Source organism: Impatiens glandulifera, chromosome 1, assembly GCF_907164915.1.
Source record: "Impatiens glandulifera chromosome 1, dImpGla2.1, whole genome shotgun sequence".
Taxonomy (NCBI): Eukaryota; Viridiplantae; Streptophyta; class Magnoliopsida; order Ericales; family Balsaminaceae; genus Impatiens; species Impatiens glandulifera.
In genome coordinates this window covers 67,588,330-67,732,508 of record NC_061862.1, presented here as the reverse complement: position 1 = coordinate 67,732,508, position 144,179 = coordinate 67,588,330, and the positions used below count along the sequence as shown (strand labels likewise).

General features: G+C 31.5%; 8 protein-coding genes and 2 long non-coding RNA genes across 11 annotated transcripts; 7 read left to right on the top strand and 3 right to left on the bottom strand.

Annotated features, from left to right (window-relative positions):
* Window positions 1-3,517: 3,517 nt before the first annotated feature.
* LOC124921677 (glutathione S-transferase U17-like) lies at window positions 3,518-4,397 on the top strand. Its single transcript, XM_047462366.1, has 2 exons — window positions 3,518-3,886; window positions 3,965-4,397. Exons 1-2 carry the CDS (start codon window positions 3,566-3,568, stop codon window positions 4,337-4,339), a joined length of 696 nt encoding a protein of 231 aa, XP_047318322.1. The 5' UTR covers window positions 3,518-3,565; the 3' UTR covers window positions 4,340-4,397.
* Window positions 4,398-34,114: 29,717 nt separating this feature from the next.
* On the top strand, window positions 34,115-35,119 carry LOC124921322 (glutathione S-transferase U17-like). Its single transcript, XM_047461964.1, has 2 exons — window positions 34,115-34,557; window positions 34,636-35,119. The coding sequence occupies exons 1-2, from the start codon at window positions 34,225-34,227 to the stop codon at window positions 34,990-34,992; spliced, it is 690 nt and encodes a 229-aa protein (XP_047317920.1). The 5' UTR covers window positions 34,115-34,224; the 3' UTR covers window positions 34,993-35,119.
* Window positions 35,120-43,966: 8,847 nt separating this feature from the next.
* On the top strand, window positions 43,967-53,558 carry LOC124930945 (zinc finger MYM-type protein 1-like). Its single transcript, XM_047471324.1, has 4 exons — window positions 43,967-44,112; window positions 44,206-44,647; window positions 51,807-53,254; window positions 53,333-53,558. Exons 1-4 carry the CDS (start codon window positions 43,967-43,969, stop codon window positions 53,556-53,558), a joined length of 2,262 nt encoding a protein of 753 aa, XP_047327280.1.
* Window positions 53,559-54,216: 658 nt separating this feature from the next.
* LOC124918793 (glutathione S-transferase U17-like) lies at window positions 54,217-55,145 on the top strand. Its single transcript, XM_047458841.1, has 2 exons — window positions 54,217-54,588; window positions 54,667-55,145. Exons 1-2 carry the CDS (start codon window positions 54,265-54,267, stop codon window positions 55,039-55,041), a joined length of 699 nt encoding a protein of 232 aa, XP_047314797.1. The 5' UTR covers window positions 54,217-54,264; the 3' UTR covers window positions 55,042-55,145.
* A 24,447-nt stretch (window positions 55,146-79,592) lies between these two features.
* Window positions 79,593-80,484, top strand: LOC124918792 (glutathione S-transferase U17-like). The gene is made up of 2 exons (XM_047458840.1): window positions 79,593-79,992; window positions 80,076-80,484. Exons 1-2 carry the CDS (start codon window positions 79,663-79,665, stop codon window positions 80,448-80,450), a joined length of 705 nt encoding a protein of 234 aa, XP_047314796.1. The 5' UTR covers window positions 79,593-79,662; the 3' UTR covers window positions 80,451-80,484.
* Window positions 80,485-81,513: 1,029 nt separating this feature from the next.
* On the top strand, window positions 81,514-82,276 carry LOC124918846. The gene is made up of 2 exons (XR_007097533.1): window positions 81,514-81,642; window positions 81,926-82,276. It is a non-coding gene; the product is annotated as an uncharacterized LOC124918846 (long non-coding RNA).
* Window positions 82,277-82,434: 158 nt separating this feature from the next.
* Window positions 82,435-82,967, bottom strand: LOC124918741. The gene is made up of 2 exons (XR_007097513.1): window positions 82,922-82,967; window positions 82,435-82,788 (listed from the first exon to the last, which is right to left on the bottom strand). It is a non-coding gene; the product is annotated as an uncharacterized LOC124918741 (long non-coding RNA).
* Window positions 82,968-101,202: 18,235 nt separating this feature from the next.
* Window positions 101,203-104,103, bottom strand: LOC124918791 (scarecrow-like protein 28). Its single transcript, XM_047458838.1, has 2 exons — window positions 103,928-104,103; window positions 101,203-103,849 (listed from the first exon to the last, which is right to left on the bottom strand). The coding sequence occupies exon 2, from the start codon at window positions 103,378-103,380 to the stop codon at window positions 101,467-101,469; it is 1,914 nt and encodes a 637-aa protein (XP_047314794.1). The 5' UTR covers window positions 103,381-103,849; window positions 103,928-104,103; the 3' UTR covers window positions 101,203-101,466.
* A 12,486-nt stretch (window positions 104,104-116,589) lies between these two features.
* LOC124930935 (U11/U12 small nuclear ribonucleoprotein 65 kDa protein-like) lies at window positions 116,590-122,899 on the top strand. The gene is made up of 11 exons (XM_047471314.1): window positions 116,590-116,783; window positions 117,367-117,438; window positions 117,535-117,759; window positions 118,705-118,786; window positions 118,911-119,099; window positions 120,172-120,360; window positions 120,454-120,627; window positions 122,000-122,087; window positions 122,297-122,355; window positions 122,658-122,723; window positions 122,807-122,899. Exons 1-11 carry the CDS (start codon window positions 116,656-116,658, stop codon window positions 122,897-122,899), a joined length of 1,365 nt encoding a protein of 454 aa, XP_047327270.1. The 5' UTR covers window positions 116,590-116,655.
* Window positions 122,900-125,064: 2,165 nt separating this feature from the next.
* On the bottom strand, window positions 125,065-128,286 carry LOC124918790 (probable galacturonosyltransferase 9). 2 transcript variants are annotated; one of them, XM_047458836.1, is made up of 5 exons: window positions 127,951-128,286; window positions 126,504-127,718; window positions 125,609-125,898; window positions 125,483-125,515; window positions 125,065-125,254 (listed from the first exon to the last, which is right to left on the bottom strand). In XM_047458836.1, the coding sequence occupies exons 1-3, from the start codon at window positions 128,095-128,097 to the stop codon at window positions 125,623-125,625; spliced, it is 1,638 nt and encodes a 545-aa protein (XP_047314792.1). In that variant the 5' UTR covers window positions 128,098-128,286; the 3' UTR covers window positions 125,065-125,254; window positions 125,483-125,515; window positions 125,609-125,622. The 2 variants fall into 2 exon arrangements, with proteins under 2 accessions (XP_047314792.1, XP_047314793.1); XM_047458837.1 differs by lacking the exon at window positions 125,483-125,515.
* Between the last annotated feature and the right edge of the window lie 15,893 nt (window positions 128,287-144,179).

The following is a 144,179-nucleotide window of genomic DNA, read 5'->3' as shown; positions in this document are numbered from 1 at the left end:
GAGCATTTTCAGAAATAAAAAATGTGAAGACAAAACTTTATAATAAAAAGAATGATGATTTTCTTGTTGATTGTTTAATACTTTATATTAAACTAAATTTATCTAATGATATAAATCTAGATTCTATTATATATAAGTTTTATTCAAACTCACCCCAACTCTAATTCTTGGGTCCGTTCCTGGGTTAGGGAGTGGGGATGCTGAAGCACTAACTAATTATTTCTTAAGAATACAAACCAGGAACTCTAACTTTTTCTACTTGATTAATTTGAACAAGGAATCCCGAATTATAAACGTTGCGCAGATGAAAGGTGTAGGTCCGCCTATGAGTATTTCTATGATGTTATCACTTTCGAAACAACATATTTGACAAATCGCTATGACATGCAATTTGCTCTATTTTCGGGGTCAATCATCATGGTCAATCTATTTTACTTGGATGTGGATTATTATCAAATTAAGATTCACAATCTTTCACTTGGTTGTTCACAACTTGGTTGGAATGTATGCTTGAACGACAATCAAATGTCATAATCACAGACCAATGTCGATCCATAAAAATTGCAAATGAGAATATATATTTCCTAAAGCTCATCATCCTTTTTGTTTGTGGCATATCATGAAGAAACTTCCTACAAAATTTGGAAGTCATACTGAATACAAACTAATAAATAAAAGACTAAAAGAATTGTATACAACTCCATTACTATTGAACAATGCGAAGATGATTAAATGACATTATTAAATGATTATTAGCTAGAAGCTAATGACTGGTTACATTCTTTATTTTTTGAAAATCTAAATGTATACATGTTTATGTAAGAGGGTAGTTTTGGGAAGTGATGTTCACATCTCAAAAGAGTGAAAGTATGAACGTTTTCTTTGATGACTACATGCAGTTCAAAACATCCCTGGAACAATTCCGAGCAATATAATAGGGCTATATTGAGGAATATTAAGAAAGAAAAAGAAATTGGATTTTCAATCGTTTAATTCTATCATACCAACTATTAGTGGTTATGCATTTGAAAGATAATTCCAAAACTTCTACACTCAATAGATATTTAGGTTATTCCAACAAGAAGTTAGAGGGATGTTGTTCTGTGATATCTAAATATTTGAAAAGGAAATGACAACTTGTATATTTCAAGTTGAGGAACACATTTTGGGGTTAATGGAGAACATTTTAGAGATATTTTTTACAAAGTGCACTATACCGAGCTGAACTGCAATATTAAATGTCAATGTCGAATGTTTGAGTTCAAAAGAATTTTATTTAGGCATATCATTGTTGTGATAAAAAAATGAGGGTGAATGATGTATCAATGTGTTATATCATGGATAGGTGACGTAAAAATATTAAGCGTGGATATCAAACTATCACCAACATTTATGATTAAGATATGTTTGTGGAAGAAATAAAACTTTACAACATTTTAACCCCATTAATGCAAGAGGTTCAACACCTTAGAGCAAAATCTAAAGAAAATTGTTCTTTTTATCTCAATGGCATAAAATCCATAAAAGAACATTTTATGTCTATGGAACATAATAATGGGAACAAAGGCACAAAAACATCTCCAGACAAAGGTACATAAGCATCTCTAGACAAAGGCACAAAAATATCATCATCAATAGGAATTTTGATACACTCCCATGTGAAAGTATCTCCAACTAAGAGGAATAATCTTTCATTGAAAAAATTGCGAAAAAGTTTTTCTCGAGATCACGAAAGAATGTTTGTGTGCATTATTCTTTGTCTTAATTATTTACCATGTTATTAAAGTTTTGTAATTGTTTTTTGTTTCAGCCTACTACAACTTCAATTCCAACTCCAACATCAGCTCCGCAACATCCAAATTTGAGTATGTCTGACACTTCATTCATGTTTCTCTTGTCATTCTAACTTTCGCAGGTAGGGTCGACAATAGACGTGAATGCCTACTACCTCAGCATGGACGACACATAAGAATAATTATGTTAATTTTGTAACTTGATTATTAAGATAGTTAATTATGTTAATCTAGTGTAAATAAGAAAATATGTCAATTATGTTAATTTTGTGTAATTGAGAAAATTATTAACATATTCGAACAATTGTTCAGGACATAAACGTCCCGAAAGTGTTCATATTCGGAACATAAACGTCCTGAAAGTATTCATATTCAAGAGAAATATCCCGAAAGTGTGCATATTCGGGACATAAACATCCTGAAAGTGCTCATATTCAGGAAATAAATGTCCCGAAAATAATCATTTTTGGAAAAACGTGTCGAATATAAACGTTTATGTCCTGAATATGAACACTCTCGGGATGTTTTCTTCCAAATATGAATACTCTAAGGAAGTTTATGCTCCGAAAATGTTGGGACATAAATGTCCCGAAAGTGTTCATATTCATGACATAAACGTCTTGAATGTGCACATTTTGACCAGCTCCAACCAAAAATCTATCAAAACCCAAATCGTAAAACCTAATCGCTAAACAAAAACGCCCCGAAAATAAATATTTTCGGGACACATCTAAATAAGAGTAGATATGCATGTAGGAATATTCGGGATTTTACCTTTGAGATTTTCGACATAATTGGTTGATGTAGTTGTTGTAGGAATAAGCTTCTCCTAAAACGAAGAGACATAGGTTTAGATAAATAAAGAGAAATGAAGAGAAACGAAAACGAAGAGCAGACGGATGATAGTAGAAATGAAGACTTACCATTTCAAACTGAAGAAGCAGAAGGAAGATGGCGCCGAATTGCTGAAAGGAAAAAGACACTAAATCGTTGAAAGGAAGAAATTGCCGGAGAGGGAGCTGAAGATACGCCGAAGAGAGAGTTGGAGAAAATAGAGTGAAAAAAAGGGAGAAATGCAAAAAATAAAAATAAAAATATATATAATATTTTTTTTAAATGGTCCAAGTTGGGAAACGTGACATGCCACGTCACATTCGTGGCCTTCTTTCATTGCCCTATCATTTTTCAATATTTGTATACATTAAGGCCTTATTTTATTTGATTTATTAATATAATCTAAATCCAAACAACCTAATTTTACATTTTTTCATTATATCACTTAATTTATTAATCAAAATATTAAAATATGTTATGTTTTAATTTATTATTATATATTAATACATTGAAATAATTTTATAAAAAAAATTATACACTTCCTCATAATCAACATTAATAATTATTTTTCAAATAATTCATATTATTAAAATAAGCCCTAGTATATACTAGAAGGAGACCTAAGATAAACAACTATATAATATTTTAATTTAATGAAAAAAAAAGACTAAACAAATAAGTTATTCAATTTAGTCTACGGAATGGTCAAAGAAAAGGAAAAAAAAAGGCAATACAGTCAAGATTGACGTTCTGTTTCCTCTGCTGCTACGTGTTCTTAATTTACTGAATCCACCATTTTCAAACCTTGGTTTTGACAATTATTTGAGATCTCGCTTACTGCGCAAGGCAGGAAGGCCATTTAAAATCTCTCATCAAAATTCACAATCTTCTCACACCAAAAATTTCTACAATCTCTCTCTCTCACTAGATTTTTATTCATGGAAGGAAAAAGTTCAGTAAAGCTTCTGGGAGCGTTCCAGAGTCCCTTCTCGAACCGGGTTCAGATCGCCCTCAATCTCAAATCAGTTGACTATGAATATCTAGAGCAGACATTCGACTCAAAGAGTGAGCTTCTTCTGAAATCAAACCCGGTTCACAAAAAAATCCCAGTAATGATCCATGACGATAAACCCATATGCGAGTCCCTTATCATAATACAATACATCGACGAACAATGGACATCCGGTCCGACCATTCTCCCAACCGAAGCATATGATCGAGCCCTCGCCCGTTTCTGGGCTGCCTATTTGGACGACAAGGTAATTAACATCTAACCATACATTAATTAGTTTATAAATTGCAAAATTTTGAATTATTTGTGGCATGCATGCATGCAGTTGTTTCCTTGTTTGTTTGAGTACTGTATTACGGAGCCAGAGGAAGAAAAACCAACTAAATTTGAGAGGGTGAGAGAAGGGTTAGCCTTGTTAGAGGAAGCTTTCATGAAAACCAGCAAAGGGAAGACATTTTTTGGTGGAGAGAATATTGGGTTGTTGGATATTTCGTTTGGAAGCTTCTTAGGGTTGTTGAAAACAGGGGAGAAGATGATGAATGTGAAGATTCTAGAAGAATCCACCACACCTAATCTTGTGGCCTGGGCAGATTGTTTCCTTTCACACCAGGCTGTAAAGGGTGTCGTCCCGGAGACTGACGTGCTCGTCGAATTGGCCAAGAAACTTAAACCCATGGAAAAATCTCATCCTAAAAATTAATCTTAGACTCTTTTCATTTATAAAATAAAATCAAATAAATTGTTGTAATTTGCTTCTATTTTGTAGAATGACTCTTTCTTGTATCTTAATAATATTTGTTATTGTTATGGATTATGTGTTAATTATCTCCGAGCCTACTCGAACTCTCGTTCAGATTATGCTTTGAAAAATGTTTGTTGGAGTTGATATGATTTTGGCAAAAATCATTTCGCTTACCTTATTTGTACAATGGTGAAAGATCACTATTTCAAAAATTGTGTCGCCCAAAACGTGAGAGGAGCGAAATTAGGATTTTACATAGCAGATGTATTTGGCTAAATAAAGAGTACTCTCCACCAAAACGTGAGATGAACGAAATTATGTCTTCTAGGTCTCATGCTTGCTCGTAACTTTCTTACCCCGTTAACAATCTAGGGGGCTCTCTATAATCAGTTCGACCATCAAACGACTCTTTATCCCTTCTGTATTTGTGTTTTGGTGGAAGGAAGCGTCTATGACCCATGTAATAATATATATATATATATATATATATATATTCAAATTTCAATTATTATTTATATAACGTAATAAATATTTTCTTTAAATTCTAATAAATTTAAAATATCTTAACCATAATAGTATATAATAATTAATTATTAATAAAAAATATTACAATCATCATTTCTTTAAACTATTTACGATTTTGCTTAGGACATCGTTGACTAGGTCTCGTATGACCTTCTTAGCCACACCTCACAAAAATGACGGTCCTTCGCGAGTTATCAGTTTCGGTTCGAATACGTTGGCTTTGACCTCTTTAGTTTTTCTTCTTTCTTAAATATTCATTGGAACAAGATTACCATATTTCTCTCAATGATGTACTATTGGGAACGTCCAATATGATTTGTTAGATATGGGGTAAAAATCATAGTGCCACATCATAGAAAATGTTGTTAAATTGTGATATGTATCGATGTATTGAACCCAATCGAGACTTTACACTATACAACCAGTAATTATATATGAACATAGAGAGTGATATGTTTCCACAAGAACAAAATCATTTACATATGACAACGATATGTTTGTTGCCACCTTTCCAAGAATCATTATTCATTCTATGACGTGCAATAGTCACCTCAAAGATTCCACTTTGATCATTGCATAAAATAATTGTGTGTGTTGATGCCTTGATTTTGCTATTTTCAAATAATTTTCTTGATACTTTCCAATAAGTGTACCCATTTTGAAAATCATTCAAATTTTGAGTACTCCATCCAAAAATTTAGAGAAATGATGTTATAATCGTTTTTATGAATGATTAATTATTATATTATTATGGTTAAGATATTTTAAATTTATTAGTATTTATTAATTATTTATTAGAATGTTAGATGAAATATTTATTATATTATATAAATAATAATTGAAATGTAAATATATATTAATATAAATAATCAAATTTATAAAATTAATAATTTAAAATATATATTAAAATATAAATAATCAAATTTATAAAAATAATAATTTAAAATATATATCAAAATATAATTAATTTAATTTATACAAATAATAATTTAAATTTATTAAATTTATAAAAATAACAATTTAAATATATATATGTATATATATAATAAATTTAAATATAATAAAAAAACTGAGTTTAAATAAGAAATTAGATTAATTTGAAAATTAATGAACAAAATAGGTTAGTTTAAGAAGTTGATCAATAGTTTGAGAAATGGTTCCTTGTACCATTATAATTTATTTTATCAGTCTAATTAAATTATAAATTATGTTACCTAGAAAGATATTAAAATACACTTATAATAAACACAAATTTTAATCTCAAATAATTTATAATTTATTTGATCAAATAACCCTACAACAAAATAAGTAATTTTCATAAATCGAACCACCTATGTCCGCTAGTACAATCCAAAATCAAAAATTATATTATCTAAATTGATACTTTAACAAAATAATTTTTAAGTAAATTTAAAAAAAAAAAAAATCTACCTAATTTCCATAAAGGATCATTATATTTTTTATTATCTAATTAATTAATGATGTATTATAAATTATAATATACATATTTATCTATTCATATCATCTCATATTAATCATTTAGACATATTACTTATATTTTTTAAGTAATTATTTATTCATATCCCTCTCGCCATATCAATTGTCTATTTATATGTTAATTACATATTATTGTGAGAATTAGATGAATTGAAAACAGACTAATAATCTGATATAGTTTTCACCTTTTCATTACATGAGCAACTATCAATAATATATACAAGGAATAAATAGTGCACAGTTAAATAGTGCACAGTTAGACTAATTAGTGGGTAGTTAACATATTTAGTGGACAGTTAACATAATTAATGAGTGCTATTACTAATAACTACATAATATTTACACTCCCCTCAAGTTCTCAAGTTGGAGGTACAAGTTGTACATTCTTAACTTGCCACACATGTCTTCAAATGTCGTCTTCAGTAAGGCTTTAGTGAGTATGTCGACAATTTAAAGTCTTGACGGAATGTGAGAGATTTCTGATGGAATTTTTATCATTATCCAAATCATGAATATAGACTATAATTATAACGCAGCGGAAGCGTACTTGAAGATGATCCCATTGTAGATCCGGATTGATCTGTTCTTGAAAGGAACAGCTAGGTCTTCCAAGACTAAGTATTATTCGTTCTCCTTTGATATTGACGGAGGAGAGTTGAGAGAGAGAAGGCGTGGGAGTTTCCTTTTGAATCTCCCTCTCTTGTTTCTTAAATAATACTTGTCTCATGGACCTAACCCTAGTTGAAGCCATATATTGTTAAAGCCCACAATATAAGAAGGCCCACCATATTATTAATACTTATTTTGTCACGTCACCAAATAAACAAATACTAAACGGGTATCTACAATTATTCATTTCATAATCATTAAGCCCATGACTTTAATCTAATAATATGTTCTACATATATATTTAAATCCAAAATCCAACAATCTCCCACTGGAATTAATATGTATCCGAATGAACACATTATTCTTCAAAAGCTCAATTTATCAGTCAATAAAAAATAAAGGGCTTATAACAATTTGGTCCATCAATCATAGCAATATAGGACTAAAGAAGCATTCGTCATATTTATGGCTAAACTAACAATAATCACTAATACTACTGCAATCAAACGACATAGATCAATTATGAAACATGTAGAGAGAAAATCACATTAATGTGACCTGAATATGTCAATTTTCTCTGGTTCAAACTTAATGAGATCGTTATCTTTGAATATAATGTACAAAAGTGTCAAAAATAAATTTTATTTCTGATCAGAAAAGTGTTTTAGAAAACATCGCGCAATTGACAAAAAATTAATTGTAGCATACTCTACCACTATAATGAAGCTTCCTTAAATTGTAACACACCCATACGTGCAGTATGCCCGTAAAATACCATAGGTGTTACACCTTTAGTTAGGGGGTCTGCTAACATAGATTTTGTTCCTAAATGCTCAATGCAAATCTGACCACTTTGTACCATTTCTTTCACACGTAGGAACTTAATGTCAATATGCTTTGACTTCGACGAGCTCCTATTGTTATTGGAATACAAAATAGCTGAATTATTGTCACAAAAAATCTTAATAGGTCTTTCGACTCCCGGAATAATGTACAGCCTTGTGACAAAATTCTTTAACCAAATTCCCTAATGTGATGCTTCAAAACATGCCACAAATTCAGCCTCCATAGTAGAGCTAGTAACAAGTGTCTGTTTGGCACTATGCCAAAAAATGGCTCCTCCAACCAATGTATAAACGCAGCTGGATGTAGATCTCTTATTGTGTGGGCAACCCGCAAAATCGGAATCAGAATACCCAACGATCTCCAAATGGTCTAACCTCCTATATGTGAGCATATAATCCTTTGTTTTCTTTAGGTATCTCATCACCCTTTTAGCTGCTTTTCAGTGATCCATTCCAGGATTATTGAGATATTTTCCTAACACACCAACTATGAACGCAATATCCGGACGCGTACATACTTGTGCATACATAAGACTTCCAACTGCAGAAGCATATGGAATCTTTTGCATTTCATGGATGTCTAAACTTGATTTTGGACATTGATTTAAACTGAATTTGTCTCCTTTGGCAACTGGGGTATTTCCTGGTTTGCAATTCTGCATGCCAAATCGTTCAAGCACTTTATCGATATAGCTCCATTGAGATAACCAAGAATATACTTAGATCTTTCACGGTATATTTGGATCCCTAATACAAAAGATGCTTCACCAAGATCTTTCATTTCAAAGTTATTCGAAAGAAATTTCTTAGTTTCGTGCAAGAAGCTCATATCGTTTGTGGCAAGCAAAATGTCATCCACATACAAAACCAAAAAAATAAATTTACTTCCACTAAACTTTTGATAAACCCAATCATCAACTACATTCATTTCAAAACCGTATGAAAGAATTATTTGATAAAATTTGTGATACCACTGGCGAGACGCTTGTTTTAGTCCATAGATAAATTTTCTTAATTTACAAACCATTTGTTTCGGGTCATCGACCTCAAAACTTTCAAGTTGTACCATATAGATTGTTTCATCAATGTCACCATTCAGAAACATTGTCTTTACATCCATCTGATGAAGCTCCAAATCAAAATGTGCCACTAGAGCCATGATTGTCCTAAAAGAGTCTTTCGAAGAAACCGGAGAGAAAGTCTCTTTATAGTCAATTCCCTTTTTCTGAGTATAACCTTTAGCTACAAGACGTGCTTTATACCTCTCCACATTTCCATTAACATCCCGTTTGGTTTTAAAAATCCATTTACAACCTACGAGTTTTGCACCTTCTGACAATAGGACAAGTTCCCAAACCTTATTGTCTTGCATTGATTTATACTCATCACGCATTGTTTCGATCCATTTATCCGAATTAAGACCCTTCATGGCATGACAAAAGTTGATAGGATCATCCTCAGTCATGCCACCATTGTCCTCATTTTCTTGAAGAAATGTCACATAATCATTCGGAATGATATTTCTCCGTTCTCTAGTGGATCTACGTAATAACGTTGGCTCTTGAACAATATATTCTTGAGTTTCTTGAGTTTGTTCTTCAGCTACAACTTGGTGTTCCCGTTCAATTTGAATGGGTTCCTCAATTGTATCTTGAAACTGTATGGGAGTCAGAATGACTAATCCTTCTTGAGGTGTCAGGTCAATCACTTTGGTGATTTCTTGATCCTTTAAAGAAAAGTCTGAAATTGTATTTCTCCCCCCAAACTCAACATTCTCAAAGAACGTGGCAGTACCCGTCTCAAAAATGTTTCTTGATGTGGGATCATAAAACTTATACCCCTTTGACCATTCCGAGTAACCAATAAAGTGACTACTCACCGTACGAGATGCTAGCTTTGGTTCATTTGGCATATAACGCCTTGCCTCAGCTGGACATCCCCACACCCTAAAATGACGTAAGCTGGGTTTACGCCCAATCCCGAGTTCATAAGGTGTTTTAAATGTCGCTTTAGTCGGTACTCGATTAAGAATGTAGACTGCATTTTTTAATGCTTCCCCCCAAAAAGATTTTGGCAAAGTAGTTTGATATATTATACTTCGAACCATATCTTTTAATGTGCGATTACGTCTCTCTGCAACACCATTCATGCTAGGAGAACCCGATATGGTGTATTGAGGGACTATTCCACACTCTTTAAGGAAGTCAGCAAAAGGGCCTGGACGTTGTTCACCCGATCCATCATTTCTACCGTAATATTCACCTCCACGGTCAAATCGGACGATCTTAATGCGTTTGTTGAGTTGATTTTCAACTTCAACCTTAAATGCTTTGAACATGTCCACTGTCTCAGATTTTTCCCTTATGAGGTAAAGATAGCCATATCGAGAATAATCATTTGTGAATGATACAGAGTATTGTTGACCATTCCACGAAGGTGTAGAAAATGGCCCACAAATGTCTGTATGTATCAACTCTAAGACTTCTGTAGCTCGATAAGCACTTGTCCTCTTCACTATGGTCTGTTTACCTTTAATGCAGTTAACACAAACCTCAATATCCGAAAAAACTATGGAATCAATGATTCCATCCTTAATGAGTCTTTCAACTCGATTTTTCGAAATATGACCTAAACGTTTGTGCCATAATAAACTTGAATTATTTAATTTTCTCTTAGTACCTCTCGTTTGCACATTTAGTGTTTCATGGTATGAAGTTAAAGTGTCAAGCATGTATAATTTGTCATTCAACATAAAAGTACCAAAACCAACCAAATTTGAATTCAAAGACAATGTAACTTCATTGTTTCCAAACGAACAATAATAACCGAATTTTCCAAATAAGAAACTGAAACCAAATTCCGTCTAAATGACGGTATAATAAAAGTGTCTTTTAATTCAAGAAAATGCCCATTACTTAGCAACAATTTAAAATTGCCAACTGCTTCCACTTCGACAGATTCCCCATTTCCAAAGTAAATGCGTCTTTCAACATCAATTGGGCTTCGGTGGCTTAGGCAACCCTGCGTTGAAACACTGATGTTAGTAGTTGAACTAGAGTCTAACCACCAAGTGTTTCGAGGCACTGAAGCTAGATTAACTTCAGAACAAACCAAAGTAAGAACAATACCTTTCTTCACACACTAATTGTGATAACTGGCACAATCCTTCTTTTCATGTCCAGTCTTCTTGCAAAAGAAGCAAGATTTCTCCATAGGACGAGCCGAGGAGTTGGGACTAGAGCCTTAGTAGTCTCAATCTTCACGGCCTTAAACTTTCTTTTATTGTCGCCGACATATTTCGAGGTTCTAATCATATGTACCTCCTCAGTCATTTTGTGCTTCTATCTTTCTTCCTCTTCAACACAATTAGAAATGAGTTCATTAAGAGTTTATTTCTCCTTTTGACAGTTCTAACTAACTTTGAACTGATCGTATTGAGCAGGAAGTGAGAGTAGGACCAATAGGACTAACATGTCCTCTGAAAGGTCTAACTTGAGTGCTCTCAGTTTTGAAGCGACATTGGACATATTAAGTATGTACTCCCTTATGTTCCCTTTCCCGAGATACCTCATGGTAATGAGTGACTTAAGAAAAGTACTCATTTCCGCCTTATCGCTTTTAGTAAAGCATTTTTCTATCTCGATGAGAAATTCTTCAGCCTTAGTGATATCATCAGATATCGTACACCGAAATATTTATGGAATGCTTTTCTTTATGATCATCAGACTTAAACGATTAGACCTTTCCCACTTCTCAAACATTTGCATTTGATCAGCAGTGCTTACATCCGCAAGAGGAGCGGGTTGGTCTATCCTTAATGCTAAGTCCAGATCCATACAACCCAAATGAATCAAAATGGATTCATTCCAGTTCTTAAAGTTGTCCCCCGATAAAATGGGGACTGGATAATTAGCAGATATCAAAGAACCAGATCCCGAAGTTAACAAAAAAGATATAAACACTCACATTATTACAAATATTTAAATAATAAACAACTTATGGTTAACCCCATCGCAAGATATCAAACACAACATTAAAACCAAATCTTTGGATAATAATTTTAATTGTAAGCGGTACTCTTGTTGCAATAATAAAATCTTGACAATAAATTCTGTAAAACTAATAAATTTATCTTTAGATAAAAGTATAATCCACCTGAAAACTTTATAATTGTCACAGATTTTGTTGGGTCAAATTATTTCGACTAAGTGTTGAAATAATTTAACCACTGATATTTTGATGATGAAATAATTTATGAGTTTCAATACAGGTGTATTGAGACAATACGTTATAAGACTTGGATCTAATGAGGGTCATTAAACCGATCTTGATTTTCATTTGCATGGAATTAGACGTGAGTCTAATGAAATTAGACGTAAGTCTAATAGAATTAGACGTACAGTCTAACTCATCGGAGTTAGACGTGTAGTCTAATAGATGTAAAGAATTAGACGGATAGTCTAATGAATACACGGAATTAGACGTAAGTCTAATAGAATTAGACGTACAGTCTAACTCATCGGAGTTAGACGTGTAGTCTAATAGATGTAAAGAATTAGACGGGTAGTCTAATGAATACACGGAATTAGACGTGGATCTAATGGAATTAGACGTGTAGTCTAATATATTTGTAATTAGACGGGTAGTCTAATTGATAACCGGAGTTAGACGTGGAAGTCTAATGGTTATTGAATAATTAGACGGGTAGTCTAATTAGTGAAAGTTAGACGTGCGTCTAACTCTTTCAGACAAGTCTGAGGTAGAACCGAAATTAGACGTACCAGTCTAACTCAGTGGAGTTAGACGTGGCAGTCTAATGGTTATTGAATAATTAGACGGGTAGTCTAATAAGTGAAAGTTTGTTGGGTCAAATTATTTTGAATAAGTGTTGAAATAATTTACCCACTGATATTTTGATGATGAAATAATTTGTAAGTTTCAATACAGATGTATTGAGACAACATGTCTATAGACTTGGATCTAATGAGGGCCATTAGACCGATTTTGATTTTCATTCGCATAAAATTAGACGCAAGTCTAATAGAATTAGACTCACAGTCTAACTCATCGGAGTTAGACGTGCAGTCTAATAGACGTGTAAATTAGACGTGTAAGTCTAATAGACATAAAGAATTAGACGTATAGTCTAATGAATACGCGGAATTAGACTTGTCAGTCTAACTCACTGGAGTTAGACGTGGCAGTCTAATAGAATTAGACGTGAGTCTAATAGAATTAGACGTACAGTCTAACTCATCGGAGTCAGACGTGTAAGTCTAATAGATGTGTAAAGAATTAGACGGATGGTCTAATGAATACACAGAATTAGACGTAAGTCTAATGGAATTAGACGTGAGTCTAATAAACTTAGACGTACAATCTAACTCATCGGAGTTAGACGTGTAAGTCTAATAGATGTAAAGAATTAGACGGATGGTCTAATGTATGCACGGAATTAGACGTGGCAGTCTAACTCAGTGGAGTTAGACGTGCCGGTCTAATGGCTATTATAATTAGACGGGTTGTCTAATTAGTGAAAGTTAGACGTGAGTCTAACTCCTTCAGACAAGTCTGAGGTAGAATCAGAATTAGACGTGGCAGTCTAACTCAGTGGAGTTAGACGTACCCGTCTAATGGTTATTGTAATTAGACGCGAGTCTAATTCTATTAGACTAGGCGGTCTAATTGACGTTTTCATTAGAAGGAGTTGACTAATTTCATTAGACTGATTTTCTCAAATCCGTCTAACTGAAATACGTCTAATGCTCTGTTCAAGCAGTACGCTTGAATCTAGCATTTCTCCGACCCACGTGCTATAGCTGTACCCTATACCTGCTCCACTTTCCAGTGAAGATTAGTACAACAGCTATATGCATCCAATCAAGGAATTCCATGTAAGAGAATTTTCCTCACATTACCCGTTTTGCAGGTACATCCCTGATGGAATATTTGGCGCACTACCAGTTCGGTACGGCCACGATCCTTGTGCTCAAAACCTGTTGTGTACAATGGAGGCTTTCCAATGGAAGAGCGCCACGTATCATTCTTGAAGATTCGACCGTTAGCTTTTGCTCAGTATTTAATCAATCCTAAGAGCAACGGACGAAACAACTACTTATCCGAACGAACAAGCGAATACAAACAAACAAACAATCTGATTTTGCAGAGAGACTACTCAATCATCTTGCTAAACTTATTCTGTGAAGCTTCTTTCTGATTGTATTGTGTGTGAATAGAGAGAGAGAGAGCTAGAATCAAAACACCATTAACTGAGTGATATTCTTCATCTTGTAATTGAACAGAAAGTGTTATGTTTAATAGTGAGCTAAGTGTGTGTGTAAACTGTATTTGATTCTTATCATTTTATAGTGAATCCTTCCGGTGGTTGGAAGAAGGGGTGACGTAGGAGAGTTTCTCCGAACATCCACAAACAAACTGCTGTGTTCTTCATTTCTGTCATCTTTTCATATTTCATCTTGTGCTTCAAACCCAAGTAAACAATTACGCCTTGAATCTGTTTTAAGTGTTTACACAAGTTTGCGTAGAATAGAAAGAGATATTAATCCCTAACAAGATTTCTATCAAACCGTTTTTCATAAGCCTTCATCCTTAGCTAGACCCCCGTCTCTATTGATAAAGCCGATCCTATCAGATTTATTACCACGAGTATGTTTATATTTCTGTCAATTATTGATCAACCTTTGGGTTAATCAATAAACGCATGCAATAAAAAAAATACAACCATCCTTAAGAATTTAAATAAAACAATTACGAAATAGAGGTCACTTTGGTGACATCTGAAGATGAAATTATTTTATTTAAATGGAATAAATATTAGATTATTAATACTATTATGTAATTTAATAAAACATATTCTAATAATTCATTTCTTAGCCGTTAATATTATTTAATATAATATAAATTCTTTATTAATGATGATAAAAAATAAATATTATATTATCAATTCCTTATTTATTTAATGATAATAATAAAATTATTATATTATAATTCCTTATTTATTTAATGATAATAAAAAATTATTATATTATCAGTTCCTTATTTATTTAATAATAATAAAAAATATTATATTATCAATTCCTTATTTATTTTATTTTCTTAATAATAGAGAATATTATTTCCTTATTTATCTTATAGTTTAATAGTAATGATAATAAAAATAAAATAATATATTTTATTTATTATTAATTAAAAAATAAATAAATAAATGAACCAATCCAGATTCAAATACAATCATTATAAAAATTATCGATTCATAAATAGGATAGCTCTGATACCAACTGATGGAATGTTTATCATTATCCTAATCATGAATATAGACTATAATTATAACGCAGCGGAAGCGTACCTGAAAATTATCCCATTGTAGATCCGGATTGATCTGTTCTTTAAAGGAACGATTAGGTCTTCCAAGACTAAGTATTATCCGTTCTCCTCTGATATTGACGGGGGAAATCAAAGGAAAAGAAAACGGAGGAGAGTTGAGAGATAAAAGGCGTGGGAGTTCCCCTTTGAATCTCTCTCTCCTATTTCTTTAATAATACTTGTCTCAGGGACCCAACCCTAGTTGAAGCCCATATATTGTTAAAGCCCACAATATAAGAAGGCCCACCATATTATAAATACTTGTTTTGTCACGTCACCAAATAAACAAATACTAAACGGGTATCTACAATTATTCATTTCATAATCATTAAGCCCGTGACTTTAATATAATAATATGTTCTACATATATATTTAAATCCAAAATCCAACAATTTCAACTATCATATTATTGATTTTCTCGGATATTAAATGTCTGTCTATCTCAATATGTTTTGTTCTGTCATGATGCACTTGATCCTTAACTATACTAATGGCTGCAAGATTATCACATAGAAGTTTGATTTTATCATTATAAAAAAAACCGAACTCTATCAAAATTCTAACCCATATTCTTTTACATAATCCAAAAGTAAAGCCTATGAGTTTAGCTTCAGCACTATTTCTTGACACGAATGATTGTTTCTTACTTCTCCATGTCATAAGATTACCCCCACACATAAGTACAAGAGGCTAAAGTAAATCGTATGTTTGTGATATCTCCAGCCCAATATGCATTTGTATATAGATTGATATATCTCGATTGTCGTTTTCATAAACATTAATCCTTTCCATGGAATACCTTTCCATGTGAGTTTGAGTATGACTATTCATGAACCGACTAACTACACTTACTGAGAAGCCAATACCCGGTCATGTATGAGATAAATATATGAGACAACCCATCAGTCATTGATTTCTCTCTATATCAACTAAGATTTACTTTCTAGAACATATCTTTTTGTAGGGATCATAGTGGTGTCAATTGGTTTACAACCTAACATCCATGTTTCTTTCAATAAATCGAAAGAGTATTTACGTTTAGACATGAAAATAACTTTAGACAAACGGGCCATTTTCATTCCAAAGAAGGAACTTGAGATGTTCAAGATCTTTAGTATCACATTCTTTGGCCAAAGTCTTTTTTAAGTTGAATAATTTCTTCTCGTCATCACCTATGAGAATGATGTCATCAACATACACAATAAGAATAAATTTCTTATTTTTACAAGAAGTCTTAATAAATAATGTGTGATCTTTTGACTTTGAGTGTAGCTGAAGCTAATAACTGATTTCGTAAACTTGTCAAACCAAGCTCGTGGAGATATCTTGAATACATACAATGACTTGTGAAGTTTGCAAACTTTACTTCTTTGTGAGCCTGATGCTAAGCCAGGAGAAATTTCCATATAAACTTCTTCTAAGTCTTTATTTAGGAATGCATTTTTCACATCGAGTTGGTATAATGACCAATCCTTACTCGCAGCCAACGAGAATAGTATTCTGATGGTATTTAATTTGGCCACTATAGCAAACGTTTCTTGGTTTAATACCATATGAGTGAGAATAACCTTTTACTACTAAGCGAGCTTTGAATCTTTCAATAGACCCATCAGAATTGTATTTCACTTTGAAATCCACTTACACCTAATAACTTTCTTGTTGTTAGGTAGATCACAGACGTTTCATGTGCCATTTTTCCGAAGAGCTTGTAATTCTTCAAAAATCGCTTCTTTCTAACGAGGATGTTGCAAATCTTTGTCAACTTCCTTGGAAACTTGTATGTTATCATGATCTACAAGACAAGCTAGATAATGTGAGGACAAACTTTGTATGGGACAAAGTTACCTATTGGATGTTGAGTACATTTTCTCCTTCCTTTTCTCAACGCAATGGGTAAATAAATAATATCATCGTCAATATAACTAGGATCAAGTAAATTACTTGAGTGACCTTCTGGGTTTGGTTCCGACAATGGCTTATATGTATGAAGTGATGATGTTCAATCTTTAGGCGATTGATCTTTAAGATGATTGAAGTGGTGGTGATTGAGGTAGAGATGGAGATGGAGAGTGAATTCGATCGTAATTGGGAATTTGAGGATCGAATTGTGATGGAAGATAAGATTGTGATAAAGGATCAAATTATTATGGAGATAGAGAGTGATATTGATATTAATTTTAAAAAACTCCTCCTAAATGCGAGACGCACAATAGTAAGGTTGATTTTCCAAAAATGTAACATCCATTGTGGTGTAAATTCTCTTATTGATGGGAGAGTAACACCGATATCCCTTTTGAATGGATGAATATCTAATAAAAATGCATTTGACTGATTTTTGATCAAGCTTACTTCTATTGTGGGAATGAATGTGTACGAAACAAGAGCAACCAAAGACTTTAGGAGGAAGACTAGAATAGATTGTCTTAGTATGTGGAAAAGATTGTAGAAGACATTGATGGGAGTTTTAAAATTTTAGGACATTTGAAGACATGTTATTTTTAGATAGGTAGCAGTAGATACGGTATCTCCAAAAAAATATGTAGGAACATTGGAATAAAAAAGAGTAGTGAGCGAGTAACCTCAAGAAAATGTCGGTTTTTACGTTCGGCGATTCCGTTCTATTGTGGAGTGTTGACACATGAACTAAGATGGATAATGCCTTTCGTCGAGATGAATTTTATGAGATTGTGAGAGAAAAAATCATTTGTATTGTCTGTTTTGATAGCAAGAACCGGGGCTTTAAATTTGTGTATAAATCATTGAATATAATTGTTGAAAGATTTCATTGACTTCAGACTTATCATTCATGAGAAAAAGCCATGTTAGCCATGTATGATCATTAACAAAAATAACAAAACAATGTTTTCCATTCAATGTCTTAACTTTCAAAGACCCCAAATATCAGTAAGGAACAATGCAAACAGTTTGGAAGCTTTATAAGACAATCGAGGAAAATGAGTACGAGAATGTTTAACATATTCACAAACTTCACATTATAAAGCACCAAACTTTGCATTAATAAATAAATTAGTAAAGAGTTTAGCGAGGTAAATAAAGTTGGAATGACATAATTTATAATGCCACAACATGACTTTCACATTTCTATCATAGACATGACTAAAAACTGTTGAAAAAATGGGTCATTGGAAAGATGTGGAGAATTTCCATGGATGATATAAAGACCCGAACACAGCTCAACACTGCCAATCGTCGTCCCCAAACCCGTGTCCTGAAAAGCACAATGATTTGGTGAAAAATTAGCACGACAATTTAGTCCATAATTAGTCTTCTTATGGATAATAGATTACACTAGAGTTGAGGTACAAAGAGAACCATCTTGAGAAATAATTTGTTCGAAATATAAACTGATCCGAATCAAATATTTTAATCGACGATCCATTAGCAATTTTAATTCCAGGAACATTGTTACATGGACGATAATTTACCAAAATCGATTTATTTCTAGCCATGTGATCAGATGCACTTGAGTCAATTATCCAATTGCCATAATTTTGATTTAAGACAATAAATTGCACACCTTTAGAGAAGTTTCTAAACGAATCCTACCCTTAATATTAGTTTTAGTTTCAGTGTGCACCAAATAAAGCAGTAGAAGTGGGAGAGCTAGAAGAGACAAGAGTTGGTCACTAAGCTGAGTTCGCGAAACATCATCTTGAGCTGTGCGATTTGCTCTCGACTGAATACATTCGAGGAAGTAAAATCTCCTTTCAACTTTCAATTGGAGCGTTTCTAATCAGCGGGCTTCCCATGTAGAATCCAACGTTGATCTTTAAGGTGTCCGAGTTTTCGACAGTGGGCGTAGTACAGACGAGTTCCTCTCCTAAAATCATAATTAGGTTTCCGACTTATAAGATCAATAGATTTGTCTGGATTTTCAGAGTAGAGGGCAGTAGGTTCGACAATAACACTTCATACTTTAGGTTTCACCATCACTTGGAGTCGAATTTCTTTTTGACATACCTCGGAGAACACTTCGTCGATGCTTGGCGTATGTTTCATCGCCATGATTCTCGATTGTACTCGTTCAAATTTTGGATTCAATTCAAAGAGAAATTTATAAATACGACGTCTCTCAGTGTTCTTTCGGTGAAGTTCATAATCTTTAGGGCATCGTCAATTGTTGTCTTCATAAGAGTCAACCAATTGGAAATTTTTATCTAGGACGCTGAAGAACTGTTCGACATCCATTTCATCTCCTTATTCTAGTCTATGAAGTATGAGTTCGACTTGGAACACTTTTGAGATATTGTCAATGTAGGAATATCGTGTCTTGACAGTGTCCCAGATTGAATTTATTGTATTATGATTGAGATATTTCTCTTCAATATAAAAGAATTTATGCCTTCATGTAAGCCCTGCAAGAAAAAAAAAAGATGAAACAAGCGCTATCTGGTGAGACTTGTTTCACTAGGTATTTACAACACCCAAAGGGTTTAAGTATTTTATATAATTATATATTAAATATATATAAACGTTCATGTAAAACCACTAACACATTTATGTAAAAACATTTATACGTTCATGTAAAAGAATTTATGCCTTCATGTAAGCCCTACAAGAGAATAAAAAAAGACGAAACAAACGCTACCTGGTGAGACTTGTTTCACTAGGTATTTACAACACTTAAAGGAGTGAAACAAGCCATACCTAATGAGGTTTCTTTCACTAGGTATTTACAGCGCTCAAATGAGTGAAATAAGCGCTACATGATGATGTTTGCTTCACTAGGTATTTACAACGTTTAAATGAGTGAAACAAGCGCTACCTAGTAAGATTTGCTTCACTAAATATTTACAGTGCTGATAGGAGTGAAACAAACGCTACATAATGAAGCAAACTTTACTAGGTATTTACATTAATCAATCATTCATTTGCACTTGCTTCACTTTTAATTACATTCTTATTAAATGTGAAGATAGGTTCACTGAAGTAATAATTTAAATAAATAGAATTTTTTTTACTGCACTCCCACTATTTACTTTCTCTCTCATCAATTTTTTAAACCCAGCACGAATCTTTTCCGCTACAATCTTCTCGCAAAAATGGCATTTGATGGGGGTGGCGTCGAAGGTTCTTTGTGGTCTTTGGGATGATGTTAATGCAATATTGGATCTCTTGAAGTGTGTAGCGATATGTAAGATAGTTGTTAAAGAAAGTCGACATTGTACTTGTTAAGAAATACAAGAAGATCTTTTAGGGTTTTTCCTAGTTAATAGACGGCTTCATCCGGACATTTTGAGAAGACGATTAAAAAAAGATGAACACTCTCTTGCAGATCTGGTTAACCCGAATCTGCAAAAAGACAAAAACGCGACGGATGATTTCTAACAGAGAAATCACAGATGTATAACAACAAATCACTACACACTTCAAGAATTCAATGTTGCATTAGCATTATTCCAAAGACCACAAAGAACCTTCGACGCCACCCCCATCAAATTCTATTTTTGTAAGAAGATTGTAGCGGAGAAGATTCATGCTAGGGTTTGAAAAATCGATGAGAGATAAAGTAAATAGTGAGAGTGTATCAGAAAGTTTTCTATTTATTTAAATTCTTACTTCAGTGAACCTAGCTTCACTTTTAATAACAATGTAAACAAAAGTGAAGGAAGCACAAATAAATGATTGATTAATGTAAATACCTAATGGAGTTTGTTTCATTAGGTAGTGGTTGCTTCACTCCTATCAGCACTGTAAATACTTAGTGAAACAAGCCTCATCATATAACGCTTGTTTCACTCATTTGAGCGTTGTAAATACTTAGTGAAGCAAACATCATCAGATAACATTTGTTTCACTCCTTTGAGGATACCTAGTGAATCAAACATCATTATGTAGTGCTTGTTTTACTCCTTTGAGTGTTATAAATACCTAGTGAAACAAGTCTCACCAGGTAGCGTTTGTTTCATCTTTTTTTATTCTCTTGCAGACTTACATTAAGGCATAAATGTTTTTACATAAACATATAAATGTTTTTACATAAATGTGTTAATGGTTTTACATGAACGTTTATATATATTTAATATATAATTATATAAAATATAAAATAATTAAACCCTTTGAGTGCTATAAATACCTAGTGAAACAAATCTCACCAAGTAACGTTTGTTTCATCTTTTTTTATTCTTTTGCAGGGCTTACATAAGGCATAAATGTTTTTACATGAACGTATAAATATTTTAAAATAAATGTGTTAGTGGTTTTACATGAACGTTTATATATATTTAATATATAATTATATAAAATATAAAATAATTAATATATTTTATTTAAAGAGTCAAATGAAGCAAACTTCATTTAGTTTTTCAGCCAAACTTCATTCAATTTTACATTGTAAAAACCATGTAAATACAGAATTGTGCTTCTTAGTCTAGTAATGTAAAACAGAGTGAAACGATGGAAGCTTCACTCATTTGCGCTTCTCATGAACCCGAAAATAAATCCAGGTTTCGGACATCTCTCTTCTTTCAACCCACTTCTTAATTTAATAATAAAATAATAAAATTGCATTCATATTTGTCAAAAACATGGGAACACGTAATTCGGCAGCAAGAGATCTGGTTTCCTCCTCCCTTTAAATTTGATTTCATATATATTTCTACTTGTTTGCTTCGGTATAGTATTTAATTTATTTTAGTTTCTAAAGTTGAATATGTTTTATAGGCTTAAATGTACTAATTATTTAATTTTTATATTTGTAATAATATTTAATAATTAAAATTATATATATTCATTCTTTTTAGTTTATCTCTAAAAGATAAATTTTATAGAAGTTTCATAACTTTTCCGATAACATTTTAGCATTTAGGTATATTTTTTTCATTAATCTTATTTGAGTTAATATTTTATTTTATTGGGTATGGCTTTCTCTTTAATCGGGTCGATTTTTTCGTTTTGAATTTTTATAGTCCGGATAATACTACTAATCATAATGATGAGTTGTTTTGTTGTTCATACATTTTGATTGTGTCGGTTATTATTTCTTGAATTCGTGTTTGTTCCTTAGCAGAAAAAAATGAAATAATCAAATCTAGAGTTATTTTTTATTTTTTAACAAAAATATTACTAAATTTGATCTTTAATATGGAATTTCATACGGAAGAGCTCTTACATGTATATCTCATAATTTGTATGAATTTCTCATTAAATGTTGTATTATTTATTAATTAATTTATCCATAAATGTTATTTAAATTTAATGAGAATTATCCTTATCAATGTATATATTACTTTTTAAATAATATATTAATCACTTATTTTTTTATATTTTTTATAAATCATCAATTATATTTAACCAATTACATTATTATATATATTTATAAGCTTAATGTATTTTTTTTATGTAAAATAATTTATTTATTTTAAATTTAATTTTAAATTGGTTTAAATTAAAAAATATTTATGCAAAATATTATTTTATTTATTTTTGTAAGAATGCCATCATTAAATTTTAAAAATGTGCACATATCAGCCTTATTTAAACTGATTTATTTAATCTCTATTACCAGGGCCGCCGGTAAGTCCGACAATCACTCGTGTTAGGACAGTCCAGTCTAGTCTCTGGGGCAGTCCATTTATTAAAAATAGTATAATATTTAGTTAATTTTATTATAAATTAAAACATAAAATGTTTCAAGTTAATAGCTTAAGATAATAACATATAAATTTTAAATGATTATGGATTCAAATCTAAAAAAAAAATCCCAAAACGTGGGACTGACTACGTCCATTATCGTTTTGGTATTAATGAAAGGAAAAAGTTCAGTAAGCTTCTTGGAGCGGCACAGAGTCCCTTCCTGAACTGGGTTCAGATCGCCTTCAATTTCAAAAGGAGACTTTCGACTCAAAGAGTGAGTTTCTTATGAAATCAAACCTGGTTCACAAGAAAATCCCAGTAATGATCCATGACGATAAACTCATATGTGAATCCCTTATCATAGTACAATACATCGACGATCAATGGACATCCTCCGGTCTGACCATTCTCCCAACTAGAGCTGGGCAATGGGTTAGCTAAATACGAACTGACACTATCCAACATGATATTTGTACGGAACGACACGATACATATTATCTCACTCGGGTCTTGGGTTAACACTTACAAGCACGAGACGACACGGTCAAGACACGATTATGAGTTTATACAATCGAAACACGGTTACGAGTCGATACGGACACGACAGGAGTATAGACACGACATAAATATAGACACGACACGAGCGAGTATACACACGAAACGACATAAACACAATTAGTCAAATGGCATAAGCTACCCACATTAACATTCTCTAAACCTATTACATTTTTATTCAATTAATAAATTATTTAATTTCATAAATGTAATATTTATAATTAAAATTAAACACACTAAAATATAATATTAAAATAAAATATTAAATTAAATAATATAAATTAAAATAAAATATAAATACAAAATAAATTATATGAATAAAAATGTGAGTTATTAATAATTCTCTTTCGATATTATTTTATTAATTACTTATTGATTTTTAAATTATTTATAATTTCAATTATTATTAATACATTAAATAATAAATATATGATAATAATTTTAATTTTAATTTTAATAATTTTCGGATTTTGGGTTGACTCGTCCATAAACATAAAACGGATTAAAATAAAATTAAAAATATTATTTGTATGTTTTAAACTTACAACCTAACAAAATAAGTACAACTTTTTTTAACCAACTAGGCTAACAACACTTTATATTTAAGATTCAAAACCAAATTTGATGAACGTGAGACATTTTAACAATAAAAGTTCAAAATTTTAACTAACTAATTTATATATTTATAATGATGCTTAATTTTTAAAGTGTCCAGATTGTCGGGTCGAGAATTGTGGTTAATTTAGATGTTTTTTGGGGGAAAACGGTTAAAACCATTTTATTAAAATCTCAAAAGTGGGAGAGTCAGAAATCAAAGCTAGACAAACCCTAGCTATGATTAAGAATAACAATTAAAAGACCCTAAAGAAACTGATTAGTAGCATTCATACATTCTAAAAAAACAGAGATTACAAATAGAAAATACTACATTCAAACCTAACAATCACAGCCTGGGAATTTCGCATGCCATCTATCTTCATTGATAGATCTTCTTCCTCTTCCTCTTCCCCTTCCTCTGATGATGTAAGGAGATTATATTGAAGAGGAAGATGAGTATTGTTGTTTTTCATTTTGAATTCTCTCTTTGTACGAGCTCGTTCTGATTTGATAGAAAGAAGTGTTTCTGAGAATTTCAGGGTTTTTACCTTTGTTATCTTCAACTTGAATTTCTCTGTTTTGTCTTCCTTATCTTCGGCTTCAGCTTCAGACTCCGCATCGGTTTTGGAATCTTCTTCATCGACTTTTGATATTGTCTTGAGTCGGAAATCATCAAATCGACACTGAAATCACCATTTATCAAAGAAAGCACGATTGACACAGGCGGCACGATTGGCACAGGTGGCACAGTCCGATCTTCACGATATTGTCTTGCGTCATAAGTGAGTCATTAATTTTCTCTAGTCTAGGGTTTCTTGTGCATTTTTAAACATCGCAGGAATTTGCCCTCAATTGTGGTTTATCTGTGATCATTTCTAAGGTTTCCTACAATTACTCTGTTCTTATTCTCTGTTTCTACCATCATGGGGAAAGGAAAGAACAAAAGTAATAAATCTGAAGAAGTTAGGGATTTTGTGCTGGAAGGAATCAAGGAAGCAGCCTTCAAAGAAATTGAAAGAATTTCTGAAGAAGTTATCAAAGAACAGTAGGATACCAACACAAGTAAACAATCTGCTCCAACTGCTACTAGAAAAAATCATGTTGAAAATGATGCAGAATAACAGGGGATAATGAAGGAGCTTGGAAGATACGCTATAATAAAAGAGCTAATCTGTTTGGGCTAAAAAATCAGATTACAAAGCTCCTTATGCATGCCAAAAGGGAGAAATTATCATCAATAAGGAGAAAGCACAGCAGATTACAATTCAACTCAACATTCACTATCTTCAAGACTGGAATCTGCTGAAAAAAGAAGAATATGAAGAAATTGTTCAATGGTTAGTTGCTACAATGAAGGAACTGATGAAGGCTCCCAAATTTAAGTCATATACTATCAGGAGCAACTCGACATGGAAAACTAATAAAGTCTGAAAGAATAACAATGCAAAAAAGTCAAAAGATCATGCATATAAAGGGAAAATCTACATGGGCAATACACAAACAAAAGTGGAGGTATTGAATTCTCAATTTGAATTTAAATTACCTACTGAAGTAGAGGAAAACTATATAAATGAATGGGAAAATGCACTTGTGGGAAACTACATAAGGAAAAAAAGAGTATCCTTCCCAATTACTAAAGATTCACTATTGATGTTGAAGCAATGGGAAGGAAAATGGTTGGAGAAGATTTTAGCAAATGTCCATGATTTATATTTCCTTAAATTCAAGAAAGGATCTAATCTGGAGAAAATTCTAGAAAATAGGCATACATATATAGGATCTAACTGTATGAAATTGGAAAAATAGTCTGAAGACTTGAACCTATTGAGTAAGCCAAAAGAAACTACACAGATATGGTTCAAGCTCTGGAATATACTTGTACATATGTACAATTCTGAAGCACTTAGTCATTTTGCAGGTTTATTGGGTAGACCATTATACATGGATCCAATTACTGAAGGAGAAGAGCACTTATCATTTGCTAGAATTAGCATTGAAGTGCATCCTAAAAGCACACTGCCAAAAAGTATGACCGTAGTAGACAGAAAAGGAAAACCTAGTATCATGGAAATCACTTATAAGTGGAGGCCAGACAGATGCTCTTTCTGCAATACTTTCCAACATGCAAGCCCAAAATGTGATTTGGCTAAGGAAGAAGATAAAAAATTCATAAAGGCCAGAAAGTAAAGATACATGTAAATGAAACAGAGGTGCCTATTTTCAAAGAGCAAAATATGGTTATAGAACAGGAAACAAAAGATAAAAAAATTCTATACAAGAAGAAAGCAGTACGAAGAAGGAGATGGAACCTCAACCTAATCATGTTGAAGAGATAGTTGAGGATTCTCAATCAAATCAAGTTGAAGTGGTTGCTGATGAAAATAGAGAGGAAGATAATCAGGTTAATCAAGAGAAAGAAGAGAATTCTAAGGTTGATACAGAGGAATCCAAAGTTGCTCAGAATTCTAAAGCTGAAGTTAAAGGAAATAAAGACAAATATCTCGAAATTCAAGTTCATAACAACAAGGTGAAGAGCCCGGAAATTCTGAATAATAATTATTTCTATCAAATCAGAACAGATTCATATAAAGAAATAAATCAAAATGAGAATATGCAGTATTCATCAATCTCTTCAGTTCATCCCCCTTTCATTGCAAGAGGAAGGGGAAGGGGAAGGGGAAGGGGGAGGGGAAGGGGAAGGGGAAGAGGAAGACAACATGTTGAAACATCAGGTTGGTATGGAAATAAAAATCCTGATTGGGATAATTATGATTTGATACAGTTTGTAATATTTGTTTGTAATCTCTATTTTTTGTATGTTTGATTACTACTAATCAGGTTCTTTAAGGTCTTTTGATTGTCATCATTTAATCGTAGCTAAAATTTGTCTAGCTTTGAGTCTTGACCCTCCCACTTTTGGGATTTTAATGAAATGGTTATAACCGTTTTCCCAAACTAAAAATGATAATTGTTTAAATATAATGACAAAAATATTATAAATATACGATGGTTCAAAGTGTCATTAGACAAAGTCGAAACATAACGAGATTAAATATTTATTTTTTATTTTTTTAGAACGGTGGATTATGCTTCTCCTTTGAAGTGCAACTAATTTTCGCGGGTTAAACACATAGTCCACAAACACACTTAATCATTTAACTAGGTGCAAAACTTATCGTCTGTCGGGTTCGAACCTATGACCTTAGGGAGGCTAGGATATTCACTTCTTTTTTTAATGAGATCAAACATTTAAGAAATAATAATAAAAACATAAGCCACAAATGTGCATCAAGGAACACATTTAACGTAAAATCTAATGTTAACGATTTTAGAAATGTTCTAAAAACATCAATTTTTATGAACTACAAAATGCTCATTGAATCATAAGAAACTAATCTTCACTTCAACAATTCCAGATATTCAAAGATTGTACGTCGAATCAAGGGTATTGAACCTGCTCTAGCAAAACTCGACGATGATCTTCAAAGCAGCAAAAGTGCTCTATGAAAGCGAGAGAAAGTGTTCTTCTAAATTTTGCCTTATTCAAGTTATTCCGTCGATCGGGTCGAAACGAATCGATAAGCAGAACTATATCGCCGAGCAAAGGTTGAAAGAGCGCACTCAGTTCCAACTACTTTGAATACACAGGGGCATACTGCCGTGGCGCCTAGATATGAAAAAGTGAGGGGTCCCCCACAGATGAACTAATATCCTGAAAGATGGATGGTTAACGATTGCTTCCTAGCCTACGCCATTTCTGAACTGTGTCTCGCCCATCTTTATCTGAACTGCCAATGATGAGGTAGTAGCTTTCGCTAAAAATGAAAGTGTTCGCAATGCATACCGAAAGGGTACTAATTAAGCCGACCATTAATAACCTTCAGGCATATTTTTAAAATAAAGCAGTGAATTACTCGTTTTATATGATCTAGAGTAATAACAAAGACCACCCGCGACCTTGGCTTTTTAGAGAATTCCGCTCCTGTGTCGTAGGACTTATAGCTCAGCAGTCCACCGGGTAGTTAAAAGTGGATTTTATTTACTGAATTTAAAAGGCGACCCGCCGCGTGTCACCGCTCATCGCTTTCAGATAAAAGGAAGTTTTTTGTCAAATACCGCGACTCCCGCGGGTTTGGGCGTTCACCAGTTCGACGATCCATTTACAATTATTGAGGCAGAAACGAACTCTTTTTATTTATTTTTAGGGGCTTGGAGCAGATTCAACCGAGTCTCCCACTCAGCCAATGCGAGATGTCAGGAAAAAGCTGCATTCAAGGTCTCGTCGCTTCGGTGAATCACTTGAGCCCTGATACATTTTCCGTTCGGATATTGATCGGTCTTGGTTTGACATGGTTTACGCATGTTCTTTCTTTGGTGAGTCTATGATTTATGAGTTGGACTGGGCCTCATGGGCAGCTTATCTCTAATTAAATTTCCTTTTCTGGATCATCGGATAGCTATGAAAGTCATAACGGAAGAAAGGACTACGATCCTTTAAAGTCTCCGGCTCCTGGCACCGAGGCCGGCACAAGACACAACCGCAGCAGTTCGACTAAGAGCATGGGAGCACTAAGAAAGAGAAAGCGTTATCACTATACTCTATGAAGCAGCGGCTAGCACGCGTTGATCAACCACTTGGTCGCGAAGAGAAGCACCTTACGATGTTCATGACCAATCGGATCCTGACGTACCAATAGGTACCAAAGGACATCGCTATGACCATCGAAAAAGGTTAAGTCACTACAGGGGGAATTTTTCGCAGGGAATTTTGTCCGCCTCCTATTTGTTCAGGGCGGGCGGCGTGAACTCTGATTCGATCCGGGTATTCAATCCCGTCCTCGCAAAATGTTCTAGGTTGCAAATGGGTCTTCAAGCTCAAACATAAAGCTGACCAGGACTCTCATCCTTATCCGTCGGTCGGAACGAACCTTATCAATCCAGTTTTTCTTCACAGTCTATGTTTATGATAAGAACACTAGGAAGCTCCGTAGTGTAACTCTGACATTTTCTTCAGAAAAACAGAAATCTCTACATTTGTCAATTTCATCCATCAGAAAGATGCTTATATAGCAATAAAAATGGTGGAAGAAATGAAAGAATATAATATACCGTTGAATAAGACCCTAGTTCTTTCTCCCAAAGGAGGAATACCACATGTATATAAGACCTAACTTTTCTTCCATCATCATAGATAGGAAAAATAAGAAAAAATGATAGACGAAAAATCAACGAGGTCAAATTCGAATTGAGATGGATAACTCGCGAAGATCATACTTCGTGAGAGGTGTGACCAAGAAGGTCATACAAGATGTAGCCAACGATGGTATAAAATCGTTAATAATTTAGAGAAGGATGATTGTAATCATTTTTTATGGATTATTAAATTATTATATCGTTATGGTTAAGATATTTTAAATTTATTAGTATTTATTAATTATTTATGAGAATGATTTATTATATTATATAAATAATAATTGAAACGTATATATAAATATATATATATATATTAAAATATAAATAATTAAATTTATAAAATAATAATTTAAATATATATATATATCAAAATATAAATAAAGAGAATAAAAAATAATAATTTAAATATATATATCAAAATATAAATAATCAAATTTATAAAAATATTAACTTAAATATTTTAATAAAAATAATAATTTAAATATATATATATATTTAATAATAAATTTAAATGTAAATAAATGATATTTAAAAAATTAAAAATAAAAACAAAAATAAAATAAAATAAGTTAGTTTGAGAATAATGAAAAAAAAAATTATATTAGTTTGAGAATTTGAAGGTCAAACCAAATATTTTGGGAATTGGTTCAAAAATCATCTATCATACCACAATAACACTAATAAACCAATTGAGATCTTTTACTTTCATATGTTGCATGTTCTCTAGTTTACTCTCACATGGGAGGGCATATATGTAATCTTTGATTAAAAGATTATATATATGCCCCTCTTTAAGAAGGAACATGCCTTATATTGAGACTTAAGGTTGACCTAAAAAATGAAATTGCATTAAATGATTTTAAACCATACTAAATCAACTTTCATAATAATATAGCAAAACAGTTAAAACAATAACACAACCCACATAATCATTTTATCAAATATTTTCGATTATGTCCTTGTTTATTTTATTTTAAAATATTTATTATATTTAATATTTAAATGTTATTAAAAATAATGTGTAGATGATTTAAATTTTAAATAAATGGTTCAAATTATTCAAGGGAGAGATGACAGGATAAATAATTATTTGATTAAATCATTTTTATCCTTTGGTTAGTTTTATTAAGTTATTTGATTAGTTTAGTACAAACAATTGTTTTAATATATAAAATTTATTTTGAGGTGTCTAAATAAAAAAATATGTGTTTTTTTATTTATTTTTTTATTTTACTGGGTATATTTAATGTTAGGATATATAATTATAATAATTTTGTAAATAATGTTTTTTTATTAAATATTAATATTTTTTAAGCTTTTTTCTTCATTAACACAAGCATTTATAACCTAGTTAAAACAAAATTATTTAAATAATCAATCAAAAACATAACCTACTTTTGATTTGTAATAACCCGCCACACCGCAATTATCAAACCAATTATCCCATCTCAATCTAACCTTAGCCTTGGTTAGTATATTTTATTTTATGGAGCATTTACATGCTCTTATGTTCCCTCTCCCTCTCACAGGAGAGTGGAATATATATTATTTTTATTTACGATATTATTCCCTTTTGAGAGGGGAACATGGTAAATTGGGAGTAAATAATTTCAAGTTATTTTAATTTTTATTTTATTTTTATGAAATTTAATAGGCGTCAATTTATAAAATATTTTAATAAATTAATTCAAATTAAAAAAAAATCAACTAATTAACACTCAAAAAATCAATATTTTTTTATTAAATTAATTGTTTTTCAATAAATAAAAAATTAAATAATTGAACATCAAACAAGTTCCTAAAAGTTAAAGCATTTGGGTCCCTCCACCAAAGAGACCGTGCCCATGCTTCACAGGCAGCCACAAATTAATTGATGAGCCCACTTCCTCACCCACTAACATCCCGCCACATAATCCTTTCCCATACCGCGTGATATCTTCGGTTTCTTTGAGAAGTACTCAGTTTGAGTAATATATATATATATATGATGTTTAGTTTCGGGTCGAGAGTTGTTATTAATTTTAATATATATATAAGAGTAAATAGATATTTGAGTCGGATTCAACCCGTCCATAAACTTAAAATGGTTAAAAATAAAATTAAAAATGCTATAGGTATGTTTCAAACTTACAATATAACAAAACAAGTACAACCTTTTAACCAATTAGGCTAATAACACTTTAAATTTTAAATTTAACATCAAATTTGATAAACGCGAAACATTTTAACAATATAAGTCCAGCTTTTTAACTAACTAATATATATATATATATATATATATATATATAATGATGCTTAATTTTTAAAGTGTTCGGATTGCCGGGTCGAGAGCGGTGGTTAATTTGGATATATATGTGAGAGTAAATGGATACTTGGGTCGGATTATGAATTGACTCGCCCATAAACTTAAAACAGTTAAAAATAAAATTAAAAATGCTATGTGTATGTTTCGAACTTGCAACCTAACAAAAATAAGTACAACTTTTTAACCAAGTGTGATTGTGATGTGGTTTGTCGATAGATAATAAGCCAGTATCAATTGAAAATGATTAAAACATATGAATCAAATATTTGATTAACAAAGTGAAAATATAAGGTCAGGAGATTATAGTTTCATTCAGAAAAAAAAAATATGTGATAAGATATGTGATAAGATAATTAATTTGTTTCGGTATAACTAAAAGCAATTTAAAAATATTAATTAAATATTTGATTGACAAAAGTGTGAGGTTAAGATGTTAAATATGAAGAAAAAAAAATATGAATCAAATATTTAATTGACCAAAGTAAGAGTGTAAGGTTAAGAGATTGAAAGTTCATTCGGAAAAAAAATATGATAGGAGATACGTCAGAAAATAAGTTGTTTTACCGAAGTGAATATAATATGAATGAAATTGTTCTATTTTTATTTTTATATTATTAGTGATTTATTAAAAAAATTAAATATTGAATATATATTATTATTATTAAAAAAAATATTTATTTTATCCGTTTGTATTGGTACTGAGATCTTTCTATTAAATTTAATAACAAAAAATTTCAAATTAAAAAATTTGATAGAAAGATATTGAAAACTCTATTAACCCTTATATTATTTATTGAATCAATTTAACCAAATTATAAATTAAATTAACTTATATAGAGTGTTATTAAAATAGAGTTATCTATATATATATATAATGATGCTTAATTTTTAAAGTGTTCGGATTGCCGGGTCGAGAGCTGTGGTTAATTTGGATACTTGGGTCGGATTGTGGGTTGACCCGCCTTTAAATTTAAAACGGTTAAAAATAAAATTAATAATGTTAGAGAGATGTTTCAAACTTTCAACCTAACAAAAACAAGTACAACTTTTTAACTAACTAGATTACAAAGACTTTATATTTTCAATTCAACACCAAATTTGATAAAAACGCGGGACGTTTTAATATTAATATAAGTTCAACTATTTAACCAACTAATCTATATATATATATATATATATATATATATATATATATATATAAGGATACTTAATTTTTAAAGTGTCCGGATTGCCGGGTCGAGAGCTATGGTTAATTTAGATACTTGGGTCGGATTGTGGGTTGACCCGCCTTTAAATTTAAAACGGTTAAAAATAAAATTAAAAATGCTAGAGGTATGTTTCAAAATTGCAACCTAACAAAACAAGTACAACTCTTAACCAACTAGGATACAAAGACTTTATATTTTAAATTAAACACCAAATTTGATAAACGCGGGACGTTTTAATATTAATATAAGTTCAACTTTTTAACTAACTAATCTATATATATATAATGATGCTTAATTTTTAAAGTGTCCAGATTGCCGGGTCGAGAGCTGTGGTTAATTTGGATACTTGGGTCGGATTGTGGGTTGACCCGCCTTTAAATTTAAAACGGTTAAAAATAAAATTAAAAATGCTAGAGAGATGTTTCGAATTTGCAACCTAACAAAATAAGTACAACTTTTTAACCAACTAGGCTACAAAGACTTTATATTTTAAATTCAACATCAAATTTGATAAACGCGGGACATTTTAATATTAATATAAGTTCAACTTTTTAACTAACTAATCTATATATATAATGATGCTTAATTTTTAAAGTGTCCGGATTGCCGGGTCGAGAGCTGTGTTTAATTTGGATACTTGAGTCGGATTGTGGGTTGACCCACCCATAAACTTAAAATGGTTAAGAATAAAATTAAAAATGTTATCCGTAATTTTTTTTTTACACAGTTTTTTATATTATTAATCGTGCAAATGCACGGGCTAAATGCTAGTAACTATAATAATAATGTTGCCTAACATAATCATTATAGAGATATTTATGACAATAACTAATACTCCATAATAAATGTAGATGTGTGAAAGTCTCACTCTCAAGATTAGTTTAATTTGACTTGAAATATGAAAATTATGCAATTATATAAACTAGCATTTAGTCCGTGCATTTACACGATTAATAATATAAAAAAGTGTGAAAAAAAATTACGGATAACATTTTTAATTTTATTTTTAACCGTTTTAAATTTATGGGTGGGTTAACCCACAATTCGACCAAAATATTCATTTACTCAACATCATTATATATATATATATTAGTTCGTTAAAAATTAAATTTATATTAATGTTAAAACGTTCCGCAGTCATAAAATTTAATGTTAAATTTAAAATATAAAGTCTTAATATCTGAGTAAAAGTAAAACCTAAATTTTTAATCTCAAAAATAATATATAATTTATTTAATCAATGAACCTATTTATTTGAATTAAATCAATCAATTCATCCAGAAAAACAGAAAAGACAATAAATAAATCGTCATCTATGACGTTCTATCTTCTCTACTTGGTTGACTAAAATTCTCCACCATTTTCAAAGTTTCCTTTGCTTTGTTTATTATTTGAGAATTATATTATAAGATGTTGGCTTTCTTCCAAAGCCAGGATCCCATATAAAATCTACATCATCTTTCCCATAACCATATAATCTTCTCATATCAAAAACATCAATATTATTTGTGTTTATTTATTTATTTATTAATGGCAGCAGCAGCAGAAGGAAAAGGTTCAGTAAAACTTCTAGGCTTATCAGCAAGTCCGTACGTAAACCGGGTTCAGATTGCCCTCAATCTCAAATCAATTGAGTATGAATATCTACAAGAAACATTCGGCACAAAGAGTGAGCTTCTTCTGAAATCAAACCCGGTTCACAAGAAAATCCCAGTAATGATCCATGACGATAAACCCATATGCGAGTCCCTTATCATAATACAATACATCGACGAACAATGGACATCCGGTCCGACCATTCTCCCAACCGAAGCATATGATCGAGCCATCGCCCGTTTCTGGGCTGCCTATTTGGACGACAAGGTAATTAACATCTAACCATGCATTAATTAGTTTATAAATTGCAAAATTTTGAATTATTTGTGGCATGCATGCATGCAGTTGTTTCCTTGTTTGTTTGAGTACTGTATTACGGCGCCAGAGGAAGAAAAACCAACTAAATTTGAGAGGGTGAGAGAAGGGTTAGCCTTGTTAGAGGAAGCTTTCATGAAAACCAGCAAAGGGAAGACATTTTTTGGTGGAGAGAATATTGGGTTGTTGGATATTTCGTTTGGAAGCTTCTTAGGGTTGTTGAAAACAGGGGAGAAGATGATGAATGTGAAGATTCTAGAAGAATCCACCACACCTAATCTTGTGGCCTGGGCAGATTGTTTCCTTTCACACCAGGCTGTAAAGGGTGTCATCCCGGAGACTGACGTGCTCGTCGAATTGGCCAAGAAACGAAAAGCTAAAAATTAATCTAATTAGACTCTTTTCTTTTATAAAATAAAATAAAATCAAATAAATTGTTGTAATTTGCTTCTATTTTGTAGAATGGCTCTTTCTTGTATCTTAATAATATTTGTTATGGATTATGTGTGTGAATCGATCTCCGAACCTACTCGAACTCTCGTTTAGTTTATGTTTTGAAAAATGGTTGTTGGAACTTAGAGTCGATATGTTTTTGCTAAAAATCATTTGGTTTACCTTACTCTTGAAACTCATAAAACGGTTGAAAGATCACTATTTGAAAATTTGTGTCGCCCAAACGTGAGATAATGTGTGAAATTAGGATTTGTGTCGCCCAAGCAATCCTTTGTTCTTTTTCTCGTTCTTCTTCAGCTCGAATTCCAATGAATAGACACAGGGCAGATCTTTGTAGTTGTAGGGACTCGGTTGGACTAAAGTCACACCCTTTTTGATTATGTATAAGTTAGGTACAAATTAAAAACTCTTTAAATTTCGATCACTCGAAAAAATCCTATAAGTATTTTATCTTCGTGATTTAAAAGTTTATTGTTCATAAACATTTTCTTATTGGTTAGGTAATCAATTGTGTTACATTAAGGTTGTTGTTATTGAGTTGAAAAACAAGACCAAAGCTTAACAATTTAATTTTAATAAATAATAAAAAAAAGACTAAACAAACAAATTCATTTAATCTACGGAATTATCAAAGAAAAGAAAAGCAAAATGACAATATAGATTTCCTGTGCTACGTGTTCTTAATTCACTGGATCCAATCCACCATTTTCAAACCTTGTTTTTGACTATTTAAAATCTCCCGTCAATTCATCATATCCTCACACAAAAAAATTCTACATTCTCTTTTTATAATTTTTTATTAATGGCAGGAAAAAGTTCAATAAACCTTATAGAGTGTCGACGATCTCGTTTTTCGTTTATCTGATTCAATTTATAACATTTAATTAATTTAATTTTTCATTTTATTGTAACTTTATTTTTATTCTTAAAATACTAAGTTATAGTGTATCTTTGACTCCATTAAATCAATGATTACTCGAATTATTGATGAAGATCTTATAAATTTATTATTATTATTTTTTTCGATAATAATTTTCTTTTTCTTGTTATTATTTTAATGGCATGTCAATCTCGAGGACGAGGGAGGTCCGGTCTTCGATCGAACGGTCTCTAGGAGCTAAAACCATGTTTGAGAATCGGGACATATACCAAAAAGATCTTGCATCCTATTTTTCTTTTGAGAGGACAACACATTAAATGACGTTGTCTCCTTTTTTTCTTCTACCAATCAGAGGAGGTCCTTCTTCTTTTCATTTTTGTTTAAATGGGCCTTCTAACTCTTTTGCCCTTTATTTCTATCTTGAATAGGCCATGTTTGATCTAGAGTTATAAAGTAAAAAAGTTATGACCGGTTGTACGACCAGTAGAACTGTTTGTACCGGATTTTGCTAAGGGATCAGTGGCTAACAGAAAGTCGTCTGCTAAGTCAAAAATATACGCATTAATCACAGCACAAAATGGGAAATCCATCAGAATAACTCAAATATGGATTCCTAAGGGACTGATTGACCGAGGACCCAATTAAAAGTGGGTACCAAAAGATTGTAATATTTATCTATGTAGGTACAAATAAACGATGGGCTGGAGGAATCTGTATGGTATCTTGATAGCGGATGTTCCAAGCATATGACAGAAAACAGACGGCTTCTTACTGATATAGCAGATTGCTCTAGACCTAAGATTACTTTTGGTGACAACAAGAAGGGTAAGACCATGGGTAAGGGTAAGATTATTCATGGTAACCTAACCATTAATGACGTGCTACTTGTAGACAATCTGTGCTATAACTTGATCAGTATTAATCAGTTACGCGATAATGGTTTGTCAGTAGATTTTCAAACGCATGCATGTCTAGTTAAAGACCAAGACGGAAATACTTTGTTAACATGTAGTAGAGTAGGAAACTCATACAAAATGAATTGGCAAAAAGAATCTTCTGATCCTATGTGCATTATTGCCAAAAATGACCAGAAATGGTTATGGTATAAAAGGTTAAATCATCTAAATTTCAAAACCATTAACAACATCTGTTCAAACAACTTAGTTATTGGATTACCTAAATTACAGTTTGTTAAGGATAAGGTATATCCTGCTTGCCAGTTAGGTAAATAGGGCAGATCATCGTTCAAAAGTAAAGGGAAATCTCAATTCATCCGTTGCCTAGAACTATTACATATGGATCTGTTTGGTCCAATTCCTGTAAAAAGTTTAGGAGGAATGAGATTTGTCCTAATTATTATTGATGATTTTTCTCGATTTACATGGGTTGCATTTTTGCCATCAAAAGATAAAACTGCTGAAAACTTGATTAGAATATTTAAAAGAATTCAGAATCAGAAATCGTTGAATATTGCATGCATTAGAAGTGATCAGGGAACTGAGTTCACTAACATATACTTATCATCTTATCTCGAGGAGACTGGAATTAGGTACGAGTTGTCTAGAGCTAGAACTCCATAGCAAAACGACATTGCTGAGAGAAGAGTGAGGACTCTGAAGGAAGCCGCGAGATCTATGCTAGCTGAATCAGACGTGTCTCAGAGGTTCTGGGCGGAAACCATAAGCACTACTTGCTATGCATAAAATCAGTCAATAATCAACAAACGTTTTGATAAAACTCCCTATGAACTGTATTATGGGAGAATTCCCACAGTTTCTTATTTTAAGATATTTGAGTGTAAATGTTTTATTCATAACAATGGAAAGGTTTATCTGACTACTTTTGATGCTAAAGCATATGAGGGATTCATTTTGGGATATTCGTCAGTAAGCAAGGCTTACAGAGTATACAACAAAAGAACACAGACAGTTGAGGAATCCCTCCATGTAGATTTTGATGAGCCTGTTGAGAGCAATTCCATTGAACCCATTGATCTTGCTGACAGACTAAAAGCGACAAGTCTTGAGTCTGTTAGTGAAGAAGAAGAAACTCTAGACAAGCGGATTTCCTTATCTGATCTAGTGGCTGATCCGGTTGAGGTTCAACTAGACGTACAAACTCCTGTTCAACAAGATGTTGAGAGTTTAGACGTTGCGGAGTCACCCGTTTAGATGACCAACCCCCTTGGATCCAACTTCAGATGGAACAGAAATCATCCACTAGAATTGATCAACGGAAATCTCTTCTCTCCTCGAAGGAAAAGACGTCAATTGATGGATGAAATGGCCAATTCTGCATTTATTTCTCAGATTAAACCCAAGAAAATTAGTGAAGATGTAGTTGATCCAGATTGGATCAATGATATGTAGGAGGAGTTAAACCAATTTGTGAGAAATAAAGTGTGGCATCTTACCCCTAGACCAACTGATAAGTCAGTTATAGGAACAAGATGGGTCTTTAGAAACAAGCTTAGTGAAGATGGTTTAGTCATTATAAACAAAGCTCGTTTAGTTGCTCAAGGATACAGACAGGAGGAAGGTATCGATTTTGATGAGTGTTTTGCACCTGTAGCAAGACTTGAGGCAATTAGAATCTTCCTAGTATATGCATCATTTAAGAACTTTAAGGTCTTTCAAATGGATGTGAAAAGTGCATTTTTAAATGGGAAATTGAGTGAAGAAGTATATGTTGAGCAACCCCTTGGGTTTGTAGATAATATGTTACCTAATCATGTTTATAAGCTTGATAAAGCACTATATGGTCTGAAACAAGCTCCTAGAGCTTGATATGCCATTTTAACTGAATTTTTGTTTGATCATGATTTTGTAATTGGAACTGTGGATAAAACCTTGTTTAGATTCACTAAAGACTCTCACATTCTACTTGTTCAAATATATGTTGATGACATTATTTTCGGTTCAACTAACCCCAAACTATGTGAGAAATTTTCTAAGCTGATGCAGGACAGATTTGAAATGAGCATGATGGGAGAATTAACATTCTTCTTTGGGCTTCAAGTCCGTCAGTTAGAAGAAGGGACCCTCATCAATCAGGCCAAATACACCAAAGAACTACTAAAGAAATTTGGAATGGAGAACTGTTCTGCTGCAGCTACTCCAATGAGCTCCTCTAGTAAACTGGATAAAGATGTAGGTGGCCAAAGTATCGATGTATCATCATATAGAGGACTCATCGGATCCTTGTTATATGTGACTACTAGCAGGCTAGACATTTAGTTTGTCGTTGGAGTTTGTGGCAGATTTCAGGCTAATCCTAAACTTTCTCACTTTACTGCTTGTAACACCGTTTTATTCCCCCCGGTCTATGTCCCGTTCCATAGCTTATCAAGTGTTTGTGAGACACGTGGCAATATGGAAGGACTACCACGAGGCAGCTCGAGGTTCAATGATTCTAACCTTGATTTGCGTACCAGGCATCTTTTACAATGAAAGATTTAATTTTTAAAAGATTTTGAGAATACCTGGAGCAGTAATAAATTAATTATGTAAAATAATTAATCTTTTGTTCAAACATTAATAATCTAGGAGGCTGAATAACAATTTAACCTGGCCCGATTTAAATCAATTAAACATAATCAATTTAAAGATTATTCATTTGAAAATCAGAGTCGCCAAGAGATTTTATGAAAATCAATAAAATGATACGTGTACAAACGTATTTATACCAGAGTTTTTGAAAAAAGTGGTTCGTTGTCTGTTTACGCTCGGGAAAGGGCTTTTGCGCTATGTCCTCTACGCCCGCCTAAGGACGGTTTTCAAAATCCTTCTAAAATAGACAAAGTTTGGCTTCTATAAATCTAATTATAACATTCCTTATCTTTAATTAGTAGTCCAGTGGTCCTAAATGAAGATAGACTTCAAATAATTATACAAAATTATTTAAAGGAGGTGTGTACCTATTGCGTTGGGGTTCAGATTTAACAAAACCTAAAATATCATAAAAAGATGTTAGAGAGTATAACTAAACAAGCTCTAGCAAAAGAAAATTGCTTTGGGAAACATCCCAGAGAATTTTGAGAGTTACTTTATGACCTTGAGAATGCTATTTTTTAGAAAATGAGGGTTTGGTTTTAGAATAGTTTTGGTTTTTTTGAAAATTGGAACCAAACGGGCCTAAGGATTAAACCCTAGGTTCGAGTCCGATCTTGTCAATTTGGGCTTAGTAAGGTTTCAGATGTTTAATTTTGGGTAAGGGTTCAGACTTAGGCCTAGGACTATAACGGTCTTAGGTTAAGTGGGGGTTTGATACTAGGCTAGGGCTAGGGTTTGGCCTAGGCTAAGATGAGGCTAGGTTTAGTTGTTAGTCCTAGGTTAGGTGTCAAGGTCAATCCTAGGTCAAGTGGCAAGGTTTGTCCTAGGTTAATTAGGTCTAGGCTAGTTTTGTTGGCCCTAAGCTAACTCTCTCGGTCGGGTGGCTCGGTCGTGGGCGGTTTCCTCGGTCGCGCGGCTCGGTCATGGCCTGTTTTTCTCGGTCCGAAGGCAAAATTTCAGGGCCTGGTGTTCTTGTTTTGGTCCGAAACTTCAGAAGACCATAACTTTTGATTGGGATATCCAAATCACAATCCGTAAGTTGTTGTAGGTTCATATGATCATGAAGAACAAAAGCCTTAACATAAGTCACAATTTTGAAAACCATAAGGGGATCAATTTTAAAAACACCATTTCTAGGTCACATTTTGGGATCATTTAAATTAGGCAATTTCAAGGCCTGATTTTTGTTTCATTAGCTTTGAAATGATGAATATAGTTAATCCATACCAAAACAAGAACATCATTACATCATTAAAATGGTTTTTGAAAATTGAATCAAAATCTAACTTTTTTTAAAAATCCAAATTTGATCAAACATGATCAAAAGGGTGAAACAGTTACTTGAAATTCATCCCTATATGTTAATAATCCTGTATAGCTACTAACTGAATCAACAAATCCAACTTAGAAGCAAGAACATGAAATTTCAAAAATCCAGATTTGTAACATTTTTTCCAAAATTTCAATTTGATCAAACATGATCAAAACATGATTACAGCTATTTAGAAATCATCCAACAATGTATACAAACATGTAATACAACTAATTGAATCAACAAAATAAGATTAAAAGCAAGAACACAAACTTTTAAAATACAAATTTTCAAGTTTTTTTCTAAAATTTTAATTTTTATCAAACATGATCAAAACTTGATTACAGTTGTTTAGAAATGATTCAAACATGTTTATAAACATGTATAGCAACAATTCGGACCAAAAAATCCAGATTTAAACCAAGAACACAGCATTTCAAAAAAATCAAATCTTCAAACTGATTTTTGCAAAATTCTGTTCTAGGTTGATTTGATCGGTTTTCTTTCAACAAAAAGCTTACACATGATATATATAATGATTTTATACAAAGAAATCACACAATCAAGCATAAGAACACGACCAAAGTGATCAAACAAGAAAATTTGAAGAATTTAAAATTTTTGAATTACAAATCGAAAATCAAGGCTTCTTGAATCATACCAACAGCTGGAAAACGTTCCTGTGTAGTGTTGGAGGTGATCTAGAAGCCTGGATCGAAGCTTGGCTCACCGGAGAAAGTTCTGCAGAAAACTGTTCTTGGCCGGAAATTGCAGGTCTTCGATTGAGGCGATTTGATGTGTAATTCTTGGTTATTGTTTGATGGATTGGTATTAGGAGGGTAGGGGAGTATTTATAGGGTGGAAAGGTCGGTTGTAGAAGGCCAATTCGACTTGATTTTGATCGTCGGCGTTTTTATCCCTAAAATCTTATCCGGCAGCTGGCAGCCTTATCCCAGGGAAGATGAGGCTTCTAGATAAGGGGGAAACGTATGCGCTGACTAGGGGATCACGTGGGAGAAAAAATCAACGGATTTGATCGCATGTAGCCGAAGTTAGAGCTTTTGGAAGGTTTGACGTCGGCGATGATCGCGAATCCAGTGACCCTGCATCCCAACGAAGAAGATGAACAAAACGGCGTCGTTTTGAGTAACGGAACGCCGAGTTCCGTCTGGTCCCGTCAGCGGTCAGCATGTTTGACTAACGGGGTCAGTCTGTCTCGTTAGTTGATCCAGTGCGGGTGTGCACGCGTGGTTCTGCTACAGCTGGATTTCTGGCGCGCTCTGGGCTGCCGGATGAGATCTGGGCGCTCATCTGATGGTCCAGGATCCTGCTACAAAGTTTAAACATAAAATCAGCCACACAGGATTATGCAATTTTAATTTTATTTAAAATGTTATTAAAAATCGAATTTAATTCCTTTTAAATCCATTTTTTCTCCAAAAATTTCACAAAAAATATTTCTAGATTCATAATAACAATTATGATCATGTGTTATTGTTTGGGGAATTTTTGGGAATTTTGGGTTATTTTATTTAATTGGTTTAAGTCATGAATTAAACATAAATCATGAATAAATCCTAATTAAATATTTTTAACCCATTCCTTGGTCTAATTTGGGTAAAATATATACAAATATTTTATCCTCACATTATTTTTGGAATTTTGAAAAGTTTCCTTAATTAAGGTTTAATTATCACAATAATCAATCCTTAATTAGGTTTTAATTCCTTCTTTCAAGTTATTTTGAATATAAAAATTCAAAATATTATTTCAATATTATTAAACATAATAATATTGTTTTTCAAATAGGGTAAGTCAAATTTTCATGCTTACACTGCTGCTAAACGTATTCTTAAATACTTAAAGGGAACTCAAAATGGGGGACTGTGGTATCCGAAGGATTCCAGTTTCAATTGGACAAGTTTTTCAGATGTAGATTATGCAGAGTGCAAAATTGATAGAAAAAACACAAGTGGAACTTGCCAGTTCCTTGGAGATCGTTTAATCTCATGGTTCAACAAGAAGCAGACGTTAGTTGTCACGTCTACAGCAGAAGAAGAGTATCTTGCAGCTGGTAGTTGTTGCTCTCAACTCTTGTGGATTCAACAACAGCTCAGGGACTATGGGAATGAGACTGGAGAATCTCCAATTTTCTACGACAACACTAGTGCTATCGCAATCACTTATAATCCAGTTCTGCATTCTCGGACAAAGAATATTGAAATCACGCATCATTTTATCCGAGAACACGTCAATCAGAAGCAGATTCGTCTTGAATATGTTCCCACAGATCAACAAACGGTAGACATCTTCACGAAGCCTTTGCCCGAAGCTAAGTTCTCTCATTTTAGAAACATTTTAGGTCTTGTTGATCTTGATTGATGTGATTACGTGCATAAATTGAGAGGGAACGTATTGTTCAAAACGTAACTGAACAGACATGAAAAACAGAGGTCTTAATACGTCCTAAGGATTAGGGGTTTGAAAAACACAACTACTTAGACGTACGTCTACTCTAGCAGTTTAATCTTCCTTTGGAATATTTGTCTTGGTTTGTTAACATGCGTGGTTAGACGCATACGTCTAATAAACGTTAGACGTTCTTACGTCTAATAGACATTACACGTTCTTACGTCATGAGCAAGTGGTTGCTCACGTCTAAAAAGACACACGTGGTGCACGTGGTGTTTCTGCATAATTAGACGTATACGTCTAATAGATGGATTTCCAAATAGAAGTTGAAAATGTGAAAAGGAGAATAAATGTCTAACTACTCGTGTAATTGGACCTTTCATCTTCTAGCTATTCGGACAGTTGTCTTTTGATTATGTATATGCTCATGTACTTATTCCCGCCAAAAATCAAATCACATTCCTCAAAAGGATTGAAGACACGTGTCTCTCAATACATAAAGAATGACTAATATTTCTAATAACTTTAGTCTGTATGTTTAGTATTAACTGTGCATTTTCATGATTAATATTAAATGTTGCGTCCCTTGGGAACAGATTTCTGAATTTTTGACGGTAAATATGATCATTGAATATTAACTAAATTATAGGTTTTTAATATTTAATGTGTGATATTACTCAAATGGCTGAGTACTTCAAAATTTGTGTCTCTCTTTAGAATTTGAATCGTCTAGTTCTTGTTCACCAAGTCGAAATGTCTTCCTTCTCTCCGAAATCTCTTCAAGTGGATTTCAAATCTGTATCCACATTGAAATCTTCTGGAATGCACAAAATGTTTGAGTCGTTGAAAGCCTACGGGCTGCGAAAGTTCCTCACCCCTCATCCTATCTATCACGAATAGTTGGTTCATAAATTCTTCAAAACAGACGGTTTCTATCAGGACAAAATTATTGTTGGGATTGTTATGGGCAAAATGATCTGTTTCTCTGAAAGTTCGTTCGGTATGTTCTTCCAACTTCCCAATGTAGGTATTCATGAGTTTTCACCCTCTCCTCCTGAAATTATGTTCACAATGATGAAAATATTCTCTGATTCTCCCCATATGGATATTCACGGGAAGAAAAGCTTCTTGAAAGATGAATTTGCTCTTCTTAGCGACATCATTTCAAAATCTCTTCTCTCCAAAGAATCTTCTTACAAGTATTTTACTAAGGTTCTTGAGATTATGGTGGCTATCATTAAACGTGTGTCCGTCAATTGGACAAGCTTCCTCTTCGGAAACCTTGTCAGAATGATCTGCGCCCGGAAGACTATCTTTGGATTTGACGATCCTCTTGGCGCTTTCCTTTACTTCCTTCTCAATGAACCCGGTAAAAGTTATCATCTTTCTTCCAAAACTCTGAACAACCAGAAGATTGTTGAATATGTTCTTAAGGTGAAGAGGCTCAAGTGTAAAAAAAGGAAAAGAGATGTCTCCAACCCTCCTCTAACCGCAGTCTTAGAGACTTCTTAGGTTGAAGACTATCCTTTTCAGAAAAATGATAAAGGGAAGAAGAAGAAGAGGAAGAAAAGTTCTGTTGATGTTGTTTTTGTTTTGAACTTATTTATGCTATTTTTGGAAAATGTTTTATTTGTTTCCTTTGTAAAATTCCTAAATATGTGTTTTACTTGTTAATGGTATTTTGTGTTTATGAAGTTAATTTTCTAAATGATGCATGTTGTGTATCAACAGGAGTTTATTTATATGATAAATATTTAAGCTGTCATATATGCAGGATTTCAATCTCATCATCAAAAAAGGGGAAATTGTTGGGTCAAATTATTTTGACTAAGTATTGAAATAGTTTGACTATTGGAATTTTGATGATAAAATGATGAATGGATTATATATGCGTCTAATTGTTTTTGATACAGGTGTATTGAAATCAGATTTCATTAGACTTGGTTCTAATGAGGTTCATTAGACCGGTTTTGTATTAGATGCACAGTGTTAGACGTGTAATCTAACTAAGCGGTGTTAGACGTACAGTCTAACTGGAGTAATTAGACGTGCAGTCTAACTCGTGGAGTTAGACGAGCAGTATAATGGATTCGTAATTAGACGTGCAGTCTAACTTGTGGAGTTAGATGTGCAGTCTAATGGATCATTAATTAGACGTGCAGTCTAACTCGTAGAGTTAGACGTGTAGTCTAATGAATGCGTAATTAGACATGCAGTCTAACTCGTGGAGTTAGACGTGCAGTCTAATGGATCCGTAATTAGACGTGCAGTCTAACTCGTGGAGTTAGACGTGCAGTCTAATAGATCCGTAATTAGACGTGCAGACTAACTCGTGGAGTTAGACGTATAGTCTAACTCATGGAGTTAGACGTGCAGTCTAATGGATCCGTAATTAGACGTGCAGTCTAACTCGTGGAGTTAGACGTGTAGTCTAATGGATCCGTAATTAGACGTGCAGTCTAACTCGTGGAGTTAGAAGTGTAGTCTAATGGACTCGGAATTAGACGTGTAGTCTAACTCGTGGAGTTAGACGTGCTGTCTAATGGATTTTGAAAGTTATACGTGCAGTCTAACTCCTTCAAACTAGTCTGAAGTGGAACCGTAATTAGACGTGCAGTGTAACTCATGGAGTTAGACGTGCAGTCTAATAGAAAGAGAAAGTTAGACGTGCAGTCTAACTGGTGAAAGTTAGACGTGCAGTCTAACTCCTTCAGATTAGTTTGAAGTGATTGCAATTAGACGTAAGTCTAATCCCATTAGACTAGGTGGTCTAATGGATTCTGTTATTAGATGGGGACGTTTGATTTCATTAAACGAGGTCGTCTAATTAAAATACGTCTAATGCCTTGCTTAAGCAGTTGCTTGAAGCTAGCACCCGCCTACCCACGTGCTATAGCTGTACGCTATTCCTGCTCCACTTTTTAGTGAAGATCAGTACGACAGCCCGATGCAACCAATCAACCAATGACACGTAAGCGAATATCCTTCCCACTACTTGTTTTGTAGGTAAATCTCTGAAGAATATTCGGCGCACTACCTGTTGTGTACGGTCACGATCCTTGTATTCAGAGTCTGCTGTGTACTATGGAGGCGTTCCAATGGAAGAGTGCCACGTATCATTATGAAGATTCGACCGTTGATACTTATGCCTTATTTAAAGATTCTAAAGGACAATGGACAATCGCTCGAGCATTCAATCTATCATTCGCATTCTGAGAAGAATTACAGACATCAAGCTTTTGAATATTCAAACTGTTAGCTGCTTTCCTAATTGTACTGTGTGTTAATCAAGAGAGAGTTAGAATCAAAGCATCATTTTAGCTGAGTGATATTCATCATATTGTAAGTTGAACAGAGTCGGTTATGTTCAACAGTGAGCTATTCGTGCAAACTGTATTTGATTCAAAGTATATTATAGTGAATCCTTCCGGTGGTTAGAAGAAGGGTGACGTTTGAGAGTTTGTTCCGAACATCCATAAACAAACTGATGTGTTGTTCATTCCTGTCATCCTCTCATTCTTCATCTTAATCTTCAAACCTAAGTAAACATTTCCGCACTTGATTCTGTTTCAAGTGTTTACAAGGGTTTGCGTAGAATAAAAAGTGAATTAAATCTCTAACAAGATTACTTTCAAAAAGTTTTTCATAAGCCTTCATCAATCGCCAGACCCCGTCTCTATTGATTAAGCCGATCCTATCACAATATATAATCAACATCTTAAAAAAAATATTAAGACATCATGACCATCGAACCTAGCCTTTAACAACTTAGAAATTTGTGAAGAGAGAATTTTTTGATGACAGTAAAAATATTTTGTTCCAGAATTGAAATTACTTGACCCTTATTATTTATATAAGATTAGTATTCTCGTTAGTAATTGAACAATATTATCAATTTGATATTTTAATGTAAAAATTGATTTATTTTGATGGAGTTAAATACTCGGTTTAATGAGTCATTAGTGAAACTTATTTTTCTTATCTCATTTTTAGACCAAAAAAATTCATTCAACTCATTTAGCTGTTATTATATTTGTAAGCTAGCAATGTAGTTTTATTTTGAAAATTTAAGCGATCAATATATTCTTGTTTTGAAGTATGAATTGGTACATTATAAACTTAATGTGATGCTGAACTTGAAGATTTCTACACTTATTGAGTTGTATCAACAATTAACCAGGAGTTAAGCGAGCATTTTCAGAAATAAAAAATGTGAAGACAAAACTTTATAATAAAAAGAATGATGATTTTCTTGTTGATTGTTTAATACTTTATATTAAACTAAATTTATCAAATGATATAAATCTAGATTCTATTATATATAAGTTTTATTCAAACCCACCCCAACTCTAACTTATTCCTCGGTTAGGGAGTGGGGATGATGTAGCACTAACTAATTATTTCTTAAGAATGTAAACCAGGAACTCTAACTTTTTCTACTTGATTAATTTGAACAAGGAATCCCAAATTTGAAACGTTGCGCGGATGGAAGGTGTATGACCCTATGAGTATTTCTATGATGTTATCACTTTCGAAACAACATATTTGACAAATCGCTATGAAATGCAATTTGCTCCATTTTTCGGGGTCAATCATCATGGTCAATCCATTTTACTTGGATTAGGATTATTATCAAATTAAGATTCACAATCTTTCACTTGATTGTTCACAACTTGGTTGGAATGTATACTTGAACGACATTCAAATATCATAATCACAAACCAATGTCGATCCATGAAAATTGCAAATGAGAATATATATTTCCTAAACCTCATCATCCTTTTTGTTTGTGTCATATCATGAAGAAACTTCCTACAAAATTTGGAAGTCATACTAAATATAAACTAATAAATAAAAGACTAAAAAAAGTGTATACAACTCCATTACTATTGAACAATGCGAAGACGATTAAATGACATTATTAGATGATTATAATCTAGAAGATAATGACTGGTTACATTCTTTATTTTTTGAAAATCTAAATGTATACATGTTTATGTGAAAGGGTAGTTTTAGGAAGTGATGTCCACATCTCAAAGGAGTGAAAGTATGAACGTCTTCTTTAATGACTACATGTAGTCCAAAACATCCATGTAACAATTCCGAGCAATATAATAGGACTATATTGAGGAATATTGAGAAAGAAAAAGAAATTGAATTTTCAATCGTTTAATTCTATCATACCAACTATCAATGGTTATGCATTTGAAAGACAATTCCAAAACTTCTACACTCAACGGATATTTAGGTTATTCCAACAAGAAGTTAGAGGGATGTTCTTCTGTGATATCTAAATATTTGAAGAGGAAATGACAACTTGTATATTTCAAGTTGAGGAACACATTTTAGGGTTAATAGAGAACATTTTAGAGATATTTTTTACAAAGTGCACTATACCGAACTGAACTGCAATATTAAATGTCAATGTCGAATGTTTGAGTTCAAAAGAATTTTGTTTAGGCATATCATTGTTGTGCTGAAAAAATGAGGGTGAATGATGTATCAATGTGTTATATCATGGACATATGACGTAAAATTATTAAGCGTGGATATCAAACTATCACCAACATTTATGATTAAGATATGTTTGTGGAAGAAATAAAACTTTACAACAGTTTAACCCCATTAATGCAAGAGGTTCAACACCTTAGAGAAAAATCTAAAGAAAATTGTTCTTTTTAGCTCAATGGCATAAAATCTATCAAAGAACATTTTATGTCTATGGAACATAATCATGGGGACAAAGGCACAAAAGCATCTCCAAACAAAGGTACATAAGCATCTCTAGACAAAGGCACAAAAATATCATCATCAATAGGAATTTTGATACACTCCCATGTGAAAGTATCTCCAACTAAGAGGAACAATCTTTCATTGAAAAAATTGCGAAAAAGTCGTCCTCGAGATCACTAAAGAATGTTTGTGTGCATTATTTTTTGTCTTAATTATTTACTATATTATTAAAGTTGTGTAATTGTTTTTTGTTTCAGCCTACTACAACTTCAATTCCAACTCCAACATCAACTCTGTAACATCTAAATTTGAGTATGTCTGACACTTCATTCATGTTTCTCTTGTCTTCCCAACTTTCGTAGGTAGGGTCGACAACAGACGTGAATTCCTACTACCTCACCATGGACGACACATAAGAATAATTATGTTAATTTTGTAACTTAATTATTAATATAGTTAATTATGTTAATCTTGTGTAAATAAGAAAATATGTCAATTATGTTAATTTTGTGTAATTGAGGAAATTATTAACATATTTGAACAATTGTTCAGGACATAAACGTCCCGAAAGTGTTCATATTCGGGACATAAACGTTCTAAAAGTATTCATATTCAGGAGAAATGTCCTGAAAGTGTGCATATTCGGGACATAAATGTCCTGAAAGTGTTCATATTCGTGACATAAATGTCTCGAAAATGATTATTTTAGGAAAAACGTGTCGAATATAAACGTTTATGTCCTGAATATGAACACTCTAAGGATGTTTTCTTCCGAATATGAATACTTTAGGGAAGTTTATGCTCCGAAAATGTTGGGACAATGCTGGGACATAAATATCCCGAAAGTGTTCATATTCAGGACATCAACGTCCTGAATATGCATATTTTTATCAGCTCCAACCAAAAATCCTATTAAAACCCTAATCGTAAAACCTAATCGCAAAATGCTTATCGCTAAACAAAAACGTCCCGAAGATAAAAATTTTGGGACACATCTAAATAAGAGTAGATATGATTAAACATGTAGGAATATTCGGGATTTTACCTATGAGATTTTTCGACATAATTGATTAATGTAGTTGTTGTAGGAATAAGCTTCTCCTGAAACAAAGAGACATAGGTTTAGATAAACAAAGAGAATTGAAGAGAAACGAAAACGAAGAGCGGACGGATGATAGTAGAAACGAAGACTTACCATTTTGAACTGAAGAAGCAGAAGGAATATGACACCGAATTACTGAAAGGAAAAAGACACTAAATCGTTGAAAGGAAGAAATCGTCAGAGAGGGAGCTGAAGATACGCCGAATAGAGAGTTGGAGAAAAGAGAGTGAAAGAATGGGAGAAATGCGTAAAAAAAATAAAATATATATATAATATTTTTTTTAAATGGTCCAAGTAGGACAACGTGACATGCCACGTCACATTCGTGGCCTTGCTTTCATCGTCCTATCATTTTTCAATATTTTTATACATTAAGGCCTCCTTTTATTTGATTTAATTATTAATATAATCTAAATCCAAACAACCTCAGGGGCGGAGCCACCAAGGGGCTAGGGTGGGCTCCAGCCCCACCCAAGTTATTAAAATATTTTTTTTATTATGGTGGGCTCCACCCAATAAAATTAAAAAAAAACAAAGTGAATAAAAGTCCCCTCTAAAGAATGATTAAACTTCTCATCCGGTTAAAAAATTTTTTTTTTATGGTGGGCTCCACCCAATTAAATTAAAAAAACATCCGGCGATTATTGTTATATTATTATATTATATAATATATTATAGTTTTTCTTATAAAGATGCCCACAATTATTTTTTTTTCTTAAACGTTTAATACATCCATCAAATCTTTTGAGCATAAATGATCGATGATTGTTACCGGAGGAAGTGGAAGTTGAACTAATGTTACGCATTGCAAGATCGGCTTAACTCTCCTCCTTCATTACAGGTTTCATTCTCTTAATCTCTTTTATCTGTAATCTATTCTGTTATATTTCAAATTCTGATCAACAATCAATCGCAAACTAATTGAAGCATTATATAATATGTTATGTTATATTTCAAATTATATTATGTGTATTTTATTTAAATTTTTTTAGGGTTATAATAGAGCTATCAAGTATGGAAGGTAGAAGAAAAACTATTGACTCATTTTTTAAACCAAAAGGTCAGTCATGTCCAAATCAAGGGGGTAATCAATCAACTATCGATATCTCAAATATTCATGCTCAAGAACCTAACAAATCTCCTAGAATTGATGTTGATGTAAGTTCTCTTGAACCTGATCCATCATTACGTATTCCGATGTGGAAATATCCTTTTAATCAAAGGGATGAAATTAGACGAGCTTATATCAAGATGGGGCCATATCAACCTATTAAGGATGAGTACCTGCCGACCAAATTTGGAAATCAAAATCGACGGTTCCAAAGTCATTGGTTTAAGAAATTTACGTGGTTAGAATACTCTCATTTGAAAGATGCTGCTTTTTGTTTCCCATGTTTCTTGTTTGAACATAAGCAACCCCAAAGCCCTACATTTACAATAAATGGATTCAAATATTGGAAGTGAGTTAATGATGGGGATAGAAGCTCTTTTGTTATGCATATAGGATGTAATACTTCACCACATAATAGGGCAGTTGAATATCTTGATAATCTAATGAATATCCCTTGTCATATTGACAAAGTACTGAATGCACAGTCTTCAGATGAAAAACAAAAGAACAGATTACGACTTACAACAACTATTGAAAGCATTCAGTGGCTCACTTTGCAAGCGTATGCATTGAGAGGGCATGACGAGTCTCCATCTTCTAATAATCGTGGAAATTTTATTGAGATGATAAAATTTATGGGAAAATAGAATGAGAGTATTGGAAACACTATCTTAGAAAAAGCTCCAAAAAATGCAAAGTATACTTCTCCGGATATTCAGAAAGATGTATTGAATGTTATTGTCAACCAAGTGAGAACAAAGATTCGCCAAGAAATCGGGGATGCCGAATTCTTCATTTTAGTTGACGAAGCAAGAGATGCATCTAACAAGGAGCAGATGGCTATTGTGTTAAGATTTGTGGATATTGATGGGGTTTTACGAGAACGGTTCTTTGCCATTGTAAATGTGGCTGATACAACTGCTACAACACTTAAGAAAGAAATATCTGATGTTCTTGGTCGTTATGACTTGCATATCCATAACATGAGGGGACAAGGATACGATGGTGCTAGCAATATGCGTGGCTCTTGGAATGGATTACAGGCTCTTTTTTTGAAAGAATGTTCATGTGCATATTATGTACATTGTTTTGCTCATCGGCTTCAACTAGCATTAATTGCGGCTGCCGAAAAAGAGGTATCTATTTGGTTATTTTTTTCGAAATTGAATTCTATATGTAATCTTATTAATGCATCTCCTAAACGTCATATCGAGTTACATTCTGCTCAAAGAAATGAAATTGCACATATGGTAGCTACTGGTGAACGTGATACGGGTAGAGGTTGTAATCAGATTGGAAATTTATTACGGCCAGGAAAGACTCGTTGGAGTTCTAATTTTGACTCACTTTGTAGCATGGTTGATATGTATGGCTCTGTGATCACTGTTTTAGAAAATATGGTGGATGAGGGGTCTTCTAACTCCATTCGTGGTGAAGCTAGTGGTTTGTTGATTGCGATGAAGTCTTTTGATTTCATATTCATTCTACACTTAATGAAAAGGATAATGGGATTAACAAATCCACTTTGTCGAGCATTGCAAGAGAGATCTCTAGATATTTTAAATGCAATGGAGCATGTTTCAACTACTAAAACTTTACTTCATGTTTTGAGAGAGCAAGGGTTTGATAATTTACTCAGTTGCGTGGAAGAAGTTTCAAAAAAGTATGACATTGAGATACCTCAGATGGAAGCTTGTTACAAATCTAGTAGAAGTCGTTTTTGTCAACAAAAGGATTCGATTACAGTTAAGCACCACTATCAATTTGATGTATTTGTTGCTGCAATAGATTTTCAAATTGAAGAGCTCAATAGTAGATTCAAGGACGAGGCAGTCGAACTTCTTAAGCTCAGTGGTGCTTTGGAACCTAAAGACAACTTTAAACTTCTTAATGTTGATCACATCTATCAACTTGCTGAGAAATTCTATCATCTAGATTTTGATGCACAAGATTTGCACCACTTGAGAACACAATTGGCTCACTATGAGTTTGACATGCCCGTCAATGAAAGATTTCAGAATTTATCAACTATTTCTGAATTATGTCGAAGATTAGTTGAGACAAATAAGTCAAAAACCTACAATTTGATCGATAGGTAATTTTATCATTTGTTATAATCTATGAAATATAGTTATATTGTTTACTTATACTAATATATTTATTTAATTGACAGGTTGATTCGTCTTGTTTTAACTCTTCCCATTTCTACAGCAACAACGGAACGAGCATTTTCAGCTATGAAGCTCGTGAAAACAACTCTTTGTAACAAGATGGAAGAAGAGTTTTTAACAGATTCTATGATCGTCTATATTGAACGAGAGTTGTCTGAAAACATTGATAATGATACAATAATTAAAGAATTTTATTCTAAGAAGAATAGAAGGGCACAACTTCAATAATGTGTGTTTTAAATGTACTATTTTGTTTCATAATTTCATAAAGTAAATGTTCATACATCTTTTATTTTATATGTTTGAATTTATTAATTTATTGTATTACATAAAAAAAACAGAACATAGAAAGTTAAATCTGAGGTGCAAGTTAGAGTCAGCCCCAGGTAAATTTTCATCCTGGCTCCGCCCCTGAACAATCTAATTCATCATTTTTTTCATTACATCACTTAATTTATTAATCAAAATATCTTATATTTTAATTTATTATTATATATTAATACATTGAAATAATTTTATAAAAAAAATTATACACTTCCTCATAATCAATTTTAATCATTATTTTTCAAATAATTCATATTATTAAAATAAGCCCTGTATTAGAAGGAGACCTAAGATAGATAAACAACTCTATAATATTTTAATTTAATGAAAAAAAAGACTAAACAAATAAGTTATTCAATTTAGTCTACGGAATGGTCAAAGAAAAGGAAAAAAAAAAGGCAATACAGTCAAGATTGACGTTCTGTTTCCTCTGCTACGTGTTCTTCATTCACTGAATCCACCATTTTCAAACCTTGGTTTTGACAATTATTTGAGATCTCGCTTATTGCGCAAGGCAGGAAGACCATTTAAAATCTCTCATCATAATTCACCATCTTCTCACACCAAAAATTTCTACAATCTCTCTCTCTCTCTCTCTAAATTTTTATTCATGGCAGGAAAAAGTTCAGTAAAGCTTCTGGGAGCGTTCCAGAGTCCCTTCTCGAACCGGGTTCAGATCGCCCTCAATCTCAAATCAGTTGACTATGAATACCTAGAGCAGACATTCGACTCAAAGAGTGAGCTTCTTCTGAAATCAAACCCGGTTCACAAGAAAATCCCAGTAATGATCCATGACGATAAACCCATATGCGAGTCCCTTATCATAATACAATACATCGACGAACAATGGACATCCTCCGGTCCGACCATCCTCCCAACCGAAGCATATGATCGAGCCATCGCCCGTTTCTGGGCTGCCTATTTAGACGACAAGGTAATTAACATCTAACCATACATTAATTAGTTTATAAATTGCAAAATTTTGAATTATTTGTGGCATGCATGCATGCAGTTGTTTCCTTGTTTATTAGAGTACTGTATTACGGCGCCAGAGGAAGAAAAGCCAACTAAATTTGAGAGGGTGAGAGAAGGGTTAGCCTTGTTAGAGGAAGCTTTCATGAAAACCAGCAAAGGGAAGACATTTTTTGGAGGAGAGAATATTGGGTTGTTAGATATTTCGTTTGGAAGCTTCTTAGGGTTGTTGAAAACAGGGGAGAAGATGATGAATGTGAAGATTCTAGAAGAATCCACCACACCTAATCTTGTGGCCTGGGCAGATTGTTTCCTTTCACACGAGGCTGTAAAGGGTGTCGTCCCGGAGACTGACGTGCTCGTCGAATTGGCCAAGAAACTTAAACCCATGGAAAAATCTCATCCTAAAAATTAATCTAATTAGACTCTTTTCTTTTATAAAATAAAATCAAATAAATTGTTGTAATTTGCTTCTATTTTGTAGAATGACTCTTTCTTATATCTTAATAATATTTGTTATGGATTATGTGTGTTAATCGATCTCCGAACCTACTCAAACTCTCGTTCAGTTTATGTTTTGAAAAAATGTTTTTGAAACTTGGAGTCGATATATTTTTGCTAAAAATCATTTGGTTTACCTTACTCTCGAAACTCATAAAACGGTTGAAAGATCACTATTTACAAATTTGTGTCGTCCAAACGTGAAATAATGAGTGAAATTAGGATTTAACGTAGCAGTTGTCAACTAATTTTATTCTTAAGAAATTAGGAAATAAATGAATTTTATAAACTCTGTTTCAAAGTTCTGTGTTTGGTGATGTGCGAGAAATGGTCTCGGACGTTTGTAAATGGATGGTCTATACTATGAAATAGTTAGTCTTTTAAAACATGAAAAATTATTACATTTTTGTATTAATCCAAACCTGAATGTTTGTCTAGTTTATGTATAAAAGTCAGTCGATCATAGGTCATAGTATTATACAAGACTAAAAAGAATGAAAGCAATAGACAAAGTATTTATCATAATAAAGCAAAATTAAGGCATACATATGAACTTATTCCAAATTAGAATTTTCCAAGGTTTTGATGTAGGATGAAACCAATAAATAAATAAAAATGATTATTTAAAAGTAATAAATAAACAAAATCAATATACTTTTAACTATGATTAATTTTTAACCTTAAATTTATTTTCTCTCTCCAAGTATATTTCTCCAAAAGTATTGTCTTCTCTTTCCTCTAAGAAATATCATCTTCTCAAGTATCATCTTATCTTCTTCTATCTTCTTCCAGCGAAGGTAAAAGGATGGCTCATTCTCCATATTTTTTTATTTGACTTCTTAGCTGAACATCTAATCAACGAAAGAGGACATGGAGGAAGGAGATCAATCTTGAACAGATCTGATAAGAGATGATCATATTAAAATTTTGGTGTTTGGAGAGAGAAAACCTTTCCAACCAAAAATTTCGGGATCATTTTTCCGTTCAAACCGTCTAGTTCAACCGGATTTTGACCGGTTCGTAAGGTTCACGTATTGAAGCCAACACCCGGTACGGTTAATCACCCGTTTCACGGTCGGACCGGTCGGATCCGACCGCGTATTTTAAAACTTTGGAATTTTCAAGAATTTTCTTTTTGAAAAAAATATAAAAAAACATGTAGAAATTTTTCTCATAATTTTTAGAGTTGTAAAACTCAAATTATGAGATCCAACGTTTTAGAAAAATTCTAAATGTATCCTAAAAATTGTCGAATTATTTATTTTGGTTAGGAAAATTATTCTTAACCATTTTATATATGTTTTTTTTAAATTTTTTATAAAATATTTTAATAATTTCAAATTGAAAAAATAACAAAAATAACAAAAAAAATCAAAGGCAAACGGGCTTGGAATCAGGTTCGGCTTCAGGCTCAGGAACAGCTCGTACGCAAATCACTGCTCGCTCGGGTGTTCCGTTGAAGGCTCGGGACCATGCAGAGCGAGGTTCAGGATTCAACTTTGGAAAACGGAGATAGATAATCTGGAGGTCTGGTGTTCGAATCCTCGCCTCAACAAGTTTAATTTAATTTCCTTCATTTCCCCTTTCGGTGGCAGTATTGTAAATATGCCTTAATATTTTCCAACTTAGATCCTAGATGATAATTGATTTGCCACCTAAATAATTTCTAACCATCATATTTGTTTCATTCTCTTATTTTATTTTATTTTACCGTTTTCATTTTGTTTCAATATGCACCGATCATTCCGTCTTCTGAGTCCTTCCTTTGTCCTTGTTCTCGTTCTTCTTCAGCTCGAATTCCAATGAATAGTCAAAGGGCAGATCTACGTAGCTGTAGGAACTCGGTTGGACTGAAGCCACCCTTTTTGATTATTTATAAGTTAGACTTTTTATCGATTCCAAATTTTGATCACTCGAAAAAATGCTATAAGTAATTTAATTTCGTGATTTAAAGTTTATTGTTCATAAACATTTTCTTATTGGTTAGGTAATCAATTGTGTTACATTAAGGTTGTTGTTGTTGAGTTGAAAAACAAGACCAAAGCTTAACAATTAAATTTTAATAAATAAATAAAAAAAAGACTAAACAAACAAATTCATTTAGTCTACAGGGGAAATTTGATGAAATAGCCCTGATAAGTACCTTAATTCCAAAAAAGGTCCGCGCCTACTAATGTTTGTAAAATGGGTCTTTTTGCCCTGCGAAATGTCCATTTTACCCCTGTAATTGCACTTACTCGAATTACACTTACGCATAATACACTTACGCGAATTACACTTACGCGAATTACACTTACGCGTATTACATTTACGCGAATTACACTTACGCGTATTACACTTACGCGAATTACATTTACGCGTAATATGTAATATGCGTACATTGAAAGATGCATATTACATATACGCGCATTATGTAATATGCGTCTTTCATACTATATAAAGCGCCTAATTTTTATCCTCATTTTAAATCTCCAATTTTTAGGGTTCCGACTCTCTCTCAAACCCTATCACCTTCGATCCCGCTACTCCTCTAAGGTAAGACATTCTCGTCTCAATGCATTCTTATGTATTTTAGGGTTTTGAATATTATCCAAGTGCTATTATGTTGGATGAGGATTTAGGATTTTAAGTAAATCTTACAAGTTTATCTATATAAATGACAATCAACAACACATGGGTTTGTACTTCATTGATCTATGGAAGCAGAAGTTAAACATTTCGACGGATATGGAAATTGAAGAGGAGAATCCGACGAAGCTTAACACTCTCAACATCGGTAGAGGATTCGCTAGCGTAGGCAGATTGATGGATGGAGTAGGCAGAAAGTCAGATTGGACGATGAACCATGAATTCAATGCTCATTTATATTAAAAACATGCTCTTTCATTTTGTCTTCCATCTTCCATTGATGATGAACCTATTCCTATTTTGATCTTCTAGAAGGTGCATCCATATATTTTCTATCAAATTTTCCTTTTGCTGCAATTAAGTAAATAACTTAACATATGGATTAATTACTATGATACACATTTTCCATTTCCTGGTTTTTTGAAATAAACATAATTTTCAATTTGTTTAAACATTATTTTTCATTATTGCAGGAGATTCTTGATGGAATTGAGTTTGCTAGGGGTGACTCCAAATCAACCTGGAGTTCTATGCGTGCAGCAATGGGGCACCCATAACCTTTTGACTTGAAATATGTTGCTATTGGGAATGAAGACTTTGTTACTATTCAATGATATTTTTTTATTGAAAAAGATCCATATTTTATGAATAGTAATAAAATATGTTAGTATTCAATGATCTGCGAATGTGAAACCATCAAATGGCAAAATTCTGAAATGAAATGCATAATCTATTTGAAATTGCGAAAACCTATGTTGTTTCAGGGAATTACCTCCAGTTCTATTCTGCCATAAAACACGCCTATCCAGACATCCAGATAATCACAATCTGTGACGGTTCTTCTCAACCATTGGATCATCCAGATAATTTTTATGATTTTCATGTAAGATAAGTAATTTTGTATAAATTAGAATTTGAACTGAATATTCTTACAATCTTCCTTCCTGTTATTAGATTTTTTTGTTAATAGATTGATTTTCTCAACAAATTTATAACAATGCAGATGATGTCTTCTCTAAGACTTATAAGTTTGATCAAACATCACGAAATGGCCCAAAGGTACGCGCTAAATCTTGTCTTATATTTACTTAATTCCATAAATATATATTAACAAAAAGATAACTGTTGCAAGAAACATTTAGATGATTCTGAGACCGACTCTATTATTTCAGGCTTTCGTTAGTGAATACGCTGTGACAGGAAAAGATGTTGGTCAAGGAAGCCTTCTAGCAGCATTAGTTGAAGCTGGATTCCTTATTGGTGTAGAAAAGAACAGTTTTTTTTTTATCTAATTCTAAAATAAGATCATTAAAAGCTTGCCTATAGATGATAATACTTGGTTATATGTAAATATAGTTTTTTCCACTGATATGCAAAAAATGAACAAGGAGGCAATTATATATCTTCTTTGCTTTTTCGGATTTTTAACCTTTCTTTGCTCGCCTTTGATACTTGAATGCAATGATGTTGTGTCAATGGTCAGTTATGCACCTTTGTCTGTTAACTCCAATGATAAAAGGTGCAGGTGCATATGTTTTATTTGACTCTTGTCTACTATAATACTATTACACTAATGATGGTGTTTATATCAGAGTGATACTCTATTTTTTTATATGATCCCAATGAAGAGTCAACATATTTTGTGAAGGTGGTACATAATGGAACACATAATCTGGAGCAGCAGATTTAAGGAGGATTTCACCCATATATAAGTTCGTTGCAATGTGCAGTTGGCTCCAATCCAGAGTGTGTTTGATAACATAGACACGAAAATAGATGTAACGATCTCCCCGCATTCGTTTACATGTTTAGACTTGACAATTGATCAGTTTAACCATCTGCATACAATATCAGACAACGCCACTGCAGTCAATGCTTTCAACATGAGAAAGACTCAATCTATCTTACTCGAAATACAGTAATAAAATTGTGGGGATGTATAACTATGATCACTACAAAGTAGTTAATTAATTATATATATGTTTGACTTCTTTATTGATTGTGCCTCTTGGACTGCACTGCACAGATGCATGTTTATTTTATTCTATGGCTGTTGTTTATGTTTGAATTTGAGAAAAATATCTCATACTAATTTAAGGGTCAAAATTAATCTGGTTTCTTTTAGTACTTCCACTTAAAAGGCAAAAAATATGTAGAAATGATCTCAAACCAGTCATTCTGGAAAATATAAAGGCAAACAAGAAAATAGAATTAAGCCACAAGCTTAAAGAAAAGATATCACTGTCATAATAACATTTTTAACAAAAGATCACAAACCAGATGACCATTATCTCACATTATGATTGTCTAATGTAACATTTTTAACAATGTTATTATTACAAATATCATATGACAGAAATTACTTGGTCGGTCGGTGTCTTATGAGTTCACAAGTTCACACAGCTAATAAGTAACTTCATAAAGTCTTAGCCTGGTGGCCAGTTCATTTGACGTCCCCCAAGGAGATGGACATGAAGGTGTTGATTTACATTCTGCTAGTCCATCATTAATCACAACTCTAAAGCCATATTCAAGGCCTTCCTACTTGGCAACAATTTTGGCAGTGCACATTAGTCGGCCAAGAATCTCACAGTGCCTCTTCTCAGCCTGACAATAATATTAAGCAGCTATCTATTAGTTTTTCGTAGACTTCTGTTATTATGCAGTAGAAGGGTTAAGGTTTCGAACAAATTCCTTTTTTCTTATATAAAAATACAATTTTTTAGCTTGTCCAAGTTATATGCCCATTTATTCTTCTGAATTTCTTTGGGAGTGAATAAAGCAATTTGGTTCAAAAGAAAATATAGTCAACCAAACCAATCCTTGGATTTGCACTGAAAAATGAGAATTCCCCATCAAATAATTGGTTTAGTTTAGTTATGTTGTCATAGGACCACAAATAGAAAGTTCTCAAGGTCATGTGGGCTAGCCTAAAAGACCCTAAAAAACTAACAAAATAGTTAGTTCAGTAAATTTATGAATTTTTTAACCAAAATAGTTAGTACCTGAAGCAAAAACGACTTCATCACATTAACATCATAGACGTTATCAGCAATTAGCCCCTCGATAAAAAGTCACGCCAAGGCTTTGGAACCTTTCTTGTCCTGTTGTGTTCCATATCTGCAGGGATTGATTACTATACTGAGAATATTGAGAAATTAAATATATAACAACTTGTGTAATGAAAATTGGAAGTAGAAGTGAGACATTTAGTCCATCACCAAACTGACATTTCCATGTTCAACTTATTAAAGAATGAAAAATGAATATAAATTATCATCTAGCCATTATAATATATAGGACCATATTGACATATTCAACATAAACATTTTGTTCATTGCAAATCATTAGTTGTTTGAATCCCGTTGTTAAACCCTAAAGAAAATGGCACAAAATTTAACCTCATTATCCTTTTGTGACCACCAAATACATTTTTTAATGTGTTTAAGGATCTTGAAAAAAAGAATCTAGTGCTGACATTACATACCAATTAAATAATCCAATCAAAATCTAATAGTGAAGAAAGCTGACCTGCAAAGTGAAGGCTCTATCTTCAAACTTTAAATTGCTGAACTTCTTTACTAAGGAAATCAACTCCAATGGTAGCCTTATACTGATTGCTAAACTTATGATTCACATATTTACAGAGTCGAAGCAATAAATAAAACACTAGACAAAGAAATACATCAAAGAACTTTAACAAAAGAAATCATTATTAGAATGTAGGGTACCACATGATTCTTATTGATTCATCAATGACGTCTTCCCGACCTACCAGAAGAAGATGAAAGATATATCCATGTCAGCAAATCAAAACCTCGAACCTAATGATAATGTCAGCATGTTTTGACCAAATTCAGAAAATAATGTTTCAGATCTACGAGCAGCCAACATGATATCTCAAGTAAATGATTCGAATAACAGCATATTTCAAGTCAAAAGGTTATGGGTGCCCCATTACTGCACGCATAGAACCCCAGGTTGATTTGGAGTCACCCCTAGCAAACTCAATTCCATCAAGAATCTCCTGCAATAATGGAAAATAATGTTCAAACAAACTAAAAATTATATTTATTTCAAAAAACCAAGAAATGGAAAATGTGTATCATAGTAATTAATCCATATGTTAAGTTATTTACTTAATTGCAGTAAAAGGAAAATTTGGCAGAAAATATATGAATGCACCTTCTAGAAGATCAAAATAGGAATAGGTTCATCATCAATGGAAGATGGAAGACAAAATGAAAGAGCATGTTTTTAATATAAATGAGCATTGAATTCATGGTTCATCGTCCAATCTGACTTTCTGCCTACTCCATCCATCAATGTGCCTACGCTAGCGAATCCTCTACCGATGTTGAGAGTGTTAAGCTCCGTCGGATTCTCCTCTTCAATTTCCATATCCGTCAAAATGTTTAACTTCTACTTCCATAGATCAATGAAGTACAAACCCATGTGTTGTTGATTGTCATTTACATAGATAAATTTGTAAGATTTACTTAAAATCCTAAATCCTCATCCAACATAATAGCACTTGGATAATATTCAAAATCCTAGAATACATAAGAAGGCATTGAGACGAGAATGTCTTACCTTAGCGGAGCAGCGGGATCGAAGGGGATAGAGTTTGAGAGAGAGTCGGAACCCTAAAAATTGGAGATTTAAAATGAGGGTCAAAATTAGGCGCTTTATATAGTATGAAAGACGCATATTACATAATGCGTGTATATGTAATATGCGTCTTTCAATGTACGCATATTACATATTACGCGTAAGTGTAATTCGCGTAAGTGTAATACGCGTAAGTGTAATTCGCGTAAGTGTAATACGCGTAAGTGTAATACGCGTAAGTGTAATTCGCGTAAGTGTAATTCGCGTAAGTGTATTACGCGTAAGTGTAATTCGAGTAAGTGCAATTACAGGGGTAAAATGGACATTTCGCAGGGCAAAAAAGCCTATTTTGCAAACATTAGCAGACGCGGGCTTTTTTTGGAATTAAGCCACTTATGAGGGTCATTTCATCAAATTTCCCAGTCTACGGAATTATCAAAGAAAAGAAAAGTAATATAGATTTCCTCTGCTACGTGTTCTTAATTCACTGGATCCAATCCACCATTTTCAAACCTTGTTTTTGACTATTTAAAATCTCCCGTCAATTCATCATCTCCTCACACAAAAAAAATTCTACATTCTCTCTTTATAAATTTTTATTAATGGCAGGAAAAAGTTCAATAAACCTTATAGAGTGTTGACGATCTCGTTTTTCGTTTATCTGATTCAATTTATAACATTTAATTAATATGATTTTTCATTCTATTGTAACTTTATTTTTATTCTTAAAATATTAAGTTATAGTCTATCTTTGACTCCATTAAATCAATGATTACTCTAATTATTGATGGAGATCTTATAAATTTATTATTATTTTTTTTTTAACAATAATTTTCTTGTTAATGTTATTATTTTTTTTTTAGCTATTATAGTTTCATTGTTTTTTTTCAGTGTTGTTTCACCCATTATAATTTTATGAAATTTTATCTTCTTTGATGATTTATTTAATCAACACTGTCATGACATGATATCATATTTTTTCATTTGTTTCAACACAACATTATATTCCAATGATATTCTACTTTTTGTTTGTTTATTTAGTAACACTGATATTCTCGTCATTTGATTGGATGGATCTCAACAACACTAAAGAATTTATCAATTTTGAAGATTATACCATCAATATTTTACAATCTTATCTTTAACATCAAATTGTTATAAATATCTTCCATTCTTAAGTTTATAGAAATGTTATTCTATATAGAATATATATTTGTATATCATATTACTTATTTAAATAAATAAACTCATTTAATAAAATTTGTATTACATATAATTTTTTAAATGTCATTTTATTTATTATTAATTTTATTTTATGTAAAAGTAAACTTTTCAATTTACATATTTATAACCTAATATCTTAAGTACATTTTCAAATTGAAATTCTTAATGAAAAAATATTATATCTAAGAAATTTGGAATTGAAATTTTAATTCTAATTGGATGAGAATTGACATTAAATTATAATTCAATTCCTATGTTTGAGAAAACTATAAAATTGTTTGAAAAAAATATATAACAAAAATACATATATTTATTTGATTAAAATATTGGTTTGACACAATCAATTAAGATATCTCAAATGTCAAAAGATATTTTTAAATTTCCATTTCCATTAAAAAAAAGATTACCGTTCAACATGTTAACTTTATAAATTAAAAAAATATCGATTCAACATTTTAATTTACTAAATTCAAAAACAAAATATTGATTCAAAATATTAATATCTTAAATTAAGAATATATATATATATATATATATATATATATATATATATATATATATATATATATTTATTTCAAAATATTAATTTACTAAATAAATATAAAAAAAAAACATCAGTTCAATATTTTAACAGGTTAAACAAAAAATTAAATATTGATTGAAATTTTAATTGTGTTTTAAATGATAAAATAATAAGTTATTTTATTTTAAAAAATATTAAAAAAAATAAAAATAAAATCCTGAGTTGAAAAATAGTAAAATTAAGAACTATAAAATTATACTATATAATTTCATTTAAAATTTTAATTTTAATTTTAATTCTTAAGATTAGAGTGTCTACTAAACTTAAGATTTAAAATTTATCCTCATTCCAATTCTAAAAACAATTTCAAGATTACCAAACACATTTATTTCAAAAATTTATGCATTAAAATAAATTATAAATGTAACTTAATCAAACTTTAAGACCTCTTTGTATATTTATTATTGGGAAAATATGTTGTGTATGTAGGCGGGCAGAAAAATAAAGGTAAGAGTCCCAATGTCAACTCAATAATTAAAAAAAATTATAATTTCAAAATTTTTATTATTTTTTATTTTATAATAATATATAATTTAATTAATATGCTAAATATATATTAGAAAAAAACCATTTAATATAAATGAAAATTGCCTATCTGCCGAAATGCAAAGAATTTACCTTAAATTTGAGTGCCACTTAAACTTGACAATTGACATGAATTAAATAAAGTTAAAAATATTTAAATATAGTAACGTGGCATGCTATTGTTAATGTATACGTGTTCAAAAATTAATTCTATTATTATTATTAACTTTTTTTAGTTAACTTTATAAATTTAAGGTTTTTTATCAAACATAAAAGCATAGACAATATTTCCAATAAATAATTAAATTATAAAGTTTGAGCCAAGTAAATTGTTAAATATGAGCATATTCTTGAAGTTTGATCTAAGTATTAAATATGAAAATATTCTCATAGTTTTAAAATACGTGATCCATCGGCGGTCCAACCGGTTCGAGCGAACCGGTTAAATAAATGGTCCGGCTTCTAACTCCAATATAGTTACCTTTTAAACCGGTCAAAATCCGGTCTGACATGACAATTCGAAGGAAAATCCGAACCAGAATTTTCGGTTCGAAATGTTATCTCCTTCATGATGCGTTTCTCTTTCTCTCCCCCGATGACCGTGGGCGTTTGCAGGTCCAGTCCGGTTGGTTCCAAATAAGGTGACCATTCTCCCCGGTGATTATGGTCGTTTGCAACATTGATCCGATTAGTTTCAGAGATAGCAGCCATTCTCCTCGATGACTGTGACTCCGGTTCGATTAATTCCACGGCCAATAATGAATTGTTAGTATAGTTAGTGAGAGAAAATAAAAAATAAAAGATATGAAAAATATCAAAAATGAATAATAATAGTTGTAAATTTACAGTAGAGAAAATAATTATTCTTGTCTATCATTGCAGCCTCTTTTCAACTGTCGAGAAACAATGTCTGAACGGACTTCCTATCCTTTCTATGAACCCATAATTACTATAAAAATAATAATACATAATTAACAAACAAATTACAGAACTAATTAAGAAGTTTATATAATTGTAGGATTTAATTTGATAAATAAAATATAAATAAAATTAAAGTGTATAAATTCTGCTTTTTTGATTCACTATATGAGGGGATCTTTGATGAGACTTGGCATGGCATGACATGTCAATTGTGCGGACGAGGGAGGTCCAATCTTTGATCGAACGGTCGCTAGGAGCTAAAACGATGTTCGGGAATCGGGACAGATGACAAAAAGATCTTGCGTCCTAATCTGCTTTTGAGAGGACAACACATTAAATGACGTCGTTTACTTTCTTCTTCTACAAGTCAAAGGAGGTCCTTCTTCTTTTCATTTATGTTTAAATGAGCCTTCTAACTCTTTCACCTTTTTTTTCATCCTGAATAGGCCATGTTTGATCTAGGGTTATAAAATAAAGAAAGGTCTGACAGGTGGCCCGACCGATAGAACCGTTTGGACCGAATTTCGCTAAAAAATCTGAGTTAATAACCGAAACGGTTTTCAAAACATTGTCATAGTTTTAAAATGCGCGGTTGAGCCTACGGTTCAATTAGTTCGACCGCAAAATGGTTATATGAATGGTCAGGCATCTAACTCCAATACGGTTATCTTTCGAACCGATCAAAATTCGTTATGACCGGACGGTTCCAGTTCGAAAGGTTATTTCCTACATGATGCGTTTCTCTTTCTCTCCCCCAATAACTATGGGTGTTTGCAGCTCCGGTCTCGTTGATTCCAAACAAGGCGACCACCATACTCTCTGATGACTAAGGTCGTTTGCAACTCTGGTCTGATTGGTTCCAAACATGGTTGTCATTCTCCATGATGAGTGTGAGTCTGATCCAGTTGATTCTACGACCAACAATGGACTATTAGTATAGTCAGTGAGAGAAAAAAAAAAGTAAAAAAAGTAAAAATATAAAAAATGTATAATAATAATAGTTGTTAATCTAAAGTAGAGAGAGAATAATTCTTCTTGTCTATGATCGCAGCCTCTCTCCAACCGCTATAAAAAATAATACATTAATAACAAACAAATTACAGAACTAATTAAGAAGTTTATATAATTGTTGAATTTTATTTGATAAATAAAATATAAATACATTTTAAAGTGTATAAATTCCGCATTTTTGATTCACTGTATGAGGAGATCTTGGTCTGACATGGCATGTCAATCGTGCAGATGAGGGAGGTCCGGTCTTCGATCGAACGATCTCTAGGAGCTAAAACGATGTTCGGGAATTGGAACAAATGACAAAAAGATCTTGCGTCCTGATTTTCTTTTGAGAGGACAACGCATTAAATGACGTCGTTTCCTTTATTCTTCTTCTATTCAGAGGAGGTCCTTCTTCTTTTCATTTATGTTTAAATGATCCTTTTAACTCTTTCGCCTTTTTTTCTTGAACAGGCCATGTTTGATCTTGGGTTAAAAAATAAAAAATAAAAAAAAGGTTCGACCGGTGGTACGATCGGTAGAACCGTTTATACCGGATTTCGCTAAAAAATCTGAGTTGATAACTGAAACGGTTTTTAAAACATTGTCATAGTTTTAAAATATGCGGTCAAACTGACAGTCCAACCGATCCGACCACAAAACGGTTAAATAAACGGTTCGGCTTCTAACTCCAATAGGGTTACCTTTTGAACCGGCCAAAATCCGGTCTGATTAGATAGTTCCGGTTTGAAAGGTTATCTCCTACGTGATACGTTTCTCTTTCTCTCCCCCAATGACTATGGGCGTTTGCAGCTTCGATTCCGTTGGTTCCAATTAGGACGACCACCATACTCCATGATGATTATGGTCGTTTGCAATTCTGACCCAATTGGTTCCAAACATGGCAGTCATTCTCCCCGATGACTGTGAGTCTAGTCCAGTTGATTCCACGACAAACAATGGACTATTAGTATAGTCAGTGGGAGAAAAAAATAAAAGAGATGAAAAACATCAAAAATAAATAATAATAATAACTGTAAATCTACATTAGAGAGAGAATAATTCTTTTTGTGTATAATCGTAGCCTCTCTCCAACCGCCAACAACCAATGTCTGAACGGACTTTTTATCATTTTTATGAACCCACAATAGCTATAAAAATAATACACAAATAAACAAATTACAGAACTAATTAAGAAGTTAATATAATTGTTGAATTTTATTTGATAAATAAAATATAAATACATATTAAAATGTATAAATTCTTCTTTTCTAATTCATTGTATGAGGGGACTTCGATGAGACTTGGCATGGCATGGCATGTTAATTGTGCGGACGAGGGAGGTTCGGTCTTTGATTTTACGGTCGCTAGGAGCTCAGACGATGTTCGGGAATCGGGACAGATGACAAAAAGATTTTGCATCCTAATTTGCTTTAGAGAGGACAACGCATTAAATGACGACGTTTCCTTTTTTCTTCCTTCTTCTTTTCATTTATGTTTAAATGGGTCTTCCAACTCTTTTGCCCTTTTTTTCATCCTGAACAGGCCATGTTTGATCTAGGGTTATAAAATAAATAAATGTCTGATCGGTGGTCCGATCGGTAGAAACGTTTAGACTAGATTTCGCTAAAAAAATCTGAGTTGATAACCGAATCGAACGGTTTTCAAATTATTGTTATAGTTTTAAAATACGTTGTCGAACCGACGGTCCAACCGGTCCGACCGTAAAACGGTTAAATGAATGGTCCGACTTCTAACTCTAATACGGTTACCTTTCGAACTGGCCAAAATCTGGTTTGACCGGACGATTCGACAGAAACTTCGAACCGGAATTTTCCGGTTTGAAAATTTATCTCATAAATGATGCGTTTCTCTTTCTCTCCCCAATGACTATGGGTGTTTTTATCTCCGATACGGTTGGTTACAAATAGGGCAACCACCATACTTCTTGATAATTATGTTCGTTTGCAACTCTAGTCTGATTGGTTCTAAATATGGGGGTCATTCTCCCCGATGATTTTGAGTTTGGTCTAGTTGATTCCACGATCAACAAGTCAGTGAGAGAAAAAAAAGTTAAAAATATTAAATATGAATAATAATAGCTGTAAATCTACAATAGAGAGAGAATAATGCTTCTTGTCTATGATCGTAGCCTCTCTTCAACCGCCGAGAATCAATGTCTGAACGGACTTTCTATCCTTTCTATGAACCCATAATTGCTATAAAAAATAATAAATAATAAATAAATTACAGAACTAATTAAGAAGTTTATATAATTATTGAATTTTATTTGATAAATAAAATATAAATACATATTAAAGTGCATGAATTCCATTTTTATTCACTTTATGAGTGAATCTTCGACGAGACTTGTCATGGCATGGCATGTCAATCGTGCGGACGAGGGAGGTCCGGTCTTCGATCGAACGATCTCTAGGAGCTAAAACGATGTTCGGGAATCGGGATAGATGATAAAAAGATTTTGCGTCCTGATTTGCTTTTGAGAGCACAACGCATTAAATGACATCGTTTCCTTTTTCTTCTACCAGTTAGAGGAGGTCTTTATTCTTTTTATTTTTGTTTAAATGAGCCTTCTAACTATTTCGCCCTTTTTTTATCTTAAATAGGTCATGTTTGATCTAGGGTCATAAAATAAAAAGGTTCGACCGGTGGTACGACCGGTAGAACCGTTTGTACCGGATTTCGCTAAAAAATCCGAGTTGATAATCAGAACGATTTTCAAAACATTATCATAGTTTTAAAATACGTGGTCGAACCAACGGTCCAACCGGTCCGACCGCAAAACGGTAAATGAATGGTTCGACATCTAACTCCAATACAGTTACCTTTTGAACCGGCCAAAATCCAGTCTAATCGGACGGTTCGATAGAAACTCCGAATCGGAATTTTTCGGTTCGAAAGGTTATCTCTTACATGATGCATTTCTCTTTCTTTCCTCAATGACTATGGGCGTTTCTAGTTCCGATCCGGTTGGTTCTAAACAGGGTGACCACCATACTCTCTAATGATTATGGTCGATTACAATTCTGGTCTGATTGGTTCCAAACATGGCGGCCATTCTCCCCGATAACTATGAGTCTGGTCCAGTTGATTCTTCGATTAACAATGGACTATTATTATAGTCAGTGAGAGAAAAACAGTAAAAAAGATGAAAAACATCAAAAATGAATAATAATAACTGTAAATATATAGTATAGAGAATAATTCTTCTTGTCTATGATCGCAACCTCTCTCTAACCGCTGAATAGTAATGTCTGAACGAAATTCCTATCCTTTCTATGAACCCACATTTGCTATAAAAAATAATACATAAATAACAAACTAATTACAAAACTAATTAAGAAGTTTATTTAATTGTTGAATTTTATTTGATAAATAAAATATAAATACATGTTAAAGTGTATAAATTCTTCTTTTTTGATTCACTGTATAAGGGGATCTTCGAAAAGACTTGGCATGGCATGGCATGTCAATCGTGCAGACGAGGGAGGTCCGGTCTTTGATTGAACGGTTGCTAGGAGCTAAAACGATGTTCGGGAAACGGGATAGATGACAAAAAGATCTTGCGTCATGATTTGCTTTTGAGAGGACAATGCATTAAATTACATCGTTTTCTTTTTTCTTCTTCTAGTCAGAGGAGGTCCTTCTTCTTTCCATATATGTTTAAATGGGCCTTCTAACTCTTTCCCTTTTTTTTATCCTGAACAGGCCATGTTTGATCTAGGTTATAAAATAAATAAATAAAGGTCTGAACGGTGGTACAACCGGTAGAACTGTTTATACCGGATTTCGTTAAATAATCCGAGTTGATAATCGGAATAGTTTTCAAAACATTGTCATAATTTTAAAATACGCGGTCGAACCGACGATCCAATCGGTCTGACTGCAAAACGGTTAAGTAAATGGTCTGACTCTTAACTCCAATACGGTTACCTTTCGAACCAGCCAAAATCCGGTCTGACCGGACGGTTCGACAGAAACTCCGAATAAGAATTTTCCGGTTTGAAAGGTTATCTCCTACATGATGTGTTTCTCTTTCTTTCCCCAATGACTATGGTGTTTGCAGCTCTGGTTTGATTGGTTCCAAACAGGGCGACCACCATACTCTCTGATAATTATGGTCGTTTGCAACTCTGGTCCGATTGGTTCCAAACATGTCGGCCATTCTCTCCAATGATTGTGAATCTAGTCTAGTTGATTCCACGACCAACAATAGACTATTAGTATAATCAGTGAGAGAAAAACAGTAAAAGAGATGAAAAACATCAAAAATGAATAATAATAGTTGTAAATCTACAATAGAGAGAATAATTATTCTTTTCTATGATCGCAGCCTTTCTCCAATCGTCGAGAAGCAGTGTCTTAGCGGAATTCCTATCCTTTCTTTGAACCCATAAATTTCTATAAAAAAAATAATACATAAATAACAAACCAACTACAAAACTAATTAAGAAGTTTATTTAATTTTTGAATTTTATTTGATAAATAAAATATAAATACATATTAAAGTGTATAAATTATACTTTTTTGATACATTGTATGAGGGGATCTTCAACGAGACTTGGCATCAGGGGCGGAGCCAGGATTTCAAGTCTACCTGGGCTAAAATTATTTTCACAAAAACTAATATAACATGATATTTTTTTAATATTTCATTATATATTAAAAAAATATGAATCGTTTAAGCACAACGAAACAAAGCATGACATTAGAAAAATAAAAAATACTGAAAAGAGAAAAAAATATCTTAGACTAAAGATACAAAAAAAAAAAACAATAATGACATTACTATTGAAGTTGGGATTTACGATTTTTTGAAATATAATAGCCATCGATAATTGAATTTGTGTGTATACTTGAAACAAATTCCCTCTCAATATAGATGATCATGGAATCAGTGAGAAAATCTCCTCCCATTATATTACGATAAACTTTTTTAATATGTTTCATAGCAGAAAATACTCGTTCAGTAGTTGTCGTTGAAACGGGTAGAGTTAAAACTAAACGGATCAACCTATCAATCAAATGATATTGTTCCAACTTTTTTGTTTCAAATAAACCTCGGCACAATTCTGAGATAGTGGACATATTTTGGAAATTTTCATGACAAACTATATCAATCTCAAAATGTTGTAGTTGACTCCTCAAATGATGCATTTCTTGTTTGGTGAAATCCTCGGGATAATACTTCTTGACGATAGTCAAAATTTTGTCGATGTTGAAGTTTTTAAATTTATCATTTGGGTCCAAAGTAGAACTAAGAGAAAGAAGTTCGACTGTATCATCACTGAATCTGAAGTTTAACTATTCCAACTGAAAATCGGTTGCAGCATTGAATATATCATAATGAAAGTGATGCTCAACTGTGATGGTATCTTTTTGTCCACATGAACGACTATATATTTCTTATAACGAGCACTCATCTCTGGTATATCAACATCTAATCTTGTGCAAAATGATATGAAATTCGAAAGAATAATATCAAACCCATAATTTCTTAATTTCAAGAGAAGTGCTTTAGTAAAAGATACCAAATTCATTGCATTTAATATATCAATAGACTTTCTTTGTAAGTCACGACTAAGCAAATTTGTGAACCCCATAATTTTATGCATTAAGTGCAAAATAAAAATGAAATCAAAAGACTTCATCACTATTAAAGATCTACCAGCTTCCCCACACATCGAAATAGAGGAACCATCTTTGATAATATTTCCAAGCACATTAATAGTTGCATCATACATATCTATCAAGATGCAAATAGAATCAAAATGGGAACTCCAACGAGTAGTTCCTGGTCGTTGTAAATTACCAATCTGGTTAGCTCCTCGTCCAATCTCACGTTCACCATCAATAATAGAACGAGCAATTTCATTAGCTTGAGCTGACTGTAACTCGGTATTACGTTTTGAAGAAGATGTAATAAGATTGATAATAGTCGTTAGATTCGAAAAGAAAAGCCATATAGAGATCTCCTTTTCAGCAGCAGTAACTAATATTAGTTGTAGTCGATGGTCAAAGCAATGCACATAATACGCATAAGGGCAATCTTTAAGAAATAGAGCTTACAAACCATTAAAAATACCACTCATATTGCTAGCACCATCATATCTATTGTTGCAAACTTAGCCAACGAACACTCTCAATTGTTGTTGCAAGCCTTAATCAATTCTTTTGAATTTGTTCAGAAGATTCTCGATTCATAACTTTATCTACATGTCGAGTTACATTCATCAAATCAACAACCAAATTTGAAGATGTATTGTGCACTGAGTTAAAACCACCCTCGTGAGACAAAAAGGCACACTTACCTCCATCATTAACACGTTTCCAACTTTTGAAACCTTCAAATGTAAATGCAGATTGCAGGGATTTACCTGATTCAAAGAGATAACTTAGAAAACAAAATAAAGCATCCTTTGAAGGAGAGTAACCATGGGAACTTTTTAAACCAAGAGTATTGAAATCGACGTTGATGTTTTCCAAATTCAGATCCCGGATACTCCGACAACATAGGTTGATATGGTCCCATTTTAATGTAAGTTCGTCTAATTTTATCGTGATGATTTATAGGATGTCGCCACATAGAAATACACAATCTAGGATCCCGTTCAAGAGTAGTTTCATCAAACTCAACTCTTTGAGATTTAGAAGGAGATTCTAAATTCTCATTAGAAATTACTGTATTTGATTCGATTCACTCAAATAATGAAGGATTATCAATTTTTGGCTTAAAAAAAGATAAAATATTACTTTTTCTCTTTCTCTCTGAGTTTGACATTAAAAGTTGTTGAATGAATTTCAATATAAACCGACAGAATGCACTACTCCGTTTTGACCTAATGAGTAATAAGAAAGAATTAAAATTTAAAATATGATCGTGTCTATTATTGTTAGGGACATATTGTTTTAGTTAGGTTGAATAACTAAAGTAGTAAAGATTAAAGATAAACAATAAGAATAAGAAAAAATTAAACAAATAACTGAATTGAATAAGTAGCAACATTACCTCAAAAGATGATTTTTTTATAGAAAATGATCGGGGACTTAGTAGGGATTTAGGATTAGAAAATGACGGTTGGGATTTAGGGTTAGACTTAGAATATAAAATTATGGCTGCCGATTAGGTTAGGAGTTAGGGTTAGACTTAGAAACTTAGAATATAAAATGATGGCCGCTTAGTCGATTAGGTTAAAAAATTACTATTAATATTATATATTAGGTTAGAAAAGAGCGGCGACCGCTTATCCAATTAGGTTAAAAAATTATGATTAATATTACTTATATTAATTAGATATTAGGTTAGAAATGCGGCCCAAATAATAAAATATATTAGTGAGATTTATATGTTAGATTAATAAATATATTATAGAATATATTAGTGAGATAAAATAAATATAATATAATATATAATATATAATTAGTTGGTTGTGGTGGGCCTCCGGCTATAGTATATAATTTAGTCAATTAGATAGCTATATAATTTTATATTATATAATATTTTACTACTAATTGATTAAATCCCTCCGGGCTACAGCCCGGGTTAAGCTGGGTGTGGCTCCGCCCCTGCTTGTCATGGCATGGCATGTCAATCATGCGGACGAGTGAGGTCTGATCTTCGATCGAACGGTCGCTAGGTGCTTAGACAAAAAGATCTTGCGTCTAGATCTACTTTTTAGAGGAAGACACATTAAATGACGTTGTTTCCTTTCTTCTTCTATCAGTCAGAGGAGGTTCTTCTTCATTTCATTTATGTTTAAATGAGCTTTCTAACTCTTTTCGCATTTTCTTTCATTCTGAACAGGCCATGTTTCATTTAGGGTTATAAAATAAAGAATGGTCTGATCGGTAAAATCGTTTGGACCAGATTTTGCTCAAAAATCCGAGTTGATAACAGAAACGGTTTTTAAAACATTTCATATTCTTAGAGTTTGTTCTAAGTTCACTTATTTAATTATTTTAATATATATATATATATATATATATATATTTAAGTTTGTTTGCTTACAAAAATAAGTTATTTGTGTTTTTATTTATTTTAATATTCTTTGTAAATAATTTTAATCTATAAACATTATTTTTTTTAGATATTAGTTTTAAACATTGTCAAATTAATTTAAATATTAAATATTTAAAATTTAGATATTTTTATTTATTAATTTAATTATTTATCTCTAACTATTGAAGTTATTAATTTAATTTTTTATCTTTAACAAAAGAACGATATACATGGATTCGGTTGTTTGTGATGACAACATATATGTGGAATCATGATCTTCTTAGTCGGGCCGATAATGATCTTGGAAGATTTATTAAACTCGATGAGGAAAATCAATAAGTAAAGGAGAACGGTTGTTTCAGAATTAAGTTGCATCACTCTAATCCACATAGTCGTTACCTTAAATCTATTTGGGTTGATAATGATGTATATAAAGTGATGGGGTGGCCTAAACGTCCTATTGTCGTGTCTTCTTTACTAGAATCTTCTTCATCATCAAATTCGCTTGTGACGGAAACGTCGACTTCGTTTGGACTAATGAGAGTTCAACTATTACACCATTTTACGTCGATCTAATCTGTATGGCTAGTTTTGTTGATGTTGAAAGATTAGTTGTTGAGATGACTAATTATAGAAGATTTGATATGGTCGTAAGGGTGGTTGAGCAGGACGATGATGTATTAAATGATTCAATAGTTTCTTGTGAGGATGAGATGGAGCATCCTTCTTCACACACTTCAGGTTGCGATGATTCCCCGAATATCAAAAATAGAGAATAGACAGGTGGTGGTATATAACAAGAGGTAAGTTCATCAACTCCTTGTCCTATTTCAAATTTGTTGTCTAACAAAGAAACGATTGACGATGTAGAAAATAAATTATGGTCTCCTAGAGTTGTTCAGATCACCGATCGATCTTGATGGAACGCCGAAAGATGGAGAGAACATGTCGATCATTTAGATTCGAAAATAAATGGTTGGTCAAAGAGGACTTTATACCGTGTGTGCAATCATGGTGGGTGAATCAGTCATCGGTTGGTTCTCCGTCAAGTAATCTCTTTGTGAACTTAAGGAATTTATATAAGCTTCTCAAAAGTTGGTTTGTGGGAGATCGTGCTTTATTTTGTGCTAAAATCAATGACTTGTGTAATAAAATTAATGTCATTGACGAGAATGAGGAGATTCGTGAACTCTCCACTGAGAATGTTAGTTCTCAAATTCACGTTATTAGCAAGTTACTCGATATGTGTAAGTACTTAAGAAATTGAGGCACGCTAGCGAGGTAGAACTACACAGTTAAGAGTCGGAGATAGAAACACCAAGTTTTTCCAAGAGATCTCTAATGCACAAACAAGAAATAATGTGATTAATTTGATCTCGGTCGAGGAAGAAGTTCATGATAGTCATGATAGTGAACCTGAAATCTCATGATTATTGTCAAATTCTATAAGAGTTTTTTTAAGGAACCATTTAAGGCCAAGCCTAAATTGAATGGTATAACTTTTGATTCAATTAGTACAACACAAAAAGATATGTTGGAGGTTTGTTTTATGTTGGAGGAGGTTGAGGTGGCTATTAAGGTGTGTGGAAGTGATAAAGCGCCGGGATGCGATGGGTTTACTATGGCTTTTTTTAAGAAGGCGTGACATTTCCTTAAGACTGAAATTATGGAAGTAATTGATCATTTTTAACATTTTTATCATTTTATAAGAGTTGGAACTCTACTTTGATATGTCTCATTCGTGAAGCTCCAAGAACTACTAATGTGAAGAATTTTAAGTCTATTGGTCTCGTTTCATCATTCTTTAAAATTGTCACAAAATGTTTATCCAACAGGTTGTGAAGTGTGTTAGAGATTGTCATATCTAGTAATTAGATGACGTTCATCAAAGGTCGTCAAATCTATGAGGTCATATTAATAGCCAATGAGTGTATTGGCTCAACTAGTTCAAGAGGTGAAAAATGTTGTTTTTTTCAAGTTAGACATCTAAAAAGCTTATGATCGTGTCAATTGAGAGTTTTTATTTTATGTAATGGACAAAATGGAAATGAGTGCGAAATGGATTGGATTGGATTGGTTTGATTAGATTTTGTCTCTCGACGGTTAAGTTTTTTGTCATTGTTAATGGAAAATCACAGAGATTTTTCGAAAGCTCTAGAGGGATTAAACATGGTGACCCACTCTATCCTTTTTTATTTGTCATTGTTATGGAATCTCTCTAAAACATGATGACTTTCACAAAAAAAAAACTCAGACCTCATTCGTGAAGTGAGTTGTGGGTCAAGAAGATATCATTTTTTTATATCACATTTTCTTTTCGCCGATGACATGCTCTACATGGTTCAGGCTACCTATATGAATTTTAAACACCTTCAAGATATTTTATGGTTATTCAGTATATGTTTTAGTTTTTGAGTTAATTTTAATAAGTTAGACATCTTTTTTATTTGTCATTGTTATGGAATCTCTCTAAAACATTATGACTTTCACAAAAAAACTCAGACCTCATCCGTGAAGTGAGTTGTGGGTCAAGAAGATATCATTTTTCCATATCATATTTTTTTTCGCCGATGACATGCTCTACATGGTTCAGGCTACCTATATGAATTTTAAACACTTTCAAGATATTTTATGGTTATTCGGTACATGTTTTAGTTTTTGAGTTAATCTTAATAAGTTAGACATCTTTTTTCAAATTCTATTTCGAATAGAAGATGGATTAGGTTGGAAAATGTGTTGGGGTTCATAATTTGTGATCTTCCTTCAACATATTTTAGTATGCCATTAGGTGCTAAATTACGATTTAAGGTCTATTGGGACTTGATTATCATTCAAATATAATGTAAACTGTCTAGATTGAAAAGTAAAATAATATCGAAAGGGGTCGGTAAATCCTCATTAAGAGTGTGTTGTTATATATGCTCACATATATGATGCCGTTATTCATTCTCTCCAAGAGTGTAGTGGTAAAAATGGAAAGAATATTATGTAAATTTCTTTGGGGATCTTCTAACTCATCGTTTTGTCATCTACTTAGTTTGATAAAATTAAATATTTAAAGATCAAAGAGGTCTAAATATTCGAGATCTTATTTATTTTAATAAAGCTCTTCTATAAAAATGGTGTAATAGATTTGCAATGGAGCCGAATAGTCTTTGGGCATCGATAATCAGATGTAAATATGGTAATGATTGGTCTGGTTAGTTAATCAAAATATCTAATTATTCAGCGGGGTGTAGCATTTGGAGGAGAATATATTTTATGTGGAAAAGTTTTTGTGAGTAGTCTATATTCATTGTGAATAATGGTTCTTTGATTAGATTTTGGGACGACATTTAGTGTAGTGTCAAAAGTCTGGTTACGACGTATCATGGGCTTGTTTTCATTGTTATATGTTGAAATGCCACAATTAAGGACATATTTTATCCTCGATTTAGTGGTTTTGCTAGCCAAATTAGATATATAATGAGATTAAACATTATGGAGACTTCGTCTCATAATAGAGTTTAATTTTGGTAGGACGCAAACAAGTGTCACCGTCTGAACAAAACATTATGCGTTGGCAAGATATTGATAGTTTCTTTGTGGGGAATTGCTGCAAGTTGTTCGCTAAGATGATTCTAGATAATTTTTGTTGGAAATAACTTTGAGAGTCTGTCGATTCGTTTAGTAAAGTCAGTAGAGTCTGTCGGGGAGTTAATCGTTTTTTTCGATAATTTACGAGCTCGATAATTTATTAAGTACCGTTTTATATTTTTTTTATTTTTATTTTCATGTCATGCTTTGTCGTTTTAGTTAAATGATTTTTTTTAATTTTAATATTTATTGATTTGTTTAAAAAAAGTATTAATATATGGGAAGAATGCCAATTTTACACACCAAGTTGTAAGAAGGTGTCAAATTTACTTATTAAGTATCAAAATTCTATTTATACCTATTAACTTGTAAAAAAATGTCAAATTTATTTAAAATAACGGAAATGTTAAACACCGTCAAAATTTTTACCACATGTAATATCCACATATTTTTTTATTTATTTTTATATTGTCATTACTTTGATTATTTTTTCATTCAAACAAAACATTAAAAATTGTCCTTATCCATTCTTTCTCTCTCTTTATCCCACAACTATCAATTTTTCTTCTTAACTTTTCCCTCTTAATCTCCTCTCTAATATGCATAAGAATTGCGCAGATAATATGATGGGTTGTGGGATAGAGGTCAAATAAACTGCCTACAAGGATAAGCCCGAGTTTCATTAATTAGTTTTATTTTAAGAAAAATAATCTGTCTATATAATCCCTATGCATATCAGAGATGGAGATGGAGATGGAGATGGAGAGAGAAAAGTTAGAATAAAATGGATAATTGTGAGATAAAAAGAGAGAAAAAATGGATAAAGAAATATTTAATGTTTTATTGAAAAATAATTAAAGTAATGTCAATTTAAAAAAAAATGTGGATATTACATGTGGCAAAAAGTTAACTGTGTTTAATATTTCCAAAGTTAACTGTGTTTAATATTTCCATTATTTTAAATAAAATTGAAACTTTTTGACAAATTAGTATATATAAATAAAATTTTAATACTTAATAAGTAAATTTGACACTTTCTTATAAGTTGGTGTGTAAAATTGACATTTTCCCCCTTAATATATTGAAGTTATTAATTATTTAAAATTCAATATTCAATATTTCTATCCTATCTTAATTTTGAGTTTTATTAATTTAATCTCAAAACAACTTTTCGGTGTCAATCAATCAGCCAAATCTCGTCCTAGAGCATTTATTCTTCAACTGCCAAACAACATAAACGGCATCGTTTGATTAAATCCCCTAGAAAATACAATATATCGTCGTCATCTATGACGCATATCTTGTCTAATTTGACTACATTCTCTCCCCCCATTGGTTTGTTTATTAATAATTTGAGATCTAGCTTTCTTCCCAAGCCAAGCCAAGCCAGGAACTCACTATAAAATTCCACTCCCTTTCCATCATCTTCTCGCACCAGCACCAGCACCACTATAATGGCAGGAAATGGTTCGGTTAAGCTTTTGGGGGTGTGGCAGAGTCCTTACTTGAACCGGGTTCAAATCGCCCTTAATCTCAAGTCAATTGATTACGAATATCTCAAGGAACAAGAAACACTGGTCCCAAAGAGTGAGCTGCTTCTGAAATCAAACCCAGTTCACAAGAAAATCCCAGTAATGATCCATGACGATAAACCCATATGCGAGTCCCTTATCATAGTCCAATACATCGACGACCAATGGACATCCTCCGGTCCGACCATCCTCCCAACCGATGCATATGATCGAGCCATTGCCCGTTTCTGGTCTGCCTATTTAGACGACAAGGTAATTAATTAATTAACATCTAAACCATACATTAATTAATTAGTTAATATTATGCTTAATTTTGGGTTATTTGTGGCATGCAGTTGTTTCCTAGTTTGAGAGAGTACTGTATTACGGCGCCAGAGGAAGAAAAACCGAGTAAATTGGAGAAGGTAAAGGAAGGGTTAGGCTTGTTAGAGGAAGCTTTTGTGAAAACCAGCAAAGGGAAGACATATTTTGGAGGAGAGAATATTGGGTATCTGGATATTTCATTTGGAAGTTTATTAGGGTGGTTGAAAGCAGGGGAGAAGATGATGAATGTGAAGTTTCTAGATGAATCCACCACACCTAATCTTGTGGCATGGGCAGATTGTTTCCTTTCGCACGAGGCTGTGAAGGGTATTATCCCGGAGACGGAAGCACTCGTTGAGTTGGCCAACAAGTTTGTGGCCATGGCGAAATCAAAAACTGAAAACTAGTCCCTGTGTTTTTTATATGATTGTTTGAAGAAACCACATATAAATGGTTGTAATATGAGTGTACTTCGTCTAATATTTTATTATGAAAAATAATTGGTTGAAAAAATTTGGAAAAGAGAATTTGGAAGTAAATTATGGAGAAGAGTTCGATTCCTAAAAATAATAAATTGTATCTCTCTTAGCTCTTCGGTTAGTATAGTGTATTTATTCACTATGACAGCGTCACTTGTATAAAGAGAAAAAAAAATAATAAATGAGGAGGGTGATGCTTTATTTTTGTGTATAAATGTTATCTTATGCGTGAGATACATGCATTTTGCATATATGGGTAGCATCAAAATAATCCTCTCTCCTCATCCTTTTAATTTCTTTTTTCGAGTGAGTGAAATGGTGACACGTCATTCTAGGGAAATTGGACGAAATGACCCTAAAAATTGGGTTATTTGCCTCCGTGGTCACCCAATAATAAATTTGATCTGGTGACCACTTTATTTTTTTTAGACGAAATTACCCTTTTCGCGTAACGCGAAGGGACTTCGCGAAACGCGAAGTGAAACAGTGTGAATATATATACTAAATTTTTTTCATTTTCTTCATTTCGTTTCTCTCTCTTCTCTCTCTCCTCTCTCTCCTCTCTCTTCTCTCTCTGTTCTTGTTCGTCGGCGGCGGCGGCGAAACTTCGACAGTGGCGGCGAAGCGACGGCGAGGGCGCCTACGAAAAACAACATCAAATGAAAGATAAGTAAACTTAACCTAACCTGAATCGATTTTCATCATACACATCCATGTTTCAAACCCAAACTCTAACCCTAAATCGTTTAATCTATTCATATTGGTTAATATTTGTTTATATTTGGTTGATATTGGTTGATATTTGTTGGTATTTGTTGATATTTGTTGATATTTGTTGATATTTGGTTCATTATTCTTCATATTGGTTGATATTTTGGTTCATTATTGTTCATGATGATATTTGCAGCTCATTAGAGTTCCGTTTCAGGGAAGATTCGCGTCTCCCGTCTCGCTAAGCACTTAACGATTCGTTAAGCACTTAGCGTTACGCAAAGCACTTAACGTTTCGTTAAGCACTTAGCGTAACGCTAAGGCGCGCATATGAAGAGGTTTGACTGGTTATCAAAGAAGAATCTCAGAGCAGGATATTTCTTATGGGCAATGATTGCATATGGATTAGGTATTTGTCACTATCTCTATCATCATACTCACAAATTCACAATCTTGTTGGAAAATTACCAAACATAAAATTAAAAGTGATTTTTCTTCCTTTGGTTATGATCCAGATAGTGTAGTTTTGGTTACTTCATTTGGTTATACTCATTCAGCTTATTTGTACTTTCATAATCAAGATCTTATTGGAAAATTACCAATTATTTTCTCTTATCAAGATCTAAATTATAGTTTTCCTTTTTTACTTCATTTGATACCTCATAATTCATGGGTTGTTGTTGTCTATGCAGGCACTTTGTTCACATTGGAAAGAAAACGAGGAGATCTCATAATCATGTGGACTAGAGGAGAACCGGAGAGGCCTTGCCCACACCATCAACTTGAAACCTCTCAATAAAGATCATTCCTAACCACGAATGAGAATACTACTACTAGGCTGATGTAACTCTTAGAACATGTTCTCATTATATATACTTATATAGGTAGTTATATAACCTCTGTAATTTTGTGTCCAACGGTGTCCAAATATGCTTCTTTTTAAAAAGATTTTTTCATAAAAACAATGCTAAACACAAAGATTACATCGACTATATCTAGAGTTGTTATTTGTTAATCTGAAAAAAATACTGAATTCCAATCCAGAATGCTACACCAAGACAAGATGCTAGTAAAATAGCAACAAGAAAATTGAAAGTTTTGTTTAGTAATATAACATATATTTAAAAGTTTGATTTAAAACATCATTAGGAACACTATGAATAAAGTTTGGTTTAAAACATCATTATGATTGTAATGAAAGTATGCAAAGAAAAAACTTTTAACTTGAAACATTGCATATGATCAAAGTAATTGTATCACAATTCACAACCAATTACTACAATTTATATTAACAAGTGCAATAGTTAGTTCCACCCTTTAAATTACTAGCAATATTGATGTCCCTTCACCATCTTAATGATAAAACCTGCCACATTTCCTTCTGCCATTGCTGTCCAATAATGACCAAAATGCATTTGTGTCTTTAGCATGTGTACTAGGAGCAGCAGCAGCAGCAGCAGCCGATGTTGTAGGTGAAACAACTTCCCATTCTACTCCACGAAGTGCGTTCGATTCCACCTCATTATTTGCCATTTATCGAGGCTTGAAGAGCACTCTAGATATAAGACCCCATAGAAAACAAAGAGAGTGACATATAAGATCTCAAAATGGTTTAGTACATATAACAAACTGAACAAAGATACAATTCAATCATGCAAGAAAGCACAAGATTTCCCTATAAAACATACCACTTGAAGCTTTCCATCTCTCTAAAGAGGAAAGTAAGACATCATCTAAAGCATAAGAAAAAAAACTGGTAAGGTATTAGTTGAAGAAACAATTAAAGGAACCACATTTATTTCATAATCTGGACCTTCCTCAGGTTTCAAATGACACATTAATTGAATAAACAATATTTCAATCCAGACTCTGCTTTTGGCCATAAAAGTCAGCATAAGATTTAGCTAAAACTGCAGATCGGGGTAAATAGATGTGATTGATGATTAAGAAAGAAACGAGAAGGTCTTAGCGAAACGCTAAGGCTTAGCGAAACGCTAAGGCTTAGCGAAACGCTAAGGCTTAGCGAAACGCTAAGGCTTAGCGAAACGCTAAGTCTCATCGTGGTGCAGATGCAGATTCAAAAACAAAAACAGTGATTCGAAAATGCAGATGTGAAGATATAAACGAACAACAAAAACATGAAGATATGAAACTTGAAGAGAATAAACGTACCAAGTGGGATGCTCGTGCTCGTCGTGGTGCTTGTCGTGGTGCTCATCGTCGCCGCAGAAGCCGCCTCCTATAGAGAGAAGGAGGAGAAGAGGGGAGAAGAGAGAGAAGAAGAAGAAAAGAAATGAAAAAAAAATGGCCGGATTTTATTATATATTAAGGGTATTCTGGACTTTTCACAGCGTCTCACTTCGCGAAACGCGAAGTCCCTTCGCGTTACGCGAAAAGGGTAAATTCGTCAAAAAAAAAATAAGTGGTCATCAGATCAATTTCAATTATCTGGTGACCACGGAGGCAATTTCCCTTATTTGTAGGGTCATTTCGTCCAATTTCCCTCATTCTATATCTCAAATTCCCTCCCACTTTCACTACTATTTTATTAAGATGGTTTAAAATTAGTATTTTATCATTATTATCACAGTCACATTTACACTCATTTTTTAAAATTATTAATTAAAAAATAAAAATAATTTTATTTTCTTTTAAAAATTAAAAATATTTAACTCATCGTCTAAATAATTGTTACATTGAGTTTAATTTTGAGCTCATAAGTTTTTATAATTTATATATTATAATGGGATTTAAACATTTAATGGAGTAAGAATAATAATTTAATTTTTTATATGAATGAACTCCTATAAATAGAGACATTATAACATACTTTGAGCATTATTCCATGGAAATTTATAAAATTGACGACTATTTGTTTATTATTCTTTATCTTTCTATCTTTATATTTTTTTATCATAAATTTAAATTATATTTTTTCTGAATAAGTAGTATTAGAACATGTTTGGAGAATATTTAACATAATCTATTCGTGAAGATGTGACAGAAACCATAATCACCATTGAAGAAGTTGTTACAAATTTGTGCTTTTTGTTGAAGATAATAGGTTATTTGAGAAAACGACATTAGTTACAGAATAATTAGCAGTCGTAAATATTTGAGTTGAAATCTTTAGTTGCTAAGGAGATGTGAGCAGTGTTCTGGATATCGATGTCTTGAAATAGTCTATTAATAATTTGAATGTGGACTTGGTGAAAATAATGATCCAATTATTGTGATCATGCTGCCAGTTCCAAGAATTGGTTAATTAAGTTGCTTACAATTAATTGAATTAGTTAGAAGCTGTTATATATAAAAAATTATATCTACAATTCAAGGTTTAAGCAAAGTTTTGCTGCGGCAGCAACTTAACGTTAACAAGATAGAAAAATGGAATCGAATTTAAATGTCATCTCAACCTTTCTCCGAGACTCCGCCCCAGCTATTGTGGCGGATCATTATTATTCTTGGTCGCAATATTCATCGTGTTCATTGCATTATTTCGACGCATTTCCTATCATGTGAAGCAAAGGCAGCACTCGTCTGCAATGTGCACATTTCGGCTATTAACAACTATAACTAACAAGATATCAATCGTTCTAAATGGTCATCAAAGTAATTCACCATTTCGATTTACTTGTACATACTTTTATCCGTTTTTAACAATGTTTTACGATTTAAGAAAATACTCATGAGTTTAATTTGATCCATTTTATCCTAGGATGAACCGAATCTCATATCGATTAGTTATTTTTGTTATCATGTGTTTCTTTAATGTTGATTAATTCTTGATCTTGTGTTTTAATTAATTACTTGTCAAGAAGATTGATTTTATTAAGTAACTAATGGTCAAGAAAATAGGTTGATTACACTGATTTAAGAGAAGAAAATAAAAAGAATTTTATACTAAATAATTTCATTCTCATGTAGGCAGGCATGACAAATGTTTGGGTTTCGGGAGAAACAATCCGAATTGGACCCGAATTTGTCCCGAAAAAATCGAGTATTTAAATTATTTGAAATATCTGTTCGAAACCGATGAGTACCCGGAACCAAACCGGACCCAAGTTTTTTAAACTATTTTTTTACTCATTTAACTAATTTAATATATTTAAATTTTTTAACATATTTTTATTAGTTAAATATAATTTGAAATAATTTAACAATATTTTAATTTTTTATTTTAATTTTAAAATATTTAATAATACATAAAAAAATCAATTTTTATTAAGATTTAAAAAATTATTTGATAAAAAATATAAAATATTATATTAATTAAAAAAACAAACAGCTTTAAATTATATCATAAAAAAATAAATAATATTTATAAAAAAATTAAAAACTAAGTATTTCTCTAATCTATATTTATTATTACTCTCTTCTTCTTTCTCTTTATTTCTCCTCTTTTCTTCTTCTTCTTGGTCTCTTCTTCTCTCATGTCTCTTCTTTCTCTTTATTTCTCCTCTTTTCTTCTTCTTCTTGGTCTCTTCTTCTCTCATGTCCATTTTTTTCTTTTATTTTACGACATTTCCATGATAAAAAAATACATTTCAATAAAACTAGATGGGTTGAATTTCAGAATTATTTTTAGGGTACTCGTATCCGAACTGGAACCGATCGGTTCTGACACAAAATTATCTAGAATCGAAAATCAAACAAATTACCTGAATCGATCGGTTCGGTTCGATACCCTGGGTACCCGACCCGTCAGAGCAAAATGACATGCCTATATGTACAACTAATAAATCATAAATAATGTTAGGGATGCCATTTGAACATATCATTTGTATCGCACAAGATATTTATTTTATTTTAGAAAAATGTAGAACTTTTCATTAGTCATTTGTAAAAAAACATGATTATAAAAAACAATTATAAATCAAGTTATGACATTTATTGTCATAAATTAATTAAAATGACTAAGAAACAAATCATAAAAAAAAAATAGACGTCTAAAGAGTAAAGATCCGAAGTGGATTTTAGGAGGAAATATGACATTTTGTGCACACTACAAATGAACGTGTACCTCTACCAAGTCTAGTATATTTAGGTCATTTTAGGAGTTAAACTTTAGTTTTTTTTTAAAGAGATTTTTAAAACCGAATAAACCGATCCAACCAATTATTTTATCAATTAATTAAATAGTGGTATACTTTATTAAAAAAAATATATTTGTACATCAAACAAAATTATTCCTAAATAATTCAATGATTATTCAAATAACTCAAGATGAAATTATAAGGCTTTATTATATATATATATATAGAAGCTCTTTTGATCAATTCTCTATTTCTCTTCTCTTCCAAGTGCATCATCTTATAAAGAAGACTATGTTAGAACGTTCTTCTTCTGTAAACCAAAGTCGAAGAATGAGCACCGCTCCCCCTCTCAGCAATGGCACGCCGTTCGATTGGCCGTTCGATTTGCCGTTCTTTTGGATATACGCTGGCGTTTTCACCGTTTTGATGCTAGCGCGGGTTTATGTATGGTCTATCCGTGTTTATTATTCCAATCTACACACTGACCACGTTGTCCATGGTCAAGATAACCAAATTGAGATGGCCCATCTAAATCCACAACAACATCTACATGTCGGGTAAGGAGAATAGTGCTAGTCCAAAACGATGATCCTCGATCTTTAGATACCTATATTTTCAGACTTTTACTTTTGTACACTTAATGGAATGTAGTAAGTAGTAGTACTTAGTTCAAATAAATTCGTCATTTTTGTTTCTTGTTTTAATACGATTGATTCTTGATCTTGTCATGTTTTAATTTTTGAAGAAGATAAGCGCCATAAAATCAATCTTATGTCTAAATCTTTAATAATATCTAAAATGACATCAAAAGATAGAACAAATCACAAAAAAAAATCTCAAAAATCCAAATTGATACGCTTAAAAAGAATTGGAATCAACTTGGAGCAAACTCCATTTAATCGCTTTTTGAAATTGTATTCTTTAATAAATTATTTGTAGACTAACATTATAGACGATAAAAATGCATTTTGTATATCAATTGTACTCTTCAAAACGCATACAAAATCAGTGGATTCCGAATTCGATCAAAAGCGTCCGGCCTTGTTTAATTCTAGCTGATGTAATTTTGTTTAATCCGTATATACTCTTGAGTTTGATCCATCTTATTCTACAATGAACTGATGATATAATAAATAAATGAATTCTTTTACATTATTGTTGTTGGAACAAGAATCTCATAGCGATTAGTTATTTGTAATTGATCTTGTGTTTCTTTAATGGTGATTAATTCTTGATCTTGTGTTTTAATTAATCCCTTGATCAAGAAGATTGATTTTATTGAGTAACTAATAACGATCAAGAAAATAAGGCAGATTAGAATGCTTTAAAAAGAAAATTAATTTATACTAAATATTGTCTTTATTGTGTACAATTAATACAAACTTAAACAAGATTATGGATGAGATTTGTACACAACATTTGTATCACTCAAGAGTTATATTGTATTTTATTTTGAAAAAATTGGGCTTTTCATTAGTCATTTGTGAAAACATCCTAAAATTGATACAAAACAATTACAAATTAAATTATGACATGTTAATTAAAATAACCAAGAAAAAAAATCATACAAACAGAAAAATAAAAATATCTAAAGACTTGAAAAGATAAGAGATTTGTGCCAAAAGCAATACTAGATTAATCTTATAATACATTAAATATTAAATATTTAATTCGAGAGACTTTATTTTAATATAGTATTTTATTGAACTATCATTGTCAAAAAATACAAATTAACAAGTTTTGACCTATTGATCATAAATTCCAGTTTAAAACAACTAATTAGTAGTCTATCTCAAAACTAACAAAATAAAATAAATATTATGAGTGATTTAAATCCACACAAATATAATTTCAATCTGCATAAATATAATAGACCAATTCCATATATCATAGACGGGTCGGACCTGGGTCGGGTTCGGTATACAAATCTTTAGTTATATTAGTAATAACTAATAAACTTTAGTTCAAGATGTGGTGGTTAAAATAAACGGTGATGGTCAAGAAAATTAGTAACTGAAATCCAAGCAAATTGGGCTTCTTCTTTTTTTTATAATTAATCGGTTTACACATTAAAAAAAAAAAAATACTTTTTTACATCAAACAAAATATTCTTAAAGAATTAAATGATTATGCAAATAACATCAAAGGCCTACTATATATATAAGTTCTCATAATCTATTTTATTCTCTTCTTTTTCAAGTGCATCCTATAAAGATCGAAAAGAAGACTCGGTTAGAACTTCCTTCTTCTTTAAACCAAAGCAGCAGAATGAGTTTCGGTCTCCCTTCCAACAATGGCACACCGACCAATTGGTTATACATAGTTTGGGGCGTTCTCGCGATTTTCATACAAATGTGTGCTTATGTATTGATCATTCGTCTTTGTTTTGGCAATATACACCATGAACTCCCTGACCTCGTTGTCTATGATCAAGAGGTCGTTGTCTATGATCATGAGAACCAGACGGCCAATGAAAATCAACATGAACATGTCGGGTAAGGAGAATGCTAGTACGAAACGATGTCATCTATCTTTAGATACTTTTACTTTTTGTACAAGTTTTAAGGGAATGTAGTAAGTAATAATAGTAGTAGTAGTTCAAATAAACTTTTCATTCTTGTTCTTGTTTTAACATGATTAGTTCTTGATCTTGTGTTTTAATTATTTGAAGATCATATGCACTATTGAATCAATCTGATATCTCAATCTTTAATAATACTTAACAAGACATTAAAAGAAAGAACAAATCATAAAAAAAACTAAAGTCTCAAAACTTCAAATCGACATGCTTTAAAAAATTTGAGTCAACTTGGATCAAACTCCATTTATATCGATTTTTAAAGTTGTATTTTATAGACGATAAAAAGACATTTGTATATTTCTTTTTCTAATATTGAAAGCTAAAATGACCCAACTCTTTTTTCTATTACATCTTTATTTTAACTTAAAACGTTCTAAATGAAAATTGAACTCATGATCTTTGGTTTTTTAGAAATCACTCTTGACACTCGAGTTATCTTAGTGGATAACATTTTGTGTATATAGAATGTACTCTTCGAAACGCATCCAAAACAGTGGATTCCGAATTCTGACATAACGGCCATATATTTTCTTTTCCTCCAATTGGCGGGCAGAAGACTTTCCCTGCACTTATAAGCTCGAAAATAAGGCTGAAGGCCTTGTTTAATTCCAGCTGAGATGTAATCTTCAATTTTATGTCAAGTACAATTAAAAGTGTTTTCAAATAAGTTAATTAAAATTGCTAAAAATATATAAAAAGAAGACAAACGAAAACATCTAAAAACTTGAAGAAGTGCACCATTCCATAGAGAAATATTTCCTGATAAAAAAATCGTCAAAAGATAGACACTAAATATAAGTTAATTTTGATATATTACCATGACTATGACTATGAGTAGTATAAAAAGAAATTATTTATAAATTTTATAATACATTAAATACTTGTCAAAAAAATAAAAAATAAATAAAAAAAAAAGTTTTGACGATCATAATTAAATTACTGTTAAAAACAACTAATTAAATAAAAACTCAAAATGAAGAAAATAAAATAAATATTATGATACATCGGTTATATTTAAATCCACTCAAATGTGATTTTAATCTATATAAATATAATAGACTCACCTTTTATATCATAGAAGGGCGGCCACGAGAATGAAGGCCCGTGCAAAAATAATTGTAGCCCACAAAATAAAATTAATAACAATACTTAAATAATAAGAGAAGCAAAAAAAAAATATATTAGATTCTTCAAGTCATTTTAGAAATACGAAGAAGCGTACTCTTAAATATTAGATTGTACATGTCACGTATTTAATAATTTATTTTTATTTAATTTTTTATTATTAAAATCACATTCATTAATTATATATTAAATTTATTATTTGATTTATTCAATATTCTTTGGTTGATACTGTGTTAAAAATATATATATATATATATATATATATATATATATATATATATATATATATATATATAAACAAGTTAACTCACAAAAATAAATATGTATACAAAATAATAGGTAAAATGCAAATCTTTAATTATATTAATAATAATCATCAGCTTTCAAGATGTAGTTAAAAAAACTGGTGATGATAAAGCAAATGAGAATATGTGAAATCCAATAATATGTTATTCGTAGCTTTAATACATTTTTCTAATGTTCTTTTATGTTGAATTGGTAGTTGTATGTGATATGTTGAATTGGTATAGTACATAAACGGTTGTATTCGTCTCGAGTAATTGTGTTAAACTTTCAATTGTGTCGATCATCGTGTCATGTCTCAATCTTATATGTGTCGTGTCGTGTTTTGACTCACTCAAAATATTATGATTCACGGGATTTTTCATGTCGTTAATTCGTGTCTACGAGTTTATTCGTGTCGTGCTAACTCGTGTTTAAATTTGTGTTTCGTGTTATTCCGACTAGAGTTTCGACACAATCGTGTTGTGTCTATACTCGTTATCATGTGTGTCATGTTGTGTCTTGACACATTTATGTTAATTTTTATTTATATATATATATATATATTAAATTATATTCTTAGTAAACATTATTAAATATGATTATTAATTTATTTATTTATTTTAATTTAGAAAATTTATATTAATTTAATAAATTAAATGTGTTAAATATGTTATTTAAAAAAACTAATTAATAAATTAAATATGTAAGATGTGTATATATAAATTTTAACCTATAATTTTATAAATAATAATTTAAATGTTAATTATTCAAAATGTATTTTAAAACTTATAAATAAGTATTCAAATAAATTTAGTTTATAATTTATTAATTTAATAAAGATGTAAATAGATTTAGAGGGACGATGCAATTTTAAAATATTAATGTAGAAGTGACTAGTTTAGAGAAGTAAGTGTGAAATGTGTGGGTAATTAGAGGAATGGAATAAAAAAGGTGGATAAAAATTTAATAAATTTGTAGTTGACATATTTGTAAATATATTATTATATTATAATTTAATGGAAAAGTGTGTAAAAATTATAAATATATATTATTATATTATCAAAACTAAATTATTATATATTTATTATTTAATGTATTAATAATAACTGAAATTATAAAATAAATTAATTAATAAAATTAATACTAGAAACAAGTATTAGGTGACTCACATTTTTATTCATATAATTTATTTTTTTATAATTATATTTTATTTTAATTTATTAGGTTTAGTTTTAATTATTTATATCATATTTATAAAATTAAATAATTTATTAATCGAATAATTATGCAAATAGATTTAGAGAAAATGTTAATGTAAAGTTGAGTAACTTAGGTCATTTGACTAATTGTATTTATGTCGTTTTGTGTGTACTCGTGTTGTGTATGTGTCGCATTGTGACCAAGTTACGATTGTTTAAACTCATAATCGTGTTGTCTCGTGCTTGTGTCGTGTCCAACTCACTACCTCGAGTGATAATATTGTATCGTGTCATTCCATACTAATGTCGTGTTGAATTGTGTCGGTTCGTGTTGATCCAACTAATTGCCTAGCTCTAGTCCAAATGAAAGACCTCTTTCTTCCTCGAAGTTAAACTTGGTCGTGAGAAATGTCTCCAAATATATTACTATGGAAACTTCAATTATTCTACTAAATATCTGTGTACCTATAATAAAATTTAAAGTGAAAAAAAATGTATAGGTATATATGAATAAATATTTTAAGTATATAAAAAGACAATAAAAAGAAAGAAATAGATATCAATGATGAAGAGGTTGGTCTTTCATTCATTGGGCTTTCTTTGGAGATTCTTACAAGTTCTCGGGAAAGGAGGATGTGCAATCTAAGAGGAAATAATCTATTCGTGTTTTGACCCACTCAAAATATTATGATTCACGGGATTTTTCATGTCGTTAATTCGTGTCTACGAATTTATTCGTGTCGTGCTAACTCGTGTTTAAATTTGTGTTTCGTGTTATTCCGACTAGAGTTTCGACACAATTGTGTTGTGTCTATACTCGTTATCATGTGTGTCATGTTGTGTCTTGACACATTTATGTTAATTTTTATTTATATATATATATATATATATATATATATATATATATATATATATATATATATTAAATTATATTCTTAGTAAACATTATCAAATATGATTATTAATTTATTTATTTATTTTAATTTAGAAAATTTATATTAATTTAATAAATTAAATGTGTTAAATATGTTATTTAAAAAAAACTAATTAATAAATTAAATATGTAAGATGTGTAGATATAAATTTTAACCTATAATTTTATAAATAATAATTTAAATGTTAATTATTTAAAATGTATTTTAAAACTTATAAATAAGTATTCAAATAAAATTAGTTTATAATTTATTAATTTAATAAAGATGTAAATAGATTTAGAGGGACAATGTAATTTGAAAATATTAATGTAGAAGTGACTAGTTTAGAGAAGGAAGTGTGAAATGTGTGGGTAATTGGAGGAATGGAATAAAAAAGGTGGATAAAAATTTAATAAATTTGTAGTTGACATATTTATAAATATATTATTATATTATAATTTAATGGAAAAGTGTGTAGAAATTATAAATATATATTATTATATTATCAAAATTAAATTATTATATATTTATTATTTAATGTATGAATAATAACTGAAGTTATAAAATAAATTAATTAATAAAATTAATACTAAAAAGAAGTATTAGGTGACTCACATTTTTATTCATATAATTTATTTTTTATATTTATATTTTATTTTAATTTATTAGGTTTAGTTTTAATTATATATATCATATTTATAAAATTAAATAATTTATTAATCGAATAATTATGCAAATAGATTTAGAGAAAATGTTAATGTAAAGTTGAGTAACTTAGGTCATTTGAATAATTGTGTTTATGTCGTTTTGTGTGTACTCGTGTCGTGTCTATACTCGTGTTGTGTATGTGTCGCATTGTGACCAAGTTACGATTGTTTAAACTCATAATCGTGTTGTCTCGTGCTTGTGTCGTGTCCAACTCACTACCTCGAGTGATAATATTGTATTGTGTCATTCCATACTAATATCGTGTTGAATTGTGTCGGTTCGTGTTGATCCAACTAATTGCCTAGCTCTAGTCCAAATGAAAAACCTCTTTCTTCCTCGAAGTTAAACTTGGTCGTGAGAAATGTCTCCAAATATATTACCATATATAGAAACTTCAATAATTCTACTAAATATCTGTGTACCTATAATAAAATTTAAAGTGAAAAAAAAAATGTATAGGTATATATGAATAAATATTTTAAGTATATAGAAAGACAATAAAAAGAAAGAAAGAGATATCAATGATGAAGAAGTTGGTCTTTCATTCATTGGGCTTTCTCAGGAGATTTTTACAAGTTCTCGGGGAAGGAGGATGTGCAATCTAAGAGGAAATAATTTCTTCGTATTTTGACTCACTCAAAATATTATGATTCAAGGGATTTTTTATATCGTTAATTCGTGTCTACGAGTTTATTCGTGTCGTGCTAACTCGTGTTTAAATTTGTGTTTCGTGTTATTCCGACTAGAGTTTCGACACAATCGTGTTGTGTCTATACTCGTTATCATGTGTGTCATGTTGTGTCTTGACACATTTATGTTAATTTTTATTTATATATATATATATATATTAAATTATATTCTTAGAAAACATTATCAAATATGATTATTAATTTATTTATTTATTTTAATTTAGAAAATTTATATTAATTTAATAAATTAAATGTGTTAAATATGTTATTTAAAAAAAATAATTAATAAATTAAATATGTAAGATGTGTTAGATATAAATTTTAACCTATAATTTTATAAATAATAATTTAAATGTTAATTATTTAAAATGTATTTTAAAACTTATAAATAAGTATTCAAATAAAATTAGTTTATAATTTATTAATTTAATAAAGATGTAAATAGATTTAGAGGGACGATGCAATTTTAAAATATTAATGTAGAAGTGACTAGTTTAGAGAAGGAAGTGTGAAATGTGTGGGTAATTGGAGGAATAGAATAAAAAGGTGGATAAAAATTTAATAAATTTGTAGTTGACATATTTGTAAATATATTATTATATTATAATTTAATGGAAAAGTGTGTAGAAATTATAAATATATATTATTATATTAACAAAATTAAATTATTATATATTTATTATTTAATGTATTAATAATAACTGAAATTATAAAATAGAATAATTAATAAAATTAATACTAGAAAGAAGTATCAAGTGACTCACATTTTTATTCATATAATTTATTTTTTTATATTTATATTTTATTTTAATTTATTAGGTTTAGTTTTAATTATATATATTATATTTATAAAATTAAATAATTTATTAATCGAATAATTATGCAAATAGATTTAGAGAAAATGTTAATGTAAAGTTGAGTAACTTAGGTTATTTGACTAATTGTGTTTATGTCGTTTTGTGTGTACTCGTGTTGTGTATGTGTCGCATTGTGACCAAGTTACGATTGTTTAAACTCATAATCGTGTTGCCTCGTGCTTGTGTCGTGTCCAACTCACTACCTCGAGTGATAATATTGTATCGTGTCATTCCATACTAATATCGTGTTGAATTGTGTCGGTTCGTGCTGATCCAACTAATTGCCTAGCTCTAGTTCAAATGAAAGACCTCTTTCTTCGTCGAAGTTAAACTTGGTCGTGAGAAATGTCTCCAAATATATTACCATATATGGAAACTTCAATTATTCTACTAAATATCTGTGTACATATAATAAAATTTAAAGTGAAAAAAAATGTATAGGTATATATGAATAAATATTTTAAGTATATAGAAAGACAATAAAAAGAAAGAAAGAGATATCAATGATGAAGAGGTTGGTCTTTCATTCATTGGGCTTTCTCTAGATATTCTTACAAGTTCTCGGGGAAGGAGGATGTGCAATCTAAGAGGAAAAATCTATTCGTGTTTTGACCCACTCAAAATATTATGATTCACGGGATTTTTGATGTCGTTAATTCGTGTCTACGAGTTTATTCGTGTCGTGCTAACTCGTGTTTAAATTTGTGTTTCGTGTTATTCCGACTAGAGTTTCGACACAATCGTGTTGTGTCTATACTCGTTATCATGTGTGTCATGTTGTGTCTTGACACATTTATGTTAATTTATATATATATATATATATATATATATATATATATATATATATATATATATTAAATTATATTCTTAGTAAACATTATCAAATATGATTATTAATTTATTTATTTATTTTAATTTAGAAAATTTATATTAATTTAATAAATTAAATGTGTTAAATATGTTATTTAAAAAAAACTAATTAATAAATTAAATATGTAAGATGTGTAGATATAAATTTTAACCTATAATTTTATAAATAATAATTTAAATGTTAATTATTTAAAATGTATTTTAAAACTTATAAATAAGTATTCAAATAAAATTAGTTTATAATTTATTAATTTAATAAAGATGTAAATAGATTTAGAGGGACGATGTAATTTAAAAATAATAATGTAGAAGTGACTAGTTTAGAGAAGGAAGTGTGAAATGTGTGGGTAATTGGAGGAATGGAATAAAAAAGGTGGATAAAAATTTAATAAATTTGTAGTTGATATATTTGTAAATATATTATTATATTATAATTTAATGGAAAAGTGTGTAGAAATTATAAATATATATTATTATATTATCAAAATTAAATTATTATATATTTATTATTTAATGTATGAATAATAACTGAAATTATAAAATAAATTAATTAATAAAATTAATACTAGAAACAAGTATTAGGTGACTCACATTTTTATTCATATAATTTATTTTTTTTATATTTATATTTTATTTTAATTTATTAGGTTTAGTTTTAATTATATATATTATATTTATAAAATTAAATAATTTATTAATCGAATAATTATGCAAATAGATTTAGAGAAAATGTTAATGTAAAGTTGAGTAACTTAGGTCATTTGACTAATTGTGTTTATGTCGTTTTGTGTGTACTCGTGTCGTGTCTATACTCGTGTTGTGTATGTGTCGCATTGTGACCAAGTTACGATTGTTTAAACTCATAATCGTGTTGTCTCGTGCTTGTGTCGTGTCCAACTCACTACCTCGAGTGATAATATTGTATTGTGTCATTCCATACTAATATCGTGTTGAATTGTGTCGGTTCGTGTTGATCCAACTAATTGCCTAGCTCTAGTCCAAATGAAAGACCTCTTTCTTCCTCGAAGTTAAACTTGGTCGTGAGAAATGTCTCAAAATATATTACCATATATGGAAACTTCAATTATTCTACTAAATATCTGTGTACCTATAATAAAATTTAAAGTGAAAAAAAAAATGTATAGATATATATGAATAAATATTTGTATAGGTATATATGAATAAATATTTGAAGTATATAGAAAGACAATAAAAAGAAAGAAAGAGATATCAATGATGAAGAGGTTGGTCTTTCATTCATTGGGCTTTCTCTGGAGATTCTTACAAGTTCTCGGGGAAGGAGGATGTGCAATCTAAGAGGAAATAATCTCTCCTACCACCTCTCCTTCAATCCGGGGTTGAATCTCTTCTTCTTTTTCAACAGCATATCTCGTCTCTTCTTCAACCCATGTTGAATCTCTTCTTCTTCAGCAGTATATCTTCTCTTCTTCAACTCAGGATTGAATCTCTTATTTAGTGACATTGTTTTGACACTGTCTTCAACATTCATTGGTTTTACCTCTCTGTCCGACAACTTAATTTCCACATCCATGACCAGATAATTGAAGTATATGCAACGTGCATACAACTATTAAAGATTAATTCATTTGGAGAGATAATAAATGTACGAAGAAATGAATGTTATTATATGTTAGTAGTTTAGGTCATGTGACTAGTTGTGTTTATGTCGTAGTTGTGTTTATGTCGTTTCGTGTGTATATTCGTGCTTGTGTCGTGTTTATACTTGTGTTGTGTCTATATTCGTGTTGTGTCTGTATCGACTCGTGACCGTCTTATGATCGTATAAACTTGTAATTGTGTCATGTTTGTATCGTCTCGTGCTTCTATCGTGTCCAACCCACGACCCGAGTGAGATAATATTGTATTGTGTCATTCCGTACTAATATCGTGTTGGATCGTGTCGGTTCGTGTCCAACACATTGCCCAATTCTAGATATGATTGATAAAGATAAACATATTGAATATTCAAACAATTTTAATAGTTCGTGTAGTTTGGCACTTTGATTTTAGAATGTTACGTTTTAGAATTTTGAGTAGTTACGGTGGTTCAATGTTTTGATTTTGAAATATTATATTTTTAAATTTTGAATAATTATAGTGATTTGATATTTTTATTTTGAAATATTATGTTGTGGAATTTTAAATAGTTATTTTGGTTTGATATTTTCATTTTAAAAATTGGTTTTAGTTTGAGTTGGAGCTCGAATGAAAAAAAAAATTTTAATTCAAATTTTTTGAATCGAGTTCGAACTCAAATTTAAAAACTCGTTCATATTCGAGATAAACCAATAAAAAGTGAATCGAGCTGAAAACTTGGGTTGGATGGAGTTCGGCTGGGCTATTTACCGCCTTAATTTGGATGCATCATTGTCATTTAGAAGTCCTAGTTAGTGCATCATTGGCATTAAGAACTCGTGACAGTTTTTATTGATTTTTTTCAACAGAATTATACAACCTCGGATAGCAAGAAAGTAAATCAATTAACTAAATGGTTTTATACTTAAAAAAATACATTTTTACATAAACAAAATTATTCCTTAATAATTCAATGATTATTCTAATAACCCAAGATGAAACAAGGCCTTAGATATATATATATATAGAAGCTCTTCTCTTCTCTTCCCTTCCAAGTTCATCCTATCAAGAAGACTCTGTTAGTACTTTTATCTTCTTTAAACCAGAGCAGAAGAATGAGTAGCGCTCCCCCTCCCAACAATGGCACACCGACCCAATGGTCATACATCGTTTTGTCCGTTCTCGGCGCTTTCATACTAGTGTGGGTTTATGTCTGGCTCATCCGTCGCTTTTTCGGCAGCAAACAAGAAGTCGTCGTTGTCCTTGATCAGGATAACCAAATCCAGATGACCCATCAAAATCAACACCAACATCAACATGTCGGGTAAGGAGAGAATACTAATGCTAAACGATGATCATCGATCTTTAGATACTTTTACTTTTGTACAGTCTTAAGAGAATGTAGTAACTAGTAGTATTTCAAATAAACTCTTCATTCTTGTTCTTGTTTTAACATGATTAATTCTTGATCTTGTGTTTTATTTACTTGAAGAAGATAAGTGGCATAAAATCGATATCATATCTAAATCTTTAATAGTTCCGAACAAGAAATCAAAAGAAAGAACAAATCACAAAAAATAGAAGTCCAAAACCCCAAATCCACATGCTTAAAAGAATTTGAGTCAACTTGGAGCTAACTCCATTTATATCACTTTTTAAAGTTGTGTTCTATAATAAAGTGTTTGTATTCTTTGTGTAGATTAACATTATAGATGATATAAAGATATTTAGTATATCGATTGTACTCTTCAAAACTCTTCAAAACGTATCCAAAATTAATGAATTCTGAATTCCGATATAACTAGAGACAGATCTACGTTAGGGTTAGGGTTGTGGTGAACTCAAACCCACCTCAAAAAAAATACCTTAATAAAATAAGGTCAAATTACTCCACAAATTCATAATTTTTTCAATCTGATTCATTATTCAATAAAAATTGAATTAGTTGTTCCACCGAAATTTGTTTAAGCCCATTTTATCCCCAAATCTTTAATCTGGATACAACTGACATAGAATCTGTTTTCCTCCGATTTACCGGCAGAAGATTGTCGACACTTATAAGCGTCGAAAACAAGGGTGAAGGTCTTGTTTAGCTTTATACTATGGTAATTTTGCTTAATTATAAGTAAATACTTTTTATGTCTACCACAAATAAAAATGTTTTCAAATAAATTAATGTGAGTGTGACCTAAGTATATAAATGAATTAATATGAGTCTCACACAATCAAGTATTTCATCTTCTTTATTTAATTTTTTTAAAATATTTTTACATAAGAGATAATATATAAACTCATAAATATTGTTTTATCCAAATTAAACACAATACAAATCATAATATTTATACATAATAAGAACATGAGTAGATTAAATGTAGTCTCCTTAATTATTATGGATTAGTAATTTTCTGAAATTTTCTATTTTTAAATTATTTTATTTAGTCATTAGTAAACAAGATTCTTGATCTCTTCCAATTAAGTGTCGCTTATGTATATATAGATCTATTTGTACTTTCATTTTTGTTAACTATGAATAGAGGATATTTTTAGAAATAGAGAATATTTTTATTATTTTAATTAATACAATAGCAAAGTTGATTAAAATAACTATGATAAAAAAAATTAATTTTAACTTGATCTAAAAATGATCTATTTTTTTTTTTAATAAAAATGATGTTTTTCTTGATAATTTTTAATAAAAATGATGTTTTCTCTTCCAATTTTTTTAACTTTATTTAAAACTTTATCAAGAAAAACATCATTTTTATCTCCTCATTCAAAAAAAAACATCTAGTTCAATCAGATTTAATATCAAACTTTCACTTTATATTTTGTCAATTTAAAAAAATAATTATGACAGTTTCCAAATAAATATATATAGTTTTTCTTTTCAATTATTGTTAGCTTTTTCTTCCATCAACTTTTAGACTCTAATGATGAATTAAGCTTATTTTATTAAAAAAATATTTTGTGAAAAAATAAAATCAATAATGTTTATTATGAAAAGTTATATTAAAAAAATTAAAATTTTATTTTTCATTCATTTTTCACTTAAACTTTTTATATAATTTAATTGCATCTTTTTTCTAAAATAAAATAACTCAGTTTAAATAATTATTATACCATTAACAGTGATTCTTCTAACCTAACGTCAATAAAATAAAAGTGGATATTCATTTTAAGGTCTTGGGTTCAATTCTGTCAAACTGTAAATTTTGCGCCTAATTAAGTGTGTTTGCGGAATATATATTTAATTCGTTGTCCTATTTTTTTTATACTATTAACGGTCACAAAATACTTTTTTATAAAGGAAAATTGGTTAGACAAGGGGAAGAGATTATTGTGTTGAATGAGAGACCAATAATTTTAAAGCAAATGGTTTGTAATGCCAAATTATATAAAATAATTATATTATTTAATTTATTAATTAAAATATTAAAATATTTTATATTTTTTTAAATAAATATGTTATTATTATATATTAATATTATTAAGTCTCGCTTTCTTAAGATCATGACAAATCATGATCTTTTAAATCATTTACAAATTATTTTTAAAACTCATTACATAACAATTTAAACCAATAAAATAATATATATTTATTATTTTAAAATAATTTTTGTATGGTATTTGAATATTAGTTTAATTAAGATAATAATTTACAATATACTTTAACAAATTTAATTATTTTTATCATTCAATTCTTAAGAGTGAAAATATATAATTAGATAGGATTAATGAAGAAGAAGCCTTTGTAGGGAGCACAAGAGGAAACTGAGTGAGAATAGAAGCATTGTACGGATGGATGTATTTTTCCTATTTTACGAAATTTCCAGGATATTACACTTGTAACATTACAGGACTAGTTTAATTCTATCTTATAATGAATAAAATCAACCATATAAACATTAATAGCTGTTTAATGAATAAGCTAACTAACTGGGTAAATAAAATATGTAAATGGTAGTGTGATTCATACTATCATAACAAAATTTCACATAAAAAAAACCCTACTTTTAGAAGCAATATAAAAAATATTTAACACAATCAACACATATCAGAATAAAATAAACTAAGTTAAAAAACTTCATTAATGAATCAAAATCAGAAGAGAAAGAACAAATCTTAATATAAATTATGGGAAAGAAAGTTAAAAGTTACAAAAGAATTACAAGAATAACATCTAGCTGTTTTAAACTAACTTACATATAAAATTATGTGTAAATGAAATAAAGAAAATAGTTTATAAAACAACTAATCAAATCATATTCCTGTCTTATCTTATCTGCAAACAAAGAATCAAAGAATAAAAATAGTGTATCATCATCATAATCATCTTCATCTCTATAGTATATATTGTTGAATCAAAGAATTTGTCATCCTATCCTGTCTTGTGAATTCGAATTTGGACCCCAAGCTGAGACTGTGTAAAGTGGTTGATCCATCCATCTTATCGTCAATGCAATCGCGTTACCTCCTTCCTGTTCCGGTTCTTGTTGTTCCTGTTCTTGTTCTTGCTTCTCCACGTTGTAGCTATCGCTTGAATACATCTTCATGAGCATTCGGCTCTGCAGAAACTCCCTTTCGCTAACTCCCTTCGCATTGAATCCTCCTTCCCCCATCATCCTCTTCCAATTCGTGAACTTCTCGTGCCTTTCGATTCTTTCATGCCCTTCAAACGACACAATTGACCTTATCTCCCGCCCCAACATCTCCTCAATCTTGATCCTCGCAAGACTTTCCGAGGAAAGGCCAGAGGAATTAATTGAATCGAATATGGCGGAATAGTACTTGAGTGAATTGCAAAGCCTAGCCTCGAGAAACGACTGATTGTGATCAGCCTCTTGCTCAGCAATCACAACCACAATTGGCTTAGTACTCTGTATTAAGCCTAAGAAATCCCTCACAGCTCCCCCTGTTTCGTCGTAAAGCAGCTTATGAAGCTGTAGAACGCAGTTCACCCCCACGTTCTCTCCTTCCTTAACGTGAAGCATCCAAAGCCTCACATCTTCGAGTCGATCAACTACAGGGTGGAATTCAAACGCGAGATTAAGCGAATCTGCAAAACCCGCGAGTCTATCCCCTGTTTCGATCAATTCTTGCTTAGATTCACCTATACCGGTTATCCTAACGTGGATTGGAGGATTTGATCTTGAAGCCAAGCTTTGGAAGAAGCTAGGCCATTGGAGGCCTTGCTTGATATCGAAATCAATTATGTGAATTCTATCTTTCCCTTCGAATGCTCTCAATAGAATCTCATTCGAAGTGAATTGAATGAACTTTGGTATTGGGCTGACCTGATTCAGAACCCTTAAGGCCATTCCGGTGTCATCTTCCACTATTCGATCGTTGTATGGAGGTGCGATTTGAAATATCCTAGGCCATTGTCTAGCCACTCGAAGGGCTAAGGCCTCGCTGAAGTAAGCGATTAATCGACTAATTGGGGAGCCTGTTGGAGATGCAAGCTCTCCGAGTTTGGCCATGAAATGGTTGATTCCGGGGATGTTTTTGGAACTGATTGAATCCACGCAAGCTACCAGAAGGCTGATTAACTCAATTTCTTGGTTTTCTTCACCATGGATTTCAGTATGGCCGGCTGTCATCACTCCTTGACCACCAGACCCATTTCCTGTTTCGTGATCTGATGGATTCTGGGTTAGCTTAATGCTCCAACTTTGACTGTCTGACGAAGAACTCGACGCTGCTGATCCTTCTTTAACCGCCCATTGATCGGGCTGCTGCTGCTCCGGCTTCTCTCCCAAATCGGCGATCTCATTAGCAATAGATTTAGACCAAGGAAACACTCTATCTTCAAAATGTGGTTGAAACCAAAAGTTGCCGTTGCCTAATTGGATTAAACTTAAATCATCGATGTCATGAAGAGAATCATTATCAAAAGTCTGACCACCCCTTTTCCTTTTAGCCCTATACAAGTCGTTGTTGTCTTCATCACTCTGATCGGCAAACCTCTTCAAACTCTTACCTTTGTTCCAAAACTCATCTAACGAAGGCTGAGGAGGGACGGCGGCGGCGGCTAACGGCGGAAGACGAATCTTCTGCTTAAGTGAACAGCTGGTTTTGGGCTTCGTTTCAATAGGTTTCTTCTCAACGGAAATCCCAACTGGTCGAATGGGTTGCGATCTTGAAGCGTCCTTTCGGGGGAAAGAACATGGCAAATCCAATCTTTGTGTACTCATTGAAGTAAAATTACAAGCTTCAAACTGGGTTGTTGCTTCACTCCTTAATCTATGCCTTGGCGAAACCAATGAGGTAGAACACCCAGCTAACATCCTCTAGCTATTTCTCAGTTTTCACTTTCTCTGTTTTTTGTTTTTTTGTTTTGTTTTTTTGGGAAAAAGCTCAGACTACAAAGAACAAACCCACCCACCCCCTCTCTCTCAATTCCTCTCTCTGTGTTTTTGTGTTCTAAGAAGAGTGCGTGAAGTGATTTTTAACAAATCAAATTGAAAAAGAAGTGATTTGAAAATGGAATCCGATGAAAAAGAATTGAAAAAAATCAGTTAAGAAATTCGTGATAAGTGTGTGTGAAGAAATGGAATCAAAAGAATCAGAAAAAAATCCCCAACCCAACCCAGTAAAAGAATGAAAGAATTGATTAAACCTAACTTAACTTAACTTAAAACAATCATCGGATTCCGAAAAGTCAGAGAGTGCTCATTGGTAGAATTTCATGAGATGAACCGCCATTGTTGGAACTCCAACTCTTGAATATAGTATCTGTGAGATCATACTTACTACCTATAACAATAAAGATTGAAACTTTAGATCTGCAAGAGCCTTCATATCTACTTGAACAAAACAAAATAGATTAATTACCATGTTTGTGAATCCTCAAACGCTTCAAATGGCTGACAGGGTCTTAAAGAAGATGAAGATTTCTGTGAAATGAGATGTGTGAGAAAGGGAGGAACAATTTATGTCTGTTTGTAAATCTAGAGAGAGAGAAGCGAGAGAGAAAAAAACAAAGAGGTTGAGAGCAGAAGAAAGAAGAAGGAAGGATTGAGACAGAAGCAGAGCAGAGGAAAGGGGCAACGGCTATGCCATATAGCCGTTTAGGTAGTGGGACCCATGCTAAAAAATAAATATTATAATCATTAATTATGCTATATAGCCGTTGGCAGACAGGAAGCAGAGCAGGGGCGCAAAAAAGAGAAAAGGGGAGCAGGTTAGAGAGGAAACGGACATATAACCGTTTGGATTGTGGGACCTACGTCATAAAAATAATATATCACTAATTAAATTAAATAAATATACACATGTTATACAATTTTAGTTGTCTACCTAATTTTTTTATAAATTAAATTATCTACAACTAAATCAAATTATAAAACATGTTAAAAATCTAAATCTTAATTTATATTTTAAAAAATTACACACGCTTCTAATACTCCCCACAAATAAAATAAAATAAAATTTAATAAGTTATAACAAAAGTAATAATAATAACAAATATGAAACATACTTGGATGAGCTTTTCTTTAAGAGCAGCTAGTTAGCTTGTTACATTTATTTTCATTCAAAACGTTTTAAGAAATTTCTTCTTTAAAAAAGCTTTTCAATCTTTTCTCATTTTTATTGGATATTTTTTTGTCTTTGTAATCTTGTAAGTATATTACATTATTATCTTAGTGTATGTAATTAACCATCGACGATCTTGTACTTGGTGTCGGCTCTAGGGTGAGACCAGCTAACAGCCTAAGGTCAATCCCCTTCTCGAGTACCACCCTAACAGAAATGACTTAATTATGATTGAACGTCAAACACTATTAAACATTATTGAATTAAACTATATATATTTTTATTAGTTATAAAAAAAAATAATATATTTTTGATGTAACATAAAATATAACCAATTAAATTTTGTTGGGCGTACCTATAATATCAAATTTAGGGTTTTAATTAACACTATTTTTTTAAGGATATATTGTATCGATTAAAAATGAGATAATTCTTTTTTTAAAATGTAACTTTTATTAAATAAATAAAAACATAATAGGTTGTCAAATTTATTTATGTGAGTGTTTTAATTTAAAATTATAAATAGTCAACTTGGAATTTTAGTTTAAAAAATAAGAGTATTACAATATCTCCTAAATTATTGAAATAACATTTTTATATAGCTTATAGAAAGTGGGACACTGAAATTGATGAGTTGTAACTTGTAAGAATGAAGTAATCTCAAGAAATTTCGTAAAAGTGAAAAATACATATATCCGTACACTGCTCATGTTTCCTCTCATTCTCATTATAAGGCTTTTCAGTTCGATTGATGTTAATTTCCTTTCTATGGTAAGTTTTTAAAATAATATTTGTTTTCTTTTTCATTCAATTCATCAATAACAATTAAAAAATTATTCAATCCAAATTCTCCACTTCTTCTCAATTTTTTATCTTATTTTCAAGCTGCACCCAAGGTTTTAAAATTGAGTGATTTAATAAAAATATTTCACTAATTAGTTTATTTATTTCGAATTATATATATATATATATATGAGAAATGATAAAAAGTAAGAATTATATAACAAGAAAGTTGACAGAAATAACTTTATTGAATTGAAAATTTACAAATTTTCTTTCGTATTAGATTTTCAATCCATACATATTATCAATTTGTTTGCCATATAAATTATATAATTCACCGTACCTATCATTTCTATATATATTTTTTTTGTTCATTGGGTAAATATCTTAGAAAAAAATGATAAGGATAAAGTAAGTTTCAACCTTAGCTGTTAATTAAGTTAAAAAGATAAAATTTATTTAATAGATCAATTTAGTTATATAAACATCTTAACTATTTAATTACAAAGATAGATATCCTAAAAATATAGTTTACTACAAGTTTGTTTAGTCAAAACAACTAAGATTACTAATATTTGTGATAAAAACAAACAAACTAACAAAAATACAAAACATCATTTCCAACACAAACAACAAATATTGTTATAATTAAGTGAAGCCAAAAGTTATTCTAGAGAAAAGAACACAATGCCCATAATCATTATTCGATTTTAATTTAAATGTTGTTTTTATATTGGATTGGAGATATTTTATCTTTTATATTATAATTATAAAGTTGCTTAATTAGCTAGTTTAAGTAAAGTTTTGCACCAACAAACCAAATTAAAAATATGAAAAAGAAGATAGCAGGTTTCAATGCCCCTCCTAATTAGCTATTCTCAATGTGGATTGCATTGCATGCATCTTAAATTTTAGTTCCAAACCTTTTGACTTAATTATTTATTTGTTAAAATATATTAATGCAAAATTTCTATTTTGAATGCAAATACAAAATATTTACTGCCTAATCTGAATTGAACTGAACTAAACTGAATTGGTTAGATTGAATATGAAATCGCTAAACTGAATTGGTTAGATTGGTAGAAATGTAGAAACAGTGGTGGAAGGATTGAGATGCTCTAAGCGAAATAAAAGAATTCTTATATTTTAATTTATGTAGTTAAATTTTATGTTTTATTAAATAAATATAATTAATTTATATATATATATATTTTAAAAATAACCATATTTAGTTGGTTAATTGATATATTAACACGTGTTTTGATTTAGGAATAAAACTTTGTTATTGCTATTATTTTTTATTTTTTCAATTTTAGGTGTGAATATTTTAGGTATTCACACGTTAGAAGGCAAATAGGCGGCCATGAGTAGATGTGTTGAGATAACTAACCAATCATAAGTTAAAAACTAAAATTAATTTGATTATAACTTTTAGTTAAATAAATAATTATGTTAATAATTAAGTTTTCAACCTAGCATTAAACAACAATATACATTTTTTCTATTTTTTTTCAAAACAATATACATATAAGTGTTGATATTTATTTATCATGAACAGATTAAAACTGTTTGATTTGTTGAAAAATTAACAAATTTTCTCTCTCTTTTATATCCTCATCTTTATTCTTTATTTTTTTCGAGCTAGTAATATGGTGACACATCATTCCACTTCCTTTTCCTGTCACTTCTCTAATTAAATCGTTGATTTTTTTAGATTTCTCAAATAATTTTAAGTCTCGGCAAATAATAATAATAATAATAATACTCTAACCAAAAATAAAATAAAATAAAATAGCTAAAATTTAACTCAATTTTCATTGGTGAATTATTTTAAAAAATCATAATTAGTGCTGATTTTGAAGAAATTGTGCGTTTTTTATATTACTAAAAAATAATGATAAAATAATTTATGTTTTTAAAAATAGAAAAGATATATATATTTTTTATTTTAGATAATAAATTTAATGACATAATTATAAAAGAGAAAAAAGAAATTATGTTAGATAAGATTATTTAAAAAATCTCAACCAAATTTTATCTTTTTCAATTAAGTCAAACTAGTCTCCTTTTCAAAGTCAATCAAACCAATCTGATAATCCCAATTAGCCTAACATTGTCTTAATCAAACGATCAATGCGCTGAATTTGTACAAAATTGATTGGCTCGCCTTAATTTCACTAGTTTGATGGATTTGATTTTGTTATTTTGACCCTTTTCTTCAAGTTGGACAAAAATCAACTGCCATAGTAATAGTATGTTACAAGCTATTATTTAAAACTGTTTATGCTGAAAATTAAAATCTAATTAATCACATTTATTTATATATAAGCCAAATATATGAGATTAAATATAAAAAATAACTAAATTACTCTAATCCATACAAAAAATATATTGATTAATATTAACTTTTTACAAATATATAACTAAATATTAAAGTTTCTAAATTTTATTTTTAATTAATTTAACAATATTCATAGCATTTCATTCTTCCATTTTGTTTTTTTTATCATTCTTCCAAATGACAGTTCCAACAGAATCTAGAAACTACGTAACAAATTGAATTAGTTAGGAAATGTATAATTAATATTCCATTTTAAATGATACACGGACCGTTAGAAGGTTCGAAAATTAAATACAAATTCAAATTTTGTGGTTCTCAAAATTAAAATAAATATAATAGTTGTAAATTTTATAAAAAATATATTAAATATACAAATTAAATATATAATTAGATAATTCATTTTAAAAAAGAAAAAATATATGTAGTTGTATTGATATGCTTTTGATAATTTTGAAGCATCATTTGATAATATTTGTGATATATGGTGTATGATGATTCTATAATGAAAAAAATATGATAAATATTTTAAAATGAGAAGAGATTATGAAGATAAACATGAATAAGAACCAATAAAAATATATAAATAAATTTAGGAGTATTAAGATGTAACTCAAAAATGATTTTCATACTTAGGTTAAGGTTGAATTTATGATAAAAAAAAATTAAAATATTAGAGATAGAAAGACTGTTACAATATAATTATGGTTAATGATATAAAAGAACTATAATAGGGATAGATAAAAAAATTAACCTAATATTAAAGATAAAAAAATATTATAAAAAAAATAATAAAATCATTTACAACTTATAATAGAGTGAAAAAATATTAATATATTATTACATTAGATATAATATATAGAAAAATATAATATGTGTCATAATCAATAAAAAAAAAATTCATCTAATTAATTCGTTTTTTTAAGAATCTCTATAATATTTTTTTAATTATATCTTAATTTTACTCAACAATTATAAATAATTTTTTAATTTTAAATAATCACTCAATAATTTTTAATAATGAAAAATCTTATTAAAACATATTTAATATTTAAAAAAATAAAACTAGACACTCACTGTAAATTTATATAAAACTACTTAAACCATAACCAATAAAATTATTTTTAAACATTTCTATACAGTTCATTATGGGATAGCCTCTGCTTTGGATGGTTCTCACATCATGGATGAGGCAAAATAATCATTTTAAAGCAACTCTTACTGTTTCATTACACCATATTATTATTTAATTATTAATTTGATATTCTTATCAATTAAATATTAAAAATGAACAACTAAATAAAATTAGTACCTCCTTTTAAATATCTATTTTATTATTATATATGTTATTATAAAATAATTAATAATATTAATAATAAATAACTTGGCTTATAAGTCATTTAGTTTTATTTATTTATTTTGTAGGAGCCACCGCGACTTACTGAAGAAGAAATAGCCGAACGTGCACGAAACACAGCGGCTAGATATCCTGGACTTGCACAGTCCATAGCCGCTCAAGCTGCGGAGGATGCAGAGCGGTTAAATACTCTAAGACAAAGACTTGAGGGATTTGCAATCGCTCACAAGAAGAAGAAAACGGCGACCCTTTCCTCTTCGGTTCCGGCGAAACGGAAAAGGAAAACATCAAAGAAGGCTCAAGTAGCCGGGCTGCTGGAAAGGATCGATGTAACGGTTATTGAAAATCAACCGGACCCGGCTACTCACACTGAAGATGAAGATGAAGAACATCTGGCGGAGCGTTTTACAAGACAACGAGTCTCCGATACGGCCAGTCAACCGCAACCGGTTAAGAGAAAACGGACCAAGGATATGATGGCCGCCTTCAATTTCTCTAACTCAGAATAGGGGCTCACTCTTCTTAAACTATGTTTATTTCAGCATTTATATAATTTTTCGGTTATTTCTCTATATATATAAAGCTATTTTTGAAACCGGCCTATACTTGCATCTTTACATAGTTTTGATAATTTTAAATAAAATAATAAAAAAGGGAGAAATTGATAAGATAAAAGATAATAAACCTTCCAAATTTTTCTCAAATTTTTTCCAAATTTTTCGAAAAATTCTCCCAAGTCAGTTTCAAAAAATCCGGTCAAACAAAGAACCGGCCTACGTTTGCAAACTTACATGGTTTTGATAATTTTAAATAAAATAATCAAAAAGGGAGAAATTGTTAGATAAAATTAGACCGGTTCAAAGAACTTAACATAAATAAACCTTCCATGCAGGAACAAGGAACCGGACCGGTCAAACAAATGAACCGGCTAAGAAGATTAACCGGTCAAGATAGTAAACCGACCAGGAACATTCGGAACATGACCGCACAAAGAAAGAATCGGCCAAAGCTAAAAACCGGAAACACCAGACAACCGATCAGCTAGAAGGCAAAGGAATAACCGGAAGATGTCCGTTTAAACCAATTACACCAGAAGCCATCCGGTGAAAAGTCTAATGACCGACCAGCACAAGAAGCTACTTTGGGTATCTGTTGAGAATGATACCAAAGGAACAGACTGAACATTACCATATTCATACAAGTCTGAGGAAAGTCTGCAGGGTGCAGAAGACAGTCCTACAGGATCTTTCCACTTTCAGGATAAATTAGAGACAATCTTCCAAGTACAGACAACTGTCTAACCAACAGCTACCACATTGAGTAAAAGACAAACCTAGCAGGTTTGTCTTACACACCGGAAGAACAGACTGCAAAGCCTGTAGAGTTGACCGCCAGGTCTGAAAAGATGACCGTAGAGTCTGAATCACTGAACCTCTGTTCAGCCAATCAAATTCAAGGGAGTGAAATATGACCGTTGGCATATTTCACCTATAAAAGGAGCAGCTGAAGAAGAGTAAATGCGGCACAACAAGAGACACAAGAGAGATTCTGCGGGACACAAGAGATTTGAAAGCATATAGTGAACATTCAACCTACAAGTGAAAACAGTGTGTTCTATCTCTAGAGAAAGCCTAAGTGCTAAAGTTGAAGTGTGTATTTTACAATTTCGGTGTAAATTGTAAGGGTGTTATCGAGCAGAAAATAAGTCTCGATCGGATTGTATTTGTATTCCTTAGTGAATATCCTTCTCGCGGTTTCGAGAGGAAGGGGTGACGTAGGAGTTTTATCTCCGAACATCCATAAAATCTGTCTTGTTATTTACTTTCTTCCGGTTCCATTTTCTAACTGACCTACACTAACTTACCTACACCGCTCTAACATACTTGACTCTATCCAAACCGAATCACTAGGTTACAAAAACTAACCCATCAACTTTCAAACCTATATCATCCAAAGCCGGTTCTGCCTATCATACAAGTGTGCTGCTTCAACCTGAAACAAACCTCTTCCGCGCTTGAACCTAGTTCAAGGGTTTGTGACAGTTTGTGTAGTATTGAAACCCCGGTGTTAATCTCTAACCGGATTAATCACCACCTTTTGAGTGAGACCCGCTAAACCGGCCCAACCCCGGTCCTCCAGCGACAACCTAGATCCTAACAATTAATATTTTAAAATTTTTTCAATGATAACTTCACTTTTGGGTTATTTAAATTAAATAACCTAAATCAAAACAAAACCAAACCTTAGGCTCTTGAGAAAGGAGAAGATTAATTCAACTAGTATGAATCCCGTGCATTTACACGGATGAGAATATATATAAAATATTATTTATTTATAAATATTTTAGATAAAATTAAGTTTAATTTTAAACTTAATATTAACTTATATTTTATCCGTTCGACACTCACTTAACCCCTCAATTGACCATCATCTTGTGACCTCACACTTTCAAATGCTCGTCAAACCAACCATTAATTCCAACCTCATATTCGACAAACTACCCACCACCCGACCTCCATCTCGTGACCTCACAAATTCAAATTCTCACCACACCAACCTTTAATTCCTACCTCACATTCGACAAACAACCCACCACTCGACCTCCATCTCGTGACCTCAAACTTTCAAATGCTCACCAAACCAACCACTAATTCTGACCTCACACTTTCAGATGCTTATTATTTGGTTAAAAGTTGCGCCACATAATATTATAGTCAAGAATATATCGTTGAAAATATAAATTTGCATGTTTTGGGATTCGAAACTTGGTCTTCCACATGAATTGTGAATACTTAAACCGCTAGATTACATATGATTGTTAAAATAATTTTATTATTTTGTGTATGCATATATATTTTGTATTTAATATTTATTAACAATTAGTTAACCACTACCCGACCTTCTATCTCGTGATCTCACACTTTTAAATGCTCGTCAAACCAACCAATAATTCCGACTTCACACTCGACAAACCACCCACCACCCGACCTTCATCTTGTGACCTCACACTTTCAAATGCTCGTCAACCCAACCACTAATTCCGACATCACACTCGACAAACCACCCACCACCCAATAATTCTGACTTCACACTCGACAAACCACCCACCACCCAATAATTCCAACTTCACACTCGACAAACCATCCACCACCCGACCTTCATCTTGTGACCTCACACTTTCAAATGCTCGCCAACCCAACCACTAATTCTGACATCACACTCGACAAACCACCCACCACCAAATAATTCCGACTTCACACTCGACAAACCACCCACCACCCAATAATTCCGCTTCACACTCGATAAATCACCCACCATCCGACATTCATCTTGTGACCTCACACTTTCAAATGCTCGCCAACCCAACCACTAATTCTGACATCACACTCGACAAACCACCCACCACCCGACCTTCATCTTATGACCTCACACTTTCAAATGCTCGACAATCCAACCACTAATTCCGACATCACACTCGACAAACCACCCACCACCCGACTTCTATCTCGTGACCTCACACTTTCAAATTCTCTTCAAACCAACCATTAATTCCACCTCACACTCGACAAACCACCCGACCTCCATTTCGTGACCTCACAATTTCAAATGCTCGTCATACCAACCACTAATTCCGATATCATACTCGACAAACCACCGACCACCCAACCTCCATCTCGTGACCTCATACATTTAAATGCTCGACAATCCAACCACTAATTCCAACATCACACTTTCATATGCCTATAATTTGTTTAAAATTTTGCATGTTCTAGGATTCGAACCCTGATCTTCCACATGAAATATGAACACTTAAACCGTTAGACCACTTATGATTGTTGAAATAATTTTATTATTTTGTGTATGCATATATATTTTGTATTTAATATTTATTACCAATTAGTTAATTTTTATATTAACATAAAAATTATTTATATTATTATATATATATATGATGAGTGAAAAAATGTATGATAAAAGATAAAATGTATTTATATAAAATTAATGATGAAAACTAATATATATATATATATATATATATATATATATATATATATATATATATATATATAAGGTAACCAATAAATATAAAATTATGAATGTAGGTGCATTTATAAAAATATAAAAAAAAAGTTGTTTATATTTATTTATATGTAAATAAAATAAATATAAAAATTATGAAGTTAGATTCATTTATAACCAATTTTTTTTTGTTTATATCTTGAATTAATATTAATATAGATAATGTTTTAGATAATATCTTATAATGAAATATATATTATATATAATAATGGAGAGAGAAAATATTTAATGATATGAATTATATATGGATTAATGTGGTGCTTGTTGACTTTATATATTATTATTATTATATATATATATATATATATATATATAGATTGTTATTATTAAATATAAAAATAAATATGTTATATAATATTATATATTTTAATATAAATGATTTTTTTTTTATAATATTAGTGAAAAAATATAAATATTTATATGATAAGAGAGAGTAAAAAATACTTAATAATTAAATTAAGGGAGAAAAATATATATATATATATATTAAAAAAACTTATATATATATATATATATATATATATATATATATATATATATATATATATATATATATATATATATATATATATATATATATATATATATATATTAGGAGAGAGAAAATAATTAAGATAAATAATTATTATCAAAAAGAAATTATGAAATAAAGAGAAGGAGAGAGGAGAGATAAAATATTTGATAACGTGGATTATATATCTAATGACGATGGATTAATGTGGTGCAGGTTGACTTTAAACATTATTATATATATATATATATATATTTTTATTATTATTAAATATAAAAATAAATATGTTATATAATATTATATATTTTAATATAAAATTATTGATAAAAAAATATTTTATATTATTAATGCGAAATATATATATATTAAGGGAGAGAAATATATATATATATTAGGAAAGAAATTTATATATATATATATATATATATATAATTAAGATAAATAATTATTAGGAAAGAAAATTACCTTATTTGTTAATAATTGTGGAGAGAGCGTGTATTACACCTCCAACATTTTAAATTAAGCGTTATTAGATATATATAGATGGTGTTTTTATTATAAAGAATTAATTTTAATTAAATTAAAATAAGTGTTATATATTATAAATTAATTAGTAAATAATATTTACAAAAATTAAAATTAATAATTAATGATTTAGAAATCAATTATAAAAAAAATAATATATATACAATAATAAATAACTGGTCTAAAAGTAAAATGATTTTGGATATTATAGATATTCTAATTAGTTTAACTAATAAATTTAGAGTAATCTTATAATTTTATTAATTTAAATAAATTATTCATTTGATTGCAATCAAATAAGCCTTACGACTTGAGAGCACGCTTTGGGTCAATTCTTAAATAAAAATTAGGGTTTACTTTCTTTCTACTTCTCATATATATATATAGGATTAATCCAAGTAAATATAATATGATATAAATCATTTTTAATCTCATTTCTTTTACTTTCTATTTGATTTCAATATTTTTCTTTTATTTACCTTTGAAGATAGTTGATCCAAACTATTAGTAATTGATTGAGTATATATATATATATATATATATATATATATATATATATATATATATATATATATATATATATATATATATATATATATATATATATATATATATATATATATATATATATATATATATATATATATATATATATATATATATATATATATATATATCCAGATTGGGTCATTTAATTTTAGTAAATTATTGAATAATATTATAAAGAAAAACCAAACTAAAACAGAGTATTTTGATTTATCTTAAAAAAAAATTAAATTACTAGATGTTATTTCTATATCTAATATATATTAATGAAACATTGTTTTTTAACTTATTTATTTTATAAATTATATAATTTATTTATTTTTAAATATTTTATAACATACAGAATTACTGTATATTGTTGTAATATATATTTTTAATAATAAATTTATAAAGTTATTAGTTTCTAATTAAATATTAATATTTTGAATTTGCCTTCCCATATTCTTACAGTTTTAATAAAAATTATATTAATATAATATATAATAATAATTCAGAGTTTTTAATATTTTCGATTTATTATAATTATAAGCAAATAAAATGTTTATTTCTTTATTATTATAATAAACGTATATATATCATAAACTTTATTTATTAATATTGTTTATTAAATTAATATATATTTTTACTTAAAACTGTAAAAAAAAAAAATGAGAAGGCATATTCAGATATTAATATATAATTATAAATCAATTAAATAAATACTGATTACTTAAGTTATATTCTTTTTTAATTTGAATAATTACGAAAATAAATTATAAAAACATAAATTATTTTTGTGCCATTTTAAATATAAAAATTAAAATATTTTTTCGTGGAGAGAAAAAAAAAAAAAAAAAAGAGGAGGGAAAAGGGATTCCGATGAGCTTCAGATCTCTCCATTCGAACTCCAAGCGGACCTGCTCCAAAATCCGGCAGAAAGTAGGCGGCGACCGGCGACAGGCGATGGCGGCGAGACGTCGGATTCTGAGCAGACTCCAGTCGAAGGTAGAAGCAGAGGCTGCGGTAACTCCAGCTGAAGAGTGAAGACTAGCGACTGCTGTATTTTTAAACCGATCAATGTAATTGCACCTCCTCCTTCTTCTTCTTCAATAGCTAGGGATTTCTTCATAATTCTTCTGTAATTCTTGTTTTAGCAGCTTCAAAACAATTTCAATGTTCAAGATCATGCAAACTCGCTGAAATTTTCTGAAATAAAATAATTTGAAAAAAATTATTGTTTGAGTTTGATTCATAGAAGTTAGAGGAGCATTATTATTCTGTTCCTAAAATTTAGAAACATAATAGCAATTAACTATGGTAGCTCAAGTGACAAGAATTTTAAGCGACAAAATGTCACATGTACAATTCTTATTTAGAAGATGTGAACAGGAAGCTTCCTAAATTAAAAAAGAACAAAAAATTAACTGAGTAGAATTGAATTGCTGTGTTTGTTTCAATTGATTAAAGATTATTTTATTATTATTTGATGAGCATGTTTTGAGTGAGGGTTGCTGCTTATGATCGACCATTTGATTAAAGGAGGTTCTAAAGTCTATTTACTGTTTGTGACTAGATGATTTCTATATGAATTCTCTGAGCAAGGATGATTTAAAGGCTTATGTACTGTTTGGTTTTGAAAGTTGATGAACAATACGATTGTGAAGATGATGAGATTTTGAAACATAAATGATTGGATTTGAATATTGGAAATCCAAAGAAGTGACTAGTTCAGAAAGATCTCACTTATCTATGCTTAAAAAAATCCTTAAATTTTTGTATTTACCCTATAAATATAAACTAGAATGAAGTGCAAGGATTTGTGGCTATATCTTCTATGATGGCAATACTACCGCAGTGAATGAATCCTTGTTCAGTTTAGGGCTGCTGCTACATTATCAGGACGAGACATGGAAGAGGGTTCATCAACTGCTACCCTCTTGGTTCGACACCTTCCGGAAGCTATTCCTTTTGACACACTTTCTCGCCTCTTTTCCCATTATGGCGCCTCTTCTGTTCGTCCTTGCACCCGTGGAAGGTTAATGAAAACATGCTTTTTCTCACTCTCTGGTCTTTTTTACTTACCTGCAGAACTCCTGATAAGTTGTAGCTGAAAATTGTTATGATGTTAATTTCTAATGCCTACTTTAGGTTGAGTTTTGTTACTAATTAATAGGTTTGTCCAATACCTATTTATTTATTGGCCTCTTTTGGATTTCTCAAATTTTAAATTGAGGATTTTATAGGCATCAATCATTTATCAAATTCAAATTAAACTACTAAAAAATAAGTGCAAGCAGCTTCATCACAAATTAAATCCATTTTCAGACAGCCCATTATGTGTTTATGTATTCAACTTGTTGCTTGCTTGTTTGATGTAAGAATTTCAGATTGTAGCAGGGCAATCAGCTGGTCCTATAGGTGCTTATACCAATAAGTTGCTTTGAACCAATGCAGCATATGTACTTCATGGTAGTATATCATCTTTTGAGTTTTTGTATAATTTTTTCTGATAAATAACTGACTGCTGCACTTTTAGACTTGTCTATTGTTTATTCTGCACTATAAAAGGCTTTTGATTATGTTCAGGTGCATTTATTTACACTTTATGTCTTTTCCAGAGTAAGGAATTGTGCTTTTGTTGATTTTAGTAATGAGTCCTTGGCATCTCAAGCTCATCGACAGCTAAATGGGTATTTTCTTTGTTAACAATGCTATCTTAATTTGTCTTCGTTTCCAAATGTCCACTTGTCAACTATCAATATCCATCCTACTTGATCATCATTCAGATTGCGATTTCTTGGTAAGGTCTTATCAGTTGAAAAAGCTAGTAAATCAGGCGAGAATATTAAGGATCAACAGGAGAAAGTCCCAAAAGTGAATCACTTATCACCTATGATAAACACTCCTTCAGCTAGAGGTCATTGTCAAGTACCTATATTACCGTCCTTTCCAGCTAGTGAACCTATTGCTGATAGACTCGGAGTTGACTATCCTTTTCCTCCACACCTTGAGTATGTTTCCTTTATTATCTCCGTTATTGTGTTAGTCTGTTTTTTTGGTATGTTCAGTGACATATGGTACATGGATTAGTATGCTAATGTTCACATGTTAATAAATTTTCAACTAATAAGTAGTCAGGTACTGCAAAGTGTAGGTTAAAAGATATTATTTTTGAATAAAATTTGTTTGATGTGTCTTTGTTTGTCTTTGAGCACGGAGATCATTCCTTCCTTTGAGACTATTACCATCTGCTTGTGATATATGGGGGAGTTCTGAATAACTTGTTTAATTTGGTCCTAATGAACTTGTTAAATTTCATTCCAAGCCAATTTTGTTGGACAATATTTTTGGATGAAGAAATATATGACACAACAAATAATCCCCAAGGAGAAACAAAAAACTAGTAGATGATACTTAAAGTTCAGTAGAGTTGAAGATGGCAGGGTATTTCTGTGACATCCATGAGTATTTGCGTCTGGGCAGTCATGATCTTATGCAATTTCAGTTAATGTAATGGACATAAATGTCCTCCTTTTTAATAGTACTGTTTTTGTCAGGCACATCCTATAGACATCAGTGCTCATGCTTGTCAATGCTTTAATATTATTTTTAGAGTGTTTTACATGTTAAAGTACAACTGAAGGAAACTTTGTCTTTTAGAGACACATTGATTAGTTTTGATGGCGTTGGTAATATATTCCAATTAAACTGATTTGCAGTGCTTTACAGTGCAAGGTGACTGGTGTTGTGCTTGACACTGTTGATGTATGTTGCATTGTTGCCCATATGTCAACTGGAAAAGGCTGTTGCAGCACTAGTAGCTCAGATTAGGAAATTATTCAATTACTGAAGCATGAAAGCTGTTGTCCTGAAGATTATATTGTGATAGATAGTTGCCCGGCTTGATTTACCTGCGTTTCAGTATAGTCATGTATTCACCATACTTCTTGATGTAGGTATGCTTACCCACCTCCAGATGGGAATATACTTACAAACATTGTGAATGCTCTGATTGCTGTTCCCCGATTCTATACTCAGGTCAGTTATTTACTTACTGGGAAAGCTGCAAAAAGACTTTGTAGTTTTTCTGTGATAATAATGACATTTCATTGGTGTCAGCAAGTTAGTCTATTATGTTTAAGTATTCTTCATTTTGTTACAGGTGCTACATTTGATGAATAAAATGAATATTCCTGCACCATTTCGTATGGCACTACCCACACCTCCCTTACCACCTACAGAACCAGCCCCCCTACCACCACCTCCACCATTGCTTCCATTAGAACTTGCTTCTAAGCCTCCCATGGCTGACTTATCCAGTGATGAGTCTGAGATGGAATATTCAGATGAGGTATATATTACTGCAAATGTTAAAGATATTATGCTACAAGTTAATGGACACTATTTTAGGTTTAAGTTGAAGCTTAATGACATCTCTTGTTAGCCTGTACAAGGGACATTATGGTCTCTCTGGTAAAGCACTAAATTATCTTTCATTATCAATTGCAAATAAAATTTTTTCTTACTGTGTATGCAATCTTCTAAAAAGGGAAAAATCAATGGAACTTAGTCTTGTCTTCATTAACTGCTTCATGATGTTATCCATCAAAAATAGATTATGCCTGTCTTGTTGCAATATCTTGGGTTTCTTAACTCTTCCAGAGTTCAAAAGAATACTTCCATCTGTCCAATACCCTACACTTTGTTACTCTTGAGCCTATTTGGAAAGTTGGTATTTTGCCACAATCTCTATCACAGTCAAAATCCCATTAAAATCGCCTAAGTTAAATTGAAAGGACTATAAGTCACTTTTCTCAAAAAAATAAAATAAAAAACTTGTAAATTGTTTTTTTCATTTGGTATAAGATTTTTCCTGCATCATAATCAGATTACTTTTGAATCATGATCTACATTATAGTGTGATTTTTTTGTTTTATTTGGTTTACAAATTACTTTGTATATCATGATCAAGTTATATAATATATATATATATATATATATATATATATATATATATATTTTGCTTAATAGAGCTATTTTCATAATATTGATCCGATTATTTGTTGGACCGTGATCAAATTATATTTTAGATTATTATGATTTTTCACAAACATAACAAATGCAAATTTTTTATTCATGATCAACGTGAAAAAGAGTTGATAACATAACAACCCATAATGCTATATCAATAATTAAAACTAAAAAAATCAAGAAGCCAAGATTGCTATGTTGTCTGTTTATGAAGAAAGCACACATATATAATCTTTTTGCAGCGACTTTTTCACTTTCTCTTTGATGGTTGTTATTTTCTATTAATAAATTACTAATCTTTTGCTGCAAAAAAAAGAACTTAGTACTCTTGAGAAACATTATTCAGTGAAATGTAAATAGGCTTTGAGTGCTTAACTTATTATCATCTCTAGGAGATTGATGACAAGTCAGGTTCGTTAAAAATGAAGGAAGGGATAGTTCCTAGGTCAAAGCGTAAGAGAGAAACTATTGTAGGACCTGCCTTTGATAAAGGTGTGGCTCATGAATCTGTGGGACTGAAATCTTCTGTCTTGGTGCCAAAAGAGATGCCCATTATAAAAAAGAAGAACCTTGTGTTACAGGTGATCAATCCTTAACAACCTTTTTAGAGTTAATGTTCAGATTTATAATCCTTTATAGATTATTTGAAGCCTTAATGTGGATTATGCTTGTAGATAAAGATTGGGTCGTCCAAACAAACACAATATCAACAGATGGAAGTGGATGGTAATAAAGAACCATCTGAGCATGAAAAAACAAATGTGGATATCCAACCTTATGCTACTCCTGAAATACTTGCCAAAGGAAGGTTGCCTCCAGAGGAAATATTATCTCTTCCAATGTTTAAGGTAATAACTGACTTTGGTTTAATCCTGTTTTAGATTAAAGACATTGCAGATATATCTTTGTATATCTCTGTATAGTAATTGATTTGGTCATAGTTTTTTTTCCTATTGTCTTTGTTTATTTCTCTGTAGGGAGAAGTGTTTTAGTAATTCTAGGTTAGTCTTTTAGAGATATTGAGGCTATTTGGAAATTGGTATTTTTATGACATTCTTTGTCAAAATCATGATTCAATTAGAAAATCGTGAAACTTAAAATTGAAAGTGATTTTTTTTTCCTGCTTGGTATAAGATTTATTATGGATAATGATTAGATTTATTTTATGGAAAATTATTTGATGACTAGATTCCATAATAAAACTTCTTAGATTATTCTAGGTATTTTTTTTCCAGAGGAAATCTTGATTATTGTTTTTTCCTGCTTGGTATAAGATTTATTATGGATAATGATTGCTATGTCTTTGTACCCCTAAGATAGTAACTGTCCAATAGTCCAACGATCATATGCCAAGAAAGTAATGTACAATGCAAGCCTGTACCATCTCTTTATACACCAAATAGAAAGTTTATACATTTACACCCAAGAACTCTAAAGACATCTATTCTAACTCATGACCATTAAATTAGCTTTCATAGTTTTGGTGCTTTTTGTCCGTTCCTTATACCATTGTCAAAGATTGTGTTTCCTTAGCTCAAAATATTTTCGTTAATTTAGTGTGGGGAATTTAGGATGAACCACATTTGGAAACAGTTGAATACAAATATTCTGGATTTAAAAACATTTTTGATTGCGATTATGTTTGGAAACTTAACTTTGTTAGAGACAAATTTAGAAATTTATTAGTTGATTCTCATCTGGATCCGGATACAAAAACAAGTATTAGAAGTGTTTCCAAATGAGACCAGATCTGATTCTTGATTTTGACACATGTGAGAGTTTTGATTTAAATTTGATTCAGATATTGTATATGACTTTTTGACATATGTAAAAAAAGACGAAGCCTTTTAGTGAAGCAACTTAGCAGAATTCTCGTTAGAAGACTTGTCAACATAATCTTGTCCTAGTTAGATGTTAGACATAATGATTGATTGTATGTGTCTTTGCATGCATGCCACTTAAATTTCCCCCTGATTTTCATCTCTGGACATTTTGACCAAATATGAAGACTAATAATTCAGTTCATGTATCTGTAACATTGTCTTTCTAGTTCAATGTTTGGTTGTTGAAAATCTCTTCCCATGCAAAATGGTGAATTTATTTGAAATTTCTGCAGAAGATCTTATCATGACAAGAAAGGGGAGAGAACTCAAATAAGTGCTGAATTTTTCGTTGTGAACTGAATCTCTTGAAAGCTGATATGAAAAATCTGTTGTGCAGAATTATGCGGCTGGAAATCCCGCTCCTGTGTTGTATGTGAAGAATCTGGCAAAAGACGTGGTTGCTGACGATTTCTTCTACTTATTCGGTGAGATTATGATTTGCTTTTCCATCTGCATTTTTCCAAGCCCAACACCATTAACTTATCAATGTCCTGACCAATAGATACTTCAGATCTGAGTTTTCCCCTCATTGAGGAATATTAATTATTTTCAGAGGGACAATATTAGTTTTCTTATATATTAGTTTGAATTCACAACTCTTACATTGATTTATTTAATTGTTGCTGTGATGCAGGATCACTATTTGGCAGCATTGATGCAGCTAAATCCGACCTAATAATTAAATTAATGCAGGTTAAGTGTTATTGACTTTTCTAAGGTTGTAGGTGCATGGCTTAGTTGTGAAACTCTTCTTTCTTTCTTTCTCGAATGTGGAATAAGATACTGCTCCTGTTATAACATTGCTAACTTGCTCTATTGATCATCCGAACTTAAAAAAAATAACACTATGAAAGAAAAAGCTGTCTTTTAGGCGTATTAAATATGGTCAGTTACTCAGTGATTGGGAGAATTTTGTGTGTGTATTTCTTATGCTATCAATCTATATATGATTGATCTTCTATGATGTAAACATAAAGTGGAATTCTCAATTTCAGGAGGGAAGAATGAGGGGACAAGCTTTTGTGACATTTCCTTCTATCGAACTTGCTCATCGTGCTTTAGTAAGTTTTTCTGTGCTCCATGGACAAATATCTTACTATTTATTTTAACACGCATTTCTTAAAATGAGTGAATTGTTTTACAGAATCTAGTGAATGGGTACATGTTAAAAAACAAGTCTATAATCATTCAGTTTGGAAGGAGCTCTACAAACACAAAATCTAGTGAATCTAGTTAATATATAAAGTAGTCTCAGTATTATATATATTTTTTTATAATATATGGATCAATTTATGTTTAAGATATAGTGAATATACATTTTGATTTACTCTTAAAGGTTTATTTGATAACATTGAAATTGAAATGAGCGGTTTTAATTCTAATTTGTTAAAAAAGAATTAGAATTGAATTTATAATTTAAGTGAAATTCAAATAAATATAATTTTTTAAATTTCAATTCTATTATTTTAGTTCAAAAATGTAATTCTAATATTTATGTTTTTAAACAAAATATCTTATTAATTTATTATTTATAACATAATTAACGTGTCAAACCAATATATATTTAGAAATTAACTTCATGAATTGCCATTTTTTCCCTTATGTAAGAATCGATTCCTTGACAATACTAATATATTTATAATTTTTCAATTTAAAAAATTAATATGTTGAATTGATAAGTGTTTTTGACATTTAATTGTGTTTTATTGATATCTTAATAATATAAATAATATTTGTTCAAATTGCTTTTATTATAATTTTTTCTTTAGAGTTAGGATTGAATTATAATTATATAATTTTTCTAAAAAAATAGAAATTATAATTCAGTGAAATTAAAATTTGAATTATAATGTCAATTCTAAGTTATTAGTTGAAACTTAAGATTGATTTAAATACCATCCTTATTTTGATTCTAAGAATAAAGAATATGTTTGAATATAAAGAAACTGCATTCAAAATGACCAAATCAAGAATTCTTATTGTTAATTTAATTGTAGTTGAATTTTTTAATAAATGTTTCCAGTTCTTTCTATTCTTAATTTTAGAGATCTTTATTTCTTTGTTACGTGAGAGTTGAATTTCTTGAATCTCTTACAATCAATCTGAATACTGCAAAAAAAAAATTATTTTTTTACTTTAAAAAAATAATAATTCAATCTCAGTTTAAGTCATGTTTGATATTCTATGTAAAATGGTTTATTTTACTTGCGCATGCCATTATTTTTTCTTTTATATTAGTACCATATAAAAAAATGTTAATTTGATTTAACAAGGATTATTCTAATTATTTTGATTTTTTTTACAGCCTTAGCTGTTGTAGAAAGGAGACCAAAAAGAGTAAATCTGAAAACACCACACTTATATCATAATCCATAAAACAATTTAAACGATTATTAAAACTAATCTAATACTAAATAAATAATAATAATATCTTCAATTTCAGAAGAAATTTAGACAAATAACATTCTTAATCAAACAAGGCCTTGGAATATAACTAAACCATCTTGAATTCTTGATTTACTGGAATAACTGAATTAGTTCTTTCAATATTTATATATATAGTTCATTTGTGCTTTAATTAATCATGTCAAAGCAAGCTGCATTAGCAAGATTACGAAAATGATGATGATCAGGCCAGCCCAAATCAATCCCTTCGGTCCTGATAGGAATAATGTCGAGTTATATGCTTTCTTAAACCTTCTTAGCATAGCCATCGCTTTCATGGCCGGGATAGTAGCTTCTCTTTCGTATGTCATATATTTTCTTCCCGAGACTTCTAACAGTGTCAAGACAATTGCCTTTACAATTACTGTCCTCGTGGGGATCGAATTGTGTTTTCGTTTATTTGTCTTTTTGCTCGAGGTTTTCTTTATCCAAAGTTTACAGCCCGGGTCAAGTCAACAACAAGATGATCGCAAGTCAATGGGGATTCATCAATCTGCAGCTAGGGTGAACGATGATCACTACGATTAGATGTCTATATTTTCATTTTCTTTCCTATGTTCCTTTTTGTACATAATGTCATTTTGAACTCTTTACATTTACTATATTGATTGATAATAGAGAAATAAACTCAAGTCATTCTTGTTCATTACAATTGTGTTCTAATTCATGTTGTTGTCAAGATTATTTAATTTCTTAGATCAACATATTAATTCTCTTATCTTTTCATATCAAACACCGATAAAATATCATCTCGTTAAACTCACAAGGTATTTCAAATGTCAAAAGTTTTAAGAACACAATTTAAAGAGGATCGTGCTAGTCATCTCAGAATAAACTCGATACACAAAAAATTAAAAGATAATCCCACAGATGCAACAGTTTTAACTACCACCTTAACCTCCGAGCTTCACATTAAGCCTTAAAACTGAACTAGACTTTTTTAACAAACAAACATTATGTCTTTAAAAAAATTAAGATTATAACTACCATCAGACAAACTTCTTTACCAATGGAAAAAAATGTTTGAAACAATCTACAAATTTTGTGGAATGAAGGGTATAACAAAAAAGAAAGAGAGATAAATCCCACTTCCATACGACGCGAATATCTCAGTCTACAACCAGCATATAGACCCGATTAAAGGAGCCTGCGACACAGGGACAATAAACTAAAGTCACAAGTTTTATTGTTTTCAGAAATAAAAGTAAGTAATAAAGAAGCTGGAAATGTTTGATTTCAATATTCTTTCTGTGTATGCAAATTTGAATATATAAATCATCAAGTGTACATAAAATCTGGTAACCATAATCAACTGAATTCCGAGCTTAGGATCAATTCATCGACACAAATTAACATATAAGATAAACTAACTTACCAAATAGTGATAGAACTAACACAGAGCTTCGCCCTGAATCATATATAGTTAATTAATTGGTAATGTGGTAGTCACTTAAATAATTACTCCCCAACAACAATGTGAAATTATTGAGCAAAATCTCACCAAAGGTTTTTGGTCTAAAGACCAAAATTGCACATCTGCACGAATTCCATTTCATAGTCAACGTATTTGGTCCAGAGATTCTTGTACTGGTTCAGAGCAATGTCTAGCCACGGTTTCATGTTCCCATTGTAGTGGATTACAGCTGCATTCGTAATCTCGTCCATGCTAACACTTGGATTATACCCAAGTCCCATTACATGCCATGATTTGTCCAATGATTTTGTTGTTGAGTAGAATGTAACCAGACCTGCTGCCAATGTCTCTGATTTCCATAGAGTCTGGTCTTCATTCTGAGGAAAACAAATGCAAGCCAAAGAGCTAAGTTAGCAAAATCTTCAAGTTTCACATAAGAAACAACCAATGACTTTCTGAATCTGTCTCTCATTAATCACAACCTAAGTTCATTTGATAAGGGTTATTTATATCACTTAATTATTTAGATTCAGCTCAAATTAAACTATAAATTCTAGCTTAATTCGGCAAGCTATGAATGATTTAACTTGGTAGTCTTGTAAGAACATTCGAAAGACAACTTTAATCCTCTAAATTAACCAAAAGGTCTTAAGTTTGAATCTCACTAAGAACATTATGATTTAAGTGGGGGGTCGTGCTAACCTCCCAGTTTCACAGAAACAAAACACTCTAAATTAATGAACTTACATCATTATAAGAAGTAATCATTTGATATATTCAGCATTTATATTTCAGATACTTGACACATTCAACACTTAAAATTCAGTATTCAACATTTTGTACTTCAATTTTTAACACGCCTAAGTTTAATTTCAAAACATAATCTCATCCAGACCCAGATACGTTTCTGGATTCAGAATTTTTGTATCAAGGTATTTCCTAATGGGCATTCATTCTATCTTGAAAGAAAAATGGGTTATACCTGATTTTGCCAATAATGATATTGTTCAGTCAGTTTTTCACTCCTCCAAGTATCGAGATCAAACATGTTCACCCCGAAAGCCCATGCGCAAGCCCTCGGGTTAAACTTCTGTCTAATAAGAGGGTGGGAGAAATTCAAATACTGCTTGTATCGATGAAAGGACCCAAAACAAGACTCCACAGCACCATTCACCTTCCCATCCATATCGATCTTCCACAATGCTGTTAAATCCTTCTGAACCACGACATCATCCTCCAAGAACAGAATGCGGGGAAGATTTGGGTACATCTGTGGCAAGTAAAACCGGAGGTGATGCAACATTGATAAATACTTTGGACCCGTAAATTTCATTGTATTTGCATCCTTAGAGGAGTTTTCTGCCTTGCTGGCATGTTCAACCTGTCGTAATACTGGTACATAACTAGGGTTCAAAAATGGGAAATTTTCAACAGCTTTTATCTCAATATGTGCACCCTTTTCGACAGGCCTTCTCTTAAACCAGACTTTCATTGCTGCAAGAATCATCCTATCTGTGACAACATGGAATACATGTTTGGATGGATCAACTGCATTCTTAATCACTGAATTCACCACCACAGAAACTGCAATCACATTATCGGAAAATATTGCATAATGGTATAAAGTAGGATCCTCAAACTCAGCTGCCGGTTTATCATCTTTGTACTTATCTGGTTGTGCAATTCTTTCTTCCATGAGTTTCATAGAGAGACAGTGTAAGCTTTTTGGGGTCGACTTGGAAGCAATTAAGTGAGCAAAAGCACCGTTCTTCTTTGCCTTAACTAATAACTCATTAACAGAAAATATGGTGTCTTTAAGCTTCTGGATCTTCAACTGATTATCATAAGATTCTTTCGATTCAAGAATCATCAACCTAGCAGTTTTCATCTTATCCTTCACCTCTTTCTCAAACTGTCGCAAAACATCCTCATCCACAGGCCCTTCCGGTTCCAACAACGATTTGCGATAATTCTGCTTCAAAGGAAGATCCACGAAGTTCTTAGCCAAGTCTTCAAACATACGAAGCTGTCTTGAGATCTCAAGCTTGAGCTTCCTTGCATAGGCACCGTATGCATTCACAAGGGCAATATGATCGTTTGCTTGTTTGTAAATTAAATCTAACCTAGTCTTCAAAGGATCTGACTGCAATGCTAAAAATGTCCTCTGCACATACGCATTACCAGTTGTGGGTATAACCTAAAATCAAATCAAAAGCTGCCAATACTCAAAATTCTAAAAAAGGAATGCTTATTATTCATTAATTATGCTACTAATACCAAAAGTAAGTAGTGATAAAATTAGAATATATCTAACTAACAAAATATGTTCTTGTTGATGGGTTATATATAAGAGAACAGAGGGATCATATAGCATAAGGAAGAAGCGATATATATATATATATATAAGAGAAAAAAAAAAAAAAACTTACAGAATCGTGATCGGAAGGAGGGTGTGAGGTAAACAATACTGAAAGAGTAGCGAGGAAGAGGAGAGTGAACATGGCGGAGATGAAGATCCGGTATGAGAAGAAGTTGCGGAGACCGCCGCTGCGGCCGCCGCGGGCTGCAACCGCCATTGAGTTGGACGGATCTGAGCGTGACCTCGATGAAATTGAATTGGGGGTCGATCCGTTTAGATAATTGATGATGTTGTAGAGATAGAGATACGCCGGTGAACCTTGACGTCGGAATTGTAGTCGGAAAACCCCCAATGCGAAGATCTGAGACACCGGAAGAAGAAGTGAGAGTAGTGAAAGCGTCCTGCGTCGGTGTAGAAAGATATTAAATATTTTTATTATCATATATATATATATATATAGACTAATTAAAATTAAATTCATAATCATATTATTTCAATTCAAATAATTAAAACCACAGAAAAATAGGAAATAAAAAAAATCCAAAAATAATTATAGGCTATTAAATATTTTTCTGTTTTCTTTTATACATATATATATAAGTTTTAACTAATTAAGAGACCTAATTTCATGTATAAATTCACATCACTTTTTAAATCTAGGTTGGATACTTGGATTTGGATTGATATTTTAATAAATCAAAACTAAATTTGAAAAAAAAAAATAGAGATAAATAAGGGATAAGAAAAGAATTCAAAATTAAAATAATTGTTTGTTTCTTTAATATTATCTTTTAAAAATAATTATTATTTTGAACATCTATTTATATAATTTTTAATGTTTTGTATATTTTTTTAATAAAAAGTTTATCTCAACGGATTGACATAAATTTATAAATATTTTTAACTGATTGCTGAATATTTGTTAGATTTTGTAGGTTAATAATGTTATTGGCAACTTTTAAATTTAAATAAGTTAAATATTAATTAAATTAAAACTAATTTTAAGAAAAAAAAGGATAAATAAGAACAAGATTAAAAATTGATTAATTTTATCTTTATCTTTTATTTTAATCTTTATTTTTGAGATAATACATTAAAAATAAGTATGATTTTAACGCTATTTATATTTTTGTAATATTAAAGTTTATATATTATATATTTTAATAATCAAAATATTTATGAAAGCAATAATTTTTTTTATAAATACATAAATTAATTGGAATAAATGAAAGTTGATCGAATAATGAGAAATTGAACCCAAAACATTAGAATTAGAATGTGAGTGAACAAATTGACCTAATTATTGAAAAATTCGGGCCTGTTTAATTTATTTTTTGATATATATAATTTAATGTTTTATTATTTATCTTCTTGTTTAAATGTTCAAATTTTTCTACACATATTTATTAATTTTATGTTTGACCTTGTAAAAAAATTGAATTAAAGTAGATTTTTATTTAAATTTTGAGCTTGTAATTTGATATTGGGTTTTAGTTTTTTTTTTTTACTTTTACTTTTAAAAAAATAAAATTTATACGATAAAAAATTAAGATTATTTGAGATTTGTTTATGATAAATTATTAAAATATTTTTGAATTTAAAATAAAAATTTAATGAAGATTTAATTTTTTTTTATTAAATTAAGTAATTGAATGATTAAAATATATAAACAGAATTTTTTAAAACCTAACAAGAATTCAAAGAAACCAAAATAATCCAAGATGGAACAAGCTCAATGATTTACAAACAAACTTATACAAATTATTAGAGTTTTTATCTTAGATAATTAGTTTTTCATTTATTCACTATTATGGGGTTTTATCGAAAGTTTATTATATCCGTAAATACCATAAATATGTCGGTAATACTTCTTTACCGATGGTAATACTTCTTTACCGATAAGTGTTCAAATTATCGGCATAGATCGGTATGAATATTGTCGGTAAAGGTATTGGAGCCTTAGCCAACAGATTTATAAACTTTCGGTATATAGGCTTTACAAAAAGATTTATACATATCTTTCAGCAAATCCTTTTACGGTATATATGATTACATCTATCTATCAATATAAACTATTTAATGACATTTTAGTATAAATCATATTTTTCTAATTTGGTTATAACAGTTTGGATATATAAAAGCCAAATAGGCTATTTAATCTTTATTCAGGTAAATACCGAGAGATTTGTTGAAATCTTTCGGCAAAGCCTATACCGAAAGATTTGGCTTGCTGAAAGATTAATTGAAATCTTTCAGCAAAGTGTAATTAGGGAAAATACCAAAAGATTTGTTGAAATCTTTCGGCAAAGGGAAAATACTGAAAGTTCTCAACAAATCTTTCGCCTTTCGGTATGGGCTTTGCCGAAAGATATGTTTAAATCTGTCGGCAAAGTGTAACTAGGAATGCCAATTTCATCAAATCTTTCGGTATTTTCCCTTTACAAAAATTTAATATTCTATTTGTTTTTTACATAACCTTAACATGTTATCAGCCAAACAAAAATAAAATAAAATACGATCCTTAAGCAAAAAATCATTACATTTCAAAAATTTTCAATTATTACGTATTACAAACACATAAACTAATCCAAAATGTACTTACTTCAGAAGTTTTCAATCATTACATTTTTTTTGGCTTTGACCTTTATTACCCAGAAATTCTCAAAGTGCTGGGAAGAGCCAATACCGAAAAATATGGACAATTCTTTTGGCATTACATTTAAATACCGAAAGATTTGGATTAAATATTTCGGTATTTAACCCCTTCAAATTTAATAATTAATCAGATTTAAGCCTGATTATATTTTATTCTTAAGAAACTAAACACAATCTTATACTTAGAAATTAAACAAAACCCCTACACATACAAATACAAACCATACTCACATTCTAATTATAATCAAACTCAAACATTTATACATCCTATTATAATCAAACACAAACCTATACTTGTAAATTTATTCACAATCCCTATACATAGAAATTGACACACAATTCATATTTTTAAATAATTAAACAAGATCCATATACTTAGAAGCCAAAATATCACTTGAAAAAGGGAAAAGAAACAAGTGAAGCCATTACCGAGAGAATTGAAGATAATTTTTCTATATTTGGTACCAAAACCGACATATTTACCCAATTCTTTTGGCTTTGGCCTTAATCTTTACTCTAAATCTTTCGGCATTTCCCCTTCAGAAAAATCTAACACTTAATTTTTTTTTACTGTTTTTCGAAAGGGCCAAAATTGATAAATTTAATATAAATCTTTCGATATTTCCTTTTCAGAAAACCCCAACACTTAGAAATTTTTTCCTATTTTTTGGAAGGGATTAAAACCGACAGATTTAGTCTAAATCTTTCGGCATTTCCCCTTTAGAAAACCCCAACACTTATTTTTTTTTCTGTTTTTTGGAAAGGGCCAAAACTGACAGATTTAGTTTAAATCTTTCGGCATTTCTCCTTCAGAAAAATTCCAACACTTAGAAATTTTTTCCTGTTTTTTTGAAGGGACAAAAACCGACAGATTAGTCTAAATCTTTCGACATTTCTCCTTCAGAAAAGCCCGTTTTTTGGAAGGATCCAAAGCCGATAGATATATACTATATATGTCGACATTTCTTGACAATACCGACAAATGTGGTTCACTTGTTAGTATGTGTTTTCATTGACGACATATTTCTTCCTTTCGGTATTTTTATCGAAAGATTTATATATCTGTCGGAATTTTTTCCCGATAAAACCCATTTTTTTACTAGTGATTGTATCTTATAATCCACTTGAATGAAAATTTCAACCGCCATTCGAAAAATTTAAAAAACCGACACTAATAGTTATTATTTAATTTTTTCGTTAAAAATTGAATGAGCTTAATAAAAGTACCCAAATGGTAACAACAAAATGAAATTATATGTAATGGCCAATGGTATGATATTTTAGAACTTTGAACCAAAAATCTAATATTGTTCTTGCTCGAAACCAAATCACTATTTTCAAATAAATCAAACAGTTTTGAATCAAAATTAATTTAAGAAGTCAACGATTACAAGTTTTGAATATTTAGATTAAATAATTAAAAAGGGAGAAATTGTTAGATAAATTAGATAATTAATTAGAAAGTAATTAATTATCTAAAAAACTTAACCAAATTCATCATTTGTGCAGGATAAAAAGAAACTGAAAAGTCAAGAAGTTCGGTTTCTATCAAAACTGAAAATGCAGAAATCGGTAAAACCGCAACCGACAATTTATTCATTCGGTTTTTACTTCTTCGGTCTTACAAATCGACATTATGTTAAGCTATCTATCAAAGAAGAACAACCGGTTATATGTTCGGCTCAGAAATGAAAATCGACTTTACCGCTCAGCCCGATTAACCGATGTTATAAAAGCGACGCAAATCGGTCTTATCTAATCGACCTTATATTCGACCATCTATATAAGAAACGGAACTGATACTGGATCGGTTCGGTGAAAGAAATCGGTTTTACCGCTTAGTAGGTTGTTCGGTAAAATTATCGGTAATATGTTAAAGAACCGGAACCAGTAGTAAATTGGTTCGGTAATGAAAAACAGCTTTACCGCTCAACAACATGATCGGTAAACTTATTAGTTATGTGTCAAGAAGCAGAATCGGTAAACCGACCAGCAATATGACCGATATTACATCTTCGGTATTGGTTTTATTCTCTCGGTCAATTATAAAGAAGCATAACCGGTAGAATCCGAACAACTAAAAATCTTTGAAAAACTCTCTCTCAAACAAAAGACTACTCTCAAAAGATGAATCTCACCCTCTCAAACAACACCCTTCTAGTAGACTTAGAATCAGTCTTATCTTGTGAAAATATGGTAGTCTCCTCAATGTTCAGATCTCTTGAAGCAACCAGTCTAAGGCCTTTTCTTGAAGACCAATTTGCCATAAACAACGAAGTCATTATTGAATTTTTCAAGAATTTCAAGATAATCCATGAGGACTTTATCCTTTCCACAGTTCGAGGTCAGAAATTCGTCTTCAGTGAGATGAATCTCACACGAAGTTGTGAGCTACCAACCGAAGACTTCTCTAACCTTTCATTCTCTAATGAAGTCATCAATGAGATGCGTCATCATCTCTCTCATTCTGAAAATACAGTCGAAACGTATGGAGTTAAAGCGCACCTACACATTGAATATCAGATCCTTAGTGAGATCATTGGCAAAAACATTCTTGCCAAGGAATCAACTAACTACTATTCTCAAATTTTTTTTGAGATGATGGTTACATCACAGAAGGAACTCCTATAAACTGGTCGAAGATAATCTTCGACAATCTGAAGAAAATGATCTCTTCGGATAAGATGATGACCGGATATGCTCCCCAGCTGTGGTCTATTCTTTGACATCGACATCTATCTCGGTTGTGGAGCTACTCTTCACCCATCCTAACTTCTCACAAACGAAAGAGTGTAGACGCATATCGACCGAATGGAGAGAGAAAGAATCAGAAAAGAACTGATTCTTGGATCCTCAAGCCAATATTATTAGATCAATGTCTATCAAACACTCTTATTTGGAAAGCAAGCCGATCGTTTTGTTTCATAAATCGATTGTGCAATGTTTTTTTATCTCTTCCTTCCACAAGTATTAATGAAAATGCGGTTATATTAGAATGATATATTAAAATAAGGACTTCGATCTTTCAATATAATCCTATCACACTGTCTTCACATAAACTCTGGGCACATTCTCAGGGAGAAGCGATCGCTTCTCATAAAACCGATCAGTTTGTTTTTTCGCTCAGATAATCGACCGGTTTCTTTGACCGGTTCAATTACTTCTTATGAACCTTTAGAAATATTCTATGAAATTACTGCTCAATGCTCATAAAGTAACTCATCGGGTAACGTAAAAAAAGTCATGTCTTTTCAATGACCATCATAACGGCTAGATCTATTTGGATAACCCTCAATCGGTTCCGTATGCCTATTTAAGAAGGACTTATCAAGAACAAATCACAACAAGTTTTTATCAGATCCTTCCAAAGTCTAAAAACTCTCTATTCAAAATCTATATCTCAAAATGAGTCTAGCATCCTCCCGTACCTCTGTCATTGTCGACTTCGAATCAATTCTGACTCTCGACGATGATGAAACTCGCGAAACTATGTTTGAACCTCTAACCAGTTCTAGTCTGAGGAAGTTTCTTGAAGGATCCCGAAGGATCCTTAAAGATGAAGTCATCGAATTTTTCACTAATGCTAGAATCATTAACGACTGAATCGTATCAAGGGTAAGAGGAGAGTCTATCACGATTGGAGAAGAAGATTTCGGTCAGTTTTTCGATCTCTCCACCGAAGGTTTTTTCAATTTCCCTCCATCTTCATAGAATGTTATCCAAGAGATGGCCTTTCTCTTATCAATGAATGAGAATCCGGTAGAAACTCATGGAACCAAATCCAAGCTATGTCATCACATCCAGATCCTTAGTGACATAGTCGGCAGAATCATCTTGGCAAAAGAATCCACCCACTTCTACACCAAAAAGATCTTCGAAATGATGATTGCCAAAGTCCGTAGCACTCCGGTCATCTGGTCTCAAGTCATTTTCGAGAACCTGAATAAAATTATTTCCTCTTCTCGACCGATGATCGGTTACATTCCTCAGATCAGTAGCCTTCTTCTTTCCCTCAACGCTAATCTTGGACCGGGAACTTTCGACAGACCATCCAACATTCTAACCAAAGAAAAATGTCAAAAACTGGATCCATAGGATAAAGGCAGCGGAAATCAGAAGGGATGGAATCTAGGGTTTTCAAACGTTTTAAATTATTCTAGTCTAAGTCTTCATGAAAAACCGATTATTTTGTCCAAAACCGGTTACCTTTGTTAAATCGGCATGATATCATTGAAGTTATTTAAGTTGCATTTAATATGTATTAAATACTAATATTAATTAAATGATAAGTCATTAAACGTTTTTAATCGGTAGGCCTAAAAACAGTTATTTATTAAACTGCATTTAATACACGTTTAATTATTAAGGTCCAAATGCTTATTTTTGCTTTTTACCTCGGAAAAAGACCCATTTTCAAACAAGGCGCCATTTTTGCTGATTTTAGAGAGAACATGGGGTCACACGTCAAAGGATGATGGTTCATTACCCATTTTGGAAGTAAACCATTTTAACCGGCAAAATACATATTATATAAGATAAATCGGATCTCAGGATTGCATATCATTTTGATAAACCCTAGAAAATCTTCTACTCTACTTTCTCTCTAAAAATCACATTCATCTTTCTTCGTCCAATCTAAATCTATCACAATGGGAAGGGATAATGCTCTATTTAATCATATTGTTCAGGTAGACTTTGAATGCATCACGCATGCAGGATCAATCGAGATGCGGGAGTTAATCGAATCCATCAAGGAGTCTAGACTACGACATTTTCTTGATGGACCGACAATATACTTTCAGGAAGTCGTTCGCGAGTTCTTCGACACAGTAAAACTAGTGGACGGTGCAATCAAGGCAAAAGTGAATGAGGTAGAGTTTACTATCTCTGAAAGCTTATTCGCCGAAGCCCTAAAACTTCCAACGAGGGACCGAGACTTCTCTAAGGAACTATCCCACACTTCAACATCCAATCTCCATATGATACTCTCTGACACCGATATGCTGGTGCAGTTCAACGGGAAGAAGAAATCCTTGAAGTGCGAGTACTGGGTTCTATGCGACATAACATCCAAAGCGATTCAGGCAAAAGGGGGGAACTTTGACAGTCTCACTCGGTCAAAGTTCGACATGACAAGTGTTATCGTGAGAGGCGACCGAATCAACTAGGGGCGCATTCTCTTCGGCATTCTATGTGAAATGGTCACTCCTAAGTCCACCAGGAGTCTTGATTATGCGATGTAGATTGGCAAGATCCTCACTCATCTGAACATTTCTACCGGTCTAGGTACCCCTCTTCCTCATAGAAAAATCCTAAACTCCGCTAATACATGGAGATATTTTGTTAGGGCTAGCAAGGCTAAAGGGTCCATGTCCGAAGTACATATTAAACGACCTGCTATCGAAGGGGCCGCTAGCGAAGAAACTGATACTGGGTCAAGGCTCCCTAAACTGGTCGATTGAACGACATCGTTTCAAAGACTTTAGAATGCCGCCGAATCTACCGCTAGCATTGGTAGCCAGGCCATGACTAAATGAAAGAAAACCGGTGGGATTTCTTCAGCACAAGAGATATGTCCACCAGAGGTAAATATTCCAACTTTGTCTACTGTTAACGTCACAGCTGTTGTTCAGAAGGAAGTTTCGACACTACCGATTGAGCTTGCGACTTTAGAAGTTCAACCGATAATATCGGATATTATAAACCAAGTTATTGTTGAAGCCGATTGGATAAATGTTGTTGATGAGATTAGTCGGTTAGCTAAAACCGACCGGACAAATATTGTTGATGCAACTAGGTAGATGGCCGAAACCGATCAAGAGATTTCTGACAAAACCGATCGGTCATCTCCACCAAAAACCAATCAGTCCAACTTGCCTAAAACCGGTCATCCAGAAAAGACTGCTACCAGTCAAACAAACGAAGGGAATCAGGAGGAGATTCCGACCGAAACCGAGGATAATCTGATCTTAAATGAGAAGACAGTCAGATAGGTTATTCCAAGCATTAATGAAATACAGGATCCTCGCAAAGACAATGAAGAGGCTTAGAAAACTGTTTACCTCATTCTTAAGGAGGTTGAAGAAAAAACGAGTGAAACTATCGACTTATTCTATGCGTGGGCAAACGCAATGCTGAAAGTGAGTTTCAACAAGGTACTTTTCGAGGTTCCGAAAGAGAAGAAATGGTATGCCCTTTTGTCCTTAGAACATGTGATATTCTCTCTGATAAACACTGAATCGGTACCAGAAGCTTTGACAAGAAACAAACTTGTTGAAGCAAATGCCAGAAGGAAGGTGTTGTTGCCAATCGTTGAGCAACGGGAAAAGGATCTAAGCTTAAATGGGACTACCACAAGAGTGGATAGGAATGTTCTTGAACTTCTAAAGGCCGTTATGGAAGAACTTCTTGCCACTATCTCCAATTTTGAAGAAATGCATGTAACGACTGAAGAATTACCGAAATCTGTACCGGTTGAAGAAGGGCACAATGCCCAGGGTGAAACTCAAACTTTCGGAATCATGAAGCCAACTTTTGAAAAGGGTCAATCATCTAAACCTACATGGACTCCCTCCGAGGAATGAGAACTTTTTGACGGTTATGATGTTTAGGGTCCGTGTGCTAAAGAAAACTACCTTGGACTGGGCAAACAGAGGTATAATGAAATAGCCGAATAACGTAGAATCAAATTGGAGGAAGAACATGACTCCAAATCCACTGATGATGAATCCAAGGATTAAGACGGGAAGGATACTGCCAATTCCAACCCATCACTTAGAGCATCAGCAGCGCACAAGACCTCTGCCCTCTTATTTTGTGAAATCAATATTCCACATCAGCAGAAAGTGGGCACACATTGTAGTTGGCCAAAACACTCCAATGCTTCCGCCCGCCCTCTTATCTAAATAATAAATTTTATTTATAATATTTTAAATAAATAACTAATTTATAATATAGGAATATATTATAGCTATATTATAGGAAAATTTGAGATTTCACGTCTTAATATAATTAATAAAAAATATATTAATTTATTTAAAAAATATATTTATTAATTAAATATATAAGTAATATTCCTGTATTATATATATTATAGGAGAATTTAAAATTTCACCCTTAAAATATATTAATATAATTAATAGAAAATATAAAATATTTTTATAATTTAAAATATATTATAATATTAAAAATGAATAAATTTGAGAATATATAACATATATTCCTATATTATAATAGGAAAATTTGAGAATATATAATTAATATTTCTATATTATAATAAAATATTATAATATTTTTATAATTAAATATATAATTAATATTATTATAATTTAATATATAATTAATATTCCTATCTTATAGTAAAACTTTAGAATATATTTTTATTTAATGTTATTATAATGTTACTTAAAAATAAAAATAGTAGGAAAAAATATTATAATTAAATATATAACTAATATTCCTATATTATATAATATATTATATTATATAACGATGAAAAAGTCAGAAGAGGACATGACCGGCATAGGGCACTGCCCTCTTTTTGCTTTTATCTACAATGCAAAAAATGAAAAAAACCAATGACCTGCCCTTTTCCACGCTGTCCCATGCGGGCACAGGTCATGCGTTGGAGATGCTCTTACCGGAAATGAAACTGCCAAATCTCCATCAGGTAAGTCCTTTGATCACAACAACAAGACAAGAGATAACAACGCTGAAAGACCGACATGTACAGAAATATCTCTTCATGTCAGTTCTCATGGGGTACTTCCTATTCAATCTCGCGCTCTCGGTTCAACCCGAACTTCCTCTAAAGAAATTCCAAGGGTAAACACTAAGTAGTTGATCCTAAAAGCTTTAGCCCCATGGTAAGCATATATGGAAGCCCGAATAACTGAGGCAATCAAAGAGTAAGCCACTTCATCAAGGTTTCACGATAAAAAAATGGCAAGAGTATGGGAGGAAGTAGGCCAGATAAAGCCTATTGTCTCTAAAACGCTCTCATCCGTTGAAATTATGTCATCTCAGCTCTATGAGCTTGTTAAGTTTTAGAGTGTTGTCGATGCTGAAAAGTTAAGGGATCATGAAGAGGCTGCCCGTCGAATTCAAGAAGAGGAAGATGAGAATGCGAATGCCGCGGAAAAGGCCAATGAAGAAGCTGCACGACAACTCCAAGAGGAAATCAATAAAGAAACAGTCGTACAATCACCTACCGCAAAGAAGCCTAGAGCGACTAAACAAAAGAGAACCAAGAAGTCGGAGGCAGCGAAAACTAAAAAGCCGGAAACTGAAACACCGGTGAATGCACAACCGGAAACTGAAATACCGGAGAATGAAAAACTGGATGATGAAGAAGAGGATGAAATTCCATTGATTCGACGACGTAGAACTGTAACTCTCTCTCAGCCTCAACCGGAAGTACCCCCATCAGAAGTTGTTCCACGTAGCGCCCGGTTAAACCGGAGAATCCGAAGTGGTGTTGGAAGCTCAACTGATCATAATGCTGAACCGAACACTGGCGGTCAACCAGAAGAGGATGACCTCACACACACGATCTCAAGGATCAAAAGAGGGAGACACTAAATCCTAAATCTTTCCTCCACTTTTTACTTCTTTGTCTTTACTTTATGTACCTTTGGGATTGAAACACTTGGCTTATGCTTTACTGACTCTACTCATCATGTTTATCAAACATGAATGCTTCTTGATGATTTTGTCTCTTTTTAATATACTGGTTTTGATAATTTTAAAAGTTAAAAATATCAAAAAGGGAGAAATTTCTAGAAACCAAATCACTATTTTCAAATAAATCAAACAGTTTTGAATCAAAATTAATTTAAGCGGCCAACGATTACAAGTTTTGAATATTTAGATTAAATAATCAAAAAAGAGAAATTGTTAGATAAATTATATAATTAATTAGCAAGTAATTAATTATCTAAAAAACTTAACCAAATTCATCATTTGTGCAGGATAAAAAAGAAACCGGAAAGTCAAGAAGTTCGGTTTCTATCAAAATCGGAAATGCAAATATCGATAAAACCGCAACCGGTAATTTATTCCTTCAGTTTTTACTTTTTCATTCTTACAAATCGGCATTATGTTAAGCTATCTACCAAAGAAGAGCAATCGGTTATATGTTCGGCTCAGAAATGAAAATCGGCTTTACCTCTCAGCCCGGTTAACCGATGTTATAAAAACGACGCAAATCGGTCTTATCTAATCGGCCTTATATTCGACCATCTATACAAGAAACGAAATCGGTAGGGGATCGGGTCAGTGAAAGAAATCGGTTTTACCGCTCAGCAAGTTGTTCGGTAAAATTATCGGTAATATGTTAAAGAACCGGAACTAGTAGTAAATCGGTTCAGTAATGAAAAACGACTTTACCGCTCAACAACATGATCGGTAAACTTATCAGTTACGTGTCAAGAAGAAAAATAGGTAAAACGACCAGTAATATGACCGATATTACATCTTCGGTATCGGTTTTATCCTGGTCAATTATAAAGAAGCATAACTAGTAGAATCCCCGGTTATATAGAGACGTCGGAACCAGTTTTTCAATCGGTTATATGATCGGTTCGGTAGAAGAATTCGGTTTTACCGCTCAGTAAAATCGGTAGACTGATCGGTTATTCTCAATGTAGAACCGGTAATTTGTCCGGTAGTCTGTCTGGTAAATTATTCGGTAAAATCTTCGATTATTATACAAGACACAGAATTAGTTATTTGACTGGTTTCTACCCTATAAAGTAGAATCGGTAATGTCCATGCAACGATAACTTGACCAGTTATTTACAAAAAGGGTAAATCGGTAATATGATCGGTAGTTTAACCGGTCAGATCCAAGATTTGGAACCAGTTTTATGTTAAGACAAATTTATACTGTGAGTAGCCGACAGTTTCCCTTTTAGTGTAACACAGAACATTTTCGGAAATTACAGAAGGGAGCCTTCACATGATCAGACTGTATTATTGCCATTTTAATACAAGTCTGATGAAATCTTTTGGGAAGCATAAACCTGCTAAAGGAAGATCAGACTACCATTTTGGTATAAGTCCAAAACAGTCTACTTGGAGCAGATATTTATCACACTATTCTAGATAACCAAATCATTAGAAGACAAATCTGAATGATGATCTGCTCCTCGGAAATCATTAACCCAATTAATGACCATGTTGACTTCTTATCAAACAAGATCAGAGGATATCCCAAGAATGTACTACAATGACAACCAATCAGATCCAAAAAATGATGTACTGTTAAAGAAATATATTCGTTGAAGAAGAAGAATATGACCGTTGTCATATTCCTATTTAAGAGAACTCAGCTCAACCGGATAAAGTACCTGTCTCAACCTTTTGACAAACTTCTTGAATCTTACAGCCTTGAAACCTGTTGAACTAAGAACTTTGCAAGAACTTTCAAACCATCCTTGCTCACGTATTGCTTAAGCGTTCAAATCAGTGTGTGTTATAATTTCACGTGTATTACAAGTTCATCTATTCTGTGTGAGTAGTGAGTGTTGTAAGTTGACAAAATCTGTTTCTGTTCAATAGAGTGAGCGTAGTAAGAAGTCGAAAACGAGCAGTAAATAAGCCTCAGGTGTTCGACATACGTATTGTAAACTGTTTGAATATTCTGAGTGAATATCCTTCTCAACATTTGAGAAGAAGGGATGACGTGGGAGCTTTATCTCTGAACATCCATAAATCATGTGTTGTGTTTCTCTTTTACCTCGTGTCATCTTGTTGTTGTCTAAACCGTGCTTGTGTTGCTTCAAGTTGAACGAACAATTCCGCACTTGAACTCGGTTCAAAAGTTTGTGACAACTTGCGTAGTATTGAGACCGATATTAACCTCTAACAGGGTTATTATCAATCGGCGTGTGTGTAAGCGTTCACCCTATCGAGACCCCGGTCTCCTTCGACGATCCCGATCCTAATAGTTCTTACTATAAAAACACTATAATCAATTTAACATAAAACTTTAGTCTATTATCTATAGTCATAGATTAATCATTAATCATGGGTTTCTTGTGCGCACTATTCATATAAATTGACAAACAAAAAAAAACTTATGGGTTATATATAATTAACTTTGTATCCCTAGGGTTTTGATGCATAACCTGACATGGAGTCATAAAAATAAACAAATAATAAAAAAGACTTATGGGTTATAATTACCTTTGTATCCCTTGGGTTGTGATGGCTCTTATAAGGTATATATCTAAGACCACAACCTTATTTTCTTACACTTTTCCGCAAACTCATGGGTTCTGTCAATATAGATCGAAGTTCGAAGATGCATATAACTTCCTAGAATTCCTGAAAATAAAGTTCTGCGGTAATTTCAAAATCCTAACCATAGACGTAACTGAATTATTTATAATGGAACCCCGACAAATTTGTCATTAGATCTCGAAAAGTGTCTATAACCTTTAGTTTCACACTAGCCATGGGGTATGTTTTTTTAAAAGTATGTTGTCACTTGTACATGTTGTCTTGTATACAAATGTCGAATTTTAACATGTAGACAAATTGTTTCCTAGTATAGTTTTGGGGAAATAAACAAGTGCATGACAATAGTAGATAACCTTTTGATAATGTGTTTATCTTTAAATGGAAATTCTGGTAAAAAGTATTATATCTCACTCTTTTGTCCAATCATGAACAAAGTTATGATATCCCAAGTTCTATTTGTAGCAAAACATGTACACAAATGCTTCCTTCATATTGTCATCATATGTTCTTGACTCAGCTCAGCTCATAGATAGTAAATACATAAAAAAAGGAGAAGTTAATAGGCTTTTTCTTCTTCTTCTTCTTCCAAAGAAGAAAATCCAGAACTTGAATTTGACTTAGCTCTTAGGAGAAGGGCAGGTCAGCTGCATGTCAGTGAGCATCTGTCGGAGTTCAGAAGTTTCCTCTTTGAGTTGGGAATTCTCTTGAACGACATTACTATGGATTTCTGACATTTGGTTAAGTTTTTCAATAAGTTGTTGATTCTCATTTCGCAGCCAAACCACTTGTGACCAGAGTTCATCAAGGTGTTTCTGCTTTCTCATGCGTGATCGTCGTGCAGACTCTCTGTTAGATATCATTCTCCTCTGTTTCCTCTCGTTAATGAGACTAATTTGTAGTTCATTCGCTTCGTCTGACGAGTTGAAGTCGTGATCAACTTGAAGATGATGGTAGAAGGGATTATTAGAGATGAATCTGTTAAACTGAATTGAGGATGTATTGTTTTGGCTCAAGCCAAAATCACTTGCAAAATTTGGTTGCATGGTTTGAATTGAGAGATAATATTATTTAGGAAGCTCAAAGAGGAGGAAGTAGTTATTTATAGGGCTAAAAATAAAGTCATAATGGCCTTAATTTGGTGTCTTTGGGAGTTGGATAACCTTACAAAGAGAGAAGCAAATGAAACAAGCAACTTTTTTTTGTTTTTTTTTAACAATGCTCTTAGTGGTGGTTTAGACATCCTTGACATGGAAATATGCATCATCCATGAGGGGAAATGTCCATCGTGGGTGATCATTTTGTTATCAAAATTGCTGACATGAGATAGAAGGGAGATGATATAGTGGGTTGATTCATATTTCAAGTATATGAATGAATGTTTTGGAGAAGAATATTTAAACCACAACAAATGGGGGCTGAAATAAGTCAAATTTGATGGGTAGCTAGCTATAATACCCAATCCTATGAAGTCACAGTTCAATCTTAATACATGCTTAACTACATGATCTTTGGTGATAGATTAGGTATATTTTTGTCACTTAAGCTACCTTAGTACATTTGTAAGAGTTTTAAATTGAATTTTTGTAAAAAAAAAGAAAAAATATGAGAGAGACATCCAATTATTTGGTTTTCTTTTTTCAAAAGCATTCTTTGGAAGAATGAAAGTAGCACCTAATTTTGTTAGTGCTATACAGAAAAAATAAGATTTTCCTAAAAAAAATTGATAATGTTAGCATCATGCTGTTTCTAACTCTAGATAAAATTATAATTGGATAGTGTGGGATTATCAAATTAGACAATATATTTGAACCCACACATTTACCTTTCCAAGACAACAAAATTCTTGTCCACAAAGTATTAAGTTTGTCTTCATGATCATTTTCAAAAATTAAAAGAAAAAAAGTTTAAAACAATCCAAAATCAATGAAATCCTTGTAAAATTATACATGTTACTTGCACATACCTCCATTAATTCATGAAAAAGATTAATACAATAGTTCACCACTATAACTTCATCTCTTATTTTAATCCATTGACTTTTAATAAGAATCAATATAAGTACAAGTGTCTTATCTGAGTTATGAGTTATCTAGGGTTCATATCTTTTGGTCGGGCTAATTTACAGCGATTATATTTTAAACATATATTAGCAATTGTTATATAAAAAAGCTTTCTATTCAAACGCTTATCTAAATATATCCACTTATTATTTATAATTACATCTAATTTAAATAAATATTTACTGTTATATCATGTGAAAACTCGTAACATGTAACAGAGCTTAATAATATTCTTATGAAAAAAATAATTACTTGTATAATTTGTAAATGTTAAATTTTTTTTATTGAAAATTACATTTAAGGAAAATGTTTCATTTTACCAAGTAATTTTCCATTTTTT

Excerpts from the sequence above, each read along its gene's own strand:
- LOC124918792 (XM_047458840.1), top strand. The coding sequence starts at position 79,663 with ATGGCAGGAAATGGTTCGGTTAAGCTTTTGGGGGTGTGGCAGAGTCCT. Across the intron at positions 79,993-80,075 it reads CTGCCTATTTAGACGACAAG|TTGTTTCCTAGTTTGAGAGA; the intron begins GTAATTAATTAA and ends TGTGGCATGCAG.
- LOC124918793 (XM_047458841.1), top strand. The coding sequence starts at position 54,265 with ATGGCAGGAAAAAGTTCAGTAAAGCTTCTGGGAGCGTTCCAGAGTCCC. Across the intron at positions 54,589-54,666 it reads CTGCCTATTTAGACGACAAG|TTGTTTCCTTGTTTATTAGA; the intron begins GTAATTAACATC and ends GCATGCATGCAG.
- LOC124921322 (XM_047461964.1), top strand. The coding sequence starts at position 34,225 with ATGGCAGCAGCAGCAGAAGGAAAAGGTTCAGTAAAACTTCTAGGCTTA. Across the intron at positions 34,558-34,635 it reads CTGCCTATTTGGACGACAAG|TTGTTTCCTTGTTTGTTTGA; the intron begins GTAATTAACATC and ends GCATGCATGCAG.
- LOC124921677 (XM_047462366.1), top strand. The coding sequence starts at position 3,566 with ATGGAAGGAAAAAGTTCAGTAAAGCTTCTGGGAGCGTTCCAGAGTCCC. Across the intron at positions 3,887-3,964 it reads CTGCCTATTTGGACGACAAG|TTGTTTCCTTGTTTGTTTGA; the intron begins GTAATTAACATC and ends GCATGCATGCAG.
- LOC124918791 (XM_047458838.1), bottom strand. The coding sequence starts at position 103,380 with ATGTTAGCTGGGTGTTCTACCTCATTGGTTTCGCCAAGGCATAGATTA.
- LOC124930945 (XM_047471324.1), top strand. The coding sequence starts at position 43,967 with ATGTCTTCCTTCTCTCCGAAATCTCTTCAAGTGGATTTCAAATCTGTA. Across the intron at positions 44,648-51,806 it reads TTGTTGAATATGTTCTTAAG|AATGAGAGTATTGGAAACAC; the intron begins GTGAAGAGGCTC and ends ATGGGAAAATAG. Across the intron at positions 53,255-53,332 it reads ACCTACAATTTGATCGATAG|GTTGATTCGTCTTGTTTTAA; the intron begins GTAATTTTATCA and ends TTTAATTGACAG.
- LOC124918790 (XM_047458836.1), bottom strand. The coding sequence starts at position 128,097 with ATGGCGGTTGCAGCCCGCGGCGGCCGCAGCGGCGGTCTCCGCAACTTC. Across the intron at positions 127,719-127,950 it reads CTCCTTCCGATCACGATTCT|GTTATACCCACAACTGGTAA; the intron begins GTAAGTTTTTTT and ends ATTTGATTTTAG. Across the intron at positions 125,899-126,503 it reads ATCATTATTGGCAAAATCAG|AATGAAGACCAGACTCTATG; the intron begins GTATAACCCATT and ends TGTTTTCCTCAG.
- LOC124930935 (XM_047471314.1), top strand. The coding sequence starts at position 116,656 with ATGGAAGAGGGTTCATCAACTGCTACCCTCTTGGTTCGACACCTTCCG. Across the intron at positions 117,760-118,704 it reads CCTTTTCCTCCACACCTTGA|GTATGCTTACCCACCTCCAG; the intron begins GTATGTTTCCTT and ends TTCTTGATGTAG. Across the intron at positions 122,724-122,806 it reads AACTTGCTCATCGTGCTTTA|AATCTAGTGAATGGGTACAT; the intron begins GTAAGTTTTTCT and ends ATTGTTTTACAG.